Source organism: Malaclemys terrapin, chromosome 15, assembly GCF_027887155.1.
Source record: "Malaclemys terrapin pileata isolate rMalTer1 chromosome 15, rMalTer1.hap1, whole genome shotgun sequence".
NCBI classification, from domain to species: Eukaryota; Metazoa; Chordata; order Testudines; family Emydidae; genus Malaclemys; species Malaclemys terrapin.
This window is the reverse complement of record NC_071519.1, coordinates 24,965,109-25,106,518: the sequence shown is the minus strand read 5'-3', so window position 1 is coordinate 25,106,518 and position 141,410 is coordinate 24,965,109. Positions and strand designations below refer to the sequence as shown.

General features: G+C 51.3%; 1 protein-coding gene across 2 annotated transcripts; it reads left to right on the top strand.

Annotated features, from left to right (window-relative positions):
• Nucleotides 1-40,274: 40,274 nt before the first annotated feature.
• Nucleotides 40,275-138,531, top strand: IGSF9B (immunoglobulin superfamily member 9B). 2 transcript variants are annotated; one of them, XM_054049514.1, is made up of 20 exons: nucleotides 40,275-40,353; nucleotides 67,384-67,581; nucleotides 70,737-70,883; nucleotides 78,603-78,754; nucleotides 82,131-82,248; nucleotides 86,106-86,247; nucleotides 86,602-86,747; nucleotides 91,883-92,025; nucleotides 99,160-99,300; nucleotides 100,665-100,781; nucleotides 103,650-103,800; nucleotides 105,314-105,437; nucleotides 116,991-117,166; nucleotides 118,596-118,822; nucleotides 119,176-119,260; nucleotides 120,951-121,112; nucleotides 122,420-122,465; nucleotides 124,661-126,298; nucleotides 137,203-137,324; nucleotides 138,149-138,531. In XM_054049514.1, the coding sequence occupies exons 1-20, from the start codon at nucleotides 40,275-40,277 to the stop codon at nucleotides 138,370-138,372; spliced, it is 4,338 nt and encodes a 1,445-aa protein (XP_053905489.1). In that variant the 3' UTR covers nucleotides 138,373-138,531. The 2 variants fall into 2 exon arrangements, with proteins under 2 accessions (XP_053905489.1, XP_053905490.1); XM_054049515.1 differs by having other exon boundaries at nucleotides 40,286-40,353; nucleotides 105,314-105,425.
• Nucleotides 138,532-141,410: the final 2,879 nt, after the last annotated feature.

The window sequence follows — 141,410 nt, the reverse complement described above, 5'->3', positions numbered from 1 at the left end:
TGAGGCCAGTGAGAATCAAGGCGGTGGGGAAATAAACAAACCGGGAAAGTCACTATTGCCCATGTATTCCTCCTTGTCTCTTGGGATTTGAATGCTAAAGTTCTAATGATGCAGCCCATCATTTTCACTTAGGTGGAGAATTCCCCCCCATGCACACGTACACGCCGCTCTTCTCCCTGATGAGCCATTTGTTCCTCTGCCATTCTTTCTTGATATCTTTCTCCCTTCCCCCGTTTCTCATCAGTGGATTTGATCGCGCCTTCCGTCTCCCGGGTTACACAAGCTGCCAGACCCTTGGAGAGAGCCTCTTCTTACTGAATCCAAAGCAGGGAAGACACCATTTGTTTGTTTCACAGATGCGAATGCTCACTGAGCGCTCCCTGTGTGGGAGGGGGTGTGTGGTCTGTGGGTCAGGCCGGGGGGGTGTCGGCAGGGCTGGATGGGGCAGGAATTGGCTGCAGGTTGGGACTGTGGTGCGTCATCAGAACTGGATGGGGGGAGAGAAACAGGGTGCTGCAGGGTGTGGTTGAAGCCCCACACAACAGCACAGGCCCCAATCTCATTGACAGGCACTGCAAACCCAGTCTGGGGCGGCTTTCCTGGGGGAGCTTAAATCCACAAATGGATGCCCCCTGTTCTGTTCTCATCCAGAGGCAAGGGAATGCCAAGAGGGCACCAATACTGGAGTGGCCTATTGTAGGGTTACCATATTTCAGCAAGCACAAAAGAGGACGGGAGAAGCCCCGCCCCTGCCCCTTCCACTCCCTCCCACTTCCCGCCCCCCTCAGAACCCCCAACCCTCCCCCCGCTCCTTGTCCCCTGACTGCCCCTTCCTGAGACGCTCCCCCTATCCTAACTGGCCCCCTAGGACCCTACCCCCTACCTGTCCCCTGACTGCCCCAACCCTTATCCACACCTCCACCCCCAGACAGACCCCCGGGGCTCCCATGCCCCATCCAACGACTCCCCACCCCCTGACAGCCCCCCTCTGATCTCCCGACCCATCTAAACCCCTCTGCTCCATGTCCCCTGACGGCTCCAATCCCTCTCCACACCCCTGCCCCCTGACAGCCCCCCTGAGAACTCCCAACCCCCCCCACTCCTTGTCCCCTGACTTCTCCTCCTGGGACCCCTGCTCTTAACTACCCTCCAGAACCCCACCCCCTACCTAAGCCTCCCTGTTCCTTGTCCCCTAACTGCCCCCTCCTGAGACCACCCCACCCTAACTGCCCCCCTAGGACTCTACCCCCTACCTGTACCCTGACTGCCCAAAACCTTATCCACACCCCCACCCCCAGAAAGCCCTCCCGACCCCCCCCGTCTCTTGACTCCCCCTCCAGAACCTCCCTGCCCCTTCTCCGACCCGCTGGCCCCCTTACCCTGCTGCTCAGACCAGCGTGCCGGGGAGGAGGAGCAGGGGGAGGAGCTCCAGAGTGCGGGTGCGAACGGCCGGCTGGTGATCTGCGAATGCAGGGAGGGAGGGTGTGCTCTTTGCTGCAGGGGAGAGGAGGAGGGGCTCTTTCTGGCTGTCGGAGCCCCATGTAAGTGTCACCATCCGGCCGGCTGCCCTGTCAGCCGCACGTGCTCTGCATGGGGGGGAAGTCCGGACATTTACAAATTCCTCCCGGACGCTATTTTTAACTCTAAAAGCCGGACATGTCCGGGGGAATCCAGACTAATGGTAACCCTACCTATTGGTAAAGGAAGCAAAAAGTTGGCGTCTAATTGGACTGAGCCAGTACCTGCTTCCGTCGCGTGGGCCAATGATCTGTAGGTCTCAGCACAAACCTGGGAGCTAGGAACACCCGCCTGCTAATCCCAGCTGTGTGACTGACATGCTGGATGACACCTGCCCTCTCTGGGCCTCGATTTTCCCAGCTGTACAATGGGAATATCTGCTTTCCTATCTTCTAGGGGGAATGGGACAACTAATTGCTCGGAAGATGAAAAGTAGGAGGTTGTCAGTGTAGTGCAGCAGATTTCACTTGGAATATTTCTCCTTAACTCTCCCACTATGTGCTGAGCAGACCTTGGGGCTTTAACCCACTTCAGCTGTGACACAAGCTCTGCAGGCCAGATTTTTGAAGGTATTTAGGCATCTAAAGATGCAGAGGGACCTGGCAGGATTTCCAAAAGCACTGACTGGGAGTTAGGCACCTAACAGGGTTAACAAAGTACCTACCTGCATCTTTAGGCCCTTTGTTCACATGCCCATGCACTAAACCTGCTAAGTTTGGGGAGGTAAAAGCCTCTCTCCGCTTCCAGGCAAGCGAGCAAATGCTAAAAACAAAAGAACCCGCCCTGGGCCTGAAAGCTCTAATCTCAATGCGCTGTGTGTCCCTTTCTCGTGCTTCTCACATCCTGTCCCGCCTCCCCAACATCTGCAGCCTTTTGTAGAATCAGAGTCACTCCAAAGGTCTCTGCAGAGCAGTTTGGATTCCAGCCCCTCTTCTCCACACCTGGCTGTTGCTTAGTGTCGGTTCGGCTTATTTGTACCGAATGCTCTAGATCACTGAGTTACTCTGTCTCATGAACAGCCAGCTAGGTAGGGGCTGATCCACTGGCTTTAGAGAGAAGGGGGAATTTTGCTAGGGACTTTGCTGAAGGCAGGATTGGGTCCATGAACGCCACCGTGTTTCACGTCTTGCTTGTAGTTCAGACCCAACTCTCAGGCAGGGCCTGTTGAAATCTGATTACCCCTGCCTGCCTTGGGTTTAGTTCAAGCACTCGTTTAATTGTGTTGCTTTTCCAAACAGCCCACCTGGCTGATAATTTTTTTCACAACCCTTTCCTTTCTCTGTGATGGAGAGAAGCAATTTTTGGGGTGTGGGTGTGTGTGTGCTCATAGCAAGCCTGGTGGATGCACCGAGTAGTCGTAGTCATGAGGAGAGGGGCTCTGCTCTTCCATTTCACGCCCAGCCCTGACTCAGGCAATGCAGCCAGCCAGCCCCCAGAGCCAAGAAGGTGCGTGCAGCCTTTGCGTTAGTGTGTTGGTAACACATGGGTGTGCGTGTGGGGTGATTGATCATAGGGACAAGAATAGGACGATGCCATATGTATTGTGCTAAGTCTGGATAATGAAATACCATGGTCGCTTGTACAAAGGGAGCTGCCGCGTGGCTAATCTGTTATGATTCTTTGCGTTCGTATGGTGAGGACCTCCGTGCTTGGCCAACATGCATGAATCCGAGTCACAGCTCCCACCAAGGGATCTCCATCTTATAGATGAGGAAACAGAGGGGAAAGAAGTGGGAACGGGGCAGAACTAGGAATAGAACCCAGGAGTCCTGACCCCAATCTCTTTGCTGTACCCAGTAGCTTGCACACTCCTCCTTCGCCAAGCTAGTATCATGGGGGAAAGCAACAATAGGAAGAGGAAGGTGCCGGATGTACTTGTTAGATTGCTATGATTACGGCGCATGCTGAAGTCTGAGGTCTCCATAAAATCCAGCGATTTCCAATTAACGGTTGCTTAATTAAGTTCATGAATATTCAGAAGCCTCTCGCCTTCTCACCAGCTCCTCATGGGGCTGCGCTCTCCCCTGGACTCTCTCCATTCGATTCCATTAGCCATGCCCTGCCTGATCGGGAGGGATTGTAAGAGACTCCTTCTCCCTCTGGCAAAGTCCCAGTCGAAGATTGCTGCAATTTGCCACCTCGGTGAGCACTGCCTCCTGCTGGGATGCTAGGGGCTTGTGGGTGTTTGGAGGAAATGGTGTAACTGCAGGCGTGAGACTAAAGACTTTTCTGCCTGGAATGCTAGTGCACAGGAGCACCTCGGAGCACACTACAGGACTTTCAGTGTGCTGCAGCAGGGGCCGCGTGGGACGTTACTGTGTAGCCAGCTAGTGTGCTCTAGATTCACACCCTGGCTTGCTGCACAGAACTGTCCTGTGTAGACAAGCCGTAAGGAATCCAGGGGCATTCACTTTGCATCTGAGTGACGGGTAGAACAGGCAGAGCTGCCTCATGCTATGTGTAACAGGTGCTTTTAGTTGTATGTTTCCTGTGTGTGAATCAGTGCTCCTGAGAGGTGCCAGATTCAGCACAGGTAAAAGGTACTTGGGGGGGGGGGGGGCTTGTGGCCTCTATCAGTCCACAGAGCAGGTACGAGACAGACAACTGCACCACAGGCCTGGTCTCCACCTCGTCTCTGCGAGAGTGGCCCAGCCCTGCCCTGCTGGACCTGCTACCACTAAGAGGAGAGTGAAATCTCCATTCGGCCTTTGGTCTCACCACTGAGGCTGCCAAGTTTTCCAGCCAGTGCCAGCAGTTTGTTGTGCTCTGGATTCCTCTAGGAGCTTGGCTGAAACCCACCCAACCTCATTTCGCATGGGTCACTGAATACAAACAACTTTCTCTCGCCGCCAGCCTGATGTGGATTTCGGGCCTCGTGACTTCGGCCTTGTTTGTAGCTGGTGTTCTGGGCATAGAATTTGCTCTGGTACAGCTAAGTGTAGACAAGAGGGGAGATGATTTGTACCAGCTAGGTTTAGTGCTGCTTGAAACTGGAATGAGCTCAACCAGCACAAATCCTGGCTTACCTTGTCAGGACACTCTGCCATGCCTAGAGACTCTATCTGAGATCAGTGTCCCTTTGTGATGGGTGCTGCACAAACGTACGTTGAGAGACGATGATTCCCGGAGGACTCGCAGGAAGTGAACTTGTATCAGCGGGGTAGCCATGTTAGTCTGTATCCACAAAAACAACAAGGAGTCTGGGGGCACCTTAAAGACTAACCGATTTATTTGGGCATAAGCTTTCGTGGGTAAAAAATCCCACTTCAGCTGCACAGAGGAATTGAACTTGGGTCTCCCGCGTTGCAGTCCAGCCTCTTACCCACAAGACACTTCCTGCAGACAAGCCCCCAGGCAAATGGCCATGGAGCCCCTTCCCAGCCCCCTAAGCCATCCTGCCACACTCCTAGCACTGTGGCATTGAGCCTGAACTCCCAGATCCCACTCTCTGTATTGAAGTGCAGGCTCCCAGTTCTGCCCCGAGGGCTTCCCAGTTCTGCCCCTAGCACAGCATCCCTGCCCTTGAAGAAGGTGACAGACTTAGACAGACTGTCTCTTGCCTCCAAGGCGTTTCATTTGCTGCGATCTCTGTTTAACTGGGAGGTAATTTCCCAGAGGTGCCTGCGGTTGCCTTAATGTGAGCTGTCAAAATGATGTAAAATTGCACGGTGCAGGCTGCACCGCTCCCTTTATTCCGATACATCTAATGTGACAATTTTGTCAAAGCTCGTTTTAAAAAGCTGTTTTGACTGGGTGCTAATGGCTTCTTCCTAATCAGCCAATTGCTGGCACTGATTTCCTCCAGCTCGGCTGTTGGGAAGTGATTTTTAAGAGACAGAAAGCGCTCCCGCCCTGGGGACAGCGCTGGGCCAAGTGCAGGTATCCCGATGGCCCCGCTAATGCAGCGTGACCTTTCCCGATGCCTACAAATGTGTTGTGGAGGCTGGGTTCTTCAACTGGCGCATTTAGGGTTGGTGTACAGGATGCTGTGAACACCTGCACTGATGTCTCTGCTGCAGCTCAGGTTCCGAGGAATGTGGGGAAAAGCCGGCGGGGTGGGGGGTCAAGCAGTGAGTTAATGCACCAGCCTCTCCTCTCTGGAGGCCAGAATGTAAATGAACGGCTTGCAGATCATCAGTCTCCTCGATGCAGGACAGAGCTGGTTACATGATATAGCACTGGAAATGAGCAGGGGCCTCAGACCGGGAGCGCAGAAAGTGCCGCAGGGCAGGATGGAGGCTCATTGCCAAAGGCTTGGATGGGGATGTGTCGGGGCTGCGCTCGGGACTAAAACAGCAGCAGGTGCTGTAGGACAGGATGAAGGTGCATCGGCGGAGCTGCATGGATGCATCCGGGGGTGAAATCCTAGGCATTGCTGTGGGTCAGGACTGAGGTGCATTGGGGGCCGAGGGCGCAGTGGAAGGCTGGAATGAATGGGATACTGAGGTGTGCTGGGGGAGGGCAGGCAAGAGTGGCCCAGGACTGGAACAGCAGGGAGTGCTGCAGATTAGGCTCAGGATGCATTGACCGGGGCAGCTTTGAATAGAATAGCCAGGGCGCAGAAAGTCCAGGCTGAGATGCATTGGCAGGGCCGCGTGCCAGAAGCTTGTACAGTCGCTGGTTGCGTTACATGGTACTGTCTGTCGCACGCTCCCCTTATTTAGAGAACAAGCAGTGATGTGAGCCCAGCTGGGGTGGCAGAGTCTCCTCCTTTCACCAGTGATGGAATGGTCTCCCCTGCTGTGCAGAGGGCCTGAGAGAGAGCCCAGCGAGGATGGATTCATCCCACTGGTGGATTGATGGAACTCTCCAGGTGCCAGGAAGGTCTCCAGGGGAACAATCCAGGGTGGAGCTCAGACACGTCCTTCCAGGATGGAGCAAAGGGCAAGAGAACAAGATTGGGGCAGCTGTCGAGATGGGTGCTTGGGAAATGAATCTGGAGCGGAGTAGGGGCTGGGCAGGGCGTGTGCAAGGGAAGCTGGGTGGGGAAGGGGATAGGGCCTGGCCTGCCTTCCCAATGGGGGCACTATCATGCAGTGGTGTGTAGAAACTGGGAGAATGCTACTTTCGGGAAGTGCTTGGTTGGGAGAAACCGGGACATAGAGGCAGGAATAAAGCCTGAATGTCGCATGGTCTTGACTCTCCTGCTTGAACGCTGCGTGGTCCTGACATTGGCCGCTCCCAGTGAAGCCGGTGCTTGGCATCTCTCAGGATCTGACCCAAAGGGCAGGCTACGCTGCAGGCCTGTGTGACAGCTGCTCTCCCGGCCAACGCCAGGGACCTCTGATGTCAGGAGCAGGAGTGTCTACAGTCTGACCTAAAGAGCCAGGCTGAGAGTTGTAACAGGCCCACATTGACAGGGACGCAGTGCTCGCATGGGCCAGTGGGTTCCATTCTGTCAGGTCCCATTCAGGCCAGAGAGGCTCAGCATGACTGAGTGTGGGCAGGTCCCCTGGCCATCTGAGCCCAATCTACCTGAACCACTGGGAGACTAGAAGGGACACCAGGTGGCCCGCGGGCCACAAGAATGGGGCTGATGCCTGTGCTTTCCTTAATAACATGAGTTAAAAATAAAAATCAATAAATGTCAGATTACCAAGATGGGATTAATAATATAACATTTTAAAAAAAATCCAGCTAATGAGATTTGGAGGCTCCATAATCAAGGCCGAGGATTAGAGATGATCAAAATAAATCCCAAATGATGAGGGACATTTCCAGTGTATCTCTGTAAAACACGTCTCAGCCGAGTTGAACCTGGCTGTCAAGGTGGGTTTGTGAGCGCCACATGGTGTCCTCTAAATGCCAGGTTGCCTGGGGGTGGATGATGTGAGAACTGTGGGTGGGAATTCTCACCTGTACGGCAGCCGCACCGTTCGCGCTTGGCACATATTAGGGTGCGCCTGTAATCGCACAAGCAAGTGGCTGCCTTTCTGCAAGTGTAAGAGCTGGATGGTGTAGTCAGCTGAAAGATCTGACAATTGCTTCCGTGGCGTGGCAGTAAGTGACATGAAGGGCTGTTTGGGAGCAGTGGTTTCCGATGGACACCGAACAGGAATGCCATTTGATACTGAATCTGCTGCTTGAGAGGCAGGGTACATGGGGACCTGGTCACATTAATCAGGATGTTCCGTTCTGTGAGTGAGATGAAAGGCCGTAGAATCATAGAATCATAGAATATCAGAGTTGGAAGGGACCTCAAGAGGTCATCTAGTCCAACCCCCTGCTCAAAGCAGGACCAATTCCCAGCTAAATCATCCCAGCCAGGGCTTTGTCAAGCCGGGCCTTAAATGCCTCTACATGCCTCTCTACTTATGAACTGGCTGCAGCTGGTGAGGATAGGATGCTCTCATTTCTGCAAGGTGAAGGAAAATCTGCATTGAATGGAGCATCCTCTCTTGGCTTCAGACCCAGCTGGGCATTTCCTTCTTGTAAGCCGTTTCCACCCCCACAGCTGCGTTTTCCCTTCATGTCCTCCTTATTCCCCAACTCAGCGCACACTGGCATGCAGATCCCCACCCCACCCCACCCCACCCCAAAGTGGCCACTACCTGCCTGTAACCCTAACCCTCTCCTGGAAGTTGTCCATACAGCACCCCCTGTACAGACGACCGCAGACAACACTGCTGCTAGACACATCCCAGACACACACGGGAAATTGGGATTAGAACCCTCCTCCACCTCCAAAAATGCAGGCCGTGGCCATGTAAGTCAAAGAACACCAGTGCCAGGTGGTAATAGGTCTCTTATACCCTCTGCCTTGAGAAGGAGACATCCCCTCGATGCGCACACCTCCTCGTTCTCCCCTTGCATTGCAGCCCTTGGCTACCTGTAGCCACGTTCTCCATGCCATACTTCTTGGCTTCTAATACGTCTCTTCCTTTCCAGTTTCTGGCTTAATACCCTTGTGCGTGTTTTAATGGCTCTGCATCACTTTAAACCTTTCTGTACCCAAAAGCCAAATGCTCCTTGTGGAATTGGTATGTCTCCTCTGTGGATTAGACATGATGGCTGCAAAAGTAGGGGATGATTCTCCTGGAGATTTATCAGGAGCAGGTTGGGTGGGGGGAGAGGATCTGTGCACATTTCCCGTGCAATAATTGGCTGGGAATGAGGTTTAGCGAACGATCCCTCATAGTCACTGATTCAATTATTCCCCGCTGCAGGTTCGTTTGTGGTTACCCAGGAAAATAACCCTGGGACCTGATTCAATTTCCCACTTGCCACATCATCAGTTCCCCAGGGAAAGGGAAGAACAGACATAACCCTGGGCTCTGCAAAGGCAGGCCTGAGATCCCAGCTGGCAGGGCCGGCTCCAGGGTTTTGGTCGCCCTAAGCAGCCCAAAACAAAACAAAAAAGCCGCGATCACAATCTGCAGCGGCAATTCGGCGGGAGGTCCTTCGCTCCAAGCGGGAGTGAGGGACCGTCCGCTGAATTGCCGCCGAATAGCTGGACATGCCGCCCCTCGCCCTAAGCACCTGCTTGCCAGGCTGGTGCCTGGAGCCGGCCCTGCCAGCTGGGGATCCCAGCTGGGGATCCCTCGCTGCACAGTGAAAGAAACCTGAGCAAGGTCTGCGCTGCGCTGGGGGAAACGGGCTCAGGGACACAGCCCCCACCCCCTTGCCATAGCCAGGGCCCCAGGAAGAACTCAGGCTAGGGGATGCTGAGGGCATCTGGCTGGTTTGGGGCTTTGTGTGCTTCTCCTCTGCTCCTCCTGCCGGAGGTGGTGGTTGATTGCAGCAGAGCCCAGAAGCAGCAGGGGCATTGGGACCCCGCTGGGCTCTGCAGGTGCAGAATGAGTGAGCTTGCAACCTAGATTCTATGGGCCTGGCTTGTGCCTCGTGGTGGGCCCCAGAGTGGTTTTCCTCCCTTCCTCTCAGCAGCCGAGACCTCTGTGCTCTCGAGTACCTGAGCCTGCATTTGGGCCATGCCATGGGGATGCTCTGTGTAGTGGCCCTCGAGTACCTGAGCCTACCCGGGAACTAGACTGAGAGAATCCCATGGTTGGTCTGTGTCCAGCAGCCTCGGTAAAGAATCCCCTTTGTGTTTGCCACAGCCGGGTCTTGGCTCTTCTTTACCCCGAGGGACACAGCATGGCCCATTCCTCAAAGCTCAGAGGCGGATTCAACTTTCCCACAGCTCATCGGTGTTTGGATCTGGGGTCTGGCTTGGACCATCCTTACTCGCTGCATGGACCTAAAGGCTGCTGCTGCTTCTGCTTTAAATCCTACTTCCCCCACCAAGCAGTAACTGCCCATCTTCCTGTTCCTCTGGCAGCTGTTCTCCCTCAGTCCTCACCCCAGCGTCCTTCTCCGTGGGAGCAGCAGGGCCTATAGAGGGCAGCGAGTAAAGCTCTCTGGAGAATGACATTTCTCCCCTCACAGCTGGGCTCTCATTCTAATCCCCTGCCACGGGGAAATAGCCAATGCGTGTTCTCAGGTCAATCATCTCCAGTATTGATTCCAGCCGGAGATTCCTTTGGGCAGTGGCGTGTTAAATTAATTACTTGAGGAGAGGAGCTCGCTGTGTCCTTGGTAGGTTGAAGATCTAGGGAAAACGTATCCTTTCTCCAGGTGGGAGCTGAAAGGTCCTTGGTGCCCTGACCCTGGGATGGGGTTTTACACTCCCAGCAGGTCTGGTTCCTCCACGGAGGGCGGGGGGATGCAGCATAATCCGATTGCCTGGTCGGATGGGTGCCCCTCCAACCTGATGCACTGGGATTCCTCAGAATGATACTGGGCACTTGTTGATGGAGAACGGCCCTGGGCTAAGGCAGAGGCATTGCTGGGCAGGTTGAGGTGCTGTGCTGCTCTGACAGGGGACTTGGGATAAGACTTCCCTGTCTAGTCTCTCTTGCCCATTCCAGATCTAACTGGCCTGCTTTACCACTAGGGAGCGGTCTTTTTCCTATCTGCCTGCACCTCGCAAACCGAGAGTGCAGCTGCACTCTCGTTCTGGCTGATGCATCATCACCAGTAGATTTGGCTGGACAAATGCTGCTCAGAGTGATGCTGGGGTAACCCCATTGGGCCTCATTTTCTCCTGCCCTGTGCCGTGGGCAGCCACTTACACCCGTGACAATGGGTACAAAATGCTATCCTGTCAGAACGCTGAAGTAAATGACTATGTGGGGTGCAGGGCACTGGGGAATCAGGCTCCCAGCATTCACTGAAAGGTGGGGGAGATGCAAGTGAGAAGAAGGATGGCTCAGTGGTTAGGGTGCTAGCTTGGGACACTTGGATTCAATATCTTGCCCTGTCACAGACTCAGTGTGTGTGACCCTGAGGAAGTGACCTAGTCTCTCTGTGCTTGAAAAAGGTTGTTTAGTAGGCGTAAAGCTTGGAAAAGACCATAAGGTTCAGGTAGCCTGTTCTCCTGCCTATCCCAGGTTATGAGAAGACACCAAGTCACTTTGACACCATGCCCAAAACTTCTGGATCAAGCCCTTATTTTGTGTCAGTAGGCGAGACACCCCCCCTTATTAGGAAGCTCCCCTTTCCTCCTTCTGGTGTCTTTCGGGGGGCTCTGGCCGAAACGAAACACTTATATTTTGGTTATTGGGGAAAAAAATGAAAACTCCTAACAAAAGGAAAAAACAATTTCTTCTGGCTTCTCTTCATGCAATATATGCATCTCTCTTTGACCAGCTCCAGTAGAGAATTCACTTTCAATACCATCTCCTTGGTCTGGGATGCAGTTTGAAGACTTTTAACGCATCGTCTGGCTCTGAGCATCCTGGTGGCTCTTTCACCCTCTCCGGGTCTTTCTTAATTCCCTTCTTGCTCCCCGTCTAGCAGAACTGTCATCCCGGTTAATCAGTTGCCCTCGCTATTAAGTATCATTAAGGCTTAATTCTGTTGCCTTGGAAGTGTCTTGATTATTAAGTGGAATTGCTGATTAAGCGAGTTTGGAGTAAGGGCGAAATCCTTCCTTTACGGATGGGAGCAGAGGCACTGGGTGGCGGGCCGGGGGCCGGCATGGAAGCATTGACTTCCATGGGTGCTGGGGGTTGTGTTCTGTAATGCCCCCCTTCTCTTCCACTTACCTGGCCCGGCCTCCCCGGGACCTACAGTTTCGTGCCTTGCTGGCGAGCCGCCTCATTGCCCCGCACAGCTCTCGGTCTCCCAGGCCGGCAGCGGGAGCGCTAATGAGCTAAGCAGTGCCGCAGACCATGCTGAAGCTTTACAGTGCGTTTCCTCACCTCATAGATTTACTCGACATTTGCCCTATAAATAAAAGCCAATTAGGTTGTTTGCTTGTACAGTAAATAATGGGCCAGTGACCTAGGAATCGCCCATTCATCTTGGCCAGTGACAGCCAGCAGGCGCTGTCATGGGACAGTACGTGGCCAGAGGACAGACCAGCCGGCTAACAGAGAGAGCTGGATTCATGTCACGCCTCTGCGGCACGTGAGCTGGGCTGCTTTCTGCCTCCCCGTAATGGCAGCAGCTGTCAGACTCTTCTGGCGAGGATCACCCTCCCCTTGGGGGGCCGTTGAATGAGGAGTGGCCAATCTACTTCCTCAACCCCCATTCACAGCCAATAGCAGCATGTGCCCGTGACTAGGCACTGGGCTGGGACTCAGGAGACCTGGTTCTGTTCCTGCTGTGTGACTTTTGGGAGAGCCTGTCTGTTTGCCCTCCCACACCTGCCATCACAATGGTCCCTTTGCTACCTGTTCAGGATTCCACCTCAGTCTGTGCCAGGAGAGTGTAGCAGCTAGACCAGGTCCTGAGTGCTTCCGGTTGCTGGGGCTGGGCAGAGGGTTGCAATAGGGCAGGCTGTGTCTAGGGGAAGTCTCGGATTTCATTGGGAGGATGCTGTGAGGGTCGGGGGGGGGCGTTTCTGCTTACAGCACAGAAGGGGGTGAGACTTGTTTTGCCCAGGCTGCAGTGGGGAAGGCAGGGGCAGTGTTTTGAGGAGGTTGCATTGGACAGAGCAGGTGTTGTATTTGGGGAGGTGGCACTGGGTAAGGGGAGGGGAAGGTCTCTTGCTGGGAGGCGGCATGGGAGAGGGGCACCCTGTTGCCAGGAGATGGCACAAGAATAGAGAGGGTCCCCTTTCCATCTGGCTGGGTAAGGGCTGGAGCCAGAAGTTCAGATCTGGAGCCAGAGTCCCAAAGGGTTTTGATATGAACCTGGGGCACAACACCCCCACCTCCTCCCATCACCCCCCCGTAGGCCCTCCTCCCTGCTCTGAGCTTCACATCTCCAGCTGCTGGGGCCTGCGACCCAGCACTCCCTAGTGCTCAGCCCTTTCAGTGCACTGGAGGGGTCTGGGTGTGCTCAAGTGGGGGGTGAAATGGGAAAGGGAGGTGTTCATTTGTTGGGGATTGCATTGGGGGTCCTGATGAGTAGCTAGGGGAGTTGCCCCGGGGGAGAAGGCTATGTGGCCCTCCTTTGTTTGAGGGGTGGGGTCCGGGGAAGGTCTATTTCATTATTTCTACAGTGCCCTAGGGGTGTGTGCGCTTGCTGCTGCATGGAGGGGTAGCACAGTTTAGCTGGGTGATTGCAGTGCACCAGAGGGCTCAGATCAGGGAGCTGCATTTAATGCATCCCTGACACTGATTTTAGGTGTCACATTCCTCCTGCAAGTGCTGATGGCAGAGCTGTCATCTAAGGCAGCGTAAAGGCTGCTGGAACGCTGCTGTGCAATCTGTTATGGGTGGAGAAACAACAGAGGGAAAGTCAAGGGGGTAAGGAGGAAGAGCTGGAGGCTGAGGGAAGGGAGTCAAGGTGTGTCTTTGCTGATAAAGCACTGAGGAGGCCGTGTTGCTTAGTGGTTAGTGGACACAACTGGGAGGCAGGACCCCTGGGTTCTGTTCTTGTTCTGCCTGTATGACTTTGGCTGAGTCACTTTTCCCATCTGTAAAATGGGGCTAATAAAACTTGCCTTCCCTGTGAGTTAGTTAAATGACATTACAGCAAGGCTTTGATGTCTACCAAGTGCTCTGAGCAGCTCTGGTGAAATGGGCTGGAGGGAGGCAAAGTATAAATTTAACATGCTTTAAAAAAAAATCTCTCCAGAGAAGGCCAGATTCTCAAGGGCTCAGCACCCACAGATGGGTCTGGATTCTCAGAAAAGCCTAGCTACAGAAAAGCCCCATTTTCAACACACTCAGCACCTAACAGGCCGAGTTCTCCTGACCAAAAGTGACCATATCGAACAAACGCAGCCTCAAGATTTGTGTTCTTGACCATTGGTGGAGTGTGCTTGGTGCCTTTTACCTATAACCGCTTGTCCTCTGGAGAAATTGTCATGTGCCTTATCCCGCTGGCTAGAAGTAGGCAGGCTGGGTTGGGGTGGGCAGCCCTGGTTCTGGATCCCTGCTCACCCGGAATGTCAATACCACACATTCGCGCTCCATCATGCAGGCCTGGGAGGAGACTGTTGTCCTTGAAGAAGAGCGTTTGTGCAGGAAATCCAGCTTGTGACAATGGTGGGCCACAAACGCAGCATGCTGCCAGATGGGAGGAGGTTGTAGTGAGAGCAGCATAACAGGTAACCTCCCACTGCCCTGGTTCACATGCTGCTCCTTGGCACCCCTTAGCCAGTGCAGAATGGGCCCTCTGTGGCTACTGATTAGGGTCTTGACCCAACTCCTGTTGATGTATACGCAACGTCGCCTCTTAACTTCAGTGGTGCGGGCTCAGCTCCTGGCTGTTACTTCGCCCATTAGCTGCTCGCACGCTGCTGCCCTGAACAGATCTGGACTCCGGCTCCACAAGCACAGCTGTGTGAGAGAAACAGGGCTGGCTGGGGCAGCTGCTTGGGTGGGCAGCTGCTGCACCGTGTGTCCTGAAGGAGCTGTGGCCTCCGGGTGGAGAGGCCGCTGGCTCCTTAAAGAGGTGTGGGCTCGGATTTGTCTTTCTGATGCGCTGGTCGATGCCATCGATCGGGTAGGAGTGAGGAATCAATTGTAATTTGGTTGAAGGACCCACTGCAGGAGCGTGAGAGGAGTAATTAAAACAGCAGAGACAGCGTGCGCCGAGGCCTCCATGAGACATGGGCATCAAGGGCTGCTTAATGGAGTCTTCAGCCAATTGAATAGTTATTAAGGTGAGAATGGGGTGTCGGGGGCAGGACAGATCTCAGCCCCCCCCCCCCCCCCCCCCCCCGACTCTGATTCCCTGCCATGCAGGCTGGCTAGCCACAATGTAGGCTCTTGGGTGGGAGCTGAGGGGAAGAAGAATGGGGAGGGGGTGCGTGGTAGGATTGTGATGGACCATGCAAAGGGATTAAGAAAGAAGATGGAAATGGGGAGGAGGCTCACAGGGCCAGATTCTTTCTTGGAATAAAGGGAGCTGATTTACACCAGGAGAGGCCCTGGGAAATGCAAGAATTAAAAGTATTTTTGGGGGAATGCTTTTCCCCACCGTAGCATGTGCAATGAGCAGGTCTCAAAGCACTTCAGAAACATCCATGACCTACGTCTCTCCACCTCCCTCCCCTTCCAGGTAGGGAACTGGCATTTGCTAGAGATAGGGAAACCAAGGCAGCGAGCTGGGATGTTATTTGCCCAAAGTCACCCAGTGATTCAGCAGCAGGGCTGCAAATAGAACCCAGGAATCCTGCTGCCTGGTTCTGCGCCTTGATCACATTCTTCCACCCCCCAACCAATGCCATCTTTCTACCCCCTCCCCCCACCCTAAACACCTCAAAGAAGTTTACATTTTGCAGACGCAACCGAACATATTGCTAAGTAAAACCACTATCAAAATAACAGCAAAATCCCAGAATTCCAGTGGCACTGAACTCTTGGCAGCATGCAGGGTCAGGGGGTGGGGCGGGAAGGCCTTTCATTGAAGCACTAAACTAAAGTGAAAGAAACCAGCCAATGTGTTTAAAGTCCCATTTCCCCTGCCCTCCCCACAACTGCCTGGCAAGTTCCTCCCACGCAGCAAAAGGCAGCTGATTCCCAGAGCTCTGACTTTATAGGCGCTCCGATGAAAAGGCCTTTCTGACACTCCCCGGCAAGAATTACAGACCATCTGGAATTTGAAAGAGCAGGGAGGCAGACCCGTTAATTGTAAGCTCCTTCTACTAGATGTAAGGAGCATTTCTACCCAAGGGAGAGCTCCTCAGCAGTGTGTGTGGCGGGGGAGAGACACCAGTGAGTGTGGTGGTTGGGCTTGGGGCTTTGCTGGGTTGTTGTGAGTGGGGGTCTGGAGCTGTGGGTGTAGGGGAGGAAGAGGGAGTACGTGAGCTCGGGAAAAGATCATGGAGGCTATAAATAAAGGGGATTCGGGGAAGGAAATGTCATTGTGAAGCATGAGTAACACAACGCCTGGGATAGGGAGGGAAAGGAGGCGGCCCACCGGGATGTGCGGGAAGAATCAGGTGGGGTTATGGGCCATAATGTTTGTGTTGATGCACCCCAAGATTGGGGTAAGCAAATCTCCTGCTTCAGGGCATATGCTGACTGCCACAGCCCCCAGGCGGGTGTCTCCACTCCCCGCAGCCAGCCCGGGATGGACAGAGCTGCAGAACTGGCCCCAGTTGCCTTCCCTCAGAGCATCTGGAACTGGCCAGGCTGGGAGGCTGGATACTGTGGCAAAAAGCCCAGTGGTCTGATCCACTGTGTTGCATGAAACCAGGGAGGGAGGGTCTAGTGGGATCCAGGCTGTAGCCCCTTGTCAGGCCGGATGGCTCCTCTCAGTGACCTTCCTCAGCAAAGGAGAGCGAGGGAGATGGAAGGGGAACAAAGATGGAGAGGTGGGAGGGGAGAGAAGTCAGGGGAGGACGGTCTTCCTAGGAGAGCTAATAGAGACAGATTGGTATCGTTCTCGATTAAAGACCTGTATCCAGTTTGCTGTTGCCCAGTGAGTGCGGTGTCCAAGTCGGCCTGGTAATGAATTAATTGGCTGGGCATGTGGCTGTTGTATTGCTTGTGGTGGTGTTAAAGGTACCCATAAAGCCAAGTGGGGCTGAAATCTGGTGGCTCTGCCATTGTCTATCACAGCCCACCCCAGGCTTCCTTTCTAGAAGGGGGAGAGGGGAGCCTGCTGAGATCTGAAGGGGAAGGACCGGCTAGAGCATGGGTTTCTGTGGGGTCCAGGCTGTAGCCCCTTGTCAGGCTGGATGGAAATCCAAGGATTTCGCACCCCAGCTAGCTGGGATCTAGCCAGCGTAGCAAGGTGGGAAGAGCTGTGTGTCACCTGTTCGTGATCTCCTGAGTTGAGAGACCAGGGATTAGAGCGATGTGCAGGCTGGAGACAAACGGAGCAATAGACAGGACACTTTTGAACTTTCTCCAAGCACTGGGCTGGACTTATTGCTTTGGTCACACTGTTGCAGTTCTGGGGTACACCCCCCCCTTTCCCGAGCAGGGATGTCAGCACGGGACTTGTCCTGGGCCTAGCACTCCAGAATATTAAAGCTAGAATCAGGGCTATAGGAGTTTCTCTGTAGCCAGCTTTCCTTTCCTTTCCTTTCCGAGTCTGGCTCTCCGAGTCAAGGGAGTGAGCGGAGTCAGAGCAGAGGAAATGCTGACAAAATGCTAGTGACTTCAAATGCACATTAAAGGATGGGGTTGGCTGCTTGTTTGGATTGGGCTAGCACTTAAGGACATCAACCAAGGCTCAGGGCCCCATTGTGCAGCCAAAGTTTTAAAAAAAACAGACCTATTCTTGGCTTGGATAGATCAGGAGCTCTTTGGGGTGGGGGCCTTGCCCTTTGACATGGTCCTAATTCAGTCTGTGCTGAGCAGCATTACTAAAGGGGTGGTGGGTGACCTCCGGCCAGTCACTTTGGCTTTCTGTGCCTGAGGTGCTCAGCTGAAAATGGGGTGATACTCTCTTTCTCCCGTGCTTCGGCTGTCTTGTCTATTTAGATGGTTAGCACTTTGAGGCAGGGCCTGTCCCTCACTTTGTAGCTACAGCGCTGAACATAATAAGGCTTTGAACTTGGCTGGGGCTTCTGTGTGCTACTGAAATCAAAATACAGAAGGGGTTAAGGTGGCCAGGTAGGCTGATTAACTCCACAGGCTGCACCTGGAGGAAGATCCAGGGAGCAGGGAGTTGATTGCAAGCAGGGTCAGCTGTGCAGGAACAGGTGGGGCCTAAAAAGCCAGGAAGTTGGCAACAGACAGGACTTCTGGGAAAGGGCAGTTGCTCCCTGGGAGAAGGGTTGGAGCTGGTATACTGTGAGGACAGAGTAGTGGGAAGCAGTCCAGGGAAGGAGCAGTGAGGGCTGGGAGAGGAAAGGCCAGAACTGCTGGGTTGAGGTTTCCTGGACTGGAACCAGAGTAAAGCGCGGGCCCAGATTCCCCTACCAGCCACTGAGGGATTGGCACCATGGGACAATGAGTGAGAAGACTGCCTAGGGCTGCTAAAGGAAAGACTTCAATGTACCCTGGGGTGGGGGGAAGATGCTGAGTGACCTGGCCAGAGGGCTGGGGCATGAAAAGGATGCTGTCCCTGAAGCGAGAGGGGGCACAGACCAGGAAGAGACGACATGGTGGCGTCCAACCATGGGAAGGGGAATTGACCACATGAGCTAATCCCCTGGGCGGCCAGGAGGAGGCATCAGATTAGCAATGAATGATGCGCTGTCACAGCTGCCCGGGGGTGGGGGGGCTTTGCCTGGGGGCTGAGGGAGGATAAATAACCCCAGGGGGAGAGGATGGTACTTTGGAGGAGCTGCCCTTTTGGACTGTGGGGCCCCGTCAGGCTTTCCCCCACTGTACAGACCCTCGGAGGCGTTCAGCAATGCTGGGGAGTTTCCCGATGCGTTGCTGCCCCAGATGGAAGGCCCCACACTCTCCTGTACAGCACCTCAGTCTCTTCCCCTCCCACCCTCTGGGCCACACCACTGCAGGCTGGCAGCCCATTTCCCAGGCTGTTACAGACCAGACCAGAGACGGCACTAGTGGCTGTCGAGAACAGCCCTGGGCTGCTGGAAGGACCAACAGGCGTCTGCCATGGCTCATTCCTATGATCCGGTCTGCTAGTGCATGCTGCCTTCCCAGCACTTTGGGCTGGGCACGCTTTGGAATCATTGCATGGGATTGGGACCAATCCAACAAGATGCTGAGTGCCCTCGGTTCCTGGTGAACTTGGTGGGAATGGGGGCCCGCGGCAGTGCTCAGTGCTTGGCAGGACTGAAAGCTGCTGTATTGGCCGAGTGATAGCCAGAACCTGGAGTGGGTTTGGCCCTTCGGGTGGGCTGTACTTACAGGGAGGCTGGGCTCGGGGACGGTCTGTGTCCTGTATGCTGTGGCAGAGAACAGAACCGCTGCTATGGCAGAGAGCCTGGAATGGATAGATCCAGGGGCCCCGTTCTCCTTGGGAGAGGGGCAGGCAGCAGCCCCAGGTGGCGAGGGAGAAGGAAGCCGGCTCCTGGCTCAGCAGTTTGCGTGGCTGAGTGGGCAGGATCTGGCCTAACCTGTGGAAGTTGCTCTGTGCAGATCTCTTATGGGGGTTATGCGCTGTAGAGGCAGGGCCCTAGTTGATGCACTGTGAACTGTCCGTGGTCCTGCTGCTCCCAGGGCCAGGAGGGGAGCGGGTGGCTTGGGCTGGCCAGAATCCGGTAATGGAAAAGGTATAATTAATACACTCTGGCATGGCTGCGCCAGGAGGAGGGGCGGATCAACTGCTTCTTTTTCCTAAATTTCTCCTCCACCTGCCTTGTAAAGGGTCCCTCCCCCAGGCTCTCCCAAGAAGGGTCTGAAAAGGATTAGAGACATGCAGAGAGCGCTGATTGCTCACTGGGTTAGAGCTGTCACCAGGTTCGGGTTTTAGAGAGATTTTTCCCCCTCCCCCATATGGGCAAGGACTGGGGGCTTTATGCAGCTTCTGGAGCACTGGATGGGGAATTGGCTAGGTGGGGATATCCCAAAGGATCAATACCAATCCATCCCATTTTCTACATGTCTGACCCACAGAATTCCAGCCTGGCAAGGAGAAACTGCAGCTATTGCAATGTTCTTCCTCCTTCCCCCAAGCCAAAAAATACCAGGAAGGGAGGGTGGTTGTATGTTTCCTTTTGTGGGCTGGAGGAGAACCATAGAACTGATTAGTAGGGTGTCTCCTGCAGCCCCTGAGCTGGAGATGCAGCCAAAGCCTGGCGTGCCTCAGCTCTGAGTGCAGAGTGCTCTGGAACGACATCCCACTCAGTCCTTGACCTCACCTATCCTAGTGAATGTCTGGGCTCTGTCCACCTGGGCTGAGACCCACCCAACTCATCTCACCCCCAGAGCCAGGTCCTTTTCTTGGTGAACATCGCCCAAACAGTCTGTTGCTTGGAGGCATTTGCAGGGTGAATTTGCCAACCTTTATTTCTCTTTATATTAAGAGCATCAGGTCCCAGCCCAAGGGGGGGCGGAGCAGGGCACAGAGTGAGGGGGCAGCCATGAAAAGCAAGAGACTGGAACATGAAAGAAAAATCTTTGGGCAGTGAGAGAGCTGGCCCTACCTTCGCAAGGCCCTTCGCTTCCTACCCTCCCCCCTGCACCTGTCTTGCAGCATCTGGTAGGCGATGGATAAGCAAAGGCTTGTGTTCAGTTATGCACGTGTAGACCAGGGGAGTGCTCTGGGACTCTGAGCCTGGCTATTTTCCCCCTCCTTTCTCTGTTTTTCATTTGACTTTCTTCCTAAGTCACCGAGCCCGTCTGGTCTGAAGTCAAAGCCACACCCGCTACAGGGGGGCTTCCCAGCAGGCCAGGCAAAACCACTCCCATGCCCAACACGGACTAGCTGTGCCAGCAGAAGTGCCAGGACCGGACAGCTCCCAACAGCCCTTGGGGCTTCAGGTGTGTCTCCTGCAATATAAAACAGTGGCTCTCAACCTTTCCAGATGACTGTACCCCTTTCAGGAGTCTGATTTGTCTGGTGTACCCCCAAGTTTCACCTCACTTAAAAACAACTTGCTTATAAAAGCAGACACAGAAATACAGAAGTGTCACAACACACTGTTACTGAAAAATTGTTGACTTTCTCATCTTTACCCTATAATTACAAAATCAATCAATTGGAATATAAATATTGTTCTAACATTTCGGTGTATAGTATACAGAGCAGTATAAAGTCATTCTGTATGAAATTTTAGTTTGTACTGACTTTGCTAGAGCTTTTTATGGAGCTTTTTATGTAAAACTAGGCAAATATCTCCCCCCTGGAAGACCTCTGCGTACTCCAGGGGTACACGTACCCAGTGGTGCTGGAGCAGTTTTCAGAGTGGGGGTGCTGAGCTGCACCCCCTTTACCTCTGTCTGTGCCCCTCACTGCCCCCTAGAGCTGGGGCCAGGAGCAGGGCTGTGGCTCCGGAAGGGAGGAACGCTGATGGGGTAAGGTGGCTGAGCCCGGAGTCCCCGGGCGTGGGGCTGGCAGCTGAGTCCCCAGGCATGGGGCTGGCAGCCGAGTCCCTGCACAAAACCTGGTGGTGCTGCAGCACCTCCCACACCCCTAGTTCGGTGCCTATGCATGTACCCTTCGCTGAGAACCACTGATACAGAAGAGTGAATGTCTGCCAGTGGCCAGGTCCTGCCTGGTTTCCCAGCCAGAGGGAAAGGTGAGATGTGCACTCCCAGGCAGAAGCAGTCCGGCTCTGTGCTCTTTGTTCCAGTATCACCGTCCTTGCCCACACTGGGATGCCTCTGTGCAGGTACTAAGGTGAGGGAGATCTGCAGGGGTCACGTGTCTCTCTCTCTGCCCTGCAGCAGAATCTCTGTCGGACTCCAGGGCTTTTCATCTCCCCACGAGACACGTGCTTGTCCTGCTGCTGAGACCTGCAGAGGGAACAAACCCCTTGCTTAGTCCTACCAATCCAAGGAACAGGCTGAGTGACGTAGAGTAGGCCTGCCCCGTCCCCTTCCCGGTCACTCCATCTGCAGAAGCCAGCCTGGCTGAATCTATCCAGAACCGCTTGCTTCAGTCCCCTTCCCCACCAGCTGCATTGCTCTGGCATAAGGGGTTTCTGCTTCGGTTCACTTCCTCCTGGATCCTCTCTGCCAAGAGTCCCAGCCTGCCCATGGTCCTTGTGTCCCAGAAATGCATCCTGGCTGAGTGATGGTGGGTGCGTGGCCCGGCTGCTTGAGAAGTGCGCCCACGGGACAATCCCGAAGTGGGAGGGGTGGATAAAGGCCAGCGCCACAGAATCCCTGAGCATGATTTATGGATTTGTTTTTATCATTATTGCTGCTATTAGCTAGATATGATTCCCCCTGGCGCCACCTGCTGGCCACTGACCTTTGGTGCCGGCAAAGTGCTACACGAGTCCCTGGTGAAAATGGGTGGAAGTCCATAGACTACACAGCCAGAGTGACTTTGGGTCAAGGTGCTGGGTGAAAGTTTGGCATTAAGAAAACCAAGATCTTGAAGAAACATTGGGTACCTGTTGAGTCCCTTAGCAGTATAGCAATCCTGGAAGATTGGGCTGTGTCTAATCTTCCATCTAGACCCCCTAAACATACACACAGTCTACGCTCTTTCTATCTGCACATTTTGATGTCGACTATAATAGAGGGTTTTTTAAAATTTTGTCTAAAAAAAATGACTCCGCTAATTAGAGAGATGAGACATCTTTTGGAGATGCTGTATGGCAGATAGATTTGGGGTTGGAAGACAAACCTGTGGCCAATGACACTTTAAAACATGGATTTTTAGAGAGAAGAAAATGTGATTCAGTGGCTGGTGCACGTAACTGCTGCTGGGAGTTCTATTTCCCACTCTGCCACAGAAGATTCGCTGGGGAATACTTCACTCTGTGCCTCAGTTTCCCCATCTGTGAAATGGGAATAAGCATAGGGTTAGGATTCAGTGTTTGCAAAAAACTTTGAAGCTGATCAGGGCTGAGCATTATTTCATTTGTGGGGGGGGGAAAGATGAATATCATCTAAACACTCTCCATTTAGAGAAGATTAGAAAAAACAACTGTTTTTTCTGTCTTCCATGAGCAGATTTTTTTTTTCTCTTGGGAGCTCTGTTAGCTGATTCAATTTGATTCTAGTTCTTGTATTGCCCCACTTGTTGTGGCATCTGAGCATCAGCTACGATCAAGAATAGACTGTCACTTGAGGTTTCCTCTCCATTCCCCCCCCCCTTCCCCAAAGAGGAAGATGTTTGTATGTGATTTTTCTTTTCCTCTTTTTGGTGTAAGTCTATCTTCTCTCTATCGTGGCTAATAGGCTGAGGCTCGTGTAGTGCAGACAGCTTGGGCATGCTGTGTGCTCAGAGTAATCCTGTTACAGGTGGATTTCCCGATCGTCAGACAATCATTTAAAAGGGGGAAGATATTGTAATGGAACATTGCAGTGGGGAGCTGGTTGGCATGTCTTGGTATTGCATCACAGAGGACAGGGGTGGGGTTGAGCGGAGAAGGGACAGTGGGCAAGTGAGGGTCTTTCAAGAGCCCTTTTCTTTAAAAGAAAGAAATGGCGAGGGAGGGTGCAGGATGCTGGTGAAAGGCCCTTAGAGACGGATGTCCTGTTTGCCTACAGCCTAGATTCAGTGCGGGGAAGGGGCGCATAGCGAGCTGTCCCGCCGACGGGCCTCAGCCCTGTCCTAGGTGATCAATTCCAGCAGTAACAAGGGAGATCAGTCTCTATGGCCCAGGCAAAGCTGGCATCTCTACCACAGCGGCCATGGAGTTAGTGCCCATTGCACTGGGGATTTGTGAAACTTCGTACCATGAGACTGAGACCCAGCAAACTCAGCCCACCCAGCCTCGCAGCAGCCATGCAGGAGACCCAGCAAACTCAGCCCACCCAGCAGCCATGTCGGGCTGTTTTCATGTGCTGACCTGAGTGCAATCTGCAGGCATGGCCCAGATGGGGAGAGGGCCATCATAGCACCCAGTGTGGATGGGGAGAGGCAGGAATATGTGCCCCTGGGCCCTCCTCAGCGGCTGTCCCTGAACACCTTAACAAAGGCTGCTTTGAGCTTCCCGAAGTCTCTTGGCCAGTCTCCAGAGAGCCCTTCTGTGCAGCAGCATGATTTCTTTCCCAGCTCGAGCAGAGCAAAGAACTGGGTTGTTGGTTTGGTAGCTGACCCCAACATTCCCCAGTAAAATCTGGGTCCCCTTGAACTAAAACACTGCTTTTGGGGAGTTTCTTACCACAATGACACAAATCCAGCAATGGTGTTTGGGTTGAAATGAACGTCTCTCTGCATTGATTCCCAGCCCCTCCCTGGGGAATGTGTCTTGAACCATCCCTGTCCCCTGAATAACCTTGGGTGCTGGCCAGGAAAGGGGGTGGGGGGACTGTTCCCAGCCAGACCCATCCCCCGCTCTGCCAGCTCCCTCCCCTAGTTCCGCTGCCACAGGCCGGCCTTGCTGCACCTCAGTGTCTTGCTCTCTGAAGCTCCCGGCCGGGACCCCAGAAATTGCTTCGTCGTGGGCAGTGCCTGGCCCAGGCCTCGCGTGGCCATCTCTGGCACAGGCCAAATGGGATACCTCGTTTGCGGGGCATTGGTACCAGCAGCCCCAAACAGCTTGTCCCTGCTTGCCTGCCCTGTCTCTTCCTCTCGTGGTGGGAGGAAACCCTTCTCTCAGCTCCCCCATGGGCAGAGGGCACCTCTGGTTCCCAAACATGCCCTGGAATCTGCAGGGATGCTCGGTGCAAAGGTCTCGGGGTGAGGCGGAGAGACGGTGGCACCCGCTGCATAGCAGAGTGGGTGCAGGCTGGGCTGCCCACTTGGCTAACTGTCAGGAGGGAGCCAATGGGGAACAGCTACCCCCTTCCAGGGGGTTTATCATTAGCCCCATTTAACAGAGGGGGAGAGTGACCTGCAGGTTGGGAAGTTACTTGCCCAAGGTCGCAGAGCCAGGAGTAGGGCCCAGAAGTCCTGGCTCCCAGCCCCTTCCCCTGCACTAACCACTAGCCTTCACTTCCTTTGTATGTGCTTTATAGTCCCTGGAAAGGCCTAACGGCCGCCAAAGGAAGGAAAGATGAAGGAAGAGTGAGGCAAAAATGTGGCTGCATTGATCCAGAGCCTGCTGTTTGTCCCATTCCCCAAACCAGGGTGATTCTATCTGTCTGGCATCCGTCCCCCTGGACTCGTCGTCTGCCCCATTTCCTGCCCTGAGGGAGGTGCCCTGAGAGGCTGGGGAACCCCTTGAATAACGATCAGTTTGGCTGCCTACTTGTCATGCAACGACACCCTTGTGCTCCTTGTCTGCAGGATGGAGCTGGAGATGCCAAGCGGAGGGTGAACTGGAGGCCAAGCACAGGCCATAAATAACCCCTTCTACAGCCAGCCCATCTCCAGTCATGGAGCCCTGGCCTTGTGCATGGGCTCCTCCCAGCTCTATCACACTCGGAGGGGTCTGGATGGAGACGCATGCACTCTCTCCTTGATTGCTTGCTTGCCAGGTTCTCTCCATTCCCTCACCTTGCTTCCCCTACCTTCTCCTTGTTTCTCTCTCCCTCTCCCTCCATCTCTTCCTCGGTTTTCTCCATATCTTCTGCCGCTTCACACTTCCCCTGGGCTTCTCCTTCTCGCTCTCCATCCTTCTCCATCTCTCTCCCCTGGCTCTTTTACCTTTCCCTCCCCACCCCTTTCTCTTCACTCCATTCACCTGCTCCAACCCATGTGTCTTGTTCCTTTAAACCCTTTGATGGCTTCCTCCCTGATGTCATTGGGAATGCAAGAGACGGGGTAGGCTGGGTTAGATACACCAGCTCTCACTTCCCCACGGGAACGCCTGGGACACCAGCCCCACTAGACAGGCTCTTTGAGCAGTGCTCTGCGTCTCTCCTCCCTGCAGCTGGGGCATCGGCATCAGCTGGAGAGCACATGAGGTCCTTAGGCTGTTTCCCTGCAGTCTGTCTATTGGCCTGAGAGTGACACAGCAGTGGGAGCTGTGCCTTTGCTTCCTCCGAGCTGAACTCTCTTTGATGAAGCCGCCTGGCCCCGCGGAAGTGGCATTGGATCTGGGAGAGACAGCTGTCAAGAGGATCTGCGTCGGGTACTGTCCGTTCCTCCAGCCCATGCGGCATGAAGGCCCGGGAGGGAAGCAGCCGTGTTTACAGCTCAGCTGGGCTGCTTTGGACAGCAAAGGAGAGAGATGATTGCAGAGTGAATCTCAGCCTGTTTTCCCTGAGTTTGTTGTGGCAGGAAGTGGAGAATCAGCCCAGGAGAGATCAAGGAGCCAGCCTCCAGGAAAGTGGGCATGAATGAAAGGAAGAGAAGTTGGCTCATGGCCTTTCGCTCCCCAGGATTTATCTGCTCAAGATGCAGGTGAAAGGTCTACCTGTGAGTGGGATTGGGGCGAGTCCATTTGACTCTCGTTTGCGGGGCTGGGGCTGCCGGGTTAAAAATAGCCACGCAGACATTCGGGTTTGGGCTGGGGCTTGGGCTCCGAGACTCAGCAGGCCAAGGCCAAGTCAGCCAACCTGGGCCAGCTGCGGATCTTCCATTGCAGTGTAGACATTCCCTAGAGGCCCCACTCACGCTTGGGATGATGCTTCCTGCTCCTTCGGCCCAATACGCCTGCTTTGTCTCTCCCCAAGCATGGTGACTTGCAAAGAGTCAGAATTCTGTGTTGGGGCCTGCTTGCCTCTCACACTGCCATGCCTGGCCTGCCCTTACACAGCTCTGGGGGACCGGGGAGAATTGCCTGAGGGAGTGGAGAGGGTTAATTCAGTCCCTCCCCTGCCTCTTGTTGTTAGATGGAATAAATGGGCCCAGAGAGTCAAAGGTGGTACAGTACCTACCTGACCCTGTCACACTCCAGCATGAAACAGTTTTAAACCAGGTTCAGAGGTTGGTAGAGAGACCTGAGCCTGCTCTGTCCCATGGCAAACACATCACTAACAATCCTTTTAACCTTTTATTAAAGCTACTAAAAAGAAGGGAAAGTAGCTAAAGCATTTGAAATGTAAATCAGTAAAGAAGCCTTTCCTTTTAACAATTTCCCTTTAGCCGGAGCGAGCTTTTTTAGAAGGGAAAATCCCCTTGTTTCTTAGCTGGTATCAAAGATGGTGGTAACTGTCTGGGGGACAGCGACATTGTGACTTCAAATGGGCTGGAGCTATTACTGCCGCTGTTCAAGTCTGATCCCGTTTCCTAGCAGGCAAAGTCAGACAAATGCAGGCAAAAGCGGGAGAGAAACAAACAGCAGAGAGAGAAAATGCAGGTTCTGCCTCTGAGGTTGCCTTTGACTTGTAACCTCACTGTTGAAAAACACAGGCCCAGCACATGGTCTTGTCTGCCGTGCTGAGACCTGGCCCATTTGTACTAGCATAGGCTGTTTGGGGCACTGCATTTAGCGGCTTACAGCAGCGTTGAGAAATACACATTCTTGGCCAGCTAAGCCAGACTTGTTAGGCAAAAGGGGAGAGGTAGGAAAGAGAAGACATAGAAGGAAAAGGACACACTGGGCAGGTGTGTGTGGGCAGGGCCGGCTCCAGGGTTTTGGCCGCCCCAAGCAAAAAACAAAAAAAGTCGTGATCGCGATCTGCGGCGGCAATTCAGCGGGAGGTCCTTCATTCCCATGCGGACTGAGGGACCGTCCGCTGAATTGCCGCCGAATACCTGGACGTGCCGCCCCTCTCCGGAGCAGCCACCTCCCAAATATTTTTCCTCCCAAAATCTTATTTTTAAGAAACCAAAAAGGGAGTGATGGGAAGAAGAGGCTCCTCCTCTTGTTGTTTTGTCTACCAATTAGGCTTAATTTCTGAGACACCAATTTTGGTTCATTGATTTTCAGGCTTATTCTGTTCTTGTTTACCAGGCATGATCTTAGCACAGTCCTTGAATCAGTGAGCTTTTTCGTTTGGACTAATTCAGTCTCTGTCTCTCTTTTGCACGTTATCCCACCAACACTTGTAGGTTATAGTGATGTCTTAGGAACATACACTCGTGCTCACAATCAAGGTATGTTTGTAGGTTCAATTATCATAAGACTTCTCAGCTGGACCCCACTGCTCCCAGCTTTGTCGACAGTGACTGTACAGTTCACACCCTCAGAGATCAGCTCTGCTCAGCCCCTGGCTTTCATTTCCTGTCAGAGGTGGGTGCACTCGCAACCTCAGTGGGTGGTCACTTCTTCAGTTGGCCTTTTCCTTGTTCAGATGAAAGTGAAGTGCTAGCTAGGTAATCTAGCCTCAAATTATCAGTCAGAACTAATCTATATAGGAAAGGGTCTCACTCACTTTCCTCTGCTCTGCTACCTAGTGGGGATTGAACCCAGACTTCTTGGTCACAGTCTGGGGGTTCTGCCAATTGAGGACTGAACCCACGGTCCTAGTTACTGTTCGGAGGTTCTGCCAGCTGAAGATGGAACCTTCAGGAGCTGTTGGCCGTGGTGCAGAAATGTTTTGTTTTCCAGGTGTTTCTTGGTCTCTCCTGCTCTAGCGGCTGGAATTACAGAGCCCACATGAGTTGGGGAGCAAGACTCACCATGCATGTATCCTGCACATCACTGTGGCCCGGAGCCCTGGTGATTCATAGGCAGCAGCTCCAAAAGACAGTAGGGGTCTCTCCCTCTGGGCTCTTCTGTTAGAAGCATGTCTCAGCTGGAAGCCTGACAGTCACAGCAGGGCTGGTCTCTTCACCCGTGGGCGCTGTGCATTCCTGTGGGGATGGGCCATGCAGGGAGCAGTCAAAGGGGGGAGGACTCTTGGTGCTAGAGGTCTCATGATTCAGGAACAGCAGTAGTTTGTGTTAAGGGATCAGGAAAGGAAGCGGGGTCTAGAGATTAGAATGGGGAACTGGCTCTGAGGCCTGCTCCCCGTTCAGCCGCCGACTCCCTGGATGACTTGGACAAGTCACTTGCTCTCGCTGGACAAGGTTTTCTAAAATGCTCTAGGGCCAGGTTTCCAAGTGCTCAACCCCCAAAATTGGGGCCAGATTCTCCAAACAGCTCAGCTCCCAGAGCACTAGGGGAAATCTGGCCATCTTATTTTGGTGCCTAAATGGGATCAGAGCACTTTTGAAAATCTGGACCTTGGTGCCTCAGATTCCCCACGTGGAAAACAAATGGAAATAATGCTACTTACCTGACAGCCAGGGCTGTTGTGAGGCCTAATTCATACGTCTTTAAAAACGTCTTTGAGATCCTCTGATGAGAAGTGCTGGAGATGCACAAAGTATCTTTGTCGTCGTCATCATGAATGAAGTCAACGCAGTCTCCGTGCGGTCTGGAAGCCGTCGAAGAGCGCTGTACTCACCCTCTGGCTCCCCTGTTTGATTACATATCGTCCCAGCGCATCATTATGTAGGTGGCAAATGTAGCTGTGCTGGGATTGCTGCATGAGCCCATGATCTAGATAATATTACACCACAGTTACATCCGAGACGGAAAGCAGTTACAGTGCAATTAATGTCACTGAACAGAACATGCTTCAGCTCCACCCCTCTGGTTTTCAATGGAGCCCCTGGGTTTACTCATCCAATCAGAGATGCTGTACGCGTGGGTTAGAAACGTCCCGGCATGACTGTGCTGTGCTGTTGCAAGCTGTAGAGGAAGGGGAGTAGCTTTGGGGCCAGATCCTCAGCTGCTGTAGGTGTAGCCACGTTGTGCCCGATTCTCCCCGACCCTCCTCCTTGTGTAATCATTTCACACCAGTGCGGATTGGCATGGTAGAGCGTTAAACTCACTTAGCTGTCTGCCCCACTGCAACCCAGGATGGAGGGTAACGGAGAAAGTGGCCCGCCGACTTCAACAGAGCAACTCCCATTTACACCCATTGCCGTGCAGAGAATGTAGGACCCACGTGAGCCCCAGAATCTCTCACCTCCCCATTTCCTTTTACAAAAACTCATCTTTTCTGAGGTTGAGCTCTGTGCTGCTTTTCTGAAAGGGACATCGAGTGGATACAAATCAGGGCACCTGATTCTCCAACCTGTGAGCCCAGGGCCAACGAGGAGTCACTTCCGTGAAGAAAGACGAGCTAGAGCAGTGCAAACCACTCTAAGTGACAGGAGAGTCGGGCTCTGTATGGGATATCTTGTTCAGCATCTTTCCCTGTGTTGCTGATAATACCCTATGGGGCAAATTCTAGCTGCCCTGAATGTATATGCTGTGTGGGCCGGGGGGAGAGCCACACGCAGGGCCTAACATCCTAGTGCACTTGTGCACAATGCAGCTGATGGCATGGACTGAATGCAAGTGGGGCGGCTGTTGCACCTTCCCAAGCATGCACTGAGGGTATCGGCTAGTGGTGGGAGTGCAGCGCTGTGGGGAAGCGCACGTTCTCCCTCTGCTACTGGTGCAGCAAGTGCCAATGCTCTATGTGCTGTCCCCAGTGCCCTATACAGACATGGTCCCCCTTTGCCACTTCTGCAGGGCTCCCCGGCTCAGCCTTTCCCTGCCCCTGATGTCAGAGCTGTGACTCAGCCCTAAGTTATTAACATGGCAAGGATATTAAAGCTGAATTCCCCTTTCCCTGTGGAGGCTGTTTGTTTTCTTTCCAGCCCTTCCCTTAGCTCAGTTAGGGAGCAATTCATTCCTGGCCTGCACGGGGGTGAATCTCAGCCCAGTGATGCTAAACCAGTCGGCTTCACTTCCTGGCAAGGCTGTTGGGGTTTGAGCTTCCTTCACAGTGGAAGGAAGGTTAACGACTCTTTTGATTTTTAAATTTATTTTTGTTTTTTACAGATGCAGGGGAAAAAACAGCCAAAAGGAACCGAGATTACAGGAGAGTTTAATATATATATATATATAAAAAAAAAAAAAGACTTTGATTGAGTAAAGGGCCTGAGGCTGTTTTCTAACTGTGGCTGAAACTGAACGAAGCGCTTAAGCGTGGTTACCCGCGTCAAGGAGCGTTAAGCATACGCGTAAAGTCAAACACACGCTCAAGTGCTTTGTTCGATCGAGGCCAGTCTCCTAGGCCCTGATCCTGCATTGGACCCTTGTCCCAGCATAGACCCCACAGATGCCAATGGGTCTCTGGGGGGGGGGGGAGGGAGGAACTTGCATGGGGCAGTGAAGGCAAGTCCGGGGTTAGACCCAGGGAAGGATCCAATGGGCAGTGATTTATTTTTTTCAGGGATTTATTTATTTTCTGTAATGTTCTGACATTTTCTCTGACGATGAGAGGTTTGGGTGACCTCACTAAAGAACTAGAACTGTAAGGTCTGACCCTCCCAGTCGTCTCCATGGGTAATGCAGCCTGTGACCCAGGTGCCAGCTGAGTTGGAAAATTTGGGGCCTGATCTTCACCTTCAGTTTCTTTTGAAGTCAGTGGGGCTGAGCACCCCACAGTCAGGGCTCAGCACCCAGCAGGAACAAACCCATTTTTGTATGGCTTCAATGGGCTTTGGGTCAGGCCTGTGGTATTTTATGCACAATGGGCCGGATCCTGCACCCACTGCAGTTAGCGGGAGTTTTTTGCTATTGACTTCAGTGCAGCGAGATCAGGTTAAAGGAGTCCAACCTTGCACCCTTTACTCACCTGAGGAGGAGTCCCACTGAAGTGAATGTGACTGCTCATGTGAGGAAGGATTTATCCTAATGGGACTTTTTTTGGGTGAGTAAATATCACGCACATGACCAAAGCTTGCAGGATCGGGCCCAATGACTGCTTGAATCCTGCTTTTCCTCCTCCCTGAAGTGTTAGGAATTTGTCTCCACTCCACCAGAAGGCATTTTCTCCACTTCACTCAGGCCAGGTGGAAATGCAGAGGAGAGGGGAGACTAAGAGATGGTTTTGTTACAAAATTGACAAGATAAGACTGGGGTTTATATTACCAAAGCTGAATCCTTAGATGAGGTTATGAAGACATGACACACGATTCCTACAGCCTGATACGGTGACTGTTTTACAAGTCAGTCTACTGGTGGGATTGATGACTAACACCATACGTTGGAAACTGGCTGATGAGAGGGAGAGTTGCAAATCTGATTCAATTGACCCTCCCTGCATGAATTACCACGTCTCTTTTTAAATACCACAGGTGGATTGTTCCGAGACTTGGTGCCAGAGGAGGAGAGGAACGTCAGAAGAGTCGCCTGTATGAGCCAGCTGCTACTATGAGCCAGGAACGAACAGCTGATCACCCAGGGAAAGCGAAAGGAGAAATGCGCCTAATAGAAAAGGCCCAGCGCAAGCCACATGCAAACTTGAGCCCGTTTGACCGTTTGTCCTTCGAAAGCTCAGTCAAGGGGCTGTTTTGTTTTTCAGATCACAGCTCTGCTGTATTCACAGTGACACTTAGGGCTGGCTCAGCATTTCCATTGTAAGCTCTTGTTTTCAGGGGGCTTGCGTATACTGGGGGGAAAAAAAGCACCCAGCCCTGACCCCATCGCTCTCAGGGATGCAGCATGGATGGGGAGGCCCCCCTCTCCCTGCTCTGAGAACTGGGCTGTGGGCAGGACAGCTGTGAGATGATCACATCTGATGCACGGGATAGGGAACCCCCTGAAATGTGGGATACTATGGGACGCTGTGCCCCTCCCCCAAACATGGGACTCAGATTCCTGACATGTAGGATCCAGGTCTCCTTGTGGATCAAGCCCTAAGACATTCACGTCCTGAACTTGCAAACACTTACACATGAGTAATTTTATGCAAATACAGTGAAATCTCCGCGTTGGCACAGGGCCAGCACATTAAGCCCCCGTTGAAAGCTTAAGTGACATACAGGCCTCACGCAGGCCCTCTGTGCAGGGGGGGATTTCACCCATTGAGTTGTCCCACTAGTTCTGTGCCTAAGGTGCTAGCAGGATCAGGCCCTCAGCTTGTTCTTTTGTGATGGAAGCCTGGGGTCCTGCCGGTCCACCATTACCAGGAGATTGGCCCATGCAAGGCCCAGCATGCCTCTTCCACAGCCCCACCAAAGCAGGTGATTGGGGGGACTCCAGATAGAACCCATGAATGAATGGGATCGCATGACTGCCTCTGCGGATTGTATGAGGCAGAGCTCTGAGCGCCCTCTGGAAGAAGTCAGGTGTGGTGGGGGTTTTAGACAGACAGCCCTCAGAAGCAGGCTTGTGTTGAGTGGAACTTTGTTAATAAACCAAACCCCAGAAGGGAAAATATAATTTGGAAGCCCTAGGTTGGCCAGACCAATGATGGGGAAGGGAGTAAGCTGACCCCGTTGCATCTCTCTCAGCATGTGAGAGGCCAGAATCCGAGCCCAGGTTTTTTCTAAGGATCCCGGCCAGTCCTCTGCTCTGTGTAATGCAGAGAGGCAGCTTATCAGCTGGCGTGAATCAGTGCAGCTCTATTGATGCACATGCAGCTACGTGCGTTTGCACCGCTGAGTCGGCTGCTGAATCTATTCTAAGTGTTTTGGTTGTAATCTTAAAAAAAGTGAGGATTTTTTTTTATACTCCTTGTTATTTAAAGATGGTTTAAATTTAACAGTGGCCAGTAGTCAACTGACTCATCCATAATTAGCATGACATGGTGGTGGTGTATTTTTGGTCGTGGGATAGAAGCAGCAGGGAAAGGCCACGTTATTGAAGTTTCAATCCTGATGTTTGGTAACTTTTTTCTTTTCTCCCAATGACTTTGAATATACGGATTTTACGGCTCCTTGGAGGCGCCAGCGCAACAGATTAGTGGGTAGTGGTTCCAAAGGAGATGGGCTCCACAGGTCAGCGAGGGGAAAAGGGGGAGGGGAGAGAGAGAGAGATGAGGGCTGGGGATGTCCTCATTTTGCTGCTGAAAGTTCAGTTCTTTAAAAAGTGCCTCGATGGAGATTTACACCCTGGAGTTGCCCCAGCTCACTGGGCAGGGACATCTCTAGCTTCAGGAATGAGTGCGTGTCCCCCATCAAAGCCATGATACCTTTCTGTCCCAACTGGTCATCTGTCTCCAGAGGGGATGGGGTCTAAGGTTCTATCTTGTGGGACCAGCTGATGGGGCTGCCTTGTGGGGGGTGGAGTTAAAGGACGTGGCATGGGTGTGTTTTGGCAGTCTTGGCATGGTGGCTGCCATGGCGTGAGGTTTGTGGGGGTGGCAGGTAGGGGGTCACAGGGCTAGTGTCTCAGACTACTTATTCTTGTGATGGGATGGACACGGACACACACACACACACACTCTCTGTGCCATATGTGAGCTTTGATCAAAGTTAGGGGCTAAGCCAGGGGCTTAGCTAAGCACCAAAGCCCCCCAGCTGACTCTAGTGACACTATCACAGGCTTCAGTAATAACTGGAATCAGGTCTGCGACCCAACCTGCCATGTGCCTGGAAATTCAGAGTTGTGCCTGAAACTCCATTTGCAAGGGGTAGGATTCAACCCTATGCTGAGGATCTGCACGAGGCACCACTGTATGGTCTTTGTCAAAAGAGCATTTTGGGGTGCGTTTGTACGCCTAGCATGATGGGGGTCCTGGTCCGTGGTAATATAAATAATGGATGCACCACTGAAGCCCTAGGAAATAGAAATCAGGTCTCTTGGTTCCTAGTCTGAGCCCTATGGGATGTAATTAGTGCAAAAGCCTCAAACTGGCCTTCTGGACAGGCAAGAACGCCCCCCCCCAGCCCCAGTGAAGTAAGTTTGTGCCATCCTGAGATGCTGAACACTTGTCTCCCATTGACTCCAGTGACAGCTGCAAGTGCTGCTCAGCTGGTCTCTGGAACGTGCGTGGGAATTACTTCCGGTCCAGTTAACTACTGGACTGGCTCTTCGACCTAGACCTGGGGCTCAGGGCCATCACGCCTTTCTCGTGTGGCTAAATGGGAGGGGTCTCCTGGCTCGATCCCAGCAGGTTGTGCAGGAGCTCTGAGGGGTCCTGGTATAGTCAAGATTGAGACCCACTTATCTAAAGAATGCCATGTGCCCTATTGTCCTCATTTGATCCTAGCTTGATCCCAAAACCAGACCAAGTGAAGGGACTCTCCTATCTCTATTTAAATAAATGCAGCTACAAATAGAGATGAAGTGTGAAAACAGCAGGGAAAGAATCTCATATAACTAACAAATTAGACTGGAAAAACAAGGGTGTGAACCGACCCCCGTTCTCCAAACTGACGAACATATTTTCAGTCTCTCGATGAATGATGATGGCTCCTTCTTTCTGCTGTTCGGCTCTGAAAGCCATGTACCAGGAGCAAGGTTGGTCTGGCTCCATCTATCACAAGCTAATTATACTTCTGATGCCTCCCAGCTCTGGCTGCGTTAGTATATGTGTAATTGGTGTTTTTATTTTTCTTAGAATGGGGGCAAAATCCCAGCTAAAAACACCAGGAGTAGCTGTGTCTGGACAGGAAGAATTTTTTCATTGCTTAAATCTGGAACCTACTATGTTGACTCTAACACAGGGGTCGGCAACCTTTCAGAAGCGGTGTGCCGAGTCTTCATTTATTCACTCTGATTTAAGGTTTCGCGTGCCAGTCATACATTCTAATGTTTTTAGAAGGTCTCTATAAGTCTATACTATAGAACTAAACTATTGTTGTATGTAAAGTAAATAAGGTTTTTAAAATGTTTAAGACGCTTCATTTAAAATTAAATTAAAATGCAGAGCCCCCCGGACCGCTGGCCAGGATCCGGACAGTGCGAGGGCCACTGAAAATCAGCTCCCGTGCCGCCTTTGGCACGCGTGCCATAGGTTGCCTAGCCCTGCTCTAACAACTTGTGTAAGTATAAATAAAGCACCAAAACTCCTCTTCTCCCTGCTCTTCAAAACTTCTCCCTTCCTGCTCTTTGCTGTTGGTTTTCCCTTTAGAAGTATATCTTTTAACTCTGTAGCAGGACTGGCTACAGTTGGTTCAAAAGATGCTCGATAAGATAGTTATGTCCTATCTGCTATTGTAATGTGTGGTCCTGTCCAGTGTTCCAGGTGGTCCTGTCCAGTGTTCCGTGTATGTAACTGAAAACCCATGTGCATTCTGGGCTCTGCTCTGGTGGCTAGAGGGATAATGGGGGATGTAGGTATTAAGCCTTAGGAAAATGAGGCTCTTGGCTTACAAAGTGCAGAGCATTCATGTTGCTGAGTGACTATCACTTGCACTTCTTGAAAATCAGGATCATGGTTGCTGGGGGCACTGTGCCCACCCAGGGCAATTACTGCCCCTGTAAAGCAGTCGTACCAGCCACTCCTGTCCCCACAGCCACTGAGCTGACGTTAACAGAGGTGGGAGTTGGGGAAAAGACATCTGGCTGAGGGAGAGTCATGGGAGGCCTGATCCAAAGCCCGTTGAAGTCGCTGCAGAGAGTTCCATTTATCTCACTAGGTTTTGGATCAGCCCCTTGATACCAGAGGCGAGCGGATCTGCAAGCTTTCACTTCCTACCTCAGGATTAAGAGCTGAGTCAGAATTTTAAAAGGTCTCGGGTTTTGCTAGCAAAGCAAACGGCTTCGAACTTGGGCTCGGGTTGGTGGGAACCGCTGCAAGGTCTCTGCCTCGGAGTCCCTCTCCCCATAACTGTCTTCATCAGGCCATCTAAAAGCCTGATGCTTAATGAGCATAATTAAGGAAGCTACTGAAACGGGGTGTGTGTGTGGTTTTTTTTTTTTTACTCCCCAGTCTTGCCCTATCCCCTGAGGCTCTCAAAACTGCAATAACAATCTGCTTTAAGGAACTTTTCTGTCTATCTCCAGGGCCCACAAGAGGGAAGAAAATTAAGCTGAAAGGAAGAACATCAGTAATGCAAAACCACATCCCTAAGTAACACACAACCAGCATGGCCATTGCAAACACAGCTTGGGTGGGAAGCCAGGTCTCGGGTTCAATTTGTAGGTGTATTCACAAAGTCACATGCTTCTCCCAATCCATGCCTGGGCTCCCCACTCCCAGCCATGGCTCAGATCCTCTGTCTCCTCACAGCTCTCTGCTCCCAGGACCCTCAAACTGCCTCCTAGCTGGGGTTGTCATCTTGCCAGGAAGCTGAGTGGCCTGCTTAGCCCTGTGATGTGTTTCAGGAGAGGTGAGTCTCTTCAGGAGGGTGCAGGGGGCAAGTCTATCTCCCCCATGGGGCATCTTAAGGGAAAAGGGGGGGGGGCGCGGCTTTTCTCCTGTCTCAAAAAGTCCCTCTCATCTACCCATTAAGATCCCCTCCTCCATCCACCACCTCCTCTGCTGCTCCCTTTATGTCCAGTTAATGATTTACTGGTATTATGGTAGTGCTTGGAGGGCCCTACAGTGCTAGGTGCTGTACATCTCAATAGTGAGAGATGGTTCCTGCCTGGCAGATCCTACAATCTAAACAGACAGGGCAGACGAAGGTTAGGAGAAAGAAAGGATGGCTGTTTCCCTTTTCTAGATAGGCTTGTGAGGGAGAGAGAAGGGTCAGATTTTTCCAAAGGTCTCAGCTCCCTTCTGTGCGTCCAAGTGAGTGGTCAGTTGTTCCCAAGAGCTCAGCGCATTGGGTGCTATGGAGCCCCCATGGGAGCTGCTGCGTGCTGAGCACTCCTTTAAACCTGGCTGTGATGCACCCAAGGTCAAGCAGGGAGTCTGTGGCAGAGGTAGAAACTGAAGCCCTGGGTCTCAGTCCAGTACCTTAGCTACAAGACCGTCCTCCCTCTTGAATCTGACTGCCCTCTCCTCCCCCAGCTCGGTCTTAGTCTCTTCTCCAGAGGTATTTCTGCCTCTTCTCTAGCTACCCCTGAGGTGACAAATACCCCCACCATGTCTCTACTGCACAACATCTCCTCAGTTACTACAGCCCATGTATTACGAGCAGGGAGGCCTTTAATAGCAGGTAGCTCTCTCCAGATCTGGTTGCTCTAGAAGGCCCACTAGAACTGGATCCTACCAGCCAGGGAGGAGGTCCCTCAATATTTCCCTATGGGTCTGAGAGGGATGGGGGTGGGATGGGTCTCCTCCCACTCTCAAGAGAGCAGATGGGATGCAGGCTCCTTGGTTACGCCATAGAGGGGTGTGTGTGTGAGAATGTTAGTCAACTATGCCCCCTCGTCTATCTGTAAGAGCACAGGAGAGGGGACCATCTCCAGATGACATGGAGGAAGCTGGGGGCTGATGAGGGAGGAGGAGTGTGGGGCATGTGGCTTTGTGGTCAGGTTGTCGTCTCTGTTCTCCAGGCCTGGGCCTGATGTGGGGTGGGCAGTCAAGCTGAGATCCACCTGTTCCATTGGCTCCTTGGGCAGGGCGGTTTTGTTATGGGGAGACGCTTCCCTTGGGGAGTGATTGGGTCTATGGGAAAAGGTTTTTAGAATGAGTGCAGATTCCCGGAGGGAGGGATTACACCGAGGGTGGGGTTGTGGGCTGGGGGACATAGGGGCCCTTGGTGGGAAGAGGAAGGAGAGGGGCTGGCCAGTTGCTGAGAGGGGGTGGCCACATATCCCTCTTTGAAGGCAGATAAGGAGAGGGAGAGGCAAAGAAGGGGACACCAAGTGGTGATACACAAAGCAGAGGGCACAGAGGACAGGGCACCACCTCTTTGTGCAGAGTGGGGGAGGCAGATGGTGAGGGACGCAGAGAGGAGTGCAGGGCTGGGTGTGGCACAGTGGGAAGTGGGCACTGGGTGGGGGTGGCACAGTGGGGTGGGGGTGGAGGGGAGTAGGTGGCACGGGGGAAAGGGTGGCACAGTGGGAAGAGGGTACTGGGGGCACAGTGTGGCCAAAGGGGAGAGGGTGGCATGATGGGATATTGGGGTAGGGGTGGTATAGGGGATGGGGGTAGTACAGAGGGGGTGCAGGGGAGAGGGTAGGATGTGGTACCGGGGTGGTGGTGGCAGTACAGGGGGATGGAGGGCGGCACAGTGAGGGAGCAGGGGAGGGGGTGGCACGGGGAGGGGGGTAGGAACTGTGGGGGTACATGGGAGAGGGTGGCCCTGGGTTGGGGGTGGCACAGGGGGATGGGGTGACAGTGGGGGTGCAGGGAAGAAGGTGGCAGAGGGGGATGGAGTACCAGGGATGGGGAACATGGGAATGTGGTACTGGGGTGGCACAGAGGTATGGAGGGGGGAACAAAGGGATGGGGGGTTCAGGGGAGAGAGGGGGGAACAAAGGGATGGGGGGTTCAGGGGAGAGAGGGAAACAAGGGGATGGGGTACCAGGGATGGAGGGGGAAATAGGCTGGAGTACCGGGGTGGCACAGGGGAATGGGGGTGTCAGTGGGGGTGCAGGGGAGAGGGTGGCATGGGGATGGGGTACAAGGGGATGGGGGTGACAGTGGGGGCACAGGGGAGAGGGTGGCATGGGGATGGGGTACTGGGGTGGCACAGGGGGATGGGAGTGACAGTGGGGGTGCAGGGGAGAGGGTGGCACAAGGGGATGGGATAGCGGGGTGGTACAAGGGGATGGGGTGACAGTGGGGGCGCAGGGGAGAGGGTGGCATGGGGATGGGGTACCGGGGTGGCACAGGGGGATGGGAGTGACAGTGGGGGTGCAGGGGAGAGGGTGGCACAAGGGGATGGGATAGCGGGGTGGTACAAGGGGATGGGGTGACAGTGGGGGCGCAGGGGAGAGGGTGGCATGGGGATGGGGTACCGGGGTGGCACAGGGGGATGGGAGTGACAGTGGGGGTGCAGGGGAGAGGGTGGCACAAGGGGATGGGATAGCGGGGTGGTATAAGGGGATGGGGTGACAGTGGGGGCGCAGGGGAGAGGGTGGCATGGGGATGGGGTACCGGGGTGGCACAGGGGGATGGGAGTGACAGTGGGGGTGCAGGGGAGAGGGTGGCACAAGGGGATGGGATAGCGGGGTGGTACAAGGGAATGGGGGTGACAGTGGGGGCGCAGGGGAGAGGGTGGCATGGGGATGGGGTACCGGGGTGGCACAGGGGGATGGGGGGTGACAGCGTTGCAGGGGAGAGGGTGGCACAAGGGGATGGGATAGCGGGGTGGTACAAGGGAATGGGGGTGACAGTGGGGGCGCAGGGGAGAGGGTGGCATGGTGATGGGGTACCAGGGTGGCACAGGGGGATGGGAGTGACAGTGGGGGTGTAGGGGAGAGGGTGGCACAAGGGGATGGGATAGCGGGGTGGTATAAGGGGATGGGGTGACAGTGGGGGCGCAGGGGAGAGGGTGGCACAAGGGGATGGGATAGCGGGGTGGTATAAGGGGATGGGGTGACAGTGGGGGCGCAGGGGAGAGGGTGGCATGGGGATGGGGTACCAGGGTGGCACAGGGGGATGGGAGTGACAGTGGGGGTGCAGGGGAGAGGGTGGCACAAGGGGATGGGATAGCGGGGTGGTACAAGGGGATGGGGTGACAGTGGGGGCGCAGGGGAGAGGGTGGCATGGGGATAGGGTACCGGGGTGGCACAGGGGGATGGGGGGTGACAGTGTTGCAGGGGAGAGGGTGGCCCAAGGAGGAGCGGTGCAGGCTGGGGGTGGCCTTTCCCCGCCCAGGACTATCAGCAAGCGGGGGGAGAAGCGGGCGAAGTTGCCGGGCCAGTGAGGGGCCCTGGCCGCCCCTCTGCAGCCCGGGAGCCCCCGCCTGTCCTGCCGGGCCCTTGCCATGCAGTGTGAGCAGGCGGCGGGGGGGAGAGGCGATCCCGACGCCTTCTCCCTGGCAATGCGCATGATTCTGCGGCTCTGTGCACTGCGCGCTCCAACCCACCTTGAAACGGGGCCTGCCTCCCTCCCTCTGCCCACCGCCCCGGCACTGGCAGCGCCCCAAGCCAATCAACGCCCACTCTCTTTCCCTCCGGCCAATAGACGCCAGGCGGGGGCGGACCAGAGGAGCTAAAGAGCCCAGGCTAGGCTACGCCCTGAGACTTTGGGTGAGCTGTGCCCTAGCTACTAGTGCAGGTGCTTGGTGCATGTCAGGAGAGAGGGAGAGGGGGCTGCAATAGGAGAGGAGGGATGGGGAGAGTGGAGGGGAGGCAGCAAGATCCAGGGATGAGGGCATGAAAAGGGCACCAGGAGGATCCTTTGCACCAGCCAGGGGCTCTGCAATGAATGGTCTCCAGCAAGAAGGGCACTTTTGAGATAGGATGATGCTCCTTATTGATGGTCGGTAGTACTATGATTTGGTATGTGGCCACTTTGATAGCAAGTGTAATCACCACCAGAGGACTTGCAGCTCAAGGTGAGTTGAAGTGCAGCATCTCGCTGCTGTTTCCCCCCGTCTCCCAGTCCTTCTGCCTCTAGCAAATAGCTTCTCGATCTGCCTGCCCCCCTGCCTCTTTATTTTATTTTTATTTTTTGCCAGCCTCCCCTGAGTTGCAAGCATCTGAGCCTTTCTGTTGTTGTTGCAAGTTTCACTCCGGGAAGGAGGAACTGTCAGGGGGATTGTATAAACTTGCAAATCTAAAGCAGCTGATTTGGGTGCCGGGAAGCTAGTTGTGAGAGTATTTCAAGAGTCTGCCTGCAGGGAAACCTTTTGGTCTGACCAGTAGAAGATGCTTACAAGAAAGAGCAGGCTAGAGAGAGAGAGAATTTTTCTTTCTCATACTTTTCTGAAGCATCAGAAGAAGCATGAGTTGGTATTTTATTTGTAGCCTGTCTATTATATTCTTTGCTACAAGAGCATCTTCAGCTTTTAAGAGCGGTGGTTTCTTTCTTTCGTTCTTTCTCTCTCTCCCCCCCCCCCGTTTTTTAAGATGTGGGGAAAGCTTTCAGAGTCTGTAGAGAAATTCCAGGTAGACAAATGTAGAGTTGGCCAATACATTTTATTTTTGATTAAAACGTTATTGTATTAGCCAACAATTTTTTTTAAAGTGAGCACTGAATGTTGCTATGTTAACAATGCTACTAGAGAGCCACTGAGGGGCTGTTCACTTTTGATATTTTTCTTCAGGATAAAAAAAAGGGGGGGGGAACCCAATTTAGCAGAGAAGGAATTTGTTTCTGCTGGTCACCAGTTAACAGCTCACCTTTTGTGTTCGAAAGAGGTGACTTTAGAGACCTCTTTTGAAGCCCTAGAATTAATAGGGGAAAAAACCCTGGGTCCTTTTCCATGTATTTTTTTTTAACTTAAAGCTGAGCAAACTTAATTATGTGGCAAATGCCAGGTAGAAAACATTTTTTTCCAATCTGTTGTGGACTTGTAGGTGCTTGTGATCAAATGACAGGTGCAAACTTCTAATAGGAGGTGTTGAAATCGATGCAGTGCGCTTGTTTGAGAGGCGGTGGAGAGGTGGGGGGAATGTGAAATCTTATTCAGAGATGTGACTTCAGAGCAAACGTCCTTGCCTTGAGCAACGCTCTGGTAAAATGGGCTGGCCGTTCTGCTATACGGCTACCGGTTACAGCATGAGATGCGACTCGTTTCATGTGCATTGCTTATGTATGATGGTTAAGTACTTTAAATGATTCCTAATAGTGCCTGGCAAAACAGGGTTTTTTATTCCTTTTAAGGAATCGGCAGAAAAAGAGCTAGAAGCGCCTCAAGCATCTTATGAAAATGCTAATCATGTTAAAATGACCTCCCTGAGGGCAGTCAACCAAAACTCATGAAGTTTATGAAACATTAGCTTGCACACAGCACTGTGCATTGTGTTCTTGGGTTTGGAGTCATTTGAGTGCTGCAAAAATACTCTCCGGGGCTTTGGAATTTTCTCTTTCAAGAAGTGAACCAGATGAGCAGTGGCTGGGAAGGCGAGGAGGCTGTGAGTGACTGATCCCTGTGTGAGGGAAGGAGAGGAAGCCAGGATATCTCTCGCCCACGCCGACAGGAGGCACGCTTCCTATAGGTTTTTCTTCAGCTACTTTTCACTGGGCCAAAGTGGCCTCCCCAGACCTGCCACTCAAGGGGGATGGAGCAGGATGAAGTTTCTCCTGGTTAAAAGCCCTTCCCTGCTTTAGTGAAGGTACAGTAAGATGTGGTCAATGCAAAGTATGTCCAGTATTTTTTTTAGAGAGCATATCTCATCCCCTCTTTTTCTCTAGGCATAGGGGCTTTGGAGCAATGTCAGCCCTGCCCCGCTGGTCGTTAATGGCATTTCTCCAGTGGCTTTCATGCTTGGATCCCCAGGAGCATCACACTTACTAAATAAGCCTCAAACGCTCCCTTTGTGAGGTGGGTGGTATCCTCTCCATTTTACAGATCAGTAAACTGAGATGGAGATTTGCTCAAGGTCACTAAGGCAGAGCTGGGAATAGAACCCAGGAGTCCTGATTTCCCATCTCCTGCTTCAGCCACTTGATAGCACTCCTTCTCATCAGTTGCATTGCCTCATTCATCTGGCGGTCACCAGCAAACCCCTTCAACTTCAATGTGGATCCACAGAGGTGTTTCTTTAGCCAGCTGACCCTATTACGCCTTCCAGCCAGTGGTGACCAATAGGTTATATAGTGGAAGAGGTCAGATGACTACTTCAGTTCCAGCAAATGCCTTAATCAAGGGAGCCCGATGGAAAATTAAATTTCGACTTCTTGGCGAGAACTTAATGCTTGGAAGTGAGATTGGCATCTCCACGAATGAATCATAGCAGTCCAATGGGCTACTGAAAGAACATCTATAGCAGCCCTTTTTCACCAGCCCTCCATATAATTGTCCAATTGCCTGTATGCTTATTGAATAGAAAGGACATTTATCAAGAGTGGTAATTGACCAGGTGTCCCCTCTCAACTGCCTGAGCCCAAGGCTGTAGCCCTGCAGGTAGACAGTGGTTGCCATTCAAAGTGACCCTTTCCTGATAGCCACCACCATTATTTCTTCTTCGCAGTATAGGGGAAAGCTGGCATCTCAGTCCCATATTACTGTTTATTCTGGGTACTGTGGTAGTACCTAGGAGCCCCAGTCAAGGATGGTGCTAGGTGCTGCACAAAAACTGAACAAAAAGACCAGACACTACCTGCTCCAAGGAGCTTACAATCTAAGACACAAACCGCTGGAGACAGGCAGACAGATGGGTGCACAAGGAAGAATGGTAGCCTCTGTTAGGCCGATGTACTCTGAGGCCAAATACTGTAATGGCCCTCAGATACGGGCCCCCTGATAGGCAACTCCACTCTCCAAGTTCTCCATCGTTGCAGGGTCTGTTGTGCCCTACCCTGATGGCAGGTATATGCTGAGTTAGGGATGTGATGTGATGTCCTCCGCCGTGGTTACTCCCTGTAAGTTGCTGCTTCTCCCTTGCTGCTGATGGGCTACGCTTGGCATCTGTAGTTGGTTCAAAGAGTTGGCCAAGCCCTTTCCACCAGCTGAAATGCTGGGGTCTGCCGAGCAGGAGGATAATTTGCAGGGGCAAGTCCAGAATGATCCTCTGTCTCATGGAGAGATAAAGAGGGGAAGTTCTTGTTGCTTAAAAATACCATGAATAGAATCTCTTCTTTGCTGGAGGGTTGGGGTGGGGGTGGGGAGAAGCACTCTGCCCTCTTCCTGAGTGGAAGGGGATGCTTAACTCTGCGAGTGCCGTAGGAAGACCAAGAGCTCCCGGCTGGGGCAGCGCCTGCATGTTAAACATGGGGAAACAGGAATTCTGGGACAGAGCATGTGCATTGATGGGGGTCAAGGGACTTGGTGTCATGCGTGTGTGCGAGTATGCGTGCACGTGTGCGGTGGGGGTGTGTGTGATGAGTGAGTAGAGTAGACGTGCTGAGTGAGTGTACTATGAATAATGCGTGGGAGCAGACTGTGAGTAGACTGTGCGTGGGGCGGGCGAGCTGTGTAGTGAGTCTGCATGTCAATGAGGCTGGAGTGCCATTGTGTGTATCATGAGTGAGTCTATTGTGGATGGTAGGGGAGTGCGTGCGTGTGCTGTGTATTGTGAACCTGTGTGATATGAGTGAGTGCACTATGCATAGTAGGTGTCCTGTGTGTTGTCAGTCGGCTTGTGTGTGTTCTTTCCGTGTGCTGTCCCAGCTTTGCGCAGGTAGCTAAGTAGACCTTGATATTACTACAAAGGGTTAAGGCAAAGGACCCCAGAATTATAACAAAAACAAACTGGAATAAACAATTTACATCCTACTTTACAACATTTGTTTTATAACATTTGTTTATCAGTTTTGTTTCTAATGTTTTAAACAAAACATCCCTATTTATTTCCTTAAGCCACCTTCTCTTGTACTAAATTAAAATGCATTTGTACCAGCTGAAATATATTTACGTAAATATTTACTGCCTAGAATGCTAGCAAGAGCTTTGCCAAGTTTGTGTACTGAACAGTGAACTTGTCAGCATTTGCTTTAATACCTGGCCCAACTTTAGTTCTCATCCTCTGCTTTAGGCCTCAAATCTTGCATCAGGCCCGGTGCTCCAAGCTCTCTCTCATGCACATTGGGGGCCATGGGGGTGTGTCCCCTGTGCATAATTGTCCTGTGCACGAAGGGGCCGGTGAGTGTGTGTGTGTTGTGTGTCACGAGTGAGCGTGATAGAGGTCAGTGCACAGCAAGGGCCCTGAGTATATGTGTACTATGCAGTGTGTGGAGGGGTCATGTGAGCACAGGAGGTCCGTAAGGACTTTCTCCTTGGGCTTTCAGGCAGGGCGGGCTAATGGGGAGAGCTGTCTGTGGAGGGCTGCTCTGTGTGATTCCTTAGAGCAGTGGTTTTCAACCTATGCTCCACGAACCTCTGGGGGTCCACAGACTATGTCTAAGATTTCCAAACGGGTCCACACCTCCACTGGAAAATTTGTAGGGGTCTGAAAATGAAAAAAGGTTGAAAAGCACGGTCTTAGGGGGATGACTAGCCTGGCCTCCGTGTCCTGGCTCTGGAGAGCTGTTCTGTCTCCCCTTGGGATGCCTCCATGTGCATCATCTCTGTGGGTGCAGCCCAGCAAGGTCTTACCCTTAACCAGTGGGTCTGAGGCAGGACAGAGCTGGGCAGCTGTCTGCATGAGCCTGACATGCTAGCTTGCGTTTCTGCAGCCCTTCAGCCAATAAATGAACTGCGAGGAGTCTTCTAGGCCAATAGAATTTGGAAACCAGAAGTTGTCCCCACCAGGCTGGTAATGGGTGGGAGGAGACGGCCCAGGGTTCTCCTCTGTCCTTTCGCTGCAGCTACATGCCCCCAAAAACCTTCAGCGCACGAGACAAGCTGGCCAAAGCCAAGGAATTCAGAGTGAAGGCTGTAACTCCGTATGGCCTGCGCGTGACCCTGGAGGCAGCTAGGCAGTGGCAGCCTTCGCTCCCGATGACTTGGCTTTGCAAAGTTAGTGCTGAAATCTGCAGTGTGTTTATTCTAGTGTGTGCTCTGGTGGTGGCACTGCACCAGCGTGGGTGATCTGTCAGATTCCTCCCTGTGTTCTACCACTGTGCTCTACAGCACCCCCTGCTGGGAGAAGTGGGCACTACAGCTGTGTGTGCCTCAAGCAGTCTTTCACTGGTCCCTGTAGTAGTTCCAGCTGCAAGATGCTGGTACTGCAGCAACGGCGGGTCTGCTCGCAGCTAGCACCTCATTCCCTGCAGCCTCTCCTGGCAGGTGAAGCTGAGATTGGACTAATTGTGAGCTGACCCATAGCCTCAACCTCCCATCGTTCCCTGCAGTGCTGCTGGAACTGTGGGCAGGCGCGTACGCCCCTTGTTGCTAAAGCTGCTGATGTCTCATCACAGCATGCAGTAGATATGGTTCTGGAATCTCCTTCGCATCCCCTTTGAGAAGTGTCAGTCCTCCTAAGTCACTGATTGGAGTTCGTAAGGGCAGCACTACGTCGCTTTGGCTGCTGTCTTTGCCTCTTCTCTTCCCCCTTTCTGCCTGCTTCTGGCTTCTGCAGCCATCCCCAGGATCTTGAGGGGTGGGCAGTTGGCAATGAACTGATCCAGTGCAGTCTCAGCCTTCTGCTCACCCCTCCGTGCCCCGGCTGAGGAAATAGGTGCTGAGGTGTTACATGGTGATGGCAGGATGCTGTGTTGTGACTCCCTGGGCTCTGTGGTCCTGGCCTTGGCCCGGTCCTTCTGGTGAGCGCTAGCTGGGAATCTGCACTTTGGCTACTTGGGGATCTGCCCTTCCTGTCCATCTGTCTTGCTGCAGGGCGGAGGTGGGTGTGTAGATGTCTCCCTTGTGTTCTCTGTTGTCTCCTGCCCACAGGAAAAAGGAGAGAATCAGGCTACAGGAGACGGATGGTGGGCTGGGCTCTCTGAAGCCTAACGGCTAATAGCACTTTTGCCTGTTACAGTGCCTTCTGTCTGAGGCTCTCAAAGACCTGACAAGCATGAATGAGGGGAGAAAGCATTGTTATTCCCTTGTTTCCGTTGGGGAAACTGAGGCACGGAGCGGGGATGTGCCTTCCATGAAGTCCTCTTGTGAGCCAGTCGCAGAGCTGGGATCAGCACTGATTGACCCTGACTCCTGATCCTGTGCCTTAATTAATTACAAGACTTGGTGATTATCCCTGCCCTGTAAGGTGACCCTCCCCTGCCTTCCCAGGGAATTCCCTCCCTTATCCTCAGCTCAATAAGGAGTTCCACCCTCTTCATGTAAATGAGAATCACTGTAGCTGAGGACCTGTGGCAGTCGTGGCATGACCCTGAGGCAGACCGTCACGCCATACGCACTCAGGAGCTCCCTCCAGCTGGAGAAGTGGCCCTTTGCAGTGCAATCTCTCAAGACCAGGCTGGTAACATTGGGTAACTCCATGCTGCTCCCCTTCCAGTGTGGAGCCCCGTGACTTGGCGTAGCAGATCTCCCCCTGAGAGCTCTCCATCCCTTGTCCTGGATCAGAAGCTCCGATTGCAGGGCTTAACCAGAAGGGACCAGAAGGACCATTTAAGGCCTTTGCTAAAAGCTCTGGGTTCCTGCCTCCTGCCCCACTGAAAGTGTCTCCTAGTGCCACGCTGCTCCTTCCTTCCTACAACTTGGGGACTCCAGGGGAAGGGAGGGCAGCAAGGACCTCTCTGGCCTGGTGACCCCGCCACCCCAGCCCAGCTTTCAGAGATGGCTAGGAGGCCCACACCATTGCTTTAGTAACAGGATGGACCCCCCAGAATGGGAGAAGGAATAATACAAGGAGTTGTGAACTCAGTGGGCTTCTGATCTCACACCAGTTTCACAGAGGTGAGATTCTACTGGGTTCAGTGGCGTTATTGTAGCTGTCATTGGAATAAGGCCGTATCTGTCAGAGAGCGGCAAGGGGAGGGCATCTGTAAGGATAAAGTTGTGGGTGGTTTCTTCATCCTTGAGGGTTTGGAGTGAAACACCAAGGTTTCTCTAAACAGTCTGCAGGAGCTACTCTGGCTTTGTCCCCAGGTTGCTCCTCTGGTGCTACAGGGATCATCGCCGGTGGGACTGCTTAACTCAACCGAAAGGGGCTGCAGAAGGTGATGCTGAACTCAGAGCCCCGGGGTCTCTGTAGGTCCTGGCTGTCCCTGCTGGAGCAGCGTCTTTTGCCTTGTCTTGCATGAGTTAGAGCACAGCGGGCTGGGAAATGGCATGCCAAGGGCTCGGTGTGGTGTTCCATGCCTTGGATATCAAAACCCTGCTGGGTGTTCATGGGAGCGTTTGGACTGGCATCTGGCCCTGTGCACCTGGCAGGGTGTTCAGTGGGAGGGCTTGGCAAATGGGATTTGCATGGAGTATAAATGGGGGAGCTCTGGAGTCAGCACATCCTAGGTCGCATGCTTTGTGAACATGGCTTTCTCCCTTCCCCTAGTGTGTCCCCAGGGCCTGGGGACTCCGAAAGAGAGGGAGGCACATGGGTGGCTGTCAGACTGGGAATAAGGGCAGATTGTGGTGGTGATGATTTGGTTTAGTTGCATGTTGTAGGAAAAACCCACCCGGCGAGGTCTGGGTCCGGGGACACCCCTGTTCCTCTTCTGTGCTGCAGCCACAAAGAGGAAACCTCTGGATGGAACGTGGGGCTTGGGAGAACTGGGGCAGACAGGGCTATTTCCCCATCTATCTTCTAATCTTTGCTCAGTGGCTGAGACTTGGGGGATCTTTTCCGCCCCCTCCCTGATGTCTAGCAGAGGGACAGTGGGGACCAGTAATTCCCCAACCTCCACGGGGGAGCAAAGACTAATCTGATTTATCTTGATTACTTCCGAGCCTCTAATCAAAGAGCAATGTAATCGCCCAATCCCAGTGGCAGTGAATGTCTCTGCTGGAGTCCCAGCCTGGTAGCATCTCACTGATTGGGGAGAGGCAGCCTGTGCCTCTTGCTGGCTATGGCATGCCCCCTGTGATCTTCCATGAAAGAGACATCACAGATAGGAAGGCCCCATCTCCCTCCATGGCCCCAGCGCTCTGTCTAGCGAGAGGCCTTGCTACTCTTCACTTCCGTGCATGGGGGCATCCCTCCGGCGAGAGACCAGAGGAGGCAGGGCTCTGAGAACTGCCCCCTCTGGAGCTGTGGCAGTGGCTTGGTGCTCTGAATAGGGGATTGAGGAGGTGGGTGCGTGGCTGGGTCTGCTGCTCGGCCTGGAGTGCCCGTGCTGGCAGAGGTCGGGGGCTGCTGGCAGGTGTCTAAGCTGGCAGAGTACAAAGTGTTTGTGTCGGAGTTATTAGTTTTGGGGTTGTAAAATCGCTGTGTCCGGAGTCGCTGTAAACATGAGCTGGTTTCATATGTACTGGCAATAGAAACCACCAGTATCTGGTTACCGGCGTTTGCAGGAGGCAGACAGGCGCTGGCTCGGCAATAGGTTTTTGTCACACCCCGCTTGCACCCACTGGCCCGGGCCTGCTCGTGCCCACTCCTCTCCTGTTTCCTTGAGGGTGTTGGGGGTTCATTTCCATAGGGTCCTGATGCGCCAGACGCTAGGTTGACCCATTCTCCCTGTGGGATGGGGTCTGCTCTGAGTGGGGAGAAGGGTTTGTGTGAATGTAGCATGCAGACAGCTGGATTCGCTGGGGATGGTTGGGTCTGAAGCAGGTCTCTGACCCTGGGGGTTGTTTCCACTTGACTTTCCTGCCGCAGCTGATCAGTGCTGAGTTTAGGGGTGGGGGGAGCTGGTGAGTGAGCACGTGCGAGCTGCTCTAGGGGCAGCCATGTAGGCAAGCGTGTGCGTGCTTCCTTTGTGCCCTGCAGGGAATCCCAGGGGATGCTTGTTCCGTACGGGCTTCCCTTTCGTGGCTGTCTCCTGCTCTGTATGCATGCCAGGACTGGCTACCAGTCTCCCTGGCAATCCCCTGGCACTCCTGATTGTAGGGCTGACCTGCATGTGCCCAACTAACTGCTTGGCAGCTGGCACTGTCTCACCAGCAGGGCAGAGCGCTGCCTCCCTTAAAGGCACCGTGCTCCTATTCAGAGGGAAGAATGATCATCTCGTGCATGCGTGTTGGAATGTCGGTGCTGCGAGGGGACTGGGACACATGCTTCAGAACAGGCAGCTTTGTGCTGTTGTGTTGTGCCTAGGTCAGTGTTGTACTATTCTTAGCAGGTGGGAGTGTGCTGTGGCTTGGGTCAGACAGGAGAGGGCCAGGGTGTGGGTAGCCTGTGGCAGAATACTAAGGCCTTCGTCTGCTGCCCTTGTGAGAGGCAGCGGTACGTGGGGATGGTCCTTTGCCATGTGCATCTGGAACTAGGAGAGTGGTGCCACAGGTTGTGGCTGGTGGCAAGTTATCTCCTAAGGGGAGAGTTGGGTCTGGGACTAATGTATGAGATGGGGCTGGAGTTCTGGGTTCTACTCCGGCTCTGCCACTGATCTGCTTCGTGGCCTATGGCAAGTCACCTCCCGTCTCTTCCTCAGTTTCCCCATCTGTGATGTGTGGATAATGCCAACCTCACCAGGATGCCGTGGCTTAATTCCCAGCTGCAAAGCACTTGAGGACCCTAGCCCAAACCAAACCTCAAAGCTAATCTATCGATATCTTTGTGAGCATGCTCACTTTCCGTGTGTTTGAAGGGGAAAGGAACGCCCCCCATGGAATAGGCAGAGCAGTCCCGCAGTGGGTCTCTGACCACGTTCTCTGGGCCAGAAGGTATGGGGCATGAATCCTGCAGCGGGGCTTGCTGAGGACGTGGAGTCTGTGTTTTGGAGGTGTGATGGAGTTTCCGCCCCACACAGGACTGACAGGCCTTAAGGTGGTCAAGTAGGCCAGTTATCTCTGCAGGCTGCACCTGGTGGAGGAGGAGCCAGGGAGCTAATTGAAAGCTGGCTCAGCTGTGCAGGAACTGGTGGGGACCATGCAGCCAGGTAACAGACAGGGGCTGCTACTGGGACAGGGCAGTCGCTCCCTGGGAGGAGGGTTTGGAGCTGGTACACCCAGAGAGAGAAGGGGAACCAGAGTGGAGGGATGCAGTCTATGAAGGAGCCATGAGGGCTGGGAGAGGAAAGCCTGGAAATGCTGGGTTGAGCGTCCCTGGACTGGAACCCAGAGCAGAGGTTGGGCCCAGGTTCCCCTACCAGCCACTGTAGGTGTGGCATAGACCTGCAGCAGTGAATGGGAAGATTGCCTAGGGCAGCTGACGGAAAAACTTTGATATACCCCAGAAGGGGGGGAAAACACTGAGTGAGTGACCTGGCCGGAGGGCTGAGTCACAAAGACGATGCTGTGGTTCCTGGAACGAGAGGGAGACTTGGAGCAATGGCATGCGAACCATGGAAGGGGGCGTTGGCCTCCAGAGCTAATCCCCAGAGTGACCAGGAGGCGCCAGCCCAGTGGTGAGTGGAGCACCCCGTGGCAGGAGGGGAGCAGTTAGAGGCTTTGTCCTTCAGGTGCTAGGTAACCATGGTCTGTTTTTTGGAGGTTGCTCCAGGAAGAAGCAAGATACCATGGCTGCTGCTTGAAATGAATAAAGGACATGAACATTGGTGTCCTGATGGGCATTCGGCGTCCAGTAGTTTCTGATCTCAAGGCTGTGTGTGTTTTAAGCTATAGGTGAACACCTTAAAACTGCAGCATTTGGCCACATGGCTTCTAGGGGAATTTTATTTTTAACAACTTCCGCATTTAACTCAGCAGGGGCAGCATAGTCTAGAGCCATGGCTCTCAAACTTATTTACCGGTGACCCCTTTCACACAGCAAACCTCTGAGTGTGACCCCCCGAATCCCCTTATAAATTAACACTTTTAAATATATTTAACACCATTCTAAATGCTGGAGGCAAAGCAGGGTTTGGGGTGGAGGCTGACCGCTCGTGACCCCCCATGTAATAATCTTGTGACCCCCAGTTTGAGAACCCCTGGTCTAGTGGGCAGGGCACTGTACTGGGAGTCAGGAAACCTGGGGTCTGGGCTGGCTCTGCTACTGACCAGCTGTGTAGCCTCAGGCAAGTCTCCTCTCATTCCACTCTTTGTCTTGGCTGCCTAGATTACAAGTTCTTGTTAGTGTGTGTGTGTGTGTGTGTGTGTGTGTGTGTGTGTGTACTGTGCCTAGTGCAAAGGGTCCCTGATTTCAGCTTGCACCTCTGTCCTACTGTAATGACTCCCCCTTCCCCCGAATTGATGGTTACAATCTTACTACAGCTTACCAAAGTTATTTCTCTAGGAATTGTCTTGATTGTATAATCCCCTTCTCTCATTCGTGTGGCCTGGAGGGTGGTAGTGGGGACTCTCAAAACAGCATTTTGGAAAGAGATGGTGGGTGGAAGATGAATGCTGTCCAGCATACTGGATGGGAAGGTCTATGGACACTGCCATTATCTTGTACTCTCCCGATGGTGCCAGGGGAACTTAAATGCAACCATAGAGGAGACATGATCTTACTTAGAGGGTCACCAGTGAAATCCCTGTCCCCTCTGCTGCATAGTTCTCTGCTTCTGAAGGAGGAAAGAGGGGTTTGAACTCAAAGCTTCAGGGAGCCTGGTTCCTCTGAACCTGATGCATAGACTATTAAGCTGTCCCCTCTGGTTATTCCAGGTCTTCCCATCCCTCCTTCTCCCATTTCTGCTGTGTGACCTTGAGGCAAGTCACTTGACCTATGTGTGTCTCAGCCAATCCATCTGGAAAATCAGGTTAAAAAAGCAGGAATCTTGCTGCAAACCCAGATGCTGCTTCTGAGCTGAGGCAGAGAAGTGAGGCGGGAGGGGGAAGGTCCCTGATTATGGCACCAGTGGGGCTGTTATCCTGGGTGATGGATTCAGCCAAAGGGGGTTGGGTCAGGGAGGCAGGTCCCATCAGAGCGACACAGATACCCCACCAGCAGTACAGCCAGCCAGTGTTCTGGTCGGGAAGGGCAGGCAGCCTGCAGAGTCAGACGGTCTTCCTCAGTAGTTCTTTAGATGACTGAGCAACTAATTGCAGCTTTCTGTCATGTGCAGTTTCTAACTGGCTGAGCAAACCCCCACCGCTCCAGCCGAGCCACTCGTTCCTGTCATGTTCCTCTGGTGATGTGATCTGGGAGGGAGGCGGATGGACTCCAGCTCTCTGCTACCCTCCTGGTTAGCAAGGGCGGGGTCCTCGCCATCTTAGTCTCTCCCTAGAGCAGATCCTCCTGCTTCCCTCCCTGCATTCTAGTGCCCCCCTGACCCCCGATGAAATGCCAGTGGCTTGTCCTCCCCGATCCCTGCAATATTCTGATTCAATGCTGTGAATGGGATGTGTCAAAGCAGATTTCATCTCTGCACTGCAGGTTCTCGCACTGCTCTGCGGGGTGAGAATAGGCCTCTTTGTTACTGGTCTCTGAGAGCTTTGGGTTGGGCTGATCCTGCAACCTCGGGGTATGTCTGGTGGATACATCATCACCGCCCTGGGGTTGGGTAGCAGGGCGCAGCTGGGCTTTGTGGCTTGTGCATCTTTTCTTTCTACTCTCCAGAAACTGGGCTATGATTGGTGGGGGGTGGAGGGGAGGGTTGGGTCCAAATGGGGCAGCGGTACCTCTGTATGCTGATTGGTGGAGGTGCATGCAGGGTCAAGGCTTCCAGGCCTCTGATTGGTGGTGGAGTGGGGAGGGGGGACACATATGTGTCACTGGTCTCTTGGCCCCTGATTGGTAGGGAGGCACATCTCTCAGGCTTGTTGTCCGAGTCCCAGCTGGCCCTGTGGAGTGGCAGAGTTGGTCAGTGAGCCCGTTAATTACTTGTTGATGGCAGGGGGCCCTGCACACATCACGCTCCAGCGGGATGGTGCTTTCGCATCCTCTGAGCTTTCCCGCGACCTCAAGTGAACCTTGCGATTGTGCTGGCTGAGCGCGAAGAGATTGCTCCAGCGTGCTGGACGCTCCGGGAGCCTCCTGCTGCACGGCGTCCTGGGGCACCAGTGGAGCATTAAGGGCTCAGGGAGCTCTGCGGGCACTGGCACTGGGGGATGGAGGGAAGGGTCATGTCACCATTCAGGCAGCACTGACTAGGGTAGGATATTTGTCTGCTGCTCCTCTCTGGCTTCTCTGGACTGGTGTCTCCTCCATTATTTGCCATATGGGGCTTTCAGGGAGAAGGCTTGGCTGCCCCAGGGCAGGGCCGGGGTTCATTTTACCCGATTGCGTGCCTGTGCTGTGCTGGTCCACAGGCAGCGTGTATAATGAGTGTACCAGTTGCCTGGTATGGATGTGAAGAGTCTCCCAGCCAAGCCCCTCTGGCTCCTTGAGAATCCCCCAGCCTCGCCTTCTCCCTGGGAGGTTGGGGTTATCCCCGTTTTCATGAGGGACGTTGAGCACAGAGAGGGGCAGGCCAGAGATCTGTGCACCCAGAACCAGGAATGAGACTTGGGGATCTAGACTCTGAACCCTGCCCTGCCCTGCCGGAGTCAGGCACAGAACCCAGGCGCCCTGACTCCCAGCCCGCCTGCTTTAAACATGGGACCCCACTGCCCTGCCAACTGTGCACTGTTTCAGAGGCCCAGACTGCGCTCTCGTATGGGATTTGGTACTGAGAGGATGGCAGGATTGAACCTTTGGGGTTAGCGGCAACCTGCCCAGTGAACTGTCCTTCCTTTTCTTCCCCACTTGTAGTGGAGCTTTGAGGGATTCTCTGTCATTTGATGGGTCCCATGTGCCCAGCTGGCTGAGAGAGGGTCTTTCCACTGGGCTCGATGCACCTTTCTCGAGCCCTTTCTGCCTCTCTCCTCCCCCTGTATAGCAACTCTGCACCAAAGTGAGAACAGCTGCGAGGCAGAGCTGGTGACAGAGTGTTAACACTCCTGTTATTGGACACTCTGTCTGAAGTGGGGCCTGGATTCATCCCACAAGCGGAGTCCCATGTGCTTCAGTCAGAGTCTGGCACCCTAGAAAGATCTGGGGCTTGGAGAATCCGTTGGAAATGTCCGTCGAACTGCTGCTGTTGCCCCCTGGTGGAGGGGGAGGGAGCCATGGTGGCTCTGACCCATTGGGATAACCCTGGGAACGAGATGGCCAAGTGGAGTAGTGGAACCCAGTTCTGAATATTTGAAGCCTGTAGGCATCCAGATGAGCTGACAGGGCTGTCTTCTACTTGTCATGGGCTGGGTGGCTCTGCTGGGATAGGCAGAGCAGCTCTGAGTGCACGCCCCTTCCCCTCTCCCTGTCAGCTGAAGGGAGTTTATGGGGAGGAGTAGGCTGGCTAGGTGGAGGGACTGCAGAAGCTCTGAATGCCCAACATGTTTCTACCTGACCAGGGTGACGGGAGATGTGCCCATATGCTAGGGAGTCTATGGAAATACGGTAGTAGGGTGTCTCCTCCCTGATCTCGCTAGTGAAGCCTTGCTCACAGACTCCTATTTGTGAGGCAGGTGTTATCTCCACGTTAGAGATAGGGGAAACTGAGGCACAGAAGTTGGGTGTGTTGGCCAAAGAAGCAGAATGAGTCTGTGGCAGAGGTAGAAATGGAACCCAGGCGTCCTGACTCCGTCCCTCCTCACCAGTTACCGCAAAACAGTGCTTCCCTCAGAGCTTGAAGTAGCCCCCAAGAATCCTAATGTCCAGGTTCTCCAGGAAGGAGCTTGCAGCGGAATCCAAGGGACCTGACTACTTGGGCTGCTGGATGCCGCATGTTCTCTCTCGGGACTCGTAAAAGGCCCTGCCACAATTGAGTGTGCGCGGTTGTGTTGTGTTCTAAAGCTTATTATGAAGGACCTAGACAGAGCATGGGACGGGCACGCCTCACATATGGACTGAAATAACCCCCTAGTTCTGCCTTTCCTGTCATCGCTGATTGATGGACACGGCCACAAATGCAGTACCTGTCACCGCACATTCGCTCTGCTCCACTATTCCATCTGTCATGTCCCAGCTCAGGGTTGGACATGCTGCAGTCCACAGCTATGGCTCTGTGTTGATCCAGAGTGTTGGACATCCCTCATGGCCACTCTGTGTCCTGGGGGTGATGGGGGTGTTCGGAGTACTCCATGATGGGGCAGCAGAGCCATGAAGTTCTGTCCACCAAGATGGTGGGGTCCAAGCTGTCAGAGCTGTAACAAACAAGAGGCCCTTTCTCTCCCCGCCATGCCCCAGAGAAGTGAGAAAATCCACAATGCAGGTGTGAAATCAGCTATCAGAACACCTCTGAGACCTGAATGGATCCTACAACCGACAGTGTTCGCTTAGAAAGATACTGCCTCATACGTGATGTCCCCGTCTCCTGGTGCTGGCTTGTATTTCAACCAAATGGGCTGCAGAGTGCAGAGGACATACTCATTTGACTGTGGGGCGGAGAAGGGAGGGAAGAGAAATGGAAGATGTGGGGGGAAGAGAAAGAGGAGTGGAGTTACTTCTGTTGTGTACGCACTGACCTGCCCAGGAGCAGCGGGGCCTGTTTGTGTGTGGAAGTTTCATCAGGGCCATGTTTGAAATGTGAGCACCCATGCCGCTCCTGCAGAGTTGGCACACATGCCAGCCCTGCATTTCTCTGCCCACCGTGCAAAGTGGCGCTTGCAGTGTGGTACTTGTGCACATGATTCGCAGAGTTGCATGGGGCCTTTTAATACCCATAACTCTTCTGCATCTCTCCGTATGGCCAATCGCAAGCATTCAAAAAATCACGTGTCAGACCACAGAAATCCATGATGTGTTTAAATAATACCTTTGGGATTCTTTTCATTTGCCCTCTGGCTTTTTAATCTTTAGGTCCCATATGGGTCATGCTCTCAAGCTTTTCTTCACAAACACAAGGGCCGGAAACTTACTTTGTAAATGAAAGCTGAAATTCTCACCTGATCACATGCCTTCAGGAGCTAGGGCTTTTAAGAAGAACACCCAATATTGTGAGACTCGTAAAACTCTAGGAGCTGGTGATGCTGATCTCTCCAGCACCAGTCACTCTAGTATCTATAGTGCTGTGCTGTAAATGGCAAGTTTTTTGGAGCGCACCATGGGTGTGCGTGCATATTTTGTAGACTCAACAGGTACTTGTGACCCCACAATTTGGCAGAGTTACTGAAGAACCCTCTGCTGTTGTGGATGCTGTCCCATTTCCATCATCTCTTTTGTCAGATCACAGGTGTGGTTAAATGCCTGGAGGTATCCTAAATGTGTGTAACTGCGTGGGACTGTCCCCAAATGTACTGCTTGGGTTGGAGGTGCAGTTAGTTTTCCCCCTTGTCCCTCTTCCCTGCCGCAAGGGCATGGGATGCTGGCATCCCTTGCGAGATTTTTGAGCCCAGTGCTCCTCGCCCTCCCTAGGAGAGGGGAAGTTACTAGACTGGAACGGTAATTCTGGGCCGAGGCCACTAATGTGCAGACAGAGTGAAACTTGCTAGTGAGATGGGGGCATCTAGCCAGGTATGTGAACCAAGCAAGAGAGGGAATCCAGAGCGAAGAGCAGGGCTGGGGGGTGAGAGCAGGGATCCCCACAAGAACTGGGTGCTTGTAATTCTAATGGATGGCAGACAGCTTTCCTCACGTGGAGGTGAAGCCTAGCCATGCATGTGGTTACTCCATTGGCTTTTTGATTAGATACCGGCACTGCAAGCGGCCAGAAACTGACCTATTTTTCCTTCACTCACATCCCAGCACTTCCATTCCAGAGGCTACTGCAAGGCGTATGCATGCTGCCCACTCCCTCTGTGCCAAGCCTGTTTGTTTGGGCAGCAGTGGGCAGGAAGCACTTGGCAACCCGTGAGGGCAAAGTTGCAGGTGTGTGTCGTGGATCCTGCTGGTGGGAGAGGACCAGGCCCATCAGTGTGTACAGGCGGCTCTGACATGCCTGGACTTTCCTCTCCCCTCTTGGAAAGAGGGAATGGGATTTCAAACCTGGCTTGTGTTCATTTGGCTCCAAATGGTCTAAGCCCAGGCAATGGCTTAGAGCTGGGCCCCTAGTCACTTGGTCCTGGCTCCGTTTGAAATGAGGATGTTTTTGAAACACCCGTGTGCACCCATGCACGCCTTTCGCTTGCTCAGGCTCCCTTGTGCGTTCCTTTTCTTGTTCATTTGTTTGCTCTTCCCACGCTCATCTGTTCTTTCCCACTCGTTCCTTCCTTCTCTCTCCCATGCTCATCCATTCTCTCTCCGTTTCTCCATTCATTCTTTCTCTCCATTTGCCTTGTTGGTTCTTCCATTCCTGTGTGTTCACTCATCCATTCTCAGCTTCGCTCTTTCTCCATTCACACACGCTCCCATTCCCATCTTGTTAGTTAATGAGCTGCTTCTTGGAGCTGAAGTTAACTGCCTCTACTGCTTGTGGGTGGGCTGTGAATCTTCATGCCCAGCTGACATTGGCTTCCCCTGGGCTCTCTCCTGATTGGTGGGGGGTGGAAATCCCTTGCTTTGGCCATGCTGCCCGGAAAGGGCTTATTGCCAGGCCAGTTAGAAGGGAGGGAGGAAAAGGGAGCATTTACCTCTGCATGGGACAGTTCTTGTCTGTTCTGCTCATCTTTCCAACAGAAAAGGGGATGGTGCAGTCCGTCCCCTCCAACTTAGCTGCTGCCGCCTCATGGAAGGATTCCAGGTCCCAGAATCTTCTGCAGTGATTTGTTCCATCACTTCTTAGCTGTCCGCCTGCCTTGTTATGTGGATGACTCTGATTATACCCCTTGGTCTTAGCCCCCTCATGGCCTGATTTCCAGAGAGGCAGAGCACCTGCAGCTCCTGGTGAAGCTGTGTTTCTTCAGCAACTTGGAAAATCAGGTTGAGTCTTTGCCCGGGGCTGAAGGATGGGACGGTGATCTTCAGAGATGGATTGCCGTGTGGAGGTGGACGGCAGGGACGTCTGTCGAAGAGAACTCATCCCCTTAGCTTCTGGGCACAGGATAATAGCTGATGCTCATGAATCCTCTTTCATCTGCTGATCCCAAAACACTTTCCAAATGCCATCACCGATCAATCTAGTGCCCTGGCTCTGCCTAGCCTGTCAGAGACACGCGTCCTGTCTCTGAGTTTGCAGGCTCAGGCAGCGCGAGGTGATGAAGACGGGCCAAGAAAGGGGGTTCAAGCAGCGCAGCGTAACGGACTGCATCTTATGGAGAGAGCGAAGCCTGTTGAATGCTGGTGGCTTTGAGAAGGGGCTGAGGCAGGAGGGGGAATCCAAGGAGTGGGATGGGATGCGGGGAGAGGGCTTTGGAGGAGGTGCATGAGGAAGACAGACCCTTCCAGGCACAGGGAGGTGAGAATGGGAGGAGGGAGTGAGGTGAGGAGCATTGAGGGCTGGACTCAAACCCTTCCTCCTCACTTCATTCTCAGTGATAGGGAGCCAGTGGAGAGATGTGTGGAGCTGGGTGGGGGAGATGTTGTCAGAGCAATGCATTACTTGCTGGGTAGATGGGAGGGTCTAGAGAGAGAGGTTGGAGATGGCATGGCATCTTGCCCTTGGCACCGGGCTGCGAAACATATGTTGGCTCTGGGAGTGGGAGGTGGGTGTGGGAGGATCCTGGCTGTGAGGGGTGAGGAAAGGGAGGGGTCCCAGACAGCCCTGAGCTCAGGTGCTGGGGAGGATGGTGGCAGGGGAAGGGGTGAGGTGAGCAGAGGGGATCTGCGCTTGCCGTGCATGGTTTGCGGAAGCAGCAGGGCACCCCCGAGGAGACATTGGGGAGATGGCCACAGGCTGGAGAGGGAGCTGCAGACCTGCACGTGTTGCCAGGATAAGGCCAACAGCCAGAGCATGGGAGGTCACTGGCACAAGGGGGGCAATGAGGGAAGAGTGCGAACAGCTGACTCACCGGCACCCCTTCCCGCAGCACCCTGGGTCTTCCCCAGATAGCCAGGGAGTCCCTTCCTGAGCTGTGCACTATGTTCCCTTCCTTCCCTCCCCTCCCCACACCTGCTCAGAGGCCTGCGTGCTGCGATGTGCTAGGGAGGATGGTGTTAAACTGGTGCAGGCTGTGCATTAAATGGCTCGTTAGTCTGCTTGCCATCCTCTGTGCCGAGAAGGGGTGCCTGCGGGGCCGAGGGCTCAATGGCTTCCTTCCAGACGTCACTGGACCCTTTGTATCGGGCCTCAAAGATACACGCCTTGTGCTATTTTTTTGTCTCTTGTCTGTAAAAGCCTCTTTGAAGCTGCCTTGGAGAATGGGCTGTCCTGTCCCAGCGATTCAGCAGTCCCTGAACAGAAAGATTTGACGCGTCAGGGCTGGTGTCATACTGAACACGAGACTGTTCCTCGCAGGTTGTGCATGCCAGCGGAGAGCGCTTCCAGCTCCTGCAGTCCCAACCTCACTCAGCAGGAGGCACTGTAAGGCATAATGTCCGGGATCATGTAGCTGCTCCAGCACGTGGCCCCCGTCCTCTCTTGACCGATACCTTAGGCAGGGCAGTGGGGGGAAAAGGTGGTACCGCGGCGTTAGGCATCCGTCCTGTGGATAGCTGTTGCTTGTTCTTTCCTCTCCACCAGGCCGTGCACAAACTGCTGCTGCTATTTTTTTCACCTTTTGTGCTGAGAAGCTTGAAGATTGAATTACCGACTTCCTGCGAGGAAAGGCCGTGAAATACAATCCAGTCGAGAGCAAATTAAAGTTGCTAATCGTGCCGAGAAACCCAGAGGCTGGCTGTGAATGGCCACGGTGGGGATCAATCAGCTGTCTTGCCTGACATAGCACTGGGGGATCTGCTTCCAGTCGAAACTCACTTATTCCCAGCTGGAGCCAGGTGGTGGGCTGGAAGCGCCTCCCTCCTCTGCCCTTGGTCCCTTGCCATCAGAGCAGCTTGGGCTGTGCTCTCATCAGAACTAGGCTAAGCAGCATCAGGCCTGGACAGCAGTCAGATGGGAGCCCACCGGCTGTGGCAGGAAGTAGCACTGGTCGTGCTTTATGCGACTCACCTCTGAACCCAGCACCCCAGCGTTATGAGGGTGGTGGTGCAGGGGGTTGTCTGCTGTGCTCCCACAGGAGCATAAGTAGCTGATGCAATGTGCTGTGGTCTGCGCTGACCACAAAAGGGGCCTTGTTGGCTAGCTCAGTTCTTCACAGCCACATTCAAATGCGATCGAGTCCTTCAAGAGAGTCTTCAAGCTTGCGTTCCCCCATGCTGAAGCCTGTGCACCGTTTGCTGTGTGGACGTACCCTTGGCTGGGGGTCTTGCAGTAGCTTATGACGGAGGTTGCGGCCTTTCTTGGGATCGGCTAACCCTGTGGCTCTCCGTGTGAGCGCCGTAGCTGGCGCCTTCCTGTCACTCCCCTTGAGCGCTGTAGCCCTGCACAAACAGCATCTGCTGGCGTGGGGTAAGGTACAGTTTGCAGCTGGTTGGTGCTGGTCCCTTCCACTGCAGCTGGCCAAACTGCACTGAAATCATAGGGGTGTGAGCTGGTTGGAATCTGGCTCTGAAATAGGTTCAGCAGCCATGGGGAGAGACTTGTTTTGAATGGGGCCTGCGCACATGCGCCCTGATCCCGAAAAGTGGGAGCGGAGTCCTCAGACCTGGAGTGCAGCAGGCGACGTTGGGACATCAGAGCTAGCAAGGGGCTGCTCTACAGCGAAGCTGGGAGCACTGGCTCAGCAGGGTTCTCCTGGCCAACACCCAGCGTCAGGCAGCCCCCTTGCCTGGTGATGCCAATGACCAAGCTTCCTAGGATGCGCACCGTCGTTGGGTCTGCCTGGCCTTAGCTGAGGAAGGACTGGGCCCTGTGCTACTCTACAGGGCTGCCTCTCTAACTGCATTGCTCTTCCTTCCCCACCACCCGTCATGGTTTTCCTGGTGTCCCTTCCAGGCTGGGCCAGCCCAGCTCCTGCGTGTAGCCGGTGGGGTTCAAGGCACTTCCTAGTCTCACAGCCTCCTCTTGCTGTGGGGGCAACACTCCAGCGTCCCCACGCTAGGTTGGGAGCAGGGGCCTGCTGTCGGCGAAGCCCCCTGAGCCAGGTTTAGCTTCCCCAGTCGTGAGCTCCTGGAGGCAGGTGCTGAGAACCGTCGCTGCTCCTAGCGCACGGCGTCCCTGGCTGAGGGGGCTGTTTGCTTGACAATGTGTGTGGGGGCAGGAAACAAGCGTTATTGGACCAGACGGAGATTAAAATTCAGGACGAGAAGCCGGAGCTGGCGGAGGGAGCTGCTGGAATATGGGGAGAAGGGAGCTGGTTCTGCGTCAGTACCAAGAGCTGCTAGTGCTGGGTATCTGGGGCTGGGCGAGAGCAGGTAGCTGCCTCTTTCTGCCTCCGGCGAGGCAGCCTCTGGGTCTCCTGGCCCCATCCTGTGAGGTGCTGAGTACCATCCGCTCCTACTGATGGCAGGGGGCTCTTGCACTGAGGCTGTGTCTGAGGTGTGTAGGCAAATATCAAAGCCCTCTTTAGCTCATCTTTCACACACGCTGCCCAGACCCTTTGGGATAGCATGGCTGAGGCCTGGCAGACTCATCCCACCAGTGTTCCTGGGTTGGGTGGCATAGGCGGCAGTATGAGACCACTGGTGCTGCCAGTGCTTATGGTGGTATGCCTCTCCCTCCTCTCCAGCCAGCCCCTCCCCTTGCCCTTCTGCTGCTCTTGCTGGCCGTGTGGAAATCTGAATGCTCCTCAGGTGAATGGAGGGCCTGGTGCTGACTGGAGATAAGAGAGCTGGGGACTGTGCCAAGGTGCATCAAGTCCTACACGCGCTGGCAGGACTCCAGCTGTGCGTTAGGGAGACACTGCAGCTGCTGCGTACCGGCGAAGGCTTGGATGGGCTCCGAGCTTCTGCACTGCACAAGCTGCTAGCCAGGGAACACTGGGCTGGCGAGGACGTGGGAACCTGCTCGTTCCCTGTTGGGTGGGGGGCAGGATGGATGCAAGTCCTCGGTATCCTGAAACTTTGGGGCATGGTAAAGAGGTCTTGCAGATTCTCCTGTGGGGCAGAAGGGTAAACACCCTCTGCCCCCAGACTGGGGTGGCTGTGAAGTTTTGGGAAACTGAAATCCTGCGGCCCTTGCTCAGCCAGTCGTCCCCTCCCCACCCTGGAGTTGAAGGAGATTAGGACGAGTGTAGGATTGGACCCTCATACAGGAGGGCTGCTGTGCCTAGCAGGGGAGCCTGCCCCTCCTTCCTTTGTCCCAGCAGGGCTCACACAAGGTGCTCTCACCAGCATCAGTTTGAATGTGGTAGCTGCTGTCCCATTTAGATGGGGGGGAGATGGTCATACTGTGGAGCCAGGCAGGTGGTTGGGGGAATCTCTGGGCAAACCCCAATGATTTCTCCTGCTGGAAGGAAGGCTGGCTTGGACCAGGCTCCTGGACAGTTGGGTATCAGATGCCGGCTGAGGCCCAAGGAACGGTTTGGCCTTCAAATGCCCTGTGCAGACCCCGGCCCCTCCCTCTTGCTGCTGCAGCGGCTGTGCGGACCCTGCTGCGGCATCTGAAACAGGAGCCACTCCAGAGCTGTGGGGGTGCATTTGGAGCCGGCCTGTGGCTAGTAAGCCATGACTTTGGTTCCCCGCAGCGTGGGGTGGTTGCATTGTGGAGGAGAGGGTAGTAGCACAGAAGGAAACGTCCCCGGGACACTGGAGTGGGAGAGGATGGATGCCAGTCTCAGGACCCCCTCAAAGCATTGCAGATTTCAGGGGTGGGGGTGGCAGCTGAAGTCACCCCATCAGCTGACAAGGTGCAAAAGCCTTGGCCTCATTAGAAATGCAGCGATAATGAGGCCCAGCGAGGTGCAAAGAAATCCTGCACAGGTGGTGTGAAGCCCGGGGATGGGATGATGATGATTGGTGAAGAAGGCTGCAGCTACTTGCTATGTGGCTCCCTTCTGCTTTTAGACATGTCCCCACTCCCTGGTGGTGGTCTGCAGCCATGCACCTGCGGTGTGTGCCTGACCCGAGTGAGCAGTTACCCTCCCAGGCAAGAGACATGGCCCCTCCGTGCCCACATGCCAGGCAGCCTATCTACCGCTCAGCGTGCGCGCACACACAGCATAAACCCTTCCATTGTCCCCAGGTCCCTCCTACTACACCTGCACCCCAACCACCCCTTTGCCACGCTTCTGCCCGTTATACGTCACCCCAGGTACACTCCTCCTCCTGGTTACAGACCCCATAGCCTTCGCCTGTCCCCGTGCCTGTGCTGGGGAGCTGTAGAGGTGCTACACTCATGGCTGGTGGCCTTGTGCGATCAGACTGGTGCATGTTTTTCCCTGCCCTGGCGCAGGTTGCAGAGGAGCGAGTCTTTGGCTGCTGCCTACGCTATCCCAGCAAGCAGCGGCTTGCCGCGGTGCCAAATCCACCTGGCTCCTGCGTCCCCAAAGGGACTTTGATTATCAGCCTGCACAGGGGGCCCGAGGGGCCCGTGGGGGCCGTTTGCTGGTTTACGTTTGTGTCTGAGCCAAAAATAACCAGTGATCTTACTCTCCTGTTGTGGAAAAACAGTGATGTCACTATTGGCCAATCAAAGCTGGCTCTGAAGAGCAGAGCGAAGGATCTGGGAACATGCCTCCCTGAAGAATGAAGATTCTTCGCTGGCGGGGGCAGCAGCAGCGTGAGCAGCTTCCCGGCTGCATGCGGAAAGGAGCCTTTTCACGCTATAAGAGCTCCGCTACCCGAAGCCGCAGTACCACGGAGCCGCTTCCCTGATTCCCCAGGCTCTGGCTTCTGCAAGATCCAGGCAGGAGCGGACTGAAAGGAGCTTTTAAAAACCACTGCTCTCCTGCCCCTGGGAGAATGGCGCGGGCTATAGGGGAGCTCCCAAGCAACTCCAACCCCAGCCTCTTCCAGCAGGCGTCTCTGCAGGGAATGGGGCAGGGCACTGGTTGTGATGTGGCAGACGGCTTCGTAAGCCCCAGCCTTGCTTTGCAGAAATCTTTTGTAGGGGTGTTAGTTTTGGGGGAGCTCACGGTTATTGTAGTCCCAGCACTTCACTGTAACAGATACTCTGGGGAGCGGCGCTGGCTGCGGCAAGGGGCTCAGAGGAACAGCAAAGCTAGCCTCTCCCAGCAGGGGGTGCTGTGGGGCATGGTGTGGGAGCAGCAGGGGGCTGCGAACAGCTGCTCCGGTCCTGACTTGGGTTGGTAAGATTGTGCGGAGGCTGGTGGGGGTGAAGATTGTGGAATTTCTGGGTTGCAAAGGGTTTTAAAGCTCTCTCTCCTTGCCTCTGTCATGCTGAGCCTGGCTGGCTGGCAGAGGAGACTGGCCCTGTGTACCATGAATATGGTACCCCCAGGCCTTACCGCACAGCTCCTGCTGTGGAGAGACCCCTTGAATGGGCCTGTGCAGGGTAGGACTGTGTGGGGTCCCACCCACCTCCCAGCCGTTATAGGAGAGCAGCTGGTTCTCCTCTTTTCTGAAGCTGGTTCAGAAGATGGAGAAGGGGAGGAGTGGGTGTGCCACAGCGAGCTGCTGTGAGCCCTGCACCTTTCTCGCAAATCCTGTACCTGCTAATAGCTTGCTACATATACCTCAAGGGGAAACCACAAACCACTGCACTACCCCTGCGATTGTGCGAAGCCTGGAGGAACCATGTAGGGGAGGCAATGTGGCCTAGTGGATAAAGCATTGGACTTGGACTCTGGAGATGTGGGTTCTGTTTCTGGCTCTGCCACTGGCCTGCTGGGTGACCGTGAGGAAGTTCCTGTGTCGCTTTGTGCCTCAGTTTCCCCATGTGGAAATTGGAGCGGAGGATGCTGATCTTTGTAACACACTTTGACCTCTATGGATGAAGAGTGCCAGGGCTTGCTTTTACCTGGCCTTGAAATACAGCCTGCCCTGGGGTGAACCTAGCTGTTCCACATTGAAATTGCAGAGGGGTGAGTTATCCCTAGTAGAAGTTGGCCAGAACATCTGTGGCGCAATGGGCCTTTGGTCAGAGGATTTATCTGAAAGGTTGCGCCGTCAGCAAACTAGCACCCCCTAGGCGCAGCCCTGTAGGGCAACCAGACAGCAAGCGTGAAAAATCGGGACGGGGGTGGGGGGTAATAGGAGCCTATATAAGAAAAAGACCTCAAAATCGGGACTGTCCCTATAAAATCGGGACATCTGGTCACCCTACAGCCCTGGGACTTTTGGGACAGAGCTGACGCAAAGGAAAGAGCGCCACCTGCTGCAGCATCGTTCTCTGCAGCACATGGGTCTTTTTCTCTCCTGCGGTGACCTGACCTGAGCCAATCCTGCTAAGCCTGGGGGAGTCCTGTGTTCGCAAGGGGAAATGGGCTAGCTGCAGGCTCCCGATAGCGTGTGGGGAGGGGCCGGCAGCAGGCTTGGGGAGAGGTGGAAAATGCCTGTGTTTGGACTGTGGGGGCTAGCTCTGGTCTTTGGGAGGGGTGATGTGGCTGGTGCAGGTTAGTGGGGTATGGACATTGCAGGGGGATGCGGAGCTAGGGGATAGGTCTCCTGGCTCTGGGGAGATGCAGGTGGGGTGGCCACGAGGGCAGGGCAGGGCTGGCTCAGGGTCTGGGGGTGGATGTGTCAGGCGGGTTCCCGGGGCGTCCAGAGCAGCTGTTTTAATGCTGTCACCGCTCGCTGGGCTGAGCCTGGGTGGCGTCAGCACTTTCCCTGTTGAAAGGCCCATTCCAGGGGCTTGTAGCTCCTTGCGGTAATTGGCTGGCGAGGCGAGTGGGTTTATGAATGGATGTCTCCCCTGCTGAAGGGAGGAGAGGCGTCCCTGAAGATATTATTAAGCAATTCAGAGCTGATAGAAGAGCTGTGCATTTCCTGCCTGCACCACCACCTCCTCCTCCAGAACGGGAGGCATGGGCACCTGCATGTGGGGGTGGGGAGCGTGGGAGGAAGGTCACCTTGGAGGGAGTCTCCACGTGCTGAGGGGGCAGAGGGAGCTGGGGGGCTGGCTGGGTAGTCGGTGAGAGGCCTATGTGCTCAGGGGGAGCAGGCCTCAGGGTGGGCAGCCTTGGGGGCCGCCCCCTCCCCTGCCGTGCTTTGCTGGGCTAGACCAGAGCATTGTCTGCTCTCTGCGCCCACGGCCTGGTCTTTCGCACTCGCAGGCAGAACTTCGAGAAGGGGCCATCAGTAGGCAACATCTATCCATCACGTTCGCCCTCGCTCTTTTTACACTCCCAGCCACTTCCCTTCGGTCTCTTGCCCCCAGTGTCCCCATTCTGCTCCCCTTCCTTTCGGAGTTGAGTGGCCAGCCCTGGGCATAGCAGCGTGGAGATGCTCTGCAGCAGCCTTTGGGCATGCTCAGTAGCTTGTTGTGGCTCCCCAAAAAGGGGGGGAACACACGTAACGGATCCGTCCAGCTAGCAACCCCAGCGATCCAATGAACCAACCAAACAAACCAGTGGCTGCAGGGTGAGCTGTCTCCTTGGCCCACCTTTGGCTCTGGCGAGGTGGGGAGGGGCGGCTTAGGTGCCCCTGGAGCAGGTGAGGGACCCCGCCCCCTTGGCCTGGCGGGAAGTGGATTGTTCTCTGGCCGGTCGCTGGGAGGACAGCGAGCAGCTGGAGCAAGGGGTGCCTCTGGCAGGTCTTGAAATCACACTAATAACCCGGTTGCACTGGCACCATGTGCGGTGTTGGCAGACTTTGTGTGTCTCAGTTGTGGAAGCCGCTGTTTCCCAGAGGGGTGGAGGGGCTTATTGGGAACATGTTGCCCTTTGGATGCCGTGACTCTCTAGGTTTGGATGCAGTTTCCTGTTCTCAAACTGCTGATGGGGAGGCTAGCACGATCCATCCCTGGCACCATGGCAAGCGGCAACAGAGGCCTGTGGAGTGGGATATCCTTAGTCTGCTGGCTTTCCTCCACATGGCCCTGCTGCCCTGGTCTGCTCCCAGCCTTCGGCTAGGATCGGGGCACTATGCTGCCGGCTTGCTGCCCTGTAGAGCCTGGCCATGTGCCCCTCGTTAGCGTGGCGCTGTGGGTGACCTGCTGCTGCACAGTCGGGGCGCGCGCCTTTACTCAACGCCCCAGCGTGGCAGTAGGGAGCTCAGCTGCTAGAGGGAGTGTCTCCGTTTCCTAACCAGGCCCAACTACTGGTACCCAAGCCCTAGTGTGCCCTGTGAAAGAGTTGCCACGTGTACCTGCAGGAATGAGGGGAGAGGCTGCTGGCAATAAAAGCCACCGACTCTGCCCGGCTGATGTTTTGTTTTTGTTTTTTGTTTTGTTTTGTTTTTTCTCCCAGGTGTCTACGGCTCAAGGGAGGAACCCGAGTTTGTGACAGCTCGTGCTGGTGAGAGCGTGATCCTGGGATGCGACGTGATCCATCCGCTGACCGGGCAGCCCCCTCCCTATGTGGTGGAGTGGTTCAAATTCGGAGTCCCCATTCCCATCTTCATCAAGTTTGGGTTTTACCCTCCCCACGTGGACCCAGGGTATGCAGGTGAGTTGCCGAGCCACGGGCTCCTGTGCTGAGAGGGGATGGGGCAGCCGTGGCCCTTCCACTGGGCTTGGTGTTTCAGCATCTTCACCTGGAGCGACCAACCTGCCGTAGGCTGAGGTGGATGCACACTGTGTCCTCCAGCCCTGAAGCACCCCCCCCCCTCGCCATCCGAGGGCAGGGGCATTCCTATGCACCGTTCCCCAGCATGCCCCTGGAGTGCACTGAGAGCTGGCGGTTCGGCACAGGACTGTTTCCAGTCTGCCCCCTTCCAGGAAAGTCTCTCTCCCCCTCTCCCTTTCATTCCATTCTTTCCACCCGGCTGGTTTTAATTAAGCGGCAGCATCGGGAAGCCAGCTGGGCTGTGTGGGACGAAAGGAGCCAAGGAAGCAAAACCAAGGGCAAGCCTTGCTGCTCCCTGGGAACAGCGGAGAGCCTGGGCTGCTGCTTTTGGGGACAGGAGCCTTGCTTGGTGTCCTCTCTGCCGCAAGGGGAACTAGTCCTCCCACTGCGTCTTGCACTGTCCCCCTGGGTGTTCAGTTCCAGGGGACACCCCTGGGAGGGGGAGATGAGACTGAATTGGGTGAGTGGGGCAGGACTGAGCTAGGAGGTGCTGGATCCAGAGGTCCCCCGGGTATAAGGCCAGCGTCCGAGCTGTTGAGAGAGCCCGAGGTTCTCGGACACCAGGCCCCTGCTGCTCCCATTGAGGTCATTGGGGCGTTTGCTGGGGTATCTGGGGGCTGCGGGAGCTCAGCACCTCTAGAAAGCGGGTGGGCGGGGGAGAAACCGAGTCAGTGAGGAGACTGGCCTGACCTGGTGGAGTGACTTGCCTGAGGGGAAGGGGAAAGGGAGAGCAGGCAGTGAGCTGTCCATGTGGGTGGCTCCATAGGCCTGCTTCCCATGGGGACCTCTGCCCTGTGCAGCCCTGTTTGCCCATTGCTGGCTTCCTAGGGGCTTGTGCTGCATCCCTTCGCCACCCCATAGTCCCCTGCAGCCTCCCGTGGTTGCTGGGACCCGAGGAGGGTTAGGATCAGGACAGGGAGGCAGCTTGCAGGTGTAGCAGCAGCTGGCCATCCTCGTGTGGGGAGGGGACAGGGTGCAGAAAGGGTCATCCCAGGCTATGACCTGGTGACTGTAGCAGGTGTGCAAAGCCCTGGGGTGAGACGCTATTGCATCTCCTTAGATGCCCTACCAATCCCTTCCAGCTGCTGCCAGTCGGCCCCTTGCAGCAGTAGGAAGCTGGAGGTGCAGTGACTATTTCTTGCATGTGGTGCATGGAGCTGCACGGCGGTGGTAGGGACGGAGGGAATCATGCGGTTGGAGAATTGATGCAGCACAATCCATGCCCTGAAGCATCGGTGGGGGAGGGAGAGAGGGCAGGGATCCTGTTACTAGGCGGGCTTTGATCCCAGCCCTGTGTGGACACAATGTATACATGGGTAGGGGAACGACCCTAAACTGAAACCGTGCAGATGCACAGCTGCCCCCGGAATGATCTCCCAGTGAGATAGGGAGAGTAACAGGACCTGGGAGAGCAGTCACTTGGCCAGGAGGCAGGGAGGCACCCCACAGCTGTTTGGTTGGCTTGAGCATGGGACTTGGCAGACGATAAAGGGGTTACTGCCAAGGAGGTATTAGCGGGGGGTGCGAGGAGGGAATGGTTTCCTCCTGCAGGTAGGTACATCAGTTCCCTGCTGTGCTGTCCAGGAAGGGAAGGGATAAGGTGTGAGTGTGCACCCTAGGAGCAAGGGAGAGACTCAAATATCCCATCCGTGCTCTGCTTCCAGCCAGCGCCATCACTCCAAGGTGGGAGTTGGCCAGGAGCCCTGATTCCCAGCAAGCAGCATGGTTGGGGAGCTGGCAGTCCCTGGAGGGTGTCCAGCAGGGAAACTAGCTAGCGGCTTGCTATGTGGTTCTCTTTTCTGGCCAGAAAGAAAATGATTCTATCATGAGTGGCTGGGGTTTTCGTCCTCTCGCTCTGGCCTGCGAGTGTGTCCTTGCCTGTCCTATTCCACCAGCCGCAGGTCGTACCTGGTTTGCATTTTGCTCTGCTGCGAGTCAGTTTTCAACGTCTGTCTCCTCGGCACATGCCTCAAGGCTGCCCCGGAGCCATCACCTTGAGTGGGGCTTGGCTCTCTCTGCTCTATCCAGTCCTTGGTCAATGGGGGTCAGGTTAGTGCCAGTGGGGCTGGTGGTTTCTGTGGTGGGAGCACTTACCCACTGGAAGCTGAGTTGTGAGGCTCCCCTGGCACGCGGCTGCCCCACGGCTGCAGGGGGTAGCTCTGAGTCACTGCACACATGGAATAGACTCTGAACTAGAAGTGAAGGGCTCCTGTCTCGTGGCCTGTCCCCTGGATGCAGTGATGTGCGCTAGCCCGGAATGGGGGCATGTTGGAGCTTCCTCCTGGGGGAGGGCTGGGCTGCCTTTGCAAGGGAGCAATTCTGTGGCAGCAGTGGCTGGGGAAAGAGCTCCAGGACACATCTTGGCTTGAACACGGAGCTGGAGTCAACCCCGACGTGTGTCTGTATAGGGCCCCTCTGCTGGCAGTAGAGTGGGTGCTGTTAATCCTCATTGCAGAAGGTGGTTTTCTCTTCTGAGATGTGGGGAAAGCCCTGTGTCCCAGATGAGCTCCAAATCCATGGGGCCCTGACCTTCTGGTCTCTCTCATGGTCTGTTGGCCCTACCCGTGTCCCCGGGGCACTGATCTCAGGTTCGCAGTGTGCATCGCCCCCACCTTCTTTAGCATGGGGATATCCTGGCAGACTGGATGGGCAAGCGAGAATTTTCTAATTCCAGGAGCCTCAGTTCTTGGGTGCCCAGCCTGAGACCCCTGTGGAGGCGAGCGTTGGCTGCTGTCTTTGAAGTCAGCAGGCCTTGCGGTGCCTGGAAAATTGGGCCTGTGGTGCGTTGTGTTGGACCCCCCAAAATAGAGAAATCAGTGTCCCCTTTTGAAAAAGCCCGGCCTCAATGTTCAGTGGTGGAGAGAGAGCCTGGGCTGGGGGCAGGGTGGACTCTCCGCAGCCTCTGTAAGTGCCATTCGAGAGGCTGGGTGTCAAGTGGTGAGTTGAGGGGTGAGGCTGATGCTGCATTGCGGCTTCAGGGCCCCCTTTCCCGGCCGAGAGCTAAGTCCCTCTGACTCCGTCCGTGTCTCTTCCAGGCCGCGCCAGCCTTCATGACAAGGCATCCCTGCGCATCGAGCAGATTCGCTCTGAGGACCAGGGCTGGTACGAGTGCAAAGTGCTTATGTTGGATCAGCAGTACGACACCTTCCACAACGGCAGCTGGGTACACCTCACGGTCAATGGTGAGTAGGAGGTGGGGGGGCTTCCCCGCTGCATGAGTCTCTCTGGGCAAACCTGCTCCTGGCATGTGACTGACCAGAACCCCAGGAAGTCCCAGAGCTCAGCTGCTCTCTTGTCTGGTCTGCACTGTCCACTAATGAAGCCCTTTCCCTTCACCCAGGCATCTCCCTTCTCCTTTGTATCTCTGTTGAAACTGCCAGCTAGGGCCTTCCATCATCTCCGGCTTCCCCTGTCCTGTGTTACGGGGAGAGCAGCCATCTGTCATGAACAGGCCTCAAGGCCCCATCTGTTGCCATTTCTCAGACCGTGCTCGCAGCAACCAATACTGCAGCGCCAGGAATATCCTAGATTGAGACTTTAGGATGGGGAGAGAGGAGTGGATCAGAGGGAGGAGGGGAGATGGTGGGAGAGAAGGGATGGAGGAGTAATACCAGGAGGGTCTCCAAGCCCTTCACTGGTTGTTGAAAGCCTCAAAAGATACCTGTGGAACAGGTGAAGGATATAAAGTGAAAGGATCCCTATGTGCCACAATGAAATGCAGCCACCTCTGGAGTGGAACATGGCAGCTGTTTAACAGTAATACTTGTACAACTATTTGGGAAATGAGGCAGTTTTATACCCCCATCAAAACTGCAGTGGGAGTTGGGGTAATGGGATGTAACACGCCTACAGCTCCCCAAATTTACCACAGGTCTTTAATGACCACAGCTGGTCAGGACCTAACTTCTACATGGCCAGCAGTGCTGGCATCAGTACAAGGGAAGAGCCCCATTTAGTCAGCAGTACCACTTCCTGTGTGTCCTTCCATGTAGCTATTCCTTGGAGGGCTCCCATCCAAGTTCTGGCCCAGCACATCTCTGATCAGCTCGATACAGGCTGTTACCAGCCTGTTTTGCTGCCCCTCCTCTAGTTCCTGTTTCAAGGCTGTTTCTCCAGGTTTTCTTAGCAGCACTTTTCAGTGTGTCCCGTGCTCGTTGTGTGGTGCCTGTGGATCTCTCTGGGAGGAGAAGGGGCCAGAACTGCCCTCCTTCTCATCATGAGAGGCGATGGGGGGAGAGATGGGCATGTAGTGCTGTCCATTTCTCGTGCTTATCTAGCCCCCACCACTGTGGTATCTGACAACCAGCCTTCAATATCTTCACAACCCCCCCGTGAGGTAAGGAAGCACAATGCTCCCCACTTGACAGCTGGGGAATGGAGGCCCAGAGAGACTAAGTGACTTGACCCGGATTACCTAGGGATGTGTGTGTTGCTGCAGGAATTGAACCCAGGCCTCCAGCAACCCAGGCTTGTGCTCTATTCACTGGGCCACCTCTTGTGGGTCATTGTGAGGTAGAAGGCAGGTGAGCTGCGCTGGGACAGAGGTAGGCAGCTGCTCAGACTAGGGTAAATCCACGGACATTTTAGCTAGTGAGCAATCAGGGACCAATCAGCCAAGTCCAGGAATAACCCAGGTGGGGGCAGGTCTGGCGCGCATTAGCATAAGGAATGTGGTTCAGGGCTTACTGTGCATTTGGTACACCTGAAAGGTGCAGGGCAGACTGGGATTGCAGGAGGGTCTGTGGGCGTGGGTGGGATGGGAGAGTAGCGTATATATGGTCTGTGTTAGCAAGAGGAAAACCAATGAAGGTAAGAAACACTGGTACATGGTAGCTCCCCTCTCTGCCTTTGTCACCTTCCTTTATAGCTTGCCCTTGGCTGAAACGTCTCTCGGGTGGGTTTGCTTTGTCCCCACAGAGCAGCTGGGGGAACAGTGGGCTGGTTGTCTGCATTCTGCTAGCGAGTTGTTGTTTTTTTTTGTCACGGCTTTTGAACGAGCTGATCAGATGAGCAGGTGGCAATGGCTCGGGGAGACGAGACTGAATCCCACCCTGGATGGGGGGAATCTGGATGCCTGGCTCCTGACCCTGCAAGCACTCCACCGGCAATACTCCTGTTGGGTTCTGTGGGAATATTGCTCATGGACTGTTGCAAGGTTGAGCCACAGGAGTTGGTCCAGGGGAAGGAGAGAGGAACTGCCTGCTGGGAGATTGCACTTGGACCTTGCCAACATGCAAGTGGCCCCACTTGTACTAAAATCAGTTTTTAAATCAGTTGAGTTGCACCTGTGCCAACGTGTGTGGGCGCACGTAAAGCTGTTCACACTGGTTGATATTGACGTAGCTTACTTTGATCCATTGCAAAGAGAGTTAAGTGTGTCCACACAGGAGTTGCACCCATGTAACTGAATGTAACTTAAAAATTGATTGATTTTTTTTTTTGTTTAACTGGACCCATTTTTGTAGAGCAGCTCTGAACCTGAGAATTGACTACACTTAATTACGAGTTTGAAACGCTTTCTCTTTGGGCCGCGTCTGGGTGCTTGGTTTGTTTGCGGACAGCAGCATTGGCAGCCTGCAAGTTTAAGCGCACGATACATATTGCATAGGCCCTCCCTTGGGCTCTATGCTTTCAACTGGAATAATAAGCTAGCCGTTGAGACTGAGAATTTGACTGAAAAGAAAAGAATTTGATAAGGAATGCGCTTCCATTCATTATTGTATTTAATCAGAGCCAAAAGGGTGCCTGGGGAAAGAGGTAAAGAGAAGTGGGAGGATGAGGGTTACAGATTTTGATCCTCATACTTACGCCAGTTAGCACTTACTCTCTGAGTAATCTCATTTGGCTTTCATGGAACGTTTGAAGGAGTAAAATCCAGCATGTGTCAGAATCTGGCCCTTTTTTTGCCTTGGCTTGTTATGTATTCGTTCGTCTAGTTCCTATTTAAAAATCTCTCTCTCTCTCTCTCTGTTTTGTGGTCTCTGAACTCGTGGGTAATGCTGTGAGCAGGATTTTTGAGAACACAATGTGCCTTCTGATGCTGCGAGTGGAGATGGCTCCACCAGACTGTATTCTAGGCTGATGCACCAGCACAGACTGCTGCTGTGTGCTTTTGCGGGTGGATTTCGGGTTGGGTTAAGTAACACACATAAATGAAACCCATCTCGAGTTGGCAGCTTTTGCCCATCTCGAGTTGGCAGCTTTTGACCTGCTGCAGGTCAGGACTAGCCGAGCGGTGTGTGGAGGAGCCCCGTCCTGGAATAGCGGGGACAGGATCAAGGTATATGCCAAGTCCTGTGTGGGAGGCCTTGGCCTGGAATAGCAGGGAGTTCTATGGGTCAGGATTTACAGGAACGAGCCGATCTGGTGATAAGAGAGGGATAATAGCTAGGGATGCTGCCGCCCAGGATAGCTGTGTACCAGCAGGAGCAAAGGACAAGCTTACACATCATCTGCCTATTCAGTGACACGCTGCCCTTCTGTAGCACTTCCTGTCCCAGAATTGCAAATGCTTTAGACGTGTTAACTAGTTAAGCTTTGCAACCCCTTTGTGATTTGGCCAGCGGCTGTGTGTGGATTGCTTTTCCTACCTCTGGAGTGGAGCAGGGCAGCTGTTTAACAGTGCACGGCGGCACTGCGCAACAATATGAAGGGCAGGAAATAGACGCCTGAGATCAGTTGAAACTGCAGGTTGCCAAGATGCTATTAGCTAGCAAGGGGCTGTTAACCCCTCCCCTTACACACAATGTCCCCAAGGACCTTAAAGGGACACACGTGGTGGGGATTTCAGTTTTACATCTCCTCTAGAAGCTGGCACCTCCAGCAGCAATGGATAGGTGTAGGGGGGTAGCTTAGAATAAGTAACATTGGGATCGTTTCTGTCTGTGTAAAAGCAGACATAATGATTAGAGCAAAGGACTGGGAGTCAGGGCTGCTGGATTCTATTCTCTCTGCAACTGACTTACTGCGTAACATTGAGCAAATGACTTAACCTTGCAAAGCCTCAGCCTCCATGGCTGTAAAATGGGGCTAATAATATTTCCTTACCTTCCAAGGCGAGGCTGAATTTCTTGATAGGTTGTAAAGAGCTTTCAGATCTTTGAGTGGACGGTTCTGGGGAAAGGCAAAGCAGTAGTTTCAATAAACTAAAAGACACACAGGAAAGTCAGTGGCCTCTTAAAATAGCTCTTGCCACCCAAGTTAGGCATAGGGAGAAGGCATGAGGAGAGCGGTATGAGAAAGTGCAACTTGCCCTAGTTCAATGAGCCCTTTGCACTTGTATAACACCTTTCATCCAAATGCCTTAAAATAGTTTGCTCAGACAGAGTCCGATTGTGCTCCCAGAGGCACCTGTGCAACCCTTTGGACATGAAGTCCATGGGGCTGCATGGGCATAGCGAAGGGTTGCATTTGGCTGTATTTAAGCTTCTCAAGATCCCTAGGAAAAAGGTACCGTTCTTCTTCTTCCCATTTTACAGCTGAGGAAACTGAGGCAGGGAGAAGTTAAAGTTAGCATTTCCCAACATGGTTTCTGATTTTCTGATGGCTCAAGTTGTGGGTGCAGGACTTGAGATGACTAGGGCTTGCACTTGATTTTCAAAACCAGTGTGAGACGGCTCCAGCTGAGGTCAATGAGAACTGCAGGTGTTCAAGTGTCTCAAACTGAGCACCTAAAAATGGAGGCAGCCAAAGTCAGACGTCACTCTTAGAAAATTCTGGGTAATCTGACTTGTCCAGGATCACACAAGTGAGTCAATGGCAGAATCAGGAATAGATCCCCTGGGCCTGGACTCCCTTTGCTGCACCTTAACCGCTACATCATTTGTCTCCATTCATTTGAAAGCAAATATTTTGACCTAATTGCCATGGTTCTTTTCCATTCCCAGTGTATTTGAACTTGGGAGTTGCTGGTAGGAAGTGGCAACCCGCTTACAGGGATGTTGGCAGCTTTGTGGAGACCCCAGTCTAAATTGTGTGTTTTGTTTTTTTTTAAATAATAAAACAAGTTTTCATGACTTTCAGTGAGAAGAGAATTTGTTTCATTGAACAATTCCCTGCATTGTTCACAGCTTAAACGCAGCAGCATTGTGGCTGGTGCACTGCAGCATTGTGGCCGGAGAACCAGGAAGTGAAACCAATCAGTCTAGTTTAATTGTCTGAAGTTAATGAAATGCAAGAAGTAAACTAACTTGTGGGCTGGCTCACTTGCCCCAGGGGGTTAGGTTTCCATCTTGTCCTGTTCAAGAACTAAAGAAATGAGACCTTAGCTTGGCGGAGTGCAGATCCAAGAGCATGGATGTAAGGTCCTTTTTGCTCAACCCAGGATGTTAGGAAAATTCCAGCCATAGTCCAGTCTCCTTTAGGCCCCCAGTCTAAATTGCCTGTACCTCGGCAAAGAGTAATGCCTCCCTCCAGATCAGGGTTACGTGCCGTGTGTGTAAGTGCCCATGACTGAGCCTAGAGAACGGTTCTCCCCTTTTGTCTGGAGGGCTGGGAGGTCCCTTTGGATCTCGGCTAGTCACTGGCACACTTCGTAGATAAGATCATGCTGTCCTGGGCTGATGCAGGGTCGCTCCCTCCAATCCATTCTCTAGTGCTTTGTCCAATCTGCTTCCCTTGAGGCGTCTGTTCCACAGCCCGATAGATCAGGAAGATCAGATGATACTTAAGCCTGCGTTTTCCTTTTCTTCGAGTTATTCCCCCCCAGCCCCAGTGTCTTGTGGAGCAGCTCTCCTCCCTCTGCACATCTGCAGTCTGACTGCTTGGGTTGGGTCAGGAAGCGGAGCAAGTTTTGAACATAGGCAGGGATGTGTCCCGAGCCTAATTAGGGAGCAGCCCCGGATCCTAGTGGGTTTGAGATTGACTCCGTTATTAACTTGAGCAAGTCAGACTGAGTCACCAGGAAGCAGATAATCAAAACAGAGTCTCCTCCCTCCCCTGCCCCCAATACTTAATAATCAGGAGAGTCTTTGGAAGGGCCCATGAGGAGCAGAGATGGAAAAGCGCATGTGTCAATGCAGGGGGAGTGGACCGTGGTGCTCTTTCCCCTGTGTGTAGGGGGCCCTGCAGCGGTTGTGGTTGTAGCCTTTGGGGAGGGGAGGGGGTTTACCTCCTGCACCCGCAGCTTTAGAGACTCTCCCTCCTCCCCCTGTGCCCCACTGGAGGGCAAGGTGGGGGAGTGGAACACAGGTGGTGTGTGTTGGGGCGGGAGTATGTCTTTGGATGCTGGCGTGCCTGTCTGTGGAGACCTGTGTGGGGCAGGGCAGGTGGTAAGTGCTTCCCTGAAGGCTTCTGTGTGTGTCCATATGTGCTGAGACAGGTGGGGGATGCTCCTGAGTGGGGCCCATACTTCACCTCAGCTGCGCATAGCTCTTGGAAGCTGCATAGACGGGAGAAGGTGCTGCGGTACCTTCCCACAGCACCTGCCATGGGACCAGCTTAGCCGCTGCTTCCTCTCCCTTGTGACAGGTGCCCATGGTGGCCCAGCATGGAGTGGAGGCCGGTTGGGAGGAATACCTGCCCCTTTCTCATGGCACGGGCTAATTCTTTCTTTCCCCTGGTATGGCTAGTTCCTATGCCACCCTCCCCATTCAGGGGTGAAGTGTGGTGAGCCCTGGAAAGCGGCAGGTGAAGGTGACCCCCTTCCTCTCCCTTGCTGTCTGTTTCCAAGAGACCCTGTGCCATTATTCCTGCAAGCTTTCCTCCAAGATAGCCCGTCGGAGTGCCCCGTAGCCTTGTGTTGGCTGCATGCGCCCTGTCCCACGGAACTTGTTTCTCTGTATTTCATACAGTGCTGAGCACGCAGGGGTTTAATAACCGAAATAATCATCTTAATCCTCTAGGCCCAGCCGTACAGTATAAGCAGAATTGCTTTTAGAGGGAGGGCTTTAGTGCTTCTGGAGCGCATTAGCTCACTTAGTTTTCTTATGAAAAAAAAATCATTTGGGGGGAAAACCACATATACTTCTTTTCAGCGTAGATTAAATTGCCAACATGTCTTCCTAGAAAGTGGGATTTAACTGCGCCTGATAATTAGGGGCGTGCTGTAATTCTGCCAGCCTCCCGAATCGGAAGGAGACTCTCTCTCTCTCTCTCTCTCTCTGCAGTGCAGTGTTTTCATGTGTTGTGACAATAACAAGTTAATGCATAATGGTGGGGAAAGTAACTTGGAACTGTAAATGGGGAAGCGCCTGGAGTGGGAGGAGGGAGCTGGGGCTCTGGCACGAACCATGGCTGTGACACCTGGAGCCGGTCGCTTTACCTCGCTGTGCCTCAGTTGTGTACTTCACAAGAGGATTGTGAGGCTTCATGGGTTAGGCCAGCGCTTTCAAGAGTGGCCTCAGTTTCTGGGTGTTCAGTGTCCCGCCCCTGGGGTGATGCCCAGAAGGGCTGAGCTTCCCTCCCCCGACATCCTGCAGAAGTCAGCGGGAGGGAGCTGCAGGTGTTCAGCACCTTCGAACACCAGCCTTGACTATAAACAGAGGCATCTGAAATTGGTGGGCATTTTATTTTTTTATTAAGTGTTGGCCTTGCTGTTTGCGACTTGTGCTGCTATCCTCTGATGGAGGGAGCTAGGGACCTGCTCAGGGTGCCTGTTGTTTAATGAGGACAGGTGACTCAGGGTTGGCTTTTGGCTTTTATTCTGGACTTACTTCCAGCTGGAGTAAATGACTAAAGACAGTGCAGGCAACTGTATCGCTTACTGCTCTCTTTGGCTTCAGTCGAATGACTCATTCCAAGTGTTCGGTACATGGCTGTTGGCCGCTGCCTGTCTGCACTGCAGGAAGGGTGTGTGCAGGTAGACCATCCCATGCGGCCTGGTGTGTAGCAAGCGGCCAGGATGGATTGATGGTGTGTTTTTTTGCTGAATGCAGCATTGCCTCTCTGTGTCTCCCCTGCAGCTCCCCCCACCTTCACGGAAACGCCCCCCCAGTACGTAGAAGCGAAGGAGGGCAGCAGCGTCACCCTGACCTGCATGGCTTTCGGGAACCCCAAACCTATTGTCACCTGGCTGAGAGAAGGGGACCTCGTAGGTGCCAGTGGGAAATACCAGGTAAGTGCTTGGCCTGGTCAGCTGCTGTAAATACTTAACCCTGACCCCTGTGGCGGGAGAGCCTGGTGTCACCACTGCAGTGAGTTGCAGGGTCTCAGCCTCGATGTAGAGGAAGCTCCTTCATATATCAGTTTTCTGGCTAGTATCAAACAATAGCCCATGGGACTGAGATAGCAGCTGCCCCTGCTCTCGCGAGAGGTCCTCTCAAGGTTGGATTGGGCACCAGGTGTACAGAAGACCACAGGAGGTGGCACAATCAGGTTTTCTTAAGGAGGGGTATGGATGTTGCTGAAGCAGCTGGTGTTCCTGGAGCTTTTCCTGCTGCCTCAGCACTCCCCCTCCCTCCACAGTCTGTTTCCTGGCTGCCTTTTGAGATTCAGTTTCTCCTGTCTGTGAACTGCAGGTAGCATCAACAGGCCTTGACCTTCCTCCTTCCGGCCTGCCGTGGCCATGAAGGTTGGGGAGCAGCGCTTGTGCCTGGAGCTTGCTAGGCCTGGTTTCCATATGGGCAACTGCTTTTCTGATCTTGTTTTCTCACCCCCCACTCCCATCTCTGTTCTATTCCATCTTCCTTCCGGCTACACTTAACCCACATGAAGGTGCCAGGCCCCCAGAGAGAGCTTCCCGTGCGCCTCGGAGAAGGTTTTCTCTGCTGATGAGATGCCTTCCTGAATGCAGCCTGTGGGAGCTGCTCGGGTTTCCTTCCCCCAGGATGGGATCACGGGAGGTTCTGAGAAGCGGCTTTGGAAGTCCTCAGTTACTAGAAACTCCCAGCCTGATTCTTCACTTGCTTTCCCCTGATGTGAATCAGGAGTAACTCCCTGGAATTGCAGCCTGGTATGGGAGGGAGGAGAGCCAAGCCCTTCGCCCTTACTTTATCTGGAATGGAGGAGCTGGCTGGGACCAGGCAAATGCTTGATCCAGCCATCTACTTGTGCATCTCCACACGTCCATCTGTTCAGTTTGCTCAGTCTCCCTCCTCCCCTTTTTGTCTTCCAGTTCTCTATAAAATGTGGGTTTAAAATCCAGAGTGTTTTGAAATGTAGAGTAACAGTCAACGAGTCCTCAGCTTGCCTCCCCTTGCTCATCCGCCCCGTGCTGGGGGCACTATTCCTGCCCCGCAGTCTTGACTATGTTGTTGCTTCATCTTGTCCCCTCTGTACCCATCGGTGCTGCTCGGTGGCTTTTCCTTCCTGGGCTTGTAGTGGTTCTTACCTACATGTAGGGATGCAAGGGCCTTGCAGGCAGGAGCTCCGGGTCCCATCTGAACCTGCACCGAGAGAAGGGATGGGCCGTCCTGAACTGCAGCTGTGGATGCCACAGCCTCGGTCTGAAACCCAGGCGCTGAGGCACTGCTAGGCCTATCCCAGCCCTGGACGCTGTTGCCGTGTATGAGAGGCACAGGCCAAGCCCACTGGGTTCAGAGGGAGCAGATCTGGCTCATAGTCTGGATCTGACATGAGTTTTCTTGTTCTCCTTGCCAGTGCTGGAAATCTCCCTGATAAGGAGGGATGTGTGTGTGGGGGTGTTGTGGGGAGGGGAGTGCCGGCAGGCAAACGTGGGGGGCATTCACTTGGGGATTGCAGCACTGGGGTTCCCGTGACTGAACAGGGTCAACTAGGAAGATTTGTTCCCTCCTGTGTCAGTCCCAGCCCCTAAGAGATCCTCCGGGTGCCTTTGAGCCTCAGTCCAGCCAGGGATTCCATACAGCTGTAATTGGCAAATCAAGCATTGGAATCAGCGCAGGCACTAATGAGAGTCATTAGGAATAATTTGTTACTAATTGAAATAGAAGGATGAGGCAGAGTGAGTGTCGGGAAGGGGGGGCAGATGGAAGTGGGGTGAGGCTCTGGCTGTGGGGGAGGGGGTGCGTTACCTCTGGGTTGCTTCCCTCCCATCCTTCTGCATAGCGAAAGCTGTATCCTTTCTCTGCTGCTTGCCCAGTGACTGGAGGGAGGAGCTGTGCCCTTCCCCCACCTCTCCAGCCCTTGCTGCCATCAGAGGCAGGAGCCCAGCCATGCTAAGCAGAGGATGGGGAAATTGAGCAGGTTTGATAATGGCTCAGTACAACACTGTCGATTGCACCACAGCCCCTGTGGGACAGGTTTCTGCTAATGTGCCTGCCTAGAGGAAGAGGGGAGGGGGGGAGTTGAAATGGGGATGGTAGGGGATGACCATTACACATCTCCTCCCCTGCTGAGCGCTGGCAGTTCCTCGCTAGGCAATCTCTCACCTGCCAGCAATAATGGACGTGAATCGCTGGAGGGCTTGAGCAGCCCCCACTCCTGCCACGGAGGGGAGGAGGAGGAGGAAAGGCAGGGAAGGAAGCTGCTGCGCAAACCGGGGAGCATGCAGTTGGTGGTAGTGAGCGCCAAGCAGCAGCCGCAGATGATGATGATGTCTTGGTCTCGTGTCTCAGCCCTGCAAGGGAAGGAGGCTGGGACTGGCTTACAGCACCTTGAGTCCCTGTGTAAAAGTAAGGCATGGACTTGTTGGGCCAGATTCTCTGCAATGGAGTCGGTGGAGTTACACCTGCGGAGAACTTGGCCCAAGTGAAAGGTTGGACTAGTGAAAGGTACCACACTGTTAATCCACAGCACGGGCAGGGCTATGCATGCTCCTCCTCATCACCCGCCTGCCAATGCACCCAAGCCTTGCCTTAAGGAGATCACCTCTGGGAATGAGAGACCTGCATGTCCCCCTGGTTGGGGAAAGGGGGCTGGGAGTCGGGCTGTGTTCCCAGTTCGGTCTGCATCACTGTGTGACCTTGAGCGAGTCACTGGACCTCAGTTTCTCTAGCAGTGACAAGGGGGTAATGAGAGTAGCCCCCCTTTGTGAAGAGCTTTCCGGGTATCTGGATGGAAAGGCCGACAGAAGTGTTCTAGCTGACGTCATCCCTTGGCCAGGGGCAGCAGGGCAGCGGCAGGCCTCTAACTCGTCACTGCGACGGCGTGACGTTGGCTTGGCGGCTGGGAAGGACTCAGTACCATGGGGTCAGAAAACCTGCTCTGAACATGTGCAAGGCAATGGTGAGATCAGCTCTTCTAATGGCTTGGGGAACAGGGAGCCTGCCATGCAGATACCTTTGGTCCCTCCCTACTGCTTTATCAAAGGACATTAGCCCAGTCCTTATTCAGTCCTGGCCTCCCGCAACCTCTCCTCACTCGTGCATTGCTGCAGGCAGGGAAATTCAAAAGAGAAAATTCTGAACAGCCAACAGTGTGTCTGTGCAGGGGCATGCACGCCAGCCTGGGGATGGGTGACCGTGTGGATTAGTGCACCGTTGTGAGGCTCTAGGATGGGGGTGTGAGGTGGGTGCTGGGCGTTAGCATGAGTGCTCATGTGTGCTGAAGTGTCTCCCTTGTTCTTGGTCCAGGTGAGCGATGGGAGTCTGACTGTCGTGTCGGTCAGTCGGGAAGACAGAGGCGCTTACACCTGCCGGGCTTACAGCATCCAAGGGGAGGCTGTGCACACCACTCGCCTGCTTGTACAAGGTAATTCCTCTCATGGGAAGCTCCTTGTGGGATTCCTAGCCCTGTGCTTCAACCACGCTTAGCCTTGCAATGAGGGCATCTCCAGAAAGGTGGGCAGAGAACGGAGCGCCCTCAGAATTGGCACTCGAGAGCCTTGTCAGTTACTGACTGGCTACAGGAATGATGGGAGTTTAAACCAGCCAGTCACATGCTGCCAGGGAAAGCCCATCCGTCAGCATTGCTCGTATATGCTGTGGGGAAAAATGATTGCGTTCAGCTGTCTGTTGCTGATACAGATAGAGATTCTGGTGGCAGTACACAACGGTTTTTTTTCTTTCTTTTTTTTTTTTTTCTCTAGAGGCTGAAGATGAATATAGCAGCCAGTAGGAAAGCAGGGTTTTGTTCTTGGCTGTGCGTCAGTCTTCTAGGGGTATTCCATGTGATCCAATGTACAGCGGCATGAGCTAGTGGTTAGAGCAGGGGATTGGGAGTCAGGACTGCTGGGTTTATTCCAGGTTCTGTTGCTGACTCACTAACAAGTGCGAATCGCTCTCTCAGCTTCGCTATCTATGAAACGGGGAGTTTTTACCTCACATTGGGGTTGTGAAGCTTTAATGAGTTAATGTTTGTAAAGCGCTTAGAGCTCCTAAGTTTAAAGCTCCATGGAAATGCCAAATGTTTTGAGTTCTACTGGGGAAAAGTGCTATAGAAGAGCTTAGGTGGTATTATTATTTTATTTATTATCATCGTCCTATGTAGTCCAGTACATTATTAAACATTTGTATTCCTCAGACAGCTTGGGCCTCATTGCGCTAGGTGCGGTACATACATATGATGAATAATAGCCCTTTCTCTGCTGTCTAGGCCTGTATAAAATAAGGCATGTGTTGTACAGCCTGGTGTATTCAGTGACTAGCGTATGCAACATCTCCCGCTAAAGGGCTGTGAGGGGAATATGCAGCTCTGGTGTAGGGACTGACCCGGCCCGTTCTCCGGCCTGTGCAGCCTCTTGCACGAGAGACGTGGCCTCCTCCCAGCCATCCATTAAACATGCCATCAATAAATAAACAAGGAAATTAAGCCTAAACCCGAGATGTTTAAATAACATTACAGGCTGCCAGCTCAACTGACCAAAGCAAGGAATGCAAAGTGAGGGCTGATGCGGCATCCTATAATATACACAAGAGTCTAGTGGTAGCAGGACCTGTCCTGGGCCTTGAGGGACATATCTCATGCTGATTTGTCTTCCCTCCCTTTGCTCAGCAGACGTCCTCCGAACTATACTGTGCTTAGAGAGGGCTGTTCCGTGGCACAACGTGACATTGCATCTCCCCCCAAACTCGTTTTGGGAGGTGGTGTGTTGAAATGTATAAGGGGCCAGGCTGAACACCAGGAGACTGTGGTTCTCGTTCTATCACTGACACCCTGTGTGATCTTGGGGAAAGTCACAGCCCCTCCCCGTGCCTCAGTTTCCCTGCTTATAAAATGGGGATAACGATACTTGCCTGCTTTTCTAAACTGCTTTCAGGCCTGTGGAGGAGGTGATGATAGGAATGTCCTAAGAACAGTAGTCAACATGATACAAAACTGACTCTACCAGGTTTGATGGTGTCCAAGTCAGGACTGTCCCACAAATACTCGTTTTGGTGGCAACCCGCAACCTGTCCAGAAATTGCATGACACACCTGCAGCTCTTCATCATCCTGTCATTTGGTTTTATTTATGGGGGGAGTTATTTTTTTTTTTGAGGGGAAGTGTGAAATAGCTCTAATTGTACCCTAAAGCATCTAAAACCCCATTGTTCATGGGGAAGCAGGCAGTGTCCCCCACTCTCCCTTTAAAACTTCGTGTAACATGCAGAGCCTTATGTTAGGTCAGTCAGGCTTCCAAGTGTTGACAGTGGCTTCATGCTGCCGTCTGGATTAGTTCTGCTGATACTGTGGTCTATGGAGCACTTGCTGGGGGTCTGTGCCGAGCTAGCTGGTCAGGTGCTGGCTTCTCATTCGCAGCTGTTAAAATTGCATTAGAAGAAGCTAAAGATACATAGATACTTTGTTTCCAGAAGCAATTGCCACAGGGATGCCACGTGATCGCCAGGGAGGGAGATGAGCCACTCCCACGTAAAGTCACGGCTCAGACATCCACTAGACAATCTCTCTTAAGCTGTGATCCACAGGATGAAAACGTTTGCGAGCCCCTGTTTCAGTCTGTGAATCCCTGGTCTGTGGGGGATGTGGCATTGTGGGACTCCACAGTAATTGCTTCTCTGATGGGTCCACACCCCTTTTTATTAATAACAGAGTCGGGCTGTCACCCCAGAGGAGCCCAGAGCCCCTTTCAGACTTTGTGGGTGTGAACGCGTGCGCATGAGGGGGCATACATCTGCTGTGTTAGCACCTAATGGTTCTGCATCCCATTTATACTACAGCAAAATCTGCTTAATTGGGGCACCCCAGTGGAGGGCCTGTCTCTTTGATTAAGCAGCTGTCCTGATTAACACAGGCTCTAATGATTATTTTTTTTAAAGAAGTTTGGGAAGACTTGCAAAACACCAGAAAATGCTGTGCAGAATAAAAATGACACCTGCTGGGTCTCGTCCTCGTTGCAGGCCTACTTCCTCTCTCTGTATAAATCTTTTATTTGGTCAATTTCTGCCGCAAGATAAGGGAGCTTAGCATTTCACACCTATTGAAGCACTTAATAATGCTCTGTACTTGTACGCTATTTCCCATCTTCAAAGCGCTTTGTAGACATTAGCTAACTAATTCACATAGCGTTCCTGGTAGGTTGCTGCTGCCCTCCTGGTTTTTTTTACCCCTGGGCCATGTTTTTGTTTTCTTCTACCATAGACGGGGTGGAGGAAGGAATCTGAGATGAAGTGACTTGCCCAAGATCAACTAGGAAGCCAGTGGCAAAGCTGGAAATGAACTTAGGAAACTTAACTCCCAGTCCTCCTTGCTTTAACCACTAGACAGCATGTGCTACCATAGCTGCGAATAAAACCCAGGAACCCTGATTCCTGGACCTCGCTGCTGAGTAACCATCTCTCATCACAGGTGGTGTTTAAAAACCACTGTGCTGGTTCCTGGAAAGAGGGTGAAGGAGAGGAGGTAGCTTGGGGGTGAGCTCAGTGAATGGAGAGGTTAACAGAGGGTGCAGTGCGTGTTGTGTTAGTGTGGTTGGCCTGACGACAGCAGCAGGATGGGTGCCAGCCTGGATGACATTGGCAGAGCGTGCTTTGTTAAGCTGTCTGTATTCCCTGCTGCCTCCCCCCGCATCCCCTCTCCACTTCCGTTCCTTCCCCTCTTCCCTGCCGAGGGGGATCTCAGAGACTGAATATTGAGCGTCTGTTTCATGCGCTGAGCTCTCCCTGCGGAACTGATTAAAACTGCCCTTTTGGGGGGGAGTTTAGGGGGAGACGCCATAGACTAGCTAGCTGGAAGCCCTGTCCTCTCATCTAGACCAAGGTCAGAGCTTCTGCTGCTCTGGAGTCTAACCCTGTTCCGGTCCCCACTACCCCCCTTTTTTTGCTGCATCTGCATGATCCTCTTACAGCACTCCCTGCGTGCCTTAAAGGGACAGAGCCCTCTCCTAGGGTAGTGCTGGGCACCCATTAATCCCTCTCTCCCAGAGGGCCTTGGCTCATCAGAATTTCCCCAGTGCGAAGAGCTTTATCCCTAATCTAGTTATGTTTTGGCAGAGGCTCTGGGTTGAAGGCCCGTCTTGTGGGAGCCAGGCCAGTTGAATACATAGCGGTACTTGCAGGTGTCTGGACCCTGTGTGCTAGGGAGAGAGATGCTGCCTCTTCCCTGAGAGGCTGTTTATGGTCGGAGCTTTTTGGCGGCTGAGGTAACTGGTTTTCTCATGCTCTCCCTCAGGACCCCCCTTCATCGTTTCCCCTCCAGAGAACATCACCGTCAACATCTCCCAGGATGCCCTGTTCACCTGCCAGGCCGAGGCGTATCCGGGGAACATGACCTACACCTGGTACTGGGAGGAGGAGAATGTCTACTTCAAGAAGTAAGCTGGGCTCTCAGCCTCTCGGTCTGTGCTGGGAGGAGCGCCTCTCGTCGCAGAGCCGTTCTCTCTGTCTCTCAGTAAAGGAAGGGGTCTGCTGTTCCAGAGATCCCCGCATCCCCCCCCTCCGGGAATCAGGATACCCTCCCAGCAATGCGCCTCTGCCCCCATCCTGGGCCAATGCACCCGTCCAGGCATTGCTCTGCTGCCCTTGGGGTTGCCCTGACAGCTCCCTGCGGTCGGCTCTGAGAGCCGCTCCCTTCCCTGTATGAGGGGAACTCGGTACTGACTCCTCATTCCAGTTCTCTCCCCGCCCTTTTGCCCACCTTTTCCCTTCTGTTCTCTCACCCCCTGCAGTGACCTGAAACTGAGGGTCCGGATCCTGATTGACGGGACGCTGATCATCTTCCGTGTCAAATCAGACGATGCTGGGAAATACACTTGCATTCCTAGCAACAGCCTTGGCCGCTCACCGTCAGCCTCTGCCTACCTGACAGTGCAGTGTGAGTGGAGATGGTGGGGCAGGGAGGCCTGAGGGATCTACAGGCGAAACCTGCCATGCAGAAGCGGCGCCAGGGTTTTTGCCGCCCTAGGTGGCAGCGCTCCTCCTCTGAGTATTTGGCGGCGGGGGTCCTTCCGCTCCGCGTCTTCGGAGCACTTCGGCAGCGGGTCCCGGAGCGAGTGAAGGACCCGCTGCCAAAGACCCAGAGTGGAAGGACCCCCCGCCGCCGAATTTCCGCCGAGGGCAGCTAAATGCCGCCCCCCAAATCCTGCCGCCGTAGGGTCGCCTAGTGGAAGCGCCGGCCCTGCTGGCATGGGAAGAAGATGATTTAGATAATGTAATTGTTGCAATCCTGCCTAGAGGCATTCCTTGTGCTATCCCAGTGTAACTTTTAGGGTTACTGTGACATGACAGCAACATACGGGGTGAGGTGGAGGGGAATAAAATCACACTAGATTATTGGGTCTGATAAGATTGGCTGGCTGGCGGAGTGTGTGGGTTCATTACTTTGTTTAATGCAACGGTACCTGGCATTTGCCATAATGAATCAGACAGTTGCTGCATCAAGTACAGCATGCTGTCAGTAGCTGATATTTCAGAGGAAGACGAATACCCTACTCCCAGCTAACAGCTTGATGCCGTGCAGCATGGGTAGGATTCCTTCCTTGCCTAGGTACCCATCACCTGTATTGGCACCCACAATGTGTAAGATATTTTCCAAACACCCTGCCCCTGCCTGACCTGAAGCATAACGTTTGACCCATCTTTATTCCAGAGTTTTTCCACCATAACCCAAGGCAAGGAAATGCTAGCATACGCTCACATACAAAATACCCCAAACCATCCATGCAGCGTCCTCGGACCCTGATTCACCACTGCCTTGCATCTTGTCCCAGCACTTATCCCACTGCAAAGTGGGGATAAAATACTACTAGATCAGAAAGTTAGAGATTGCCCCCACTGTGTGCTGGCATAAATGACTGCACCTTGTGCAGTCTAGCTGTGATCTGGGACGTTGCTATATGGGGGAAGAGAGTGTGTAGAACCACTGTGACTGTCTGTCCTGGGCAATGCGATGTAGATCTAATTTACTGGGTCAGATATGATGGTGAAGGGCATTACTGAAATGCCTAAGGCTGATGGATGGGATTGCGCTCCTTTTTAACGTGTCTAGGTGCAAAGATTACTATTAGATCCAAACTCTCCAGCCTTTCAAATGCCAGCCAGAGTATCGGACTCGACTGCTGATGGCTGTGAACGCTAATAATAGTGTGTCTTGATTATCAGTTGTATTCCGTCTACTTCTGTGTGGGAAGTAGGGCCGTGACACATCATATCAAGTGTGTGGTTATATTTTTATGCATAATTATAAAAACCTGTTAATGCTGCCTTGTCTTCCGGGTGTGTTGGCATCCTGGAAACATTAAATACAAAGCAGTAACTGATCTAAATAAATTGGAGAGAGACGGACTCTGAAAGGAATGTTTCTCCCAGTGTCTTCACATTTAACATACCTCCCCTCCTACAGCGTTCTGTAGTAAGGGGCCAAATGACTGTTGCTTACAAGAGTGATGTTGGAGGCCGTGTGGCCTAGTGGATGGAGCACTGGCCTGGCACTCAGGTGACCTGGGTGCTATTCACAGTTTGGCCCCTAGCATGCTGGGTGTCCTTGGGCAAGTCAGTTTATCTCTCTGTGCCTCAGTTTCCTTGTCAGTAAAATGGGGCTAGTGATACTGACCTCCTGTGTGAACTGTTTTCAGATGCTCTGATGAAAAGTGCTACAGAAGAGCTAGGTTCTGTTGTTGTCTTGATTTGGCCTGTTACTATAGGAGACTGTGTAGCATTTGATTTTATAAGGGGAGGCAAAAATCTGAAGAAACCAGTGGGCCTTAGGCTTTCTCTTGAAGGCTAATAGACTCAGGCTATGGATAGATAATTAATAAATGTACATTAAGGAGCTGGGAGACCTAAGAAGCCAGTTCCTTCTCTTATATGAACTCACAGAGAAGCAAAGTCCAGAGCCAGGGAACTGTCCCCAGGAAGTGCCCTATTCAAAAGGATGCAAGTTTAAGGACTGCTTATAGAGGCATCTGGGCGGACCTCAGATCCAAACCTCACTGCAAGGCTCATAACCATCAGAAACCGCCCTGGAGAGCAGGCATACAAAGATGGGGTTTGCACACGTTTTTCTTTCACCTGAGTCCTGGAGATGCGGAGAGGGCTTCTTATATTTTGTCATTTAAAGCTACAAGGCGTGCTCGGGGTCCCTTCGCAATAATCAAGTTCCTTGGTTGGAATAAACACCTCTGCTTTTATCTTGTTCTGGGATCTTTGCTAATGCTCTGTGAGCTAGAGTGCCTCGTTTTCACACTGGTCAACTTTCTTCCATTAAAAGAGAACTACTTTTTGGAAGTAAATTTGGCACTGGTGAAAGGTGCCAGATTGGCAGCCTTGGAGAATGCAGTCCTCTCTCCCGCCTTACCTAGCAGTGCTGGGGCAGTGTCAGCACAAACTTCCCATATGCTGTTGAGTCAGGGAGCTTCATCTCTCATCTGGAAGGATCAGCTTTAAGATTGGTGGGAAGAGTAGGTGGGGAATTTGGTCTCCAGGGCCCATTAAGTCCTTGGCCTCTCTGCTAAGATTCCTCAACAAGAGGAGTGGGTGGGCAATTATTGTGGTGGTCCCTTCTCTGTTAGATTCTGGGCTGAAACCACAAACTTGTTTCACATAAGCCACCATTGCAGCTGTCAGATGGTAACAGCTTTTGGTAGTTACTGAACCAGGCTGGATTTCAGCCAGTGACCTAGAAGTGAAAGGCTCTGTAGGCCATTACTGATCCCTTGAGCTATCCAGTCTCGTTGATTACATTTCTTAAGACATGATGTTAAACTAAGGGGGAATAAAGCAAGTTGCATACGATAAACTACTTTCCAATCTGGGTTACGATGCCACTACCACAATCACGTGACCTTGGTAACTCCTGGCTGGATATTAGCAGTTTGGAGAGAGAGATTAGGGTTAAAAATGTCACAGTGAGCCTGTGGAATAAAAACACCTTCAGCAGTCCCATATTCCCCTGCTCCACGTATGTGCATCCAGATTCCTGCAAATATCAGTGCTGAATGGCCCCAGGACACAGCCAAAAAGCAATAATGTAAGATTCTTGTATGGGTTTTAATAATTCAGTTTCCAGCCTTTAATATCTCTACAGTTTTCTTGTTTTTTGTTTTTTCCCCTCTGGCCGGCCATCAAATCTGGAGATGGGGAAGGAAGGAAACAAACAACCCCCACCCCAAAACCCAACTAACAAGGATTAATTCTTTCCTGTTGACTGGTTCATGTTCCCATCAGTCTTAGAATGAAACCTTCCTTCCTGACAATGGCAGGGTGGTCCCATCACTCTGTACTTGTCTTGGGGAATTACTGACACCTTCTAACATTTTTCCTCTCTATATAATGTTTGGGGAACTGGAAATTAAGCAGGTGATTGGATAGCAAAAGGAGAAAGGGCGGGGGGGGGGGGGAAATAACTTCATATGCAGATACGGTGGGTGGGAGTTATATGTAGTTAAGTAGCACTTGAGGATTGTAATTTGACATTGGGGAATGGCATGTGTGCCCTATGCTATATCATCTTTTCAACAGGAACACCTTTTCCTTCCAGGTGCTTTCAGTTTAGAAGCTCTCCGATCTTCCCCCTCTCTTTACCCCCTCAAATAGGGGCTTCCTGTCTGCTCGTTTTCTCTTCCTTCCCCAGTGGTTCACAACAATGGACTCTCTTTACTCTCTCTTTCAACCCTTGTGTATTTCCTTCACTAGCTATTTTCAAGTAGCATGTTTTTTGTGGATCTGTGGAATGAATGGTGTAAATACCTATCCCTTCAGTATGGTGGGCAGAGATGTGGGGTCTGACAACCTGCGGCTCCCAACTTGGCTCACCACCTCTGTTAAAACATTGGAGTCACTAGTTAGCTGTTGGCTTTGAATTAATTGTTGCTGTGATTTGATACGAAGAAGCAAAACAGGGCATAACTCTGGGTTGTCTTTGCTTTGTTTTGTTTCCTTTGCATGCCACCTCTAGCTGGATTATCCACGTTGCTACTACGTCCTGTGTGTGTTTAGCTCCCTGTGTGCTCAGGGGAGTACCCTTGATGCTAGGGCTTACTTCGCTTCCTCGATCAAACAGTGTACTGAGTTGCAGAGCCTGGGTGGTTGAGGTTGAGTGAGAAGGAGCTTAGATTTTTGCGGGAGAGGGAGTGTTTTAATGGTGCCGTGCAGACACTTGTAATTATGTTGCACGTGTATTTTTCTTTGAACGGTAATTGTACATGGGCCTGCAGCTTAGAGTAGGGAGGTCGAAGTGAAATGCTTTGAGTATGTAAAGCTTGATAGACATTCTAAATATTTTTAATGGATTCGAAGAGGCTAATGGGACTATAAGGATAATGGTCTTCCAGGGCCAGGGGGTAATGGATGCAGCAGAGTTAGCGTTTAGGCTTTGCACTCCATTATAACGATGACGTTGACCCTTCCAAACCAGGGTACAGTGACCAGAGCATATAGCGGGGTGGCCAAAATTACTGACCCTATGAGGCCGAAGCCCCGAGACCTCCCTCTCTGCTGGGTAGAAGCCAGAGATGACATGGTGGGGGGGCACATGCCGCCCCAGATTTTTGCCAAGGTTTGCTGGCCCTGCTTGGTCACGTGGTGCCACTGGGTACCCTCCCTGCATGGGAGCTGCTGGGAGCCACGGCCATGGGGAGAAGCAGTGGCCAACAGCTGGGAGCTGCAGGGAGGGGCCGTTAAGGGTAAGAAGGGGGCATGACTCAACCTGTTGGGGTGGGCTGTACCTTTAAATTGTGTGCCCCACCACTCTCAGCAGGCACTAGTCGTCTCTGGCAGAAGCCCCTAGCCCCACCACCCTGCCACAGGGCAGAAGTCCTGAGCTCCGCCCCCCCAGTCTGGTAGGCGGAGAATGGGGGGACCGTGGGGGCTCTGCAAGCTGCACTTTAACTGTAAAAGAGCTGCATGCGGCTAGTGAACAGTGGTTAGGCCACCCCGGCATATAGTTTTGTTCATGTGGAGGGAAAAGAAGGGTAAGATGATTCAAAATAACTTCCTACTACTCCCCCCCAGATCCCGCCCGTGTGGTGAACATGCCACCCATCCTATATGTTCCCATTGGGATACATGGCTACATCCGCTGTCCGGTGGAGGCAGAACCGCCGGTCACCTTCGTCAAGTGGAACAAAGATGGACGCCCCCTGCGAGTCGAAAAGGTAAAGTTGTGTCTGGGCAAAGACAAACTGCTATTTTGGAAAGAGAAGTGGGGGACGCTTCGAATGTGGTGGGGAAGTGTCAAATGGTGACGCCATAGGGCGCTACGGGGAAGGGTCTGGCAGCATGCAGCCGTTGGTCCGGAGTTAACGGGGCGAGCAGGCATGTCACTGGGAGCTGTGAGGGAAGGTTCAGCCACCGTAGTGGGGCAGACAAGTCCCCAGTTCGGTCTTCGCTCACCAACCTGACCGGTTCCCTAGAGGACAGGCAAATTTATAACCGCCTGTCTGCCCATGAAATACTCCCTCCACTGCTGCCAGCCTCCCCTTGAAACCCCCCCACCATGCATACATGGGGTCAGCCATTCTCTGTGTCTCCTTTCCCTTTCTCCTCCCCCAAGCTGCTGCTACGGTTGCCTCTGCTGTGCTTCAGGGGCCAGAGACCAGAGACCGTTTCCTCCACCTGCCCCTGTAGGGGGCTTTGAGGGCTGCCCGTGGCGGCACTGAGCTACCCCTCTCAGCAGCAGGCTCCCCATATTGAGGGAGCACAGGAAGGAGGGAAGCAGCAGGGGATCTAGAGGACTGAGGGGGACACCGCCTGGGCTGGTCTTCAACCTTGTTCCCCTTCTCTCAGCTGTGTGTGGTGGTTGGTTGGCAGACAAGGAGCTGGTCAGGCCAGGGACCCAGTGGGAGAGGTTATGGCAGTTGGTTCAGAGTGGGCCAGTCAGGTGGGGATGCTGGTGGGATCTGGGGCCCAGGTGCCAAAAGCGTGTGGCAGTGGAAGTCTGTTAGTGGGAGGAGCTGCCTGTTCGTTCTTGCCCCAGGTGGCCCTGAGATAGGGACCGTCATACAAACATGCTTAGAGTACGACTGTGTTGCGCAAAAAACAACAAAAAACATGGCAGCGAGTCTCAGGGCCTGGGTCAACTGGCTCAGGTTCGCGGGGGGTTATGCTACGGAGCAAAAAATAAGTGTCAATACTTTTGCTTGGGCTCTGTAACGTGTGGAGGGGGTGACGTCTCGGACCTTGAGGTCCGGCCTGAGCGGGAGCATCTACACTGCTATTTTTACCCCTGTAGGTTAGCCTCACTCATTTAACCCAGGCTCTGGGGTTTGCTGCCTCTGCAGGTGTTTTTTTGCAGTGTAGACGTACCCTTTGTGTGTCCTTAACGTTATGGATTCCTGCGGTGGAAAACTTTCTGTTGAGTTGGAAATGGCCAGATTGCCTATTCCCCTTGTTTGTGGTGATTGTAAAATAAAGTTGAGAATGAAGGGCTCAATCCAGAAAAGCGCTTAAGAATCATAGAATATCAGGGTTGGAAGGGACCTCAGGAGGTCATCCTGTCCAACCCCCTGCTCAAAGCAGGACCAATTCCCAACTAAATCATCCCAGCCAGGGCTTTGTCAAGCCAGGCCTTAAAAACCTTTAAGGAAGGAGATTCCACCACCTCCCTAGGTAACCCATTCTAGTGCTTCACCACCCTCCTAGTGAAAAAGTTTTTCCTAATATCCAACCTAAACCTCCCCTACTGCAATTTGAGACCATTACTCCGTGTTCTGTCTTCTGCTACTACTGAGATCAGTCTAGATCCATCCTTTTTGGAACCCCCTTTCAGGTAGTTGAAAGCAGCCATCAAATCCCCCCTCATTCTTCTCTTCTGAAGACTACATAATTCCAGTTCTCTCAGCCTCTCCTCTGAAACTCCTCATAAGTCATGTGCTCCAGCCCCCTATTGCTCCAGCCCCCAATTTTCCCACATCCTTCTTGTAGTGTGGGGCCCAAAACTGGACACAGTACTCCAGATGAGGCCTCACCAATGCCGAATAGAGGGGAATGATCATGTCCCTCAATCTGCTGGCAATGCTCCTACTTATACAGTCCAAATTGCCATTAGCCTTCTTGTTGACAAGGGCATACTGTTGACTCATATCCAGCTTGTCGTCCACTGTAACCCCTAGGTCCTTTTCTGCAGAACTGCTGCCTAGCCGCTTGGTCCCTAGTCTGTAGCAGTGCATGGGATTCTTCTGTCCTAAGTGCAGGACTCTGCGTTTGTCCTTGTTGAACCTCATCAGATTTCTTTTGGTCCAATCCTCTAATTTGTCTAGGTCCCTCTGTATCTTATCCCTACTCTCCAGCGTATCTACCACTCCTCGCAGTTTAGTGTCATCTGCAAACTTGCCGAGGGTGCAGTCCACGCCATCCTCCAGATCATTAATGAAGATATTGAACAAAACCGACCTTTAGGGCACTCCACTTGATAGCGGCTGCCAACTAGACATGGAGCCATTGATCGCTACCCATTGAGCCCGACGATCTAGCCAGCTTTCTATCCACCTTATAGTCCATTCATCCATTTTTAACTTGCTGTCAAGAATACTGTGGGAGTATCAAAAGCTTTGCTAAAGTCAAGGTATATCACATCCACTGCTTTCCCCAGTTAATGCATCGTAGAAGGCAGTTAGGTTAGTCAGGCATGACTTGCCCTTGGTGAATCCATGCTGACTGTTCCTGATCACTTTCCTCTCCTCGAAGTGCTTCAAAATTGATTCCTTGAGGACCTGCTCCATGATTTTTCCAGGGACTGAGGTGAGGCTGACTGGCCTGTAGTTCTTTGGATCCTCCTCCTTCCCTTTTTTGAAGATGGGCGCTACATTAGCCTTTTTCCAGTCATCCGGGACATCCCCCGATCGCCATGAGATTTCAAAGATAATGGCCAATGGCTCCGCAATCACATCCCCCAACTCCTTTAGCACCCTCGGATGCAGCGCATCCGGCCCCATGGACTTGTGCTCGTCCAGCTTTTCTAAATAGTCCTGAACCACTTCTTTCTCCACAGAGGGCTGGTCACCTCCTCCCCTTACTGTGCTGCCCAGTGAAGACAGAAGTAAAAAAAGCATTGAGTACATTAGTTTTTTCCACATCCTCTGTCACTCGGTTGCCTCCCCCATTCAGTACTGCTTCACTGGGCTGCTTGTGGGGCTTTAGAAATAAGCAGGTGCTCAAGTGCTTTGCTGGATTGGGGGCACAGTGCTCAGCACCTTTCAGGATTGAGCCCTGAGCTGCTGGCATTTAGCACCTCCTAGAGGCAATACTCACTTCTATGTAGATGTCCCAACCTCCTCCCACTGTTTTATTCCCTTCTCAGTTAAACAGAAGGTGCCAGCCTCCTGCCCCAGAACAAGTCTCAATAGTATGCGCTGCAAAAGGGAGACGCGTGCTATTTTTAAGAGAGAGAAGCTGAAGGAGAACTCTGCCATTTGTGCTGAGTGCCAGAGCTCTCACCTCTCCTACACGTACAGAGTCATTCTGCCACTTGCCCTCCTTCACCTGGGGGATGATCAGGGCCCATGTTCCCTAGAGCTTCCATCCCTAGAAGACTGAGCATGGTGTAGAGTAGGAGGGAGAAGTGAGGGTGGGAGAGAGGAAATGGAAGGGGGAATACACTTGGCCAGAGAGAGGGAATAAATGCTGAGTTGAGATGTGGGGAGGAGGTGTGGTCTGTCTCAAAGACTGCAGAGGAAAACCCTTTTTAACAATTACGAAGAAACCCCAGCAAGCTGGAGAAGGAGAAGCAGAATGAAGGAAAGGAGTCGGGGGGGAAAGGAACTTGTGTCTGGCTTTCTAGAAGGCATGTGAATTAGGAATCTGACTTAATGGTTTGGCTCTTTCTAGCAGTAACCCCTCTTCCACTAAAAAAATATGCCGTCCTGTGGATGCAGGGATGGATAATCTCCCTCCGTCTCAGACTCGCCCCCTGTGAGTGTTTATAGCCACCCCCAGCTTTCTATTGCAAATATTGACAGGCTCAGGGACAGCTCTTTGTAAAGCCACCTTTCCCATCAAGAGGGGGGGAAAAAACCCTGGACTTCATGTGCCAGTTAAACGTATCCTACCATGGAGTCTTTGGCCTAGGTTTTCATATAGCTCCTATCAGTGCAGTATCTAAATCTCACAAACCTAATGCCAGTGTTGCTGTTAAAGTGACCACCTTGGCGACTCGGCATTTTATGGGAGGCTGATGTTAAAAGCCGTTTTAAAGAGTCTCCATCCTGCTATAATCCTGGTATAACAATCCGAGCAAGGACTTCAGGCTTTTAATATTTAAACTAAACATTCAATATTTACAGTTTTGGTTAAATATTAAAGGTTTAAAGTTTTTTTTTATTCTGACTGTTCAAACCAGGGATCGCAGCGGATCTAGAACATGGCCTGTCATCTCCGGTATCAGCCTTGTATGGCATGGGCATCTCCGATGATGTGATTTCCATAAGATGGCTGCTGTCAGTTGGAGGAAATTCAGAAATTCCAGTTGTGAATATAAACTCTTGCCCCAATTATTCTTCGGGGAAAGATCTCCTTTTAGTTTGTTTGGCTGAGGGAGCTAGCTATGGTCTAGATCAGTGGTCCCCAACCTTTTTCATCTGGCGGGCGCCAGACGACGAGTCACGGAGGACCGTGGCGGCGGACAAGCATCCACTGAAATGCCGCCGACAAGCGGCAACGTCAGTAGGTGTCACCGCCGATTTTCCTCTGGATTATGCTGCTTGTTGGCGGGTGCTCATCCGCCAGCCAGTACGCGGGTGCATTTAGATGCCCTGGCGGGCGCCATGGTGCCCGTGGGCACCGCGTTGGGGACCCCTGGTCTAGATAATACTTAGTCCTGCCTTGAATGCAGGGGACTGGGCTAGATGACTTCTCAAGGTCCCTTTCGGTTCTATGATTCTATGTTCTTTCACCGTCCTTGGCCCCTTTAACCTGGGCACTGCACTCATTTTAATACCAGAAAAAAGGAGTGGTGGCAGGTGCTGGATCAGTAGCCCTGGAGACAAGCATCCGTTGTCTGCAGCACAGGAACTGACCATGCCAATGCCTGTCTCAACCCTGCCCTGTTGTTGGGTCCACTGCTAGGACTCAGAGAGGAGTTCAGTGTCTCTTGCACATTGAGTCCTTGACCTCTCTGAGGAGAATAACAAAGGCCCAGTTGTGCTGATGACTTTTTTTTTTTCTCTCTAATGGGGATACAAAAGAGAATGGACTGGGACCCCCACCAATTCATCTGCTGATAGTAATGACTTCTGAACACTACTGATCTGGGTAGTGTATTTAAATTAGTGCCCACGGCAAAGTATTCCATACCCCATTACCAGGGCCCTGTGCCAACGACTTTCCCTAAAGCAATAGATTTATACCATTCAGATAGATCCATTATAACTAGCCATCACAGCTGGTAGCCGCAAAATGATTACAAACATATTTTTAAAGCAGTATTTAAACCCCACTGCGTTCAGAGGAGACTTTTTTGTTTTGTTTATGAAATCACAAGGAAAGTAACCCTGGTTCTGGGTGTGATTCTAAGTGTCTCTTTAGATTGTAAATTCCTGGAGGTAGTGACATTGCCACGCTGTTTTCCTTTTAAACCCGTTGTTACAGATAGCATCTTAAGTGCTTTACAAACATTGGATATGTTACCTTAGGAGATTTTTTTTCAAAACAGTTTAGGGGATTTAGACACACACCTTCCATTATATTTAAGGTAACGTATCAAAATCTCAGCCATAGCCTGTATGCAGCAAATAGGCAGAAGCAAAATGATGGGATTCACCATTTCAGTGCCACTTGACACCAAGCACCTGGCATAAGCCTGGTGATGGTCCGGAGAAATGTTAGCTTAGTAAAAAACACATCTGCTTTTGGCTGCAGCACTGTTGACGAAATTGGTTTCAGCAGCTGTCATGTTAAGTTCAAACTCTGTGTCTCTTCCCCACTGCTGAGGAGCTGAATCAGAATGATGTGGAGCGTTGGAAGAATTTCAGAGAAGCAGCAGCAGCAACATGACTTCTCTCAGGAAGGATTAAAAGAATTTGTTCAAATGGTGTTTTGAGTGGGTTTCGTGACTCGGTACAAATCTTTAAATGGCAGAAATGTTGTTTAGGGCGGTCCAGGAGCAAGGACTGGGAGTAAAGTATCAGAGGGGTAGCCGTGTTAGTCTGAATCTGTAAAAAGCAACCGAGGGTCCTGTGGCACCTTTAAGACTAACAGAAGTATTGGGAGCATAAGCTTTCGTGGGTAAGAACCTCACTTCTTCAGATGCAAGGCCAAGAGAGATGGGAGTTACCCTGAGGCCAATAGAAGTTATTGCTGGACTGTGAGTAATGGCATGAAATTGAACGAAAGAAAACTCGAGCTGAACATCAGGAGGAAGTAACTTCCCGAGATCAAGATTGGTTCAGTTTTGGAGTGTTTGCCCGAAAGAAGTGCTGGCACCTCCATTGCTTGGAACAATAGAAACTAGATTGAATAAAATCTATTCACCAGCGAATTAGACAGCAATCCTTCATTAGTGCCTGGGATGATGGCCTTGGTGGGCCTGATACACTTCAGGTATTTTCCATCTCTGAAGAGAGGATGTCACTTTGCAAATAAAATTAAACCTCTTAATGAGACCATTTTTGCCCCTGCTCCCTGGAGGTAGGAAACTATAGAGGTTAAGGAGCTCTGGAATGCTTTGAAGAACATTTGCACCATCTGGATGTTCCATTGCTGTATATTGGCTCCTAAAGGTGGTTTCTATGCTCTTCGAGTAGCCTGGCTTTGTGGCAGACTCGAGGAGAAATGTGTGTTTTGTTTTTTGTTTTTTTAAGCCCAGAAGGGAGACCATTATGCTAATCAAGTCCAAATGGGCCAGAAGAAACTATTCTAATCATCAGGTTGGCATCTTAGTGGGTTTTTCATAATCTAGAGAGAAATTCAAGGAGCTGAAAAAGAAAAGTCCTGGAGTGGTAGAAACTCTGCAACCAGGGAGCAGAGGTTCTAATGCCTGACCATGAAATTCCCATTTGTCTGATCCACAAAGGGGATCCCATTTATGATACGAAGCTATCGTTAGCAGCTGTGCTGTAGTTGAAGGTGTTGCAAGGTGGGAGCAGAAAAAGGACTAAAGGGTCTCAGACAACACACAGGATCTCCAGTCCAGAAATGATAGGGACTCGTTAATCCATTCTTAAGTTTATTTGTAATAAGATTTGGACAGCTTGCAGAAGCATTGCAGGCAACATTGAGGGGATGTTTTGGGATCATGGATAGCAATAACTTCTATTGGCCTCGGGGTAACTCCCATCTCTCTCTTGGCCTTGCAGTATTCTGGCTGGAACCTGCTGGAAGATGGGTCAATCCGAATAGAGGAGGTAACAGAGGAAGCTCTCGGCACTTATACCTGTGTGCCTTATAACGCCCTGGGTACGATGGGCCAGTCCCCCCCTGCCCGACTGGTACTGAAGGTAACATACCTGTTCGATTCCTTGCAATCAGAAAACTTTCAGTAGTTTCTTAAATGATGGAATTATCATGCCAAAGAAGAGTTCTCTGGGGTGGTGTTGGGGATCGATGCACATGCATGTGTTTTATAAAAATCAGGATGGATAAAAATCTTTTTTTTTAAGAATGAAGTTTTTATATTGAAATGATTTTAAAAAAATTACACGTCGCTAGTTCTTTCCATTGTACAGTCTTTAATTGCTGCAATGGATGGTTTGTACTTGTTTCTTTAGCTAGCTTTCGAATAGTTAGTAGTTTCAGATTTTTACACTTTTTTTCTACGAAGTTTCATACTTCAAGTGCTCATGTATGCTGTAAAAAATAAGTGTGTGCCCTCAGTAATGGTTGCACTGTGCACGAGCTCAAACACAAAATTGATCAGCAAATAGCCTGTGCTAGATTTGTGACCAACAATACCTTCATATATATTGAAGTTTTGCAAGTTAAGAAAGCTGCAGTGTTTGAAATGGGTTATAAGTCTCCATCAGGGTTTATAGTTTAAAGTCAATGGGACTTGTGCTCCTAAGTTACTGGGATGCTTTTGAAAATCCCACATTAGGTGCATAAATATGGGCATAGGCTCCTATTTTTGGAAATTTTGGTTTGTGGGTTTTTTGTTTTTTGTTTAAATCACAAGAACTTTGTGAAGACCTTGAGTCAAAATAAGTTACCATCAAAGCAAAGATTTTTGCCACTAAAAGATTTTATAAAAAATATAAAATTTTAGCCCTCAATGCTGCAAACACTTATGCACATGCTTAACTTGAAGCACATTCGTACTCCCAATGACGTCCACGAGACTGTTCTTGGGAGTAAAGTTCCTGCATAATCTTTTTTTAAACAAAAAGACAAGCTCAGTGTTGTGTTGGTTAACGTTTTATTTTGAAGTTTACTTGGCAATGATTTGTAAACCTGTTAAAGCTTTCAACATAAAGAAAAAAGTTAGTTACATAGCTGCTTAAGTGTTCGTAAATTCAGGGCCTTAATTTCCAATATTTTTGGCTCTCCCCACCCCCCCCCCCACATTTTGTTATGTTCAGTTCAGAGATGATACCCAGCTGAGTGGTCCTCTAGAAATTTTCCCAGCATTTATAACTTGCTGTAAGCTTAAGTTGCTAAAGCAATTCGTTTTACAAAGCCCCAACCTAATTTTAAATCAATGAATTAAAAAAAACCCAAAAAACAGGTGATTTTTAAATCACTCTGCCCTGATGAAAACCCACTAGTTTTTAACTTAATTTGTGAGTAGATCTTCAAGGAGCGATTGTGTGTGTACGCATGCCAATTGTGTTTGGTGATGGTTACTTGAGTTTTCCCTCCGCTGCAGGACCCACCCTATTTCACGGTGCTACCAGGCTGGGAGTACAGACAAGAGGCAGGGAGGGAGCTGTTGATCCCTTGTGCTGCTGCAGGAGACCCCTTTCCTGTCATCGCCTGGAGAAAGGTACCCGGCCTGCCAGACAAATCTGCAGTGCCTTTGGCTTTTGATGAATATTGCAGACAGAGAAGCCACACTCTCTGTCCCGGTAAGAACAAACTGCAGGTACAGCTGCTTCGCTTTGGGCTGCACCACTGCCGTCCTGTCCCGCAGGTGGGTGGGGGAAACCCAGCTCCTGACAACAGTGTTTAATACCATGAAACCTTCACAGCAGCATCTGCAAAGCTAGCAAGCCCCCCGGCCCTTCCTCTGGCTGCTCCACACTGGTATCCACTTCAGGAACACTCACCGAAGCTTCCCCATCCTTTCTGCTGGGGTCGCCATCCTGCAGGATGGAATAACCCTCCTGGGGTGCTAGATTGGGACGGTGCTGCATTGGCTGCATCAGCAGATGGAGCATTGGCAATGGTAGGGCAGGGGTTCCCTGTGACTGGACGTGGCTGCACTTTTGAAAGTGTCCCTCACTCGGTGGAAGCCATCAGGCTTTTTTTAGTGCAATCCTGCAGCTGCTTTGGTTTCCTCATAGAATGTATATTCTGCAGCCTGGGGCATTTCCCCGCACGTGTGTTCTTCTTTGTGAAGAATCAGCCTGTTACTTTAACACCTCCGGAGGGCACATAAATATTGCTTTCCATTCCAACTCTTAGTTTTGTCTCAACTGTGTCCCCAAGTGCCCCTGTGATGTGGCCTGTGTTGGCATAATAATGATGTCTCCATATCCTGCTTTAATTCAGGGCTCTTGAACTGGCAAGTCATGGGATGGCTCTATGACCATGGCTATGATAGCCCGGTGGATTTTGGCCTGAAGGGCAGCCTTTTCCCCCTTCTTCTGTACAGTCTGGCAGCTAGGGATGGAGAATTCCATCCTTTGGATTGGTTCTTCTGTCCAAATACACAAACTTCTTGTTTACCAGTAGCACCAATAGTCATTCCTCAGCGGCCAATATAGTCACTCGTTGTGGGCTTCTCAGGGCCCCCTCCATGCTACCCAGCGTGCCCCTTCCCTCAAGTCTCCATTCTCCTTATAGAAAAACAGTCAAACCAGTGGGACCTTCTTAGGCCTTTGTCCCTACTGCAGGACCTTCTCCCCAGGCCTTTCATCCTTTTACTGCTCTTTCGTCTCTATTTGCTGCTGTTTTGTGGAGCTCTCCAACCCTGCATACAGGGCTGGGATTTCCCAAGCACTACGCCACATCTAGCTTGGGAGATGGAAGGGCTCCCACCAGGACAATCAAGTAGTCATGTTGGGGCAGTCAGTGCAAGGGTACGCCGGCTCACGGTGGAAGACCATGCACAGCTGGCATTGCCTTTGATTTTTCTGGGTTCGAGGCAGAAGATAATAAAGTAGCCCAAGTGCAAACCTCAATGGACATGGGTAAGAAAATGAGAAATTGAAGTGATTTGCTCACTGCTCTACAACGTGTGCATCTTTCGGTCCATCTTATTTCCATTCTCCTTCATTTCTTTTAATCCTCTTCTTTATTTTTCCTGCTTTTCAACACCTCCCCTTCAGCCCCATGTTTTTTTCTGTTTCTTCTGCCTTGATTATCCCTGGGTATGTCATCCTCCGGTGTTTTCAGTCAGGACTAGTCTGGACTTATCCAAGTTCCAGCAGAAAACATAAAACCAAAGGCCCTCACACACACTACAGGTTCATGAAAACTCCTGCCACCTCAAACCTGGCTTCTGTGGCGAAGCCACTGAAGGCCTTGGATTCAGCATTGGTAGCCACTTGGGGCGGTTGATCACCCTGCTCCCACCCAAAAAAAAAAAAAAAAAAATCTAGCCCTTTACAGGTGTTCCAGGTGTTGAAAGAGAATATTGCAAAGCAGGCCAGTAAATCCCAACAAAGCTATGCACAAGAAATCCACAGAAAAGCTATGCACACATTATGGAGAATGAGGACTTCGAAGCGATTTAGGATTTGTACAACTTCAGTTTATGGGTGTGAATGTCACTGGTTATGTAACCCAGCGTCTCAGCCATCAAAAGAGAGTGTCCACCTTTTTTTTTCATTTAAAACAAAACACCTAGGCTTTTCTTCCGAAATGGTTCCAGCTTTGGTAGCCCTGTTTGTGAAATGTCCTTTTTGAACCTTTACTGAAGAACACTATGGGGTGGATACAATTTACTTACTCTGATTTACTCTTAGAATTATTTAAAGCATTTGTATATTCTCTACTCAGTTGTACCATTGCAGCTGAGACAAATTTGACCTCTAGTCTGGAAACGTAGAACCAGGTAAAAGGTGGAGATCACATTTTTAAAACTGGGCAGGTTTGTTCTTAATGGTGCATTTGCAGGCTCCAGTGGGCACTAAGTGGTTACTCATTTTAGGTTCTGAAAGTGTCAACTGGAGCAATCAAACATCCATATCATTCACCCTAACTGACATAAAACTCTGGCTTCGTGCGTGTGATCATATCTCCTTCTAGTGGCTGGCACCAGAGACTACAATAGCCTGCTACTTGCAGCTAAAGGAGTTCTCTTTTATCTCAAGTGCTAGAGAGACTTGTGCTTTGGATGCTCAACGTCCCAGGTTGAATCTCCTCTGAGGTCCGTGGTGTCCGTATGTCTGTGTGTTTATGCTTGTGTAGCCAAGTTGTGTAAACACGGCTCTGTTCTGCATGCGTTATATCTCATTATTCTGCCATTTTAATTGGCATGTTTAACTGAAAATCCGTAAACGTGCTGCCATCTGCCGATCTTGGTAGCCAGCCCCAGTGCTGGAGCCTCTTGACCCCCAGCTGGTATTCTGTGGGTCTCACCATAGAGCCTAGCTAACAGTGTGTTACCTCATGCTGCTGCCTTGCACTGTGCTTCTGAGTTGTTGTTTTTTTTCTTCCCCTCTGCTCTCTCTGTTCTTTGCTCAAGGTAGGGAAGCCCAGTAGAAGCAAGCACAACACCCTTCCAGGTGGCAGCCTGCAGTTCCGATCCCTCAGCAAGGACGACCATGGGGAGTGGGAGTGCATCGCTACCAATGTGGTCACAAGCATTACTGCCAGCACTCACCTTACAGTCATAGGTAGGAGAAGGCCAAGGGCTGGTGGGCCAGAGAGAGGGGGCTTGGGAGGGCATGGCGAGAGGGGATAACTGAAGGGGAATAGGGAAGAGTGGAGGTTGGGGAAATAGAAGAGAAGGAGCAGGTGTGGTCGAGAAGGTGGGACAGCAAAGGCCATGCAAGGGGATAAGCAGGCAAAGGGATCATGGAGGAAAGGACTGAGCTGGAATAAAGGAGGTTGGGGATGGATGGGGAAACAGAGGAGCAGCTGAGGGTTGGGAAAAGGTGCTGAGTGGGAGGGATGAGATTAGAGAGGGAAGGACAGCACTAGTCCCTTCAGGTGCCCTCCATATAGGACACTGGCTGTGACTGTGTGTGTGTGGGGAGGGAGGGTGGGGAAAACATCTTTGGATTCCTCTCCTAGCCTTCCCTACCCTCCTTTGTGTTCTGAATTGATCTGAGCCCTGCATCTCCAGCGGCTGGCTCCCTGATGGCGTTGGGTGCATCGACACTGCAATTTAAGGTGTAATTGTAGCGTGGGTAGGCATATCGCTGCTAGCTTTAATCTAGCTACCGCAGGTAACATCATTGAAGGTGCAGCAGCATGGACTTGAGTGCAGGTTAGTAACCCAAGCACATACCCAGGGTCCCTGGTGGGCTACAGTCACACCTTAATATGTAGTGTAGACGTACCCTTTGTTTGCTCCTGGAGTCGATTACCTAGGCTTTCAGCTTGTGAATGGATTGGCTGTTGGATAATTTGGAGGCAGGGGTGTGCTTCTCTGTGTCAGGAGAGAGGTTCATGTTTCCTGTCTGATTGCTCCAAGCTGTGTGTCTGAAAAGCATTACTCAGGGACGCTTCCCATGAAAAGAAGAGCAACATTTTCCTTTAATTTCACGCTCCAGTGGTGCTGTCTTTAAATCTCTGTCCTCTTTATTACGGCCACGTCCTGAGGTAGATCGAAGGGCTCCCCTCCTCGCTGGCCAAGTGTGTCCTCCCCTGCTGTGGCACAGTTAGAAGACAATTTGGTTAAATCTTGAGGGTTTCTTAATCCTGTAAGCTCCTAGATACTAAAGTATGTTCCTCTGTGGTTACTCTAATTAATGGACTTGCCTGCTGAGAAGGCTAGGTGTGCATTAGCTCTGTGTGTCCAGCACACCTGCATGTTTCCCAATAATGCTCCCTGCTGGGAGAAGCTGGTGCTTGGAATGGGCCCCTTCTTTGCATTATCCCCACTAGTACAGACCGAAGTGGTCGGCACCACTGACCTATCTGGATGCATTCTCCAATGGGACACATCTTGCCTCCTGAAAGTAAAGTTTTAAAAGCCCTCTGAGCGCACAGAGGCAGGGGAAAATGTACTTCCACTCTTAAGAATAAGCTCCTATTTCTCTAGGCTCCTGTTGTGTCTTTAAACAACCATAAATTCCACAATCCAAGGGCTACCATTCTTCTGGGTGCGCTGGTGACTGGCCCCACGTATGTGTATGTATTTTTCTGTTTTGCCTCTTACACTGAGTTTCTCTCTACCTTCAGGCACAAGCCCTCATGCCCCGGGTAGTGTGCATGTGATGGTCTCCATGACCTCTGCCAACGTCTCCTGGGAGCCTGGCTATGACGGTGGATACGAGCAGACATTCTCAGTTTGGTACGGCCCTCTGTGAGTCATCCCAGCATGCTTTGCTCTCTGCTTCGTTTCCTTTCTCCTCAGCCAGAACTTGGAGCCAGGTGTAGGCATTGCCATTTCTAAGCAGGGGTGGGTGAGGAGGTGATGGGAGCTTCCCGTGGCCAGGGCGGCTGTGAAAAGCATGAGGTCAGATTCCGAGCCAGTGTAAATCCTCATAGCTCCATTGACTTGAATGGGGCTACACCCGCTTACATCCTCTGACATTTTTTGCTGTGTGGAGCCCTGGTGACCCAGAACAGTTGAAATGTGGGCAGCTGGGAGGAGTGGGGTCGGGGGGGAGGGGGCGGGTTTGATAATTTTTTGCTGAATGCTCTGCTGCTGCTTAGTTGAGGGTTCGTCCTGGTGGACACTCTCTCTCTCTCTCTCTCTCTCTCTCTCCCCCCTCTTCCTATCATCGCTGCCAATGGATCTGAGAGACTGATATACAAGTCTCAACACGTACAGTTGTCAACCCCCTTGCCCTTGCATGTGTTTCTTTGTAGAAGGCTCTAGGTCCGCCATTCTTTGGTCCTTCTGTCAGCCCTGAAAACATACTCTGCTTATGTTAGAGGGGAAATACATTTTTATATTAATTCCCACCTGCATTTTTCATGTTATTCCCACCTGCACCTAGTTAAAGATGAACTGAAAATCCTGTTTTGAATGCTTAACAGCCACATCACTGACAGAAAATATAGAGACTTTAAAGTATACTCTCAAGAAAGTGACTACGTCAAAAGGCCACTTCTTTACTCCACAATTACCTGTGGGTATTCAGAGTCCTAGAACAAAAGAATGGCCATACGGGGTCAGACTGAAGGTCCATCTAGCCCAGTGTCCTGTTTTCTGACAGTGACCAATGCCAGGTGACCCAGAGGGAATGAATAGAATAGGTAATCACCAGTGCTCCACCCCCTGTTTCCCATTCCCAGCTTTCTAATACCACCACTCAGGACTTACACAGAATACGTCTCCTATTTGCAGACTTCAGCGAGGCAAGTGAGTTTTTGTTCCATTTTTAGTCCTCTTAGCCCTGCTGAGCCACCACAGCTGTAAGAAAGCCGTCTGTGTCCTACTCCCACTGGCACATCCACAACATACGATCCTGCTCCCATTGAAGTCAAAGATGGAATTCCAGATGGCCTCAATGGAGCAGGATTGGACCCTACATTCTGAGATGAAAAGCACTTCTACCTGTTGAGATGCACTAAGGGCGAAGGCCATTTCCTGCTCCCACTGGCTCTGTGAAGAATCAAAGACCTCTAAGGAAGAAGACAGTTGCTTAATGGAAACAAATGATGCAACAAAAGGGACTCTGATTTTTCTACCTGAATTGTCAGTAGTGTTCTGTTTTATAATAATAATTGGCCATAACAGTTCACGGTTGCTAGATTTAAAAAGCTGTTTAACACCTGTCCAGAGTAAACACCAAATTCTGATAGCTTTTGAGTGTTTTTGGATCCACACGTTACGCAGTAGTGGTAAGATTCACACATCCAGCATCCCAGCACAAGGAGGCCCACAGCACAGGGATTAGTGCCGGCATTCAATCTACAGCTTCCTGGCATGGAAGGACCTGCATGATAGCACCAGGATTCGTGCACCTGGCTGCCAGTGGTGGTGTGACTCGCGCATAAGTGTCAGAGATTCACACTTGTGAATGAAGTAGCCTCCCCCCTCCCTCCCCCCCCCCAGTAGTGCTGCTCTTTAAGCCAGCCTTCCTTTTCCCCACGGGTAGTGGACTGTGGAGATGCTCTTGCAGTCTACCCTTGTCATGGGAACCGTGGTGGGCCGCAGCACAGGCCAGTGTCTCATTTGGATGCTGAGCTTATTCGCCTTCTGTTCCTTCTCAGGATCTCTGTCAACTGAAATCTGAAACGTAAAGGTGACGACGACCTTCTGTGTTTCAGCCATGGTTTTCTTCTTCCCCCTCCCTTCCCCCCCACTTCGTTCATTCGTTCTTTCTTTTCTTAATGTGGCCAGATGGAGTCTTCTGATAGCGTGGAGATTGGATACATGCTTCCCATGATAAATTCTGCTCTGCTTGAGACAGAGCAACGTACCAGAGCTCGGAAAGTGGGGGCTGGGCAGTAGCATGGAGAGACAAAAGAAAGCAGATAGAAAGAGGGAGAAAATGAGAGAGAGAGATCTGAACAAGCAAGAGAATGAGCTTAGAGTGCAGAATTCACACAACTGCCTCTGATTAAAATGTCCTTGAGAAGGAATGATTAAACCTCCTTCCTTTTGAAACACGTCTCACCTTGGAGGAGGATGTCGGCTGCTGCTGTTCGCTGCCAGCGTCTCTTACTGATTCTTTGTCTACTTCCTGAGAAGCTAGGATCCCCCATTTGCTTTGAGATCCCAAACAAAATGAGACTAAAGTTTAAAAAAAAAAAAAAAAAAAAAAAGGGGCGGGGGGGGAAGTGTATGTGACGGGTTGGATCACAGAAACCCCCTTGGAAGCTGCCACCTGACGTACCAAGACTACCCCTGTTCCTGTTTTCCCTGCCAGCCCAGGACTCCAGCATCCTGTCTTGCTGAGCCAGACACTCCCATCTGGCTCCAACACAGACCAGGGTCTGAATCACTTGTCCCAAAGCTGCAAGTTTACCTGAAACCAGCTCACGGAAGTGTGCTTGTTTTTAGCACTCAGATGCCCAACTTCCAATGGGGTCTAAACCCAAATAAATCCATTTTACCCTGCATAAAGCTTATGCAGGGCAAACTCATAAATTGTTCGCCCTCTATAACACTGATAGAGAGAGATGCACAGTTGTTTGCTTCCCCAGATATTAATACATACCCTGAGTAAATTACTAAATAAAAAGTGATTTTATTAAATACAGAAAATAGGATTTAAGTGGTTCCAAGTAGTAACAGACAGAACAAAGTAAGTCACCAAGCAAAACAAAATAAAATGCGCAAATCTATGTCTAATCAAACTAGAGACAGATAAGTTCCTCACCAGTTCCAGAATGCTCCCTTTTACAGGCTGATCTCCTTTTAGTCTGGGTCCAGCAATCACTCACAACCCCTGTAGTTACTGTCCTTTGTTTCAGTTTCCTTCAAGTATCCTGGGTGGGTGGGTGGAGAGGCTCCTTCTTTAGCCAGCTGAAGACAAAATGGAGGGGTCTCCCACAGGTTTAAATAGACTCTCTCTTGTGGGTGGAGACCCTCCTCCTCCCTCCTATGCAAAGTCCAGCTCCAAGATGGAGTTCTGGAGTCACCTGGGGAAGTCACATGTCCCTGCATGACTCAGCCTTTACAGGCCGAAGCCGTTGCCCACATGGTATCTTGCATGTCTCCAGGAAGACTTCTTATGTGGATTGGAGCATTCCAAGATGCAATGTTCTCCAAGTGTTTCCTGATCAGGTACTTAACCTGGCGAATTCCTTCCTAAAGAAGCTGACTAAATGCCTCACAAAGCTTACTTAGAAACCAAGCCAGCATACAGCCCATATTCTTAACCTCAAGTAGAAAATGAGGAGATACATGTACAACTAGGATGAATAGATATAGTAGACCATAACCTTTACGGAGATATGTTACATGGCACAGGCAGCACAAAACATATTCCAGTTATATCATACATACATTTATAAGCTCCCCCCCCATAAAGCCTTATGGGGTACACCGTCACAGTGTAAATGGGGGAATATTAGCCCAAACCTTGTGTAAGGACAGTACAGTGGTGTTGGACCATAGGTCCGGTGTGGTGTGGGAACCACTGCTGGGTAGAGGAGGAGGAGCCTACTTTCCTTGTAGAAAGTCATCCCTCTGAGTATTAGCTGCTCATGGGACGTGTCCGCCAGGGAGACCCTGTGGGATATGGTGCCAGATGGATTGGCGAGAGAAAGCCAAAGCAGGCTTGTCTGCTGCAGAGCTCCTGCTTGTTATTAGTGTCCACTTATCAATGCCAGCCCTCCTCTCCTTCACAGACTGGAAATCCGGGCAAAGGTTATGCATTCTTCTCCCTGTTGTATTTATATGACCCTCCTCAAAGAGAGACTTCCTGCAGGTCAAGCCCTTCGGAGTCTGCTCTGTCTTGCCTTTGTCCTTATTGGCAGCTGCTGCCATCCTTCTAACTCAACGTTTTCTCCTGTTGTGCTGAGCTCCCCGTGTTGACAGTGTTATTCCATATCCCACCCTTTTGGCTGTGCTGGGACGCTTTGATTATAAATTTCACGCACTCTGTCAAAAATGGCAATTTCTCTTCCAACGAACAAACCAGACTAAAGCTCCAGGGAGCAGAAAAGTTACTTCCATCCTGCCAAGCACGCCGTTTTCTGAACTAGGTTTCAGTGAGACTTTGTGGTCTGTTGTGCTGCTTTAGGATAGTATTATGTGGGTTTGAACAGCACCTTCCATGGGCGTGAGACCTGGCCTTGGGCTTTGTAGGCTATGAGGAAAATTGGCCATGACTCTGAGGCTGCTGCTCGTTATAAAAAAGATCTAAGCGTCATTTACTTCTGCCTTTATTAGCTGTCCAGGTGGGTCTGAGACAGGAGAATGGCATTTTTTAAAAAAGCACCGTTTATTATTAACTTTTTCCTTCCCAGAGTGCATTTCGTCCAAGGACCTTAAAGCGCTTGTAAATATATCAGCACCTTCCGAATATATCTCTAGTAGGGGGATCACACACTGGTGGGGACCAACAAGTCCATTTGTAGCCCAGACTCCATTTCAGCTCTTCCCCCTTCTTCTCTAGTTGTCAGTGAGTGCTGTGAATGCTAGTCCAGCTCCACAGAGACATTTGGAGAGAGTCCACGGGGACAGCAGCTGGGTAGCTCAAGCGTGCTGCTTGTGTCTGTGCAGTATCTTTAGGGAAGAGCTTTCCCCATGCTTTGATGGTGATCAGTGCTGGATTTATAACCAACACCCCTCCTGTGTCGTGCCGTTCCAGTTACTTAGCTGCCTTACTGAGATTGACAGCTTAGAGGCCTGGGCCAGGCATCAATAAGGAGCCCGTAGGAGGGAATGCGTAAAGGCAGCAGGGTTAAATGCTGCAGGGAGACCTGAATGAGGCAAACATTTTTGACAGCAGCTTCTTCCCTGCCCCCATACCAACTGCTGGTGTGACAGAGGATTCTGGGAGCTGTAGTTTTTTTTAAGGTAGTTATGTTAAACAGGAAAGACTTTCTATCCACTCTCACTTCTCTGCAGCACTTTTTGGTTCTGGTGTATGATGAATTCCTCTGTGCATATGGCTTTGTTCCCCACTTGGTCACTTCCGTAGCTTCATGCTTCCTTTTTCCCTCTGTTGCGGCATTATCTGGCCTGTCTTCTCCCCATCCCTTATCTCCTGCTTTGTAGGCTTGCCCAGATGAATAGCTAGTGGCTTTACATGTGTTGTGTACATTGTAATTCTCTCTCTCTAAAATAAATAAAGATATATAAAATATTCTACAGCAGTCCCTTCTAAATACTCTGACATGATTATAAACTGCAACTTGTGGGGGTTATCACTGCAGTATATATTCCTAATAGGGGTGTAGAGTTCATAGCTATTGCTGTTTTCCATCCCATTGCAAGTCCGATGCCACTTTGAGGCATTTAAGTGACATTATTTGCCATGACTTCACATTGCCATGACTTGGGAATGTAATCTCACAAGGTCTTGAATCCTGATGAGTACATCTGGGAACCTTTTGGTCACCCTGTTCACACTGGGTTTGTGGAAGGGATTAATAAAAAGACCTGAGGCTATCCTGTCTGAAAGGTTCCCTTCCCTCCCTATTCTGGTCCAGAACTCTCTGCAAATGGTTCGGATAGGTGATGTTTTCCTTCGTGTAATTGTGTATGTATATGTTCCACTGTAGGTGTGCATGCACCCACTGTAGGTGTGCATGCACCCAATGCACTTGAGACCGAGACTTGCAATACCCATTGGTGGCGCATGCATCCCATTCTCCATGTGCTAAGTGATGGCATAAAAGGGGCATGGGCACCACTTCCCTCAATTCCTTCTCACCACCCCGGCAAGAGTTGGAGCTCCCTGTCGTTCTCTGAGCTTCAGTTAGCCAGCTATAGAGAGGAAAAAAAATTGTGTGTGTATAGTTGTAGCTTAGTGTTAGTTTTAGTGTAGTCAGAGTGTAGTGGGTTTAATATGCGGAAATCCTCAGGTTTTGAACAATTTGTCACATTCAGGGCTGTGATTCCTATTAATGACAGACAAAAGCGTTGCTGAATCTGCTTAGGTGAGGGGCATGTGGGGACAAATGTCTTATTTGTACCTCCTTCCCAATGAGAATAAAAAAACAGGGATTTCTGCCTCAAAGTACATCTTCTTGAGAAGGCGATATGTCACCATTCAGAGCCCAGCCCCAGTCGCAAGGCAATGGAGTGTTCATCCATAAGGAGTACCATTCCAGCTGCCCCAGTTTCTAAACCCAAGACCGGTGAGAAACATCATTCGTCTTTGTCTCCAGAGGCCTCCTCGAAGTGCTCAAAACCCTTCTCGGTCTCTGAGATGTTAAGTCTCATTCTTCGCTTCACAAAAAGGTTCTGAAAAGTCCTCCAGGGCCAAGTCAAGGGCTGGTTGGAAGCATTGACACTCAGTTACCATCAGAGGTGACGCCATTATCTCCGGCACCAGAGGGGCTGTTGAGACTGGGGCCTTCACCCCTACCAGCGAGACAGCTGTTTTGGGCATCACCACCTTTAGCAGCCGAGCACTTACTTCTGCTATTGGTACCTTCGCTGCCACAGGCATTCTTCGCAGTAAAAGACCTTTCATGTGTCCCTTTCCTGGTCTCTCCTTTGTTGCATCATCCAGTCCCAATCTCAGTGGCCTCTACTTCAGCAGCACTACTGGCACCATTGACTACAGTTGCCATGGTACTGCCAATTCTGTCCACTTCATGGGTGTATGTACTGCATCAGCTCTGCGGGAACTGTCAATGTTCACTCGTTTATTTGCATTCCGACTACCTCGTCCACCAGCACTGTCAAATTCATCATCAACATCAGTTCCTCTGGGATAACACCAGGTGCCGGGACTTCCTCTTGCGACTGCTGCTCCTTTTACTGAAGAGAGTTACATCTCCTCTACTTTGGACTTTGAACATGATGGACAGTCGCCTGGACCCGTATCTCTGTCATGATCATTCAGGTGTCCAGACCATCAGTGTTCTAAAGATTTCCCAAACTCTAGAGCAAGATCTTTATTATAAGGCTGCTCCAGTTTGGAATTCTCCATTGTGGGCTGTTAAGATTGGATTGTCCACCCTGGCTTTTTTGGGCCCCTTGGCCTGCTCTTAAAATATCTAGACACCTTGTTGGTTACTCAATCCAGAAGAAAGTCACCTTCTTCAGTTCCTATAGTGCCTAGGGTTGACGCTTCTCTAAGCCTACAACCTCTCTTTAATGGAACCCACAGACGAAGAAGAGACCGGGAAGGAGCTTTTAGCTTTGGCCTACCTATATCTCTTCCTCTTCTCCAGATGAGGCCATTGCTCCAAAGTCAGCATCACCTTCTCCTGAGGACTTTAAAGTTTTTCAAGATATAGTTAGGAGAGTGGCCGTGTCTTTGGGAACACAAGTGGAGCTTATGCAAGACAATCCTCATGCGCTATTCGACGTTTTGCAAACTCCCACTCCCGAAAAGGTTGCCCTTTCCAATAATGAAGCTTTACTGGAACCTACGAAGGCCCTTTGGCAGACACCTGTCTCTGTCCCATCCATTGTGAAATCGGCGGACAGATACGCCTAGGTTCCTCAGCAAGAATTTGATTATTTCTTTACTGATTCCATTGTAGACTCATTAGTGCTCACAGTGGCTAATGAGCATTCCAGGCAGCCTCACACTAAGGCTACCTCGAAGATTATAAAAAGCTGGATGTGTGGCAGAAAGGCATAGACCATTGTGAACCTTCAGATAAGGGTCTCAGATTGTCTGGCATTGTTGTCCAAATATACTTTTATTAACTAGACAGCAGTTTTCCAAATCCATGGACAAACTGCCTGAGGAATATTGGGATCAGTTCTTGGCCGTCGTTTTTGGAGGGCATGTCGCTGCTCATACTTCCCTCCAAGCAGCAGTGTGTCAGACACTGCATTAAGTTTGATGGCTACAGCAGGCCTCTGGCATTCCAAGATTCCAAGAGAGATGCAAAATACAATAGAAGTTGTACCGTTTGAAGGGGCTCAACTGTTCTCTCAGACCGGTGATGCAACATGCATGGTAAGACTCTTTTGTGTGAGCCTTAGGGCTGGTCTACATTTGGGGGGGGGGGATTGATCTAAGATACGCAACTTCAGCTACGCTATTCGTGTAGCTGAAGTCGAAGTATCTTAGTTCGACTTACCTGGCCGTCCTCACGGTGGCAAGTCGACCGCCGCGGTTCCCCCGTCGACTCTGCTTACTCCTCCTGCCGAGGTGGAGTACGGGTGTTGATTCGGGGATCGATTTATTGCGTCTAGACGAGACACGATATATCGATCCCCGATAGATCGATTACTACCCACCAATCTGGCAGGTAGTGTAGACGTGGCCTTAGTTTGTTGCATGTATACACCTTGGTAACAAAAGAGGAAGCCGGTTAAGCCCCAAACAAAGTACAGGCCCTAATATCAGCAGAAACCTCTAGGAGGTCTAAAACTTAGACTATGTTGGTGGGTGATGCCTAGAACAGGCATGTCTCACCAGACTTCAGTGACTTTGAAATAGGCGTTTTGATGCACTGTCTAGGACAACGTACGAATTGTGACTCATCTCATGCATTCAGACCCCTTGTTTGGGAGGAACAAGTGGGTGCTCGGCATTGTAAAGTAGGGATGTGTTACCCAATTTACCACCCTCCCCTTCCCCACCTCATCCTCTCTGCTCTTGTTCAGGGACCAATCTCATGAGATTGTTTTTAGACCAAGAAGTACATTGATGAACATTGGGAACAATAGAGGAAGTTCCTTATCACAGAGGGAAAGGTTTCTGTTCCTGTCACCTCCTGATTGCCTAGAAAAAGAGGCGGTCTTTGGCCATTCTGGACTTAAGAAAGCCAAATAAATTTATCAAGACAACCAAGTTCTTTCCAAAGCTTTATTCTTCCAAAACTGAAGAGAAGCTCCATTTCTTGGGTATTGTGGCATTTTACCTGGACCACACACTTTTTCAGATCCTCTCCCAGACTATTGGTAGTCTATGCTGAGATGATGACAGGGCAATCTGTTACAGCCCAGCCTATTTCACGCTGGATTTCGCACTGTATCAAGCTTTTCTATGATCTGGCAAGTCTCTCCTCAAATTTGAGGAAACAGCCCACTCCCATAGGGCTCATTCCACTTTGTCAGCCTTCTTGAGCTACACCCCTATAGCAGGCATTTGTAAAGCTGGAACATGGTCCCCTATGTGTGCCTTCTCCAGGCACTAAGCTATTACTCAAGCCTCTCAGGATGGCGCCAGATTCGCCAAGTCGATGTTGTGGTTTCTCTTCAAGTAGTCTGAAGTCCCTCCACCTGTGTAGCAATTGTTGGTGAGTCTCCTACCGTGAAATGTATATGTGCACAATCACTTGAAGGAGAAAAAATGGTTACACACTTGTACAGTAACTGTTGCTCTTCAAGATGTGTTGCTCACATATACTCCACAACCCCCCTCCCCCCCATATTCCGTTACTTCATTTTTCAACTTACTGGTGGTTTGAAGAAACAATGGGAGGCAGCAACCACACGCCTTTTATGCCCTGGGCTTGGTGCAAGGGGTGAACGGGGTGCATGTGCCACCTATGGCTTCGGCTGGCAAAAGCCTCTGATTCAGATGCATTGCTTGTACATACACCCACACTGGAATGTATACATGCACCGTACATCTCAAGGAACAATAGTTACTGTACAAGTAAGTTCCTATTTTTTTATTTTATTTTATTTTTTTGGATTGTACCATCCACTGGCAGAAGCTTTCCTTTGTGGAGACATGCTAGGATGCCTGCTACCAGTTTACTGTGGGGAAAGAGGAGCTGGAGCAGTAGTGGTTGGAAGAGGTAGGTGCAGGCTGAGAACCAAGAGGCCCCTATCTTCCCAGACTGAATGAGCTTTGTCGTTCTTGCCATCTCCCTAGATACATTAAAATCACCCCTTTTCTTTGCTCTTCTGGCTGGATTCCTGGGTCTTATATGATGTGGGTATGGCAGTCAGGTGTTCACAGTTTGAAAAGCCATGTGTTTTGAGTCACAGGAAGTCTCTGTGAGGATTGCAACTGCAATCTCTGTCCTCCGGGAGGCCAGGGTAGCCACCATCAGAGGGTTAAAAAAAGGAGATCAAGGGAAAGAAATATGGGACATAGATACCTGTGCCCAAATCCTCCGCTGATGCAACTCCATTTACTTCAGAGAATTTGGCCTCTATGTTCTTAAAGTGCAGCTATTCTTATTAAGTGACATGGCGCCGAAAGTGTGCCGTTCTGTCTGAAAAATGCCTCTAAAAATTGCATCCAGGTGTTCCTTATTTGTCTCAAACATTTTTACTCGTTTCCAAGTGAAAAGGTGTAGGGTTTTGTTTTCGTTTTCGCAGGGGAGAGTGACGGGTTCCCACTAACTACCATTGCCAGCCCTGTAATCCTGGTATCAGATCCCAGCTTGACTGATTCCCCAGGCCCCAAACTGGCATGTGCTTAATCACCAGTTCTGAAGATTATCGAGGACCGTTTCTGTCCTCATAACGCCTGCGTAAACCCATTAGGATTGATTCTAATTTGTGCTAAGGCTCTTTACACTGCTCAGAAATGTAAATAAAATTCACTCTCGCTTTTAAACCCTTTTACATTGCTCCGGCGGCATAAAGGGGCCTTCGTTTAAGCGAGAATCTGGCCAATTGTCTGTAAAATTCTGCTCTTCTTTGCCCCAGCATAAATCTGGAGTGTCACTATTGGTTTCTTTGGAGTGGTTCCTGGTTTGCTCATATGTACTGGTATCACAATTTGGCTCCATGTCTCAATGGGGTTGCATCGAGGGGAGTGGGGGGGAAATTGCTCTGTGTTGAGAACTTAGTTAATTTTGTTGATGAAGTGTGAGCCAGAATAGACTCCACCTCTCTCTGCCATAGCTGTGGCAGCGACAACAAGAATAAAAAGTAACAAAATGTCCTTTTGTCATGACCAGTAATCAGGATGTGACTCTGAATACCCACAGAGAGCAGGGAGAGAAGGTGCTATTTGTGGCCATCATCCGACTGTAAGGGCTTTTCGTTAAGGGCCTGATGTAATGAGGGAGGGCTGGCTGGAGTGTCACTGTAAATAAGTGGGTTTCTGACTGGGTGTACCATGGGACTGAGTAGAGAGCCTCTTGGCCCAGCAAATGTCTTTAGTCCTAGTCTCTGTCTTTCCTCTGACCCAGTTTCAAGGCAACTCACTTCTGTAGGTGTCAGAATCTTGGCACCTTGTCCACACATATTGCTGGTATGTGAAACCCAGCCCCTCATTCAGGGTAGTTCCATTATTGCTTAAGGGATTGGCTCTCTCTCTCTCTCTCTCTCTCTCTGTCCTCTTTCTTTCATTCATTCACATTTTCCCTCAAAAGCACCTCCACTTGAGTTGTTTGTCTTCTCTCTTGCCAGGATGAAGAGAGCACAGTTCGGACCCCATGACTGGCTGTCTCTTCCGGTACCAACTGGTCCTAGTTGGTTGCTGGTGGACACCCTGGAACCAGAGACTGCCTACCAGTTCAGTGTTTTGGCTCAAAACAAACTGGGTACGAGCGCCTTCAGTGAGGTGGTCACTGTGAACACGCTAGGTGAGTTGAGACTGCATGGGGATAATAAAGTTGCTCAGAGTCCCTGGATATGAAGAGAATGGAGATGGGTGGTGAGATGAGGCAGGGTCCTTTGGTCACATTCAGTAGGCCCACTCTCGTGTTAATTGTGCCAGTGACATTGCCCATGCAAGTACCAATATGCCCTATGTCTTAGTCATCAAGCACCACAGGATTCACCAGATTGCAGAGATAAATGTTGAAATCTTGTCTTGAGTGGTGATTTGTTGGCTCAGGAGTTTCAGGAGAAATTGGAGAGGGTCCAGAGAAGAGCAACAAGAATGATTAAAGGTCTTGAGAACATGACCTATGAAGGAAAGCTGAAAGAATTGGGTTTGTTTAGTTTGGAAAAGAGAAGACTGGGGACAAGATAGCAGTTTTCAGGTATCTAAAAGGGTGTCATAAAGAGGAGGAGAAAACTTGTTCACTTTAGCCTCTAAGGATAGAACAAGAAGCAATGGGCAGGGAGGTTTAGGTTGGACATTAGGAAAAAGTTCCTAACTGTCAGGGTGGTTAAACACTGGAATAAACTGCCTTGGGAGGTTGTGGAATCTCCATCTCTGGAGATATTTAGGAGTAGGTTAGATAAATGTCTGTCAGGGATGGTCTAGACAGTCTATTTGGTCCTGTCATGAGGGCAGGGGACTGGTCTCGATGACCTCTCGAGGTCCCTTCCAGTCCTAGAATCTATGACTATCTCAATATCGTTTTACCTCCAGGTCTTTGTTTCACATGCAGCCCAGGCTGGTAGTAACCAAAACTCATTGGCACTAACCGGTTGTAATGTACACCCTATCTCAGACCAGGTCACAGCACGAAATCACCATTCCCTCTGGTTCTCTTGTGGGTGGTCTCAAACAGGTCCAGGAATGAGTGGACTTTGAGACTGTATCCCTCTTTTTTCTTGGCCTCCTTGTATCTGTGGCTGTTCCTTTTCTCATAAAGACTTCTTGGCATCTTTCAGAGAAGAGACCTTGCTGATGCTACCTGTGTGGCTGCATGTCTTAAACCTACAGTTGCAGAGCAGTAGGAACTGCCATAGTGGATCAAACCAGAGTCCCTCTAGTCCGTTATCCAGTCTCAGACAGCAGCCAATGGCCAGTGCTTATGAGAAAGTATTAAAATGCCCTTAGTGCTCCTCCATTGTGCGGTCCTTTTCCCATGAATCTTGCAGGTGGTTGGTGTATGCCTTGAGGCCTGTGGAGTCACAGCTCTAGTAGCTTAAATCCTGACCAGCACAGCTGCAGGTGGTGTTGGATCTGTAGAGGAAGGATGACAGAAGAGAAGGGAGCATGTGCACACTGAAGTGAACAGGAGAAAGTAGCCAGTTGTAGACCTTATTGCTCTTTTTTTCTGGACTCCACTAAATGCTTTCCCTGCCCCATCCCCTCCCTGTCCTGTGTGTCTTCAGCATTCCCTGTAACAACTCCAGAACCACTGGTGCTGGTTACCCCACCGAGATGCCTAACAGCCAATCGGACGCAGCAAGGAGTCCTGTTGTCGTGGCTTCCTCCAGCCAATCACAGCTTTCCAATTGATCATTACATCATGGAGTTCCGCGTAGGGGAGAGGTGGGAGATATTGGACGATGCCATCTTGGGGAGTGACAATGACTTTTTTGCCAAGGATTTGTCTCAGGTAAGAGGTGGTCTGACTGAGTGCCCTTTGGTTTTTATAATGGATTGGCCCTTTGCCTGGGTTACTGATTGTGCACCATATGTATTGCAACACTGGGAGAGCATTCGGGGAATACTTTTAGGATGTCTGTCGCTTATTTCCACAGTAAGGGCTAATTTGGTGTCCCAAAGTCTAGACCCAGTGAAGAACAAATTCCCTTATCAGCCCAAGGGAAGGGCAGTCCCTCTAGAACAATGTTGAGGATTCCCATTATGTGGTCTGGAGAAGGCATCCTGGTGCCTGATTTGCTTTGGTGTGCTAAATTGTTGAAGGAAGCTTCTGACTAGTGGCTCATGTTGTGTTTGATGTTGTAGGACACCTGGTATGAGTTCCGAGTTCTGGCTGTCATGCAGGACCTCATCAGTGAGCCTAGTAACATTGCAGGTGTCTCCAGTACAGGTAAGTGTCCTTCCGTCCTTCCAGCCCCAAACAACTTAAGCCCAGAGCCCAGATGGGAAGGCGATATTGCAGTGTGGTGAGATGCAGGGTCTGATCTTGCCAGGTACTTCGGGAATTGAGGTCCCTCTGACTTCACCAGAAACGGAGTATTCTGCAACTCCCATGCAAAACTCGGTGTTGTATACTGTAACAGAGCACAATATGGTACCAAATAACAGTCATAGCCCAAACCAGGGAGTCGCAGCGCACCACAGTTGTGCCACATGCACTGAGAACAGTGCTCCAACCCAGGAAATATGCAGCATTGACGTGAAAATGAAAGCTGCATACATGGCAGTGTGATACTGCACCAGGGAGTAAAAACAAAAGCATTGTAGCTCTACAAAAGGGACTGGCAACACACAGCAGCACAAGAAAGCACAATGCAGCCCTGCATACACCACAGCACAGAGGAATATTTCCCAGTCTGCAGGAGAACCTACCATATAAAAAATAGCAAGTTGTGATGGAAGGAAATATAATCCAGGGAAGGAGAGATGGAAATAAGAACTATGGGAACCTAAATTACACCAGCTCACGATATGAGACCAATGATATCTCAATTATGCTGTGTACAGGACAAATCCAGACTAGCACTGCCCTCAGGTGGTGTTATGCAGAAGCACTTTGCTGGATGCAAGTTGCATACTTGACTTTCGTTTGTTTTTTTTAAAGATTAGATTCCTCTTTTGTCTGCCTGAATTTGCTAGCTCTTGGGTGTGTAGCTGACCTCAGCTTATGGCCAGATGTAATTACACAATGTCAGTTACTACGGTCTCAGCCCAAAAAGTTCTACAAGCTGGTGCTAGTGACAGGTTTACAAGCACTGATATGAACAACTAAGTGGATAGATTTAGTTAGCATAAATCATGTAAAATCACTTCCCAGTAATTGTGTACACACACTTATAAATAAGCTAATGTTAAGTTTGCTGATTCAAATCCTGCCAGATCAGCAAACACTGAATGTTGTTGGATAACTGTTCCGTGGCCTGTGAGTACTGATAGTGTGGGTCTCGGTGCATATCCAGTAGGCAGGTGTGCACATTAACTCTGGGGTGCTTACATACCACAGTGATATGTATGATGTAAGAATATGGGGTGGGGGGATTACCAGCACATTTGGTCTCCTTGTTGGTAGTCTCCTCAGAAAGACAAAGGACTGAATGGGGACACAAGGACTGAACTCCCCTTTCACTCCTAGAACGATCCCTGCAGAGCTTCCACCACTACTGCCAGTGCTATGACTGCACTCCAGTTAAGTGGATTGCCAATAGTGATGATACTCTTTTGTGATGTGGATCTGTCTTTGTTAAGCTCTGGGCTGAGACCCGAAAGTATCTCCTAGGCCACCTCCCAGGCATCTGAGAGTATCAGTGTTCACTCACTACCACTCTGGGCTGGATTTAAACCAGTAACCTAGTTGGGGAAAAAGAACAGGAGTACTCGTGGCAACGGATACAGACTAACACGGCTGCTACTCTGAAACTAGTTGGGAAAGGCTCTGAACCTGAGCATCAATCCCCTGAACCGTCCAGTTCTGCAACTCGTTTACATACCCTGTGCAAACCTCACTTTCCAAACAGTGATGAGGACCCTGGTGGTGGTGAACAGTTTCTTTTAGAACTCAAAGGATTCCCCTTTTTCTGCAGACATATTCCCCCCGCCTGACCTGACGGACGATGGTTTGGCCCGACCTGTGCTGGCGGGCATTGTTGCCACCATCTGCTTTCTGGCTGCTGCCATCCTCTTCAGCACGCTAACTGCCTGCTTTGTCAACAAACAACGCAAACGCAAGCTCAAGCGCAAGAAAGGTGAGCCCTGCTACTTCGTATTTTCCACCTGTGGCATTTTGTGGTCAACTTCCTTGTCTGTCTTTCTCTCGAGCGTCTTCGGGTGAAGCTTGCCCGAACTTTATCCTTCAGCTGTGACTGTTTGGATCCTGGCCCTTCCGCTCCCACTTATTCCTCACCTCTAATCTGAACAGATGGGTTAAATAAGTAACAAGTGCCAGATATGTGTGCTGAGGTCTGGAGGCTCGCTTTGAGAAAACCCCAACATCTCAGTGTTGCGAGAGAAGAAGGAAGTGCTTACGTGCTAGAGCAGCGTGAGGGAAGAGATGCGTTCGGGCTATACAGGAGCCTCTCCCACGGTCTGAAACATCTTGTGATCAGAAATGGTAGAGGCAAGGTGGGGATGAAGATGAAATTGAGACAGGTACCTAGGTTGATGTGGCAGGGGGACCTTCCTAATGGTGATATCTGTTAGGCCAGTGGGTTTTAGGTTTGGGGATTCTTCATTCTTGGGGAGAGAACCTCCTTGCAGATGCTTTCCCTTCCCACGGCCCTCCAGTGTTTGGTTCTCAAGTCACTTCCTTCTGAGGGCCGCCAAGAACAGCTGCTCATATCACTGGTGTTTCATGGATCCTATAGCATGAGAACTGTTGCATTTTAGACTATTGAGCGGGAGTGGCCAAGTCATGGCTCTTTTACAGTTAAAGTGCAGCTTGCAGAGCTCCCTGTGCTCCCCCCACATTCTCCGCCAACCAGACTGGGGAAGAGAGCTCGGGGCTTCTGCCGTGCAGGGGAGGGGCGGGGGGGTCTTGTGGCTTTAGCCCCCACGGGGGGGAGGGGTGCCAGGGCTCAGGGCTCAGCCAGGTGCGCCTCCCTGGCAGGTGCCACCCCACGAAGCAAGTTGTGAGTGTTTTGCAGCTCTCAAATGTCTGAAGATTTATTGTATGCCGCTCCGAGGGTCAGTAAGTTTTGTCACCCCTGGTGTAGAGAATCACCCAAAAGAAGTGGTGGAAGCCTCATCACTTAAGTTGTATAAACTGGGACAGTCATGCCCCGCAGGGAAATTCACATGGGCTGGGGATGCGGAGGGTGGACTCTTTTATCTCTAGTGTGTATGATTTGGTGATAACAGAAAGGATAGGAAACTGTCTGGAGTTGTTTGTTGTCTGCGACTATTAAAGCACTAGATCAACCAAAATTTGGCCTCTTGTCAAGTGTCTTTTTTTTTTTTTTTTTCTTGCTGTTGATTGTAAGATTTTTGTTGCCTCTTTCTGCCTATTGCGCCTCTTTAGTGCTCTCTCTTCTCTCCCTCTTTTATTCTTTTCCAGACCCTCCTCTCTCGATAACCCACTGCAGGAAGAGTCTGGAGTCTCCGTAAGTATCTCCGCCTTAGAGGTGCCACTCAGGCTGTGTTCTGTCTGGTAGTTTTGGAGACGCCTCTTCGTAGGGATGCTGCTTGCAGGAAATGGAAATATCTAATATTGAGTGTCTCAAATCTGCTGATCCTGGGGTCTGATGCTTTTGGTGTTCCTTAAGTCTTTGGAACAAAATAGGCTGCAAGAGACTGCCTGGCTTTAGAGCAGGAGCAGAGGAAGTAGTTACCAATGAAGCCTGTCACAGGAGATTTCCCAAGGGAGTAGTGCTGGACTTTTTTGTTTTCAGGTGGAATTCATAGAATCATAAAAGATTAGGGTTGGAGGAGACCTCAGGAGGTCATCTAGTCCAACCCCCTGCTCAAAGTAGGACCAACACCAACTAAATCATCCCAGCCAGGGCTTTGTCAGGCCGGGCCTTAAATACCCCTCCAAGGATGGAGATCCCACCACCACCCTAGGTAAGCCATTCCAGTGCTTCACCACTCTCCTAGTGAAAGTGTTTCCTAATATCCAATGTATACCTCCCCCACTGTAACTTGAGACCATTGCTCCTTGTTCTGTCATCTGCCACCACTGAGAACAGTCAAGCTCCATCCTCTTTGGAACCCCCCTTCAGGTAGTTGAAGGCTGCTATCAAATCCCCCTTCACTCTTCTCTCCTGAGACTAAACAAGCCCAGTTCCCTCAGCCTCTCCTCGTAACTCATGTGCCCCAGCCCACTGATCATTTTCGTTGCCCTCTGCTGGAGACTCTTCAATTTGTCCACCTCCTTTCTATAGTGGGGGGGCCCAAAACTGGATGCGCTACTCCAGATGTGGCTTCACCAGTGCCGAATAGAGGGGAATAATCACTTCCATCAATCTGCTGGCAATGCTCCTACTAATGCAGCCCAATGTGCCGTTAGCCTTATACTGGCAATTTTTAAGTGGCTGCTTAAAAGAAGTGGTGGATCCTTAATGCAAGTTTCACTGTATCTAAGAATATTTCACCTTTTTGTTTTTTCTTTAACTGGGAAATTTAGAGTTCTAAGAGCAACTCTTTTTTTGCCTTGAAGATTCCCCCATTTTATCTTCCTCCTCACACTCCACTGAAGTCTGGATCACTGTGTCCCACTGGTCTCAACTCCTTCCAGAGACCATCAGCAGTACTCAGTGCATCCGCCAGCGAGGGTAGATAGAAACAGGGGGTGTCTCTGGTGTGAGAGTAATAGTCTGGCCTCTGATCACCTCATGCAGTAGCTTCAGGAGCATCATGCAGGAGATCTGTGCTGACCCTGATATTTGGTTTTTTTTGTTTGTTTTTTTTTTAAATCTCGTTCTGCTGATGTCGTTCCCCCCTTCCCTCCTGTGGGCTCTTCCATTTCACTGAGAAGACCACACTTTTCAATTTCCTTGCCCCCATTATCTCAATTGGATCTGCTGAGTCTGTGTGTCTAATCCTGTTTGTCCCAAGACTTCTGTGTGTGTGGTGGTGGCGGGGGCAGGGCAGTGAACTCTTAGGAGCTGCCTCCTTCTTCCCTTTTCAAGCCTTAATCCTTACACTCCAGGGTTGGGGGAAAATCATAAGTATTTTTTCTTCTCATTTTGTGAGCTGGGATCAGAAGTTGCCAAATTCCACCAGAGGGGATGTTCTTGTGCTGTTCTTCCCCAACAGCAATCTGAAGCACTAGACATGAAATCACATGAGGGAGAACATCTTACTGAGAGGTTTCCCAGCCTAGTTTTGCAAAAGGCTCAGATAATTCAAATGAACATACAAACCTTTGGGTACTTAGCCAAACTGAAGCTAAGCTCTGGACTTGTTTTCATTCAGACTTATGGGTCTGTCGAGCTAATTTCAAGAAATTGCAGTGGATTGCCTGCTTGAGGGGGGATGAGAGAGGAAATGTTTCATATTCTGTTTGGCAGTCGGGAGGGAGAAGTAGCGGACACCTGTTTTTTGTCTTCCTTCTTACACATGCCTCTGCCCAGCACGCTCCTGGGGCCTATGTTAGAACCACGTGAGCTTCTGCCATCATAATAATGCCCACACTAAATTCTTCCAGGCCTCCCTCTTCCAGGAACAATTAAGGCTTTTTCTTTTTGTGCCCAACTGGCCCGTGATCCTGCTGCGCAAGCCCCAGATTTTTCTCCTTTCCCCATGACCATCCTCCCCCTTTTTTTTTTTTTTTTGGTTTCTCTCCTCTGTGGTCCAGGTTGTCTTCCGGTAAAGTGAGTCCCGAGAGCATCCGCACCCTCCGTCCCCCCTCGGAGTCCTCTGATGACCAAGGCCAGCAGGGCAAGCGTATGCTGAGCCCCAGCAAGGAAAAGGAGTTGTCCCTTTACAAGAAGACCAAGAGGGCCATTAGCAGCAAGAAGTACAGTGTCTCCAAGGCTGAGGCTGAAGCCGAGGCTACTACCCCCATTGAGCTCATCAGCCGTGGGCCCGATGGCCGCTTTGTCATGGACCCCTCAGAGATGGAGCCCTCACTCAAGACCCGCCGGATAGAGGGCTTCCCCTTTGTGGAGGAGACAGACATGTACCCTGAGTTTCGCCAGTCAGACGAAGAGAATGACGACCCCATTGTGCCCTCATCTGTGGCAGCCCTCAAATCTCAGCTGACCCCTCTCTCTTCCAGCCAGGAATCCTACCTTCAGCCACCAGCATACAGCCCCAGATTCCACAGGGGCTTGGAGGGCACAGGTGCTCTGGAGAGCCACCTGCAGGCCACTGGTCAGGCCAGACCGCCAGCCCCGAGGCCTTTCCACCACAGCCAATTTTACGGTTACCTCAGCAGCAGCAGTCCTGGGGAAATGGACCCTCCGCCCTTCTACATGCCAGAGGTCAGCCCTCTCAGTTCTGTCATGTCCTCCCCTCCTCTGCACCCCGAGGGCCCCTTTGGACACCCCACCATCCCTGAGGAGAATGGAGAAAATACTTCCAACAGCACGTTGCCCCTGACTCAGACGCCAACAGGGGGCCGGTCTCCTGAGCCATGGGGCAGGACTGAGTTCCCTTTCAGCAGCCTAGAGGCTTCTCCCATGATATTCCCTCAACAGCTCCACCAGTGCGAGGTGGCAGAGTGTGTGCAGCTGACGGCCTGTCTTCCTAGGGGCCTGCCCCCTTCCTCCCTCCAGGTCCCTGCATCCTATCCTGGCATTCTGCCCCTGGAGGCACCAAAGAGTTGGACTGGCAAGCCACCTGGCAGAAGCCAACCCTCTGTGCCCACCACCACCAAATGGCAGGACAAACCTATGCAACCTATGGGGAGTCAAGGGCAGCTAAGACATACCAGTCAAGGTATGGGCATACCCGTGTTGCCTTACCATGAACCGTCCGAGTCAGTCAGCCACAGTGGCACAAGCACATTTGGCCTGGACACCAGGTGGTATGAGCCCCAACCCAGACCTCGGCCTAGCCCTCGGCAAGTCAGGAGGGCTGAACCCAGTTTACATCAGGTGGTGCTACAACCTTCGAGGCTTTCCCCTCTGACCCAAAGCCCCCTCAGCTCCCGCAACAGCTCCCCGGAGCTGACTGCACGTGCCAGACCGCGACCGGGTCTCATCCAGCAAGCGGAGATGTCGGAGATCACCCTGCAGCCCCCCGCGGCAGTCAGCTTCTCCCGCAAGTCCACCCCATCGACCGGCTCCCCGGCTCAAAGCAGCAGGGGAGAAAGCCCCAGCTACCGACCTGCCATGGCCTTCACCTCTTTGGCCACTGGCTACCCCTCCTCTCAGTGCCCCTCCCTTCCCGGGGACAGTATGGATGTTTTTGGACAAATTCCCTCTCCGAGGAGGGCTGGGGAGGAGATTCTCAGACCTGAGCCTACACCGACAACATTATCCACTTCGGGGTAAGTGTATGAATCCTTTAGCTGCCCTTTATCTGCCTTTCCTTCCCCACCCCACCTCACCCATTGCCTCCAACTCCTTCCCCCCATCATCATCATGATCATCATCATCTGAAATCATAGGGGTTGTCTGGACACGCTGCAGCATCCCTTTTGGAGGTGACTTCCAGTTGTCATTGTAGGACCCTGCTCTGAAGAGGCTCTCGCTACTGGCACCGTTAGGACACTGCTCATGTTAGTGGGTTAAATAGGCAGAGGAACAGTCGGTCGTTCATGGTGCATTATCTCCAACAGCTGCTCTTCCCCTCGCAAGTCTCTTTGGGATTGGGAGTGTGTGTTTTCGGATGTGTGGAGAAGGGCCTGTCCATGTAAGGAACTAGATTAGGTGTCTCGTTACCTGTGCTTGTTGGGTAAGTGACCAAGGGTCACCGGCAGTTTCCTTTCTTATTTCCTGGCTCTTGACTTTCCTGGAACAGTAGTGTGTGCCTGGCTCTCTGGCTTCTTTCTGCCCTTCCCCACAAAGTCTAGTGACCATAGCGAACCACAGAGATGGCCACAAAGGTGACCGTGCCGCTCCATCTCCAAAAGCGATGCTGCAGCCCCAAGACTCGGGCGGGGAGAGGGTGCAAGGACTTAGTCCCATGAACAGCATGTCAGGAGAAGAAATTCACCCGAACGGAAATCAGGAAGCTGCCGGTATTCTCAGATCCTGCCCCAAAGAACGAGGCTGCTGCACTAAACTCCAGCGGCTGGTTTTCCAGGTACCAGGGTTGCGCCAGGCAAAGCGTCTTTCTGTTTTTCTTCTCTTTCGCTCCGTCTCTGCCTCTTTTTCTTCTTTCCCTCGTCTCCTTCGCAGCACCTTAGATCCTGTAGATGATCTTTCCTTCCATCCTTTTGTCTTTTGTTTTAAATTCTATTTTTTCAAGTAGTGGGGTTTAACCTCTTGATCCCTCAACTCGTGGAGCTCGGGAATTAATGGCTTGAAGTAAACTATTAAGCACAGTGCAGTTAAACTCAGTGGAGAGAGGAGCCTTGGGGCAGGCAAGGAGGAAGGACGATGTTCAAACTTGTGTAGCCAGCATTGGCTGAGGTGTAGGGAGGTTAGTGTCACATCAGGAAAACAGCAAGGTTTGGGGGTGGGAGCCTGGCTTTTCACCCTGCGGTGCCCCTTGCATTTCACTTATTCTCTCTGGTACCTGGAAGCTTTAAGTCCTTAGAAACCCAATTAGCCCATTCAGCACTGTTGTTTATTGCCGGTTTCAGGAGACCGGGTGAATGGGTCAGAGAGGGGTGCTTATACTGGAGGGGGGTCTGTAGTAACAAAATCAACCTCAAATCAATTCTGTTGTGGCTTTAAAAATATATATAATCATCTCGCGTGTGGATATATATACAACCAATCTAATATAGCCAGGACACCTTGATGAGGCCCAGCAGGTATAGGGAAGTCACAGGACAATTCTGTGTTAGAGCACTGTCGTCTGCGCTTTTATGCAGTGTTTTCATCCGCTTTGTTGATTTTTCTTTTCTGTTTCTTCCCCCTTTTGTTTCCAGCCTCGTTTGGTTTTGGGTTTTTTTTTTGTTTGTTTCTTTCCCCCACTACTTCTCCTTTGGCGTTTTTGACGTGCTGATGTGTTGCGGAGCTCGGCTCCTTGCGGGTGTTGTTAACTGCTTTGTTTTTGATTAATCTCAGCTATCTGGGCAGTGTTGTCGAGACAAGCTTCTCCTCAGCTCAATAGGTAAGGGTGATCCAAGTCCGAAAGGATGGCGTGGGGGCTGTCGGAGGGTGGCGGGGAGTGGGGCATGGAAGGGGCTTTTCCAATCCCATCTCTTCCTTTAAAGGGGAATAAGGAATTGTAAACTACTAGGACAAAACCTTTGCACACGAGGTCTCTGTGGCTTTTGGGTTTTCCCACTCAGCAGTGCCTCAGCGCTCTCACAGGTTCAGTGAGGCCTATCCACAGTCGGGATACAAGTAGAAAGACTTGGTATGGCTGTGACTTTTGTGGGGGCAAGCCTGGTAGGGTGACCAGATGTCCCGATTTTATAGGGACAGTCCCGATTTTGGGGGGCTTTTTCTTATATAGGCTCCTATTACCCCTTACCTCCTGTCCCAATTATTCACACTTGCTATCTGGTCATCCTAAAGCCTGGTGAGGAGGGGAGACAGCTCCTCATTCTGTATTCTGTAGGGAGGTGCATGGTCTAGTGGATTGAACAGGGTTGGGAGCCAGGAACAAGTAGGTTCTAATTGCAGCTCTGCCACTGACTCGCGTGACCTTGGGCAAGTCACTTCACCTGTCTATGCCTCCACTTTCCTCCTCTGGTAGTGGGGATAGTAATACGTACCCGGATGAGTGGTGAGAAATGGTCTGTGAAAGTGTTATATAAATGTTCAGTGCTATTGGAGAATTAAATCTTAATACCGGGTTTATCATGTGGATACAAATAAGGGACTAACAATACAAAACGGGCACATGTTCAGCAACACCTAATCGTAGCTCTCAGTTTGATATCTGCTAGCAAACAGTTAGTTATTTAGGACTATGATCTCATTCCATGAATTCAGTAAAGGGAACCCAGTTTCAAAATACTTCTCCAATTTTATTTTAACAGCTGAGGGTTCCCCCCCTCCCCTTCATTCCCAAGATTCCTAAATTGTATTAAACTGGAGGAGTTCTGTGTTTTTCCCCCTTTTTCTTTTGCCGTTTGCAGCGGTACAGTGCATAGCTTCAGCTCATCTGTGTTAAATCTTTGTTTTGAACTGTAGTAATTCAATTACAATAGAAGCCTCACCTCTCTGAAATTTTTTTTCAATGAAACTTGGCATGGTGGCTTCAAACCCAACAATGATTACAGTGACGTAAGCAAATCTTGCAAGATTGCTCCAGGAAAATACCTCTTGGAGACTTTCTGGGGACAGTTTCACAGATCTAGCAAGGTCCGGGCACAGAAATGGAAGAGCGAAATAGGAACTTGTTTCCAGATTCGTTTGTAGTGGTTGAGCTTCCTCCTCGTCTTCCTTTCACTGAGTCCTTTTGTGGAGCTAAATGTTACCAAGTACTAGCTCTGAAGACCAGAAGTGAAGGTCAGCTGAAGTGACACGCAGGCCAATACCAACGGCATTGGCTGCCAGGAATGCAGTGTCCCAGGCCTACTTTTATTTCCACTATCGGAGAGCCTGCATGCACCCATAGAGCAGCAGATTCCCAGAAATTTACAGCAGCTGTCCTGTGCTGCTTATCAAAGGGTGAGATCCAGCTCCTAGCCCAAGCGTGAGCCTGTGTGACTGGATAAGACACTAGACCCAGCAGGTCTAACAGCTTAGCGAAAGCTGGAAGTGATACCCAAAGGGATACAATCCTCCTAGCTCTCTCCGAGGATTGTGATCAGGGAGACAGATGGGGATGTCTGGAGGGTGTGTTGCGGGGGGGATGGGAGGGCAATACAGAGCTGGATATTCAACCAGGGCAGAGAATGAGGTGTTGGACTGGTGGGTCTATCGCACCGAGACCCATCTGGGTGGGGGGAGAGTGCAGAGTGTGCGACTGATAGAGGGAGCAGTGACGTCTTTACTACTGTCTCCTTTTGGAGCATTACCCTCATAGCTGCCAACCAGACAGCTTCATTCCTTTCCAGAGAGCTTCAGAAGCCACCGAGAGAGAGGTCCTCCTTTTGGGATGTTCTGTTTAGCCCTGGAAACTTTCTGCCCCACACCCCACTCCAGGTACCAATGGCAGACCTGAAGCCTTTTCAATCCTCTTCTCACGCCGATTCCAGGCTGAGATGTTCATGCATGTCTATAAAAGATCTCAGCAGCAGCTAAGCCGCAAAAATGTCTGCCAGCAAAGGCCTGATGACCAGGGACTGAAATGCATTTTACTCTGGGACTTGGGCGCAGAACCCATTGTAGTTGAACCTGGGTTCACTGTCAGGTTCTCCCTCAGCTAGAGGAGGGAGAGAGCCATTATCTCGAATGGGGAAGGCAGAGGGATAATAAATCCTGCACGCTAATAAGAAAAGAATCCCATAAACAGCGCAGCCAAGTAATTTCTTTATGATTTAGGGTCGTAAAATTGTCAGTGATCAGGGGCACCGGAGTTTTATACCAGACCAGCCAGGTTTTATGCTGCAGTAGGAAAAGCAGAGAGGGGGAGGGAAGATGTGGTTTATGAGCTCTGTGGTGGCTTACCCATCAGCAGCCGGGCACTGCTAGCAGTGTGAATGGGATCTCCACTGTGGGGATGCATGCAGATCAGGCTGGCCTGGATGGGACAGGCAGATGGGGGCAAATAGAGGGATACAAGAGACTCTCTGCATGTAGTGTTCGTTTATATTTCCCTGGCATGGCTGGAGTGGGAAGGCTTTTGCAATATCTCTTGCTGTGCGAAGGGCAGGCAAGTTTTATTTAAGGGTGTGGGTAATTTATGCCGTGTTCAAATTAGCGCTAGTAACTTTCCCTTTTCTTTTTAATTGAACCCAATGTGCCATGAACGTCTCCTAACTGGGAAGAGTTGGTTCTGTCATCTCACTGCCGTAGGAAACCCAAAAACCACAGGGAAGGCAGGCGAGCGCCTGTGCTACCTCTGCATCCTAGGCTGTCGTGTGCTGACAACCCCAGCTCCTCTCCTCCCTTTGGACAGTGCAGTCAGTACCTGGTACGCAAAGCCTCTGATGCCTCCTAGGTGCAAGTGGCAAAGCCATGTCCATTCCATGGGTGAGGAAGCTGCCCCACCCCCAGTGTGGGGGAGGACGATGACTCCTCTCGTTTAGTTTGAAACAAGTAGGTTCCCCTTTAAAGACTGTCCATGTGCTGATCCTCTGCATGTGTTTCACACCCACTCTCGCTTGGAGAAGTTGAGTCCGCTTGTCTGAGTGATTTTCTTTTCTTTTTCTTTTTTGTTTTTTTTTTTTTTTTTATTTTCTCACTCCTGGTTTCATTTATCTTCTTTTTTTCCCCTCTGATCTTCTTTTTTTCTTCCTGTCCTCTCCTCTCCCACCCTTCTTTTCTTCTCCTTTCTTCCTTGTTCCTCTCCTGTCAGCATGGTGAAGTCTGTTGTATAGATGAGTTGTGTTGTCTGCAGACCTGTAGACGGGATGCCATCTTCCAGTGTGCGCCCTGCTGTTATCCGCTCCTTTTTATCTCATTGCGGTGGTTGTGGCTGTGGCTTGGCAGCAGCTCTGTGGAAAGGGAGTGTTGACTTCTGTGTTTCTCTAGCATCTTTTGATTTTGAAGGATCCTAAGCTGATCCCAAGTGATGCACCCACAGCATCCTCTGGGGGTGGAGGCAGCAGTCAATCCCGCACAAGACTGGAGGGGAAGAGGAAACTCCTACTCCTAAGAAAAGTCTCATGGGATCTTTAGTGTCCATGCAACGCACACAACCGCTCTTAGCTTGTAATATTTCCTTGCATGAAAGAACCCCATGTTGATCAATGGAGTTTATAATCTTGGAAGGGTGTAGGATGGAGTAAACCTGGGCAGGATTTGAACCTGTGGGATATAGGCTGTCTAGATGGTTTCAGACCGGACCTTTAGTCGCCAAGCTGTTGCTGAAGTTCTCTGCCCGTTTGTTCAAGGGAAGAGAGTCAGGGAGGACGTGTGTGGTGAGGGAAAACTTTTATATTGCACCCTGGGATCTTCCTGCCTCTTCTTGTGACTTTTCTTCCCATTCTGGTGGAGATGGGTTGCCGTTCTTCCCTAGGCTTCGTCTGCTACCCTTCTAACCTCCTACATGCAAAGGCATTTGAAGAAGAGCAACAGAGATTCTTTGCTGGGTTGGACAAGTGGAGCTGCTTTTTTAGCCTAGGGATAAAGCCCTTCTTGCTATGGATACCGGAGACTCTTGTTTCAGCTCTGCTAAGGAGGAGTGGTGAAGCGTGCAAGCTTTGTAACTCACTCTTCTCTTCTAGATACTGCCCTTTGCACACTCAGAAGCTGGCTGCTTTGTGCACTCCCTCAGTAACTGTGAGGCGCCTTCAGTAACTTTCTGACCATATGGTTCTGACTCGCGCTCATCTGGAAGTGTGGTAAATTGAAGACCGAGAACTTCTCCATTAGTTCTTCTGACCCAAACCTGATGCTCTGTAGACTCTGGGATCTGAGTTCACTTCAGAACCTTGTAGAAAATACCTGCTACATTTTTAAAGCTACCTTGCCCTATTATGACTCAGTGCTCCAGAGTGAATGAGTGCAGTGACAGGTTCCTCTGCATCACACATGGTGTATTCTGGATGGTCTTTGTGCATAGGCTGCTGCCCAAAACACTACAAAAGGGGCAGGAGGAATGAGAGGTCTTTTTTGCTGGTATTAGAAACAATCACAACAGGAGAGTCGGAGTTGACTGCAGAAATAAAGGGTGGTAGAGAGGCTATAAATCTGTTGCAGCGTACCTGTCCTTTCCTTTGCCATTGTCCACTCTTTACATCTACGACACCTGAGGTCAAACTCTATATATGGTGAAACATGGGTTTAGTGCACTTGCTCTGTGTGTGGCTGGAAATGTGGGAGTGGGGAGTCCTATTTTAGAGAACAAATGGAAATTAGTTTGATGGAGTTTCATCCTAATCTCTAGTGGGCATTTTTCTAGCATCATAAATGTCACAATTGCGAATATCTTCTTAAAGGCTTGTGGCAGGGGCTGCTACAGCTCAGGGCTGAGCGGTATCGGTATAGTTGTGTGGCAGTGGGGGCCAGCGGTGGAATAGGTGCTGCAGATTAGAACTACTTCTCGGTTCAGGATTTAAAGAGCAGAAGCTGTTTCACCTTGTGATGGAAGACCAGGACTGGAATAATGGGTCACTCTGGGTCAGGATTGAGTTACATTGTCCGAACCGTTTGGAGAAGTTCACTCAGTACCTGCCCGCATATAGCAGCCACACACTTGCTTGTATCCCATTGACCTAAAACTGAAAACTCAGTAAAATCAGGCACGGAGTAATGTGTGTGTAAGCTGGGTGCAGAGGAGGGCAACCGTTAGCATTGCCTGTATCAGTGGTTGTTCAGCAGCACAAAATAAGGTGTGGCTCATCAGAGAACACCAAATAGATGTTACGGGGACGCTAGCTTCTAAAATTAAGCTATAACCCTGTATTCACCATTGGAGGCAAACATTGTCTTCCTGAGAGGAATTTAACTGTAGTCCCATCTCTCTTACACATCCTAAATCTAGCCCATCCTAGGAGGGTGAAAGTCTCACTTGGTTCCAACAGGAGGGAATTGTGACTTGTCTAAAAAGGTGTTTCGTCCTCTGCTGAAGTTAATGCCACCTGCTTTGTGGGGAGTTCCAGCTGTTCCATCAGAGATGGTCCTGAGGATCTGTATCTTTGCACGTTCGTCAAATCTTGATGTCTATGCTTGAGCGGTGAATATGAAAGGAGCTGATTTATACCCTAAACCTTACACTTTCAGTTGCATCTGCTGGTCCCCAGCTGCTCAATCAAATTGCTCATTATGTTCCATATGCTTCTCAGTGCTGTTAGCAAAATCAAGAAACTTGGCCAGTCATATCAGTGTCTTTAAAAACCTTGGAAGTCACCGGCCTTCAGTATTCTAGCTAAGTACCTACTGCTACAAAAGCCACTTCCCACGTAAGCTCGTCTTGTCCCAGCGTACAGTCTCACCATGCCACTGTGGCCTTACCCCCGAAATGCAATGAGGGATGTAGCATCGAGTAATGGGAAGCCCGGTTCTGTAAATATGAAACACTTGGAGTTCCCTCCTAGAACAAATGTCGACTACAATGAGATGCTACCAGCTGGACAGGATGAGAATAAAGAATAATCTCCACATCCAGATTTTCACAGCTAGATGGATGAAATGCCCTGAATTTGGCCCACAGATACTTTTATCAGGGTATGTTGCAACACTTTAAGCCTCACAAAACCCCATGTGCAGTAGGTATTCTCTTTATTTTGCAGATGGGGAAATGGAGACACATTGAGGGATAAGTTACTTGGCCAAGCTCTTGCAGTGACTGAGCAGAGAATAAAATCCAAGTATCTACTCCAACCTGCCCTTCGTTCAGTCCTCCCCAGACCTATTCAGCACCAGACTGGTCTGATTACAACAAGGGATTGGGATTCGTGTCTTGCAAGTTCTTGTGCTTTGCAAGGACAAATCCTTCTCTTCCTGACCTGCTGTTGAATCAGGGGCTGGTTTCTTGATTCATACTCCACATTGAACAGGAAGAGTCTTCTGTGTATTCGATTGATCTCAGGGAGGGCTCCAAATAACCAGATGGCTGATAGAGGAGAGTTCACACTGGCATCCGAAAGTGAAAGAGAGCTGCTTCGGTTTAGGGCCATTAACAGTGCAGATTCCTCACAGACTGTCAGGCAAACCGGACCGGCTTTAGGTCCTTTCATATTTTTTCCATAGATGGCACTTTTATCTGTGGGAAATGCACTGGCTAATGTAATCATTGTCTTTGTCCAAATCTTTTTTTGCGTCTGCTGCTCCAGCCTGTCCTATCTGCTTTCTCCATCTCTTTGTATGGAAAACTAGAATTCCCCCACTTTTTTACCGTAGGCTGCCATGCAGCAGGCAAGTAAAAGGGAGTTTTGCCTCTCTGAACATGTCGTCTTCCATCAACCCCACGCTTATCGGTTTCATCTCAGTTTCTTCTGCTGTCTTGACGATGAGCACAGGGGAGTCGATGGGAGCGAATGAGAGTCCCAGAGTGCTGGACTACTCTTGGTTAATCTCAAATGCAGTGAAGTGTGAACAGAGGACCAGCTCCTATTTGGGTTCAGATTAACCCTTTCAGGGGAGTGTTACTGAAGTGTAAATGATCTGACACAGGCACCCCATTCTTGCTCCCATTGCCCAGTCTCTCTTTCTTTGAATCCTCCAGTTGATGGGCGGAAGGTGTAAGTGCGATATTCCTTGCTGGTGCTAACTCTTCGAAACTGCCATCCAGGAAAGAATTGTTGCCTTTATTTTCCTCTTCCTTTCAGAAATTTCTGTGAAGCGTGGTCAACCTTTGTGCATCCCCAGGAGATGCAGAACAACAGACTTTTTTGTCTGACCATAGCATTTACCTGGCGTATAGCAGGAGATGGGGGATAGGCTGACATTTGATAACACTACCAGGATGAGGAGAGCCTGGGAATTCAGGAAATGTTACAAGCTACCCCTCTCTTAGCAGGTACAATATTTTGAGACGGTTTGATCAGTGGTCTCCAGTGAGTCAGTAACGATACCAAAAGAATGTCTCCTCCTACTTGGAAAGGTGTGACAGAGGGAGGGGGAATGTATTGGAGGACTGGTGGATTAAATCTCTGCCCTTTCATCTCAGGAGAGCTGGATTTGAATATTGGCTTGGTCTCACACAGTGAAAACTACTTTGTGGACGTGGCCTATTCACTCACGGGCACGTGCTCCTATCTCAAAACCCCCACACTCTTTGGCACTCTGCCTGATAGTCAGGAATGTAGCACTCCGCTAGAACAAAGGGCTCCAAGGCTTGAGAGAACCGCAGGTCACAGCTGAGCTGTCTGAAGGCTCCAGTACAGGCCTTGTCTGTAGTCTATCTGGCCCTAACTGTCAAGACTCAGACGCTTTCTTTGGTGGATAGCAAACTCTCAGTTTTGGCGGAGAGGTGCCTCAAGATAGAACTGGCAGGGGAAAGGTATGGGAAACCAGGAAAAGAATGGGAAAGTCAATAAAGACTTTGTGAAAACTGGAAAATTTATAGTTGGACAGACTTCGTCCAGAGGGAAGGGTTTTCCTATACTCACCTGGCCCCAGTGTCCTGTCTTCTAATATCTAGTCAGGGAAGGACTAGCAGACGGGAAAGAACTGCACAAAAAAACCTTATACAAAGAGCCCGTTTCTCATGCACCAAACTCTAGAGAAAACATTTACCTTGTAACAGGCTTTGGTGGAAGAATAAACCAGCCATACAATAAATCAGTGAAATGGGCTGGGGAAACTCATGAATGAAACCACTGAATGAAAATCCCGATGTAGGAAATAGAGATCTGCTCCCCATGATAATATCTTGTAAGTACTTTAATTTCAAAGTCATGGTATGTCTTATCCTACTGGGGAAGAAAATCAGAAGCCTGGCATCGAAGGATTAAACAACCTGTCAGCTCTTATTTTATTGTGTGTGTTGTGGCTCTGAGCCGTGATCCTGGAAGGGGGTACCAACTTGCCAGCCCCAGCAATGCTGGCTTGTAAACTCTTCGTGTTTCTGTTTGCCATTTGGTCCCTGTTTTTGCTGTGGGGTTGGGAAAGGGAAGGGTCACTGCTTGTGTTCTGTCTGTCTGGGCCACTGTTGCCATAGCTGGCGATGTGCATAGCGGTAACATGGGTGCCGCTGTCCTGTTTCCATACGCCTTTTGCTTTCTCTTTCTTTAAAGGGGCTTGATGCGGGTTCCCAGAAGTGCCTTGTCGGACATAGGATCTGCCCCTTTCTACCTACTTTAATGGTTTTGAAATTACAGAAACAAAAGCATTTTTAAGACGTGAGCCTCGGTACCGGTTGTCTTGCAGTGTGGCTCTTCCAATTCCTCCACAGCTTAGCCATCGGCAGGCATTTGATTCTGTCCACAGGAACAACCAGGGCTGGAGCCTAACACCTCTCTCTAAACTTTGCCTGTTTCTGCCTGACCTACACTCATCCATGGTATGAGAGGGAGGGAAACAGTGGACAGGGAAGTGTGTATGTGTGTGGGGGGAAACTACAGCTGTCCCAAAGGCAGTGAGTAGATGGTGTCATGTTTCCACCAGCATCGTATTTAGCTCCAGTGCAGCTGGCTGACCTTACTCCATCGGTCCCGGATTCCTCACATTTTCCTTTCCATGGCAGAGGATGACTGGTCCCTCCCCACCCGAGAACTCTTCTGGCCGGAGTGTGACAGGGGGCCACTGATGGCACGTGTCTGCTTTTCCTTTCTAGAGAACATCCATCTCCATCCGGGAACGCTGCTGCACCTGAGAGGCTCGAAGCTCTGAAATACCAGCGGATAAAGAAGCCCAAAAAGTCATCCAAGGGCTCCTCAAAATCCAGAAAACAATCCAGTGAGTGTGAGGATCACAAGACTCCCCACTAGTCTCCCTGTCCATCCTCCATTTGAGGCCTGATCCAACGCTCATTAAAGTCTCTGACTCTAATGGGAGTTGATTCAGGCCCATGGTCTGAAGGTCTCTGAGCTACTATAAAACCTATGTTTTATTCTCTTGCTCAACAAATCCTTACAAAGGAAGCAGGCTCTTTTTCCATGAGGCCACAAGGGCTTCCCTGCTCCTTTCAGCTGTAAAACGGAAGGCCCCATCTCCTGTTCGTTTTTTTGTTTTTCCTTGGGATGTTAGTCCAGATCTTAGTCCAGAAGAGGAAGGGGATAACTTCCCTTTGTAGTCCTGAAATTAGCTGGAGAGCCCTGGAATGACCCTTCTTCCAATGCCTTTAGTGGCTTTCTGTCCATTTAAATTCAAGATCCTCCTACATCTCTCCACCTACATCTCTGCTGTCATTTCCTCCTGCTCCTTCTCCAGCCCCTTATCTTCTCCTCAGGTCCTCTGTCCTGACTCTTCCCTTTGTCTCCTACTCCCCCGCTGAGCTATGTGCCTTCCCTCGCACTGTCCCCTACACTTAAAACAACCTTCCTCTTCCTATCCTCCATCAAATCCCTCCAAAAATCCTCCTCCGTCAGCTGAGCATCCTATGTTAACCTTCTCCCCAGCCAAACCACGGAGGTTGGTACATTATCCTGACTTAGACTGTGAGCTTCTCAGGGCCGGGCCCAGGCATTTGTTTTACACGCTCTGTAAAGCACCACATCGACTCATGGAATTGTTATAGATAACTAATCCTCTTGTCCTTCTCCTTCCCTCTTCCTCTTCAGATGGTTCTGCCTCCCAGGTTCAGCAACTTCCCAACTCTCAGGTACTGTGGCCTGACGAAGCGGTCTCCCTCCGCAAGAAGAAGAGACACTCTCGTCAGGATCCCTTCGCTCGCCTCTCCGCATTGAAGGATGACCTTTGCCACCGGCAGCTCCCTGAGGACCAGACAGCTATTCTCAACAGCGTGGACCACGATGATTCTGGCGGGCATGCCACCTTACTTTAGCATAGCGCCAGCCAGAGAAGGTTCAAAGGGAGGGGGGAGGAGGGAGAGGAGATTTCATGAGCTACAGACACATGTGGGGAGAGATGGGGTGTGAGCTTCAGCCTGGGTTCTCATACCAACAGCTGAATGTTTGGTATCACATCCAGGGAACCCAGCATCCAGTCTTTGCCCACTGGGAGAGGCTCTCCCCTTCATAGGACACCTTCCATTTAGTGCAGATCATGGGGGTTGGGGTGGGGGTGGGAGGGAGGAATATCCTAAATTAGAGGGCTGGAGGGGAAAATACCCCAGCCTCACCCACCCCCTGCCATTTGGAACAGGAAAAGGTGAGGTTGGGGCTTGCAGGGCTCAGCGTGAGAGGGATTCAAACTCAGTGTTGTCATAAGAATCTGTTGCCCCTTGAATCCCCTCTCTCTGCTACGGCTTCAGTTTTATGAGTGCTGGAAGAGGGATGAGATTTTACATCCTGGTTTCCAAAAGTATGTATAGATTTAAAAAAAAATCGGTGCAGATGACCATGTATATTTATACAGTGTGTATTTAGGTAGGAACATGGAAGTAAACAAATGGCCTGAATTCACAGGAATCATTTCGATTCCAGAGAAAACAATGAAGTGACACAGAACAATCCAGATTGGAACTGATGATCCAGTTAATCTGATAATTTTGTAACGCATTATTCTAAAATTATCCCAGAAAACGTTACCAGTGCAAAATCTCATAGCCTCTCCACCTTTTTGCCTGAGGATGATGGGTAACAAAAACACAAATGATCTTTTACTTCTGTCCAACCCCCCCTCCCCCCCCCAAAAAAAAACCCTCCAGAATAAGTAGATGTGTGGAATTGTGCAAGGTCCCGTACATGCACACTCTCGAAACTTGTTAACTTATGGTAACCTCTCTTTGCAAACCTGCAAGGATGGGGGTGGAGGGCGGAATTTAAATCCAAGGATCTTCTATCTCAAACTAGACTTTGTCAAATTTGAGGAGGGGGGTTAGGTTGACAATTTATTATTATTATTAGTAACATTCTGTAGTTCACTTTGTAAAATTAATTAAGTCTTAGAATACAAGATCTCACTACAGGAGTGTTTGCATTCTTTAACCTTTGCTGCAAAGTGAGGGGACAGAACTGATTTTTTTTCCTGTGTAGTGTGTGTGAATGGAAATGGTTCAACTGGTGTACCCCCCCCCAAAAAAAATTGTGAACTTCAGTCTGCATCTTCCAATCCATTGCCCCACTGATTAATGTAAACAGGGCAAACACAACGACGCCTGAGAGAGAGCTTTTGGAAGGTAACTTTTGGTCCCCAGAGCTGAATAATTGCTTCTAGCTGCAAGCAGTAGAAACAAATTCTGTCACCTTGCATCAGTTCTAAATGTGTTGCTGATATGTCCCCTCCCCTGTTCCAACTCCACCCCAGTTTTAGAATGAATGTGATAGATGCATTGGGTTTTAACACTCCCAGGATTCAGTCTGAGGAGTTATGTTCTCCTCCTTTTACCAGTGCCATTCCAATTCTTCACCAGAGTGTATTTTCTACTCAGATTAGTTTGACTGATTCATATGTCCATCAGTTTCTCTCTGGATTGCATAAGTCTATATACAAGGGGCAACTCTGGTGTAGTGAATGGAATGTGAGGCTAGGAGTCAGGATCCCTGGGTTCTATTCCTGGTTCTGCCACTGGCTCATTGTATGGCCTTGGGCAAGTCACTTAATCACTCTGTGCCTCAGGTTCCTCATCTGTAAAATGGAGATAATGATACTTAAGCTCCTTTGTAAAGCACCTAGAAATCTACAGATGAAAAGTGCTATATAAATGCGAAGTATTATTATATTCCTATATTCAAAAATATTTAGGTATTTTCTAAGTGGCAAGATCAAACAGTGCATCCAGGTCTTTGTGTATTTGTTCCCTTGTGCTGGAGTGCTAAGATCGTAGCCTGCCTGGGAATAAACCGGTTATACTTAAAGTATTTCATGTGGGTGTTTTTGCTTTAAGTGAATTCAGGATGTAGAAAAAGTCTCAGGTGAATTGTGGGAGGACCTAGGTACTTCTTTGCACAGAATCTCCAAGACACAGGATTTTCACTTGTATACTTCCCAAGGTTGATTTTTTTTTTCAAGTGGGATGGCCACAACATTTTTACCAGTCTTGCTATGGTTAACACGTGCTTTGACTATTATTCTTGCTAATGGTTGAACCTCAAAGGGCTCAGTGGTTTGGAAATGCATCCAAGAGTTCAGATGCTTTGTAAAAATGAACAGTTTAGATCAAGCAATATCAGTGAGTCAAGCTGTTAGGTGAATTTAAAAATTTCACCTAGAAATATCCCAAGATGACTTTTTTTTTAATTAAGGTTTTTGTTTCCAGTCTCATCAGATGTTCAGAAACAACAATAAAAATTACAGAACACTTTCAAACCTCAAAATCCTGATGAGGTTCAAACCACAGCGGAGAGAACTCTGTGATAAACAGTGGTATTTTTTTTCCAACTTAAAAAATTCCATCCAAAATGAGACAAATTTGCTCACAAGGGAGAGGAGGATACTCGGATAACAATCTGAATCTTGAGCATGGATTGAGGCATTTTTGCAAGTATACAGTTGGTGGCTCTGGCTAGGTGGGAAACCAACCCTGCCTGTGGCCTGAATGCGTATTTCTTTGGTTACTGTGTGTTTAAAGGGTTGCCCTTGACTTCACTAGGACCTGGATTGGATTTCATGTCACTTGCACACAAGGTGTAAACACTGAGCCCATATTCGCACCAGAGAGAAAAACAGAAACTAATTTCTAGCCGCAGTCCAACAGGACAGCTGTCTTTCTAAAAAGACTTTTTGTCAATGGGGAAGGAAGCAGTTGGCAGTAGGTACCACCACAAAGTTTTCCAGGAACCTCAGTCTGCAAGGTTCCCAATCTGTGGGTGTGTACCCAAATATGCTAATGTCACAAGACTCTGGACGCCCTCCAGTTGGTGGCACTGCACAGAGGTAGGCTGTTTACTACTGCTTCCCATCTATAGGTGAAACTAGTCC

Coding starts and splice junctions, on each gene's coding strand:
- IGSF9B (XM_054049514.1), top strand. CDS start 40,275: ATGGTCGGTAGTACTATGATTTGGTATGTGGCCACTTTGATAGCAAGT. Junction 86,748..91,882: donor TGCCTACCTGACAGTGCAGT/GTGAGTGGAGAT, acceptor ACTCCCCCCCAG/ATCCCGCCCGTGTGGTGAAC. Junction 121,113..122,419: donor CAAGCTCAAGCGCAAGAAAG/GTGAGCCCTGCT, acceptor ATTCTTTTCCAG/ACCCTCCTCTCTCGATAACC.